Raw genomic sequence first — 144,179 nt, forward strand, 5'->3', positions numbered from 1 at the left:
TTACCGCCCATGCCCAATGCTGCATATAGTCAGACCTCTGCAAAAATGACAGTAAAATGTAAACAAGTTGTCCAAGGTACAACCGGTCCATCCCATACTTAACTGAAACTGCCCATCCAACAAGACAATTACCGTCTCAACTTTTTGGTTTGTTGCAGCTGTTTCATATTATAGTTAAGAGAAAGAACACTATTTTTTGTTGTTAATTTTTTGTTCCTTAAACGTTCCCATAGAGCAGCTCATGCTGTTTTTTTAACCAACTTAATTACAGATTAACTATTACTCATAACTTTACAATTTTAATAATTTTGAACTATCAGAAATGTAGCGAACATACACACACAGCAGCTTATTGTTGTCTCATATAGTCTGCAATACATCTGACATGTTGTGCAAGTGTGCAGTAATAAACTTGACACACTCCATCACTCTAGCAGTACACAAGTAAATATAGCCTACAGCCCTGGTTCAGTTTGGGCTTGGTCACGAGGTGGTGCCAATCATCGTTACTTTAAATACTCCAAGAAGTTGGATTTGGGTAGTTTAATTTGAATTTTGCCCCACCTGAGTCTACGGAACAATCAAAGTGTCAGTTTACCTAAATAAAAAAACACGGTCACATACAGATCATTTTGGCTTTACTTGCCCAGGTTTCGAGACATCTCTGTTCGAGATTTGCCTCTACCCCAACAGGTGAATGGAATCCCAGGCTAGATTAAATGCCCCACCTGTGGCTAACTCATACTGTGCACTTACATTTCAATTGTTGTTTTCTTCAGATGCTGTGACAAAAAGAAGCCAGGCCACAGCATCCGAGGTGGAAGCTGAAATCAAAATGTGGCTCAGAAATGCCAGAGATAAAGACGGAGGAAGGAGCAGAAGGAGCAAAAAATAAATAGATTTAATTTTTTTTTTTAGATTTAATGCTCTTATTGTGTTCAAATGTGGTTCTATGTTTGTTGTTCTGTTTTATAAAAGCATTTAATTTGGTATATAGTTTTGTTTTTCAATTCCAATTGTTTCCAATTTTCAATAAATTCTTTCTTCGTATAATTTATATTTTCTTCATTTTTTTTGTTTGAGCTGGCTGTCAATAAATGTCACTAGCATACCAGGTACACATTGGGCACTATGGGCCCGTGTGAGACCACTGCTCCCAGCCCAAAGTGTGGGCATACTATGGGCATGCTAAGGGCCCACTCTGCTTAGTGTGGGCAGCCCACACTCTGGGCTGAGTGTGGGCTGCCCACTGGGGCCCCACCCACTGCGTGACCTTTAGTGTGGGGCCCACACGTGCCCCGCATTTCATGCCGGTAACGTGGGCCCTCTGTTCCTGCCCGCAGTGGCCCCACATGGGCCCTAAAGAGGCATGTTTGCTGGGTAGCAAATTATGACAAATTAATATTTGTTCTATTCGCTATATTTGGGGTGGCACGGTGGCCTAGTGGTTAGTGTTGTTGCCTCACAGCAAGAAGGTCCTGGGTTTGAACCCCAGGCCATCCCAGGTCCTTTCTGCATGGAGTTTGTCTGTTCTCCCCATGTCTGCGTGGGTTTCCTTCGGGTGCTCCAGTTAGGGCTAATACTCCTGTCTGTGCCCCTGAACAAGGCAATGGAAAGAAGAACTGGAGTTGGTGCCCGGGTGCTGCAGCTGCCCACTGTTCTTATACAATACTACTACTACTACTACTACTACTACTACTTTCGGCTGCTCCCGTTAGGGGTCGCTGCAGTTGATCATCCATTTCCATTTCTTCCTGTCTTCTGCATCTTCCTCTGTCACACCAGCCACCTGCATGTCTTTCCTCACCACATCCATAAACCTCCTCTTTGACCTTCCTCTTTTCCTCTTCCCTGGCAGCTCCATATTCAACATCCTTCTCCCAATATACCCAACATCTCTCCTACACAAATGTCCAAACCATCTCAATCTCACCTCTCTTGCTTTGTCTCCAAACCATCCAACTTGAGCTGTCCCTCTAATATAATCATTCCTAATCCTGTCCTTCTTCGTCACTCCCAGTGAAAATCTTAGCATCTTCAACTCTGACACCTCCAGCTCCACCTCCTGTCTTTTCGTCAGTGCCACTGTCTCCAAACCATATAAAATAGCTGGTCTCACAACCATCTTGTAAACCTTCCCTTTAACTCTTGCTGGTACCCTTCTGTTGCAAAGCACTCCTGACACTCTTCTCCACCCACTCCACCCTGCCTGCACTCTCTTCTTCACCTCTCTTCTGCACTCCCCATTACTTTGGACAGTTGAACCCAAGTATTTAAACTCATACGCCTTCATCACCTCTACTCCTTGCATCCTCACCATTCTGCTGTCCTCCCTCTAATTCACGCATATGTATTCCATCTTGCTCCTACTGACTTTCATTCCTCTTCTCTCCAGTGCATACCTCCACCTCTCCAGGCTCTCCTCAACCTGCACCCTACTCTCTCTACAGATCACAATGTCATCCGCAAACATCATCGTCCACGGAGACTCTTGCCTGATCTCGTCTGTCAACCTGTCCATCACCATTGCAAATAAGAAAGGGCTCAGAGCCGATCCTTGATGTAATCCCACCTCCACCTTGAACCCATCTGTCATTCTAACCGCACACCTCACCATTGTCACACTTCCCTCATACATATCCTGCACCACTCCTATACATACTTCTCTGTAACTCCCGACTTCCTCATATAATACCACACCTCCTCTCTCGGCACCCTGTTATATGCTTTTTCTAAATCCACAAAGACATAATGTAACTCCTTCTGGCCTTCTCTATACTTCTCAATCAACATTCTCAAAGCAAACATCATATCTGTGGTGCTCTTTCCTGGCATGAAACCATACTGCTGCTCGCTAATGTTGTGGATTTTCCTTTATCCTTTTAATGGGCCCTTGCCCCAGCAACCTCTGGGAAGAATGATCATCGGACAAATATCGGAGCAAACAGAGAATCTTTAATGCATCTGCAGATGGAGAGACATAAGGTTACACAGAGGTTAGTCTGTGAGGATATGCTCTGCCCCTGAGCTGGAGATAGTGGGTTTTTTATAGAACAGTCTGTCGTGTCATACACTATGTTTCCTGCATCAACTAAGGTGTAATCTTACAAAGGAATGAAGGAAACATCTACGTTAATCACGTTCTGTGCCTCGTGAGTGTCTGTAAGTCTGTTGCACTTATCTTTGCTGTACCAGGTCGTTCCTGGGATGAGGCAACGGGGAAGAAAGCATGATAACAGTTGCTATGTTGCCCCATGGAAGGTACGCATGAGAACAATGGGTATGTGTGTCTGCAGGGAGTGAGAAGTTTCATACACACAGAGAAGTGGAAAACTACAGAGTACATATAGAGTGCATATGGAGTACATTTTGTACTCCACACTAATCGTCACCTCTCCTCTTCACCTAGCTTCTATTACGCTTTCCCATATCTTCATGCTGTGGCTGATCGACTTTATACCTCTACAGTTCTGCACATCACCCTTGTTCTTGAAAATCGGTACCAGTATGCTTCTTCTCCCTCTTCTCTCTCCTAAACATCTCCATGCCCCCACAGGTATGTCATCAGGACCAACTACCTTTCCACTCTTCATCCTCTTCATAGCTGCCCTCACTTCCTTCTTGCTAATCCACTGCACTTCCTGATTCCCTATCCCCACATCATCCAACCTTCTCTCTCTTTCTCTCTCGTTTTCTTCATTCATCAGCCCCTTAAAGTACTTCTTCCACCTTCTCAGCGCACACTCCTCGCTTGTTGCCACATTTCAATCTCTATCCTAGATCACCCTAACTTGCTGTACATCCTTCGCAGCTTGGTCCTTCTGTCTAGCCAATCAGTAGAAGCCCCTTTCTCCTTCTTTAGTGTCTAACCTGTCATACAACTCACCATATGCCTTTTCCTTTGCCATTGTCACCTCTTCGCTTTACGCTGTCTCCTTGTACTCCTGTCTACTTTCTTCATCTCTCTGACTATCCCACTTCTTTGCCAACCTCTTTCTCTGTATAATTTGCTTTACTTCCTCATTTCACCACCAAGTCTCATTGTCTTCCTTACTCTGTCCTGATGACACACCAAGTACCTTCCTAGCTGTCTCCCTCACTATTTCTGCAGTGGTTGCCCAGCCATCTGGCAACTCTTCACTACCACCCAGTGCCTGTCTTACCTCCTGCCTGAACTTCACACAACAGTCTTCCTTCTTCAACTTCCACGATTTGATCTTCGGCTCTGCCTTCATTCTCTTCCTCTTCTTGGTCTCCAAAGTCATCCTACAGACCACCATCTGATGCTGCCTAGCTACATTCTCCCCTGTCACCACCTCGCAGTCTCCAATCCTTTTCCGATCGCGCCTTCTTCATAAGATATAGTCCACCTGTGTGCACTTTCCTCCACGCTGTTTTCCTCCCTCTTTTTGAATTATGTATTCGCCACAGCCATTTCCACCCTTTTCACAAAATCCACCACTATCTGTCCTTCCACATTTCTCTCCTTGACACCATACCTACCCATCACCTCCTCATAAACTCTGTTCCCTTCACCAACATGTCCATTGAAGTCTGCTCCAATCACCATTCTCTCCTCCTTGGGTACACTCTCCACCCTGTCATCCAACTCACTCCAGAATTCTCTTCCATCTCACACCTAACTTGCAGGGCATATGCGCTGATAACATTCAGCAATACACCTTCGATTTCCAGCTTCATACTCATCACTCTGTCTGACACTCTCTTCACCTCCAGCACACTCTTGACATACTCTTCCTTCAGAATTACCCCTACCCCATTTCGCCTCCCTTTTGCACCATGGTAGAAGAGTTTGAATCCACCTCCGATACTCCTGGCTTTACTCCCCTTCCACCTGGCCTCTTGCACACACAGTATGCCTACCTTTCTTCGTTCCATCATATCAGCCAGCTCTCTCCCTCTACCAGTCATACTGCCAACATTCAAATACTGTTCCTATATAATAGGATTGGTTAAATGCAGAAAATACATTTCATTGTAACCTGTACAATGACCAAATAAAGTGGCTTACTTCTTTCTTCTACAGTGTAATCATAAGTTAGGTTTCATTAAAGGTATAATCAGTAATGGCATTCAGCGGCATGGCTATGAGAGTGCTGCAACCACACAAATGCTCTGCTGACCGCATGAAACATGACATATCTCACCATCAGCTCAACAGTGTGAATATGTCTGAGAAATGGCGACGACTGAAGGCCTAAAAAGGAACATTTTAAGGAAGAGACGTCTTTTGGATGGGATGTTAACCCGAGGTGCTGACTTGTAAAAGATCTCAGGACAGCTTTAGGATAGAGAAAAGGATTCCCTGACATCACTGGTTAAATTCCCAACTTGGTCGTTGACATCATGACCACCTAATCATCCCCTCCTATTTAAACAGCTGACTCAAATCCTTGTCTCCCCACCTTACATAGCCATGGTGTGGTGAGCATTCTGGTGCCTGCTGGTTATCGTCTCTGTGCATTGATGGTGGAGACACCAGACAACACAGTATGTTTAGTGTCTAAATTAAGAATGCAATGGAGGAAGTTGATTTATGGCCTCTGTAACTTGAAATAAACAAATCATCTTTCCAGCCCCAACCCCGCACACATGAATGAAAAACACAGACTGTAAACGAAATCAGATTTATTATGCATATGTGGCTTGTAAATTTTTCCTTCACACACACACACACACACACACACACACACACACACACACACACACACACACACACACACACACACACACACACACACACACATATACACTCCTCTGGGATATATATGAATGCACACTTGGAAGGCCTGATCACAGCCACTAAGATAATCCCAGTAAGAAATGGTATTGCCCGCAGAGGCAATCAATCATAACATAACATCATAAAAGCCTATAAAGCTCCAGATATGATATGAAACCTTTGTATTTCCTATCTAATTTGGTACTGGAAAAAAGCCTCACTATATTGATGCATTGGAAATGAATTAACCATCATACTGTCCCATTACCTGGCCCCATCAAGTTGGAGGGGGACGTCAGACACTTCAAGGTAAAACAGCAAGCCAGATTTCCATGAGAAGTAGTTGGCCATCTGGATATATCGCTTGTTTGAAGTAAATGAGCAATCCATTTGTTATATGACTACTTACCCGCTGTGTCTGGCTGTGCCGCTGTGGCACCATGACGTCTGTGCGCTCACGTCAACCTGCGGGACCCGAATGACCCGTCTGTAGCTGAGTGTTGATCTGTGAGCGGGCCAGTAGACGAGCAGCAGAGGCCCAGGACTGAATAGCCCCATCCGCATCCTGATCCTAAAGCTTTGCCATCAGGAACGCTTTTGCTCATTATGAAAACGCAAACTCAAACCAAAACCCAAACACAGAAATGCAAAGCCATGCAGTCACATGACATAATCAGAATTGCATATGTTGGGATAAAGAAAAGACGTTGGATTTGAGAGGCCTTTAATTTTGATTGTAAATCGTTTTTTTTCAGCAGGCATTTTTATATGCTTATAAAACTTTGCAGTGTCTATTGTTACAGAATGCAACACTCTCAATTTTCTGTCCTCCATCTTAATTTCAATCAGCCTTTAGACTTTTTCTTGGCTGAATGTTATATCGTCATGACATGATCAATTCCTTGGTATGACTATGGAAGAGGTCTGAGTTGTTACACACACACACACACACACACACACACACACACACACACACACACACACACACACACACACACACACACACACACACACACACACACCGCATGGTGTGCTCTCCAATTAGCGGGGCATCACACTGCTCAGCCTCCCTGGGAAAGACTACTTTAGGGTGCTGGAAAGGAGGCTCTGAGCCTCCGACCGATTGTCGAACCTCGGATCAAGGAGGAACAATGCGGATCCCGTCCTGGCCGTGGACAACGGACCAACTCTTTATCCTTGCGGAAGTCATGGGAGTTTGACCGGCCAGTCCACGTGTTTTTGGTGGAGTTAGAGAAGGCTTATGACCGTGTACCCCGGGACACTCTGTGGGGGGTACTGCGGGAGTATGGGGTACCGGGCCATCCAGTGCTTATATAACCAAAGTGAGAGCTGTGTCCGCATTCTTGGCACAAAGTCAAACATGTTTTCGGTGGGTGTCGGACTCTGCTAAGGTTGTCCCTTGTCTCCGATTCTGTTTGTGATATTCATGGACAGGATCTCAAGGCACAGCCAAGGTGAGGAGTGTGTCCGTTTTGGGAAAGTCAGAATTGCATCTCTGCTCTTCGCAAATGATGTGGTTTTGCTGGCCCCATCAGAACGCGACCTCCAGCACGCATTGGGGCGGTTTGCAGCTGAGTGGGAAATGGCTGGGATGAGAGTCGGCACCTCCAAGTCTGAGGCCATGGTTTTCCACCGGAAAATGATGGATTTCTCCCTCCAGGTTGGGGCTGAGTTGTTGCCTCAAGTGAAAGAGTTCAAGTATCTCGGGGTCTTGTTCATGAGTGAGGGTAGGATGGAGTGGGAGATTGACAGGTGGATTGGTGCAGCATCAGCAGTAATGCGGACGTTGTACCGGACTGTTGTGGTGAAGAAGGAGCTGAGCCGGAAGGCAAAGCTCTCAATTTACCAGTCAATCTTCATTCCAACCCTCAACTATGGTCATGAGCTTTGGGTAGTGCCCGAAAGGATGAGATCCTGGATACAACCGACTGAAATGAATTTCCTCTGTAGGGTGTCTGGGCTCAGCCTTAGAGATAGGCGAGGAGCTCGGACATCCAGAGGGAGCTCAGAGTAAAGCCGCTGCTCCTTTGCATTGAAAGGAGCCAGCTGAGGTGGTTCAGGCATCTGGTAAGGATGCCTCCTGGGTGCCTTCCTTTGGAGATTTTCCAGGCACATCCAACTGGGGGGAGACCCTGGGGTAGATCTAAAACTTGCTGGAGGGACTACATGTCCAATCTGGCCTGAGAACACCTTGGGATCCTCCAGGAGGAGCTAGAGGGCGTGGCTGGGGAGAGAGAGGGACATCTAGAGTGCCCTACTTAACTTGCTGCCACTGCGACCCAACCCCAGAGAAACAGCTGATGATAAGATGAGATTTTATATATATATATATATATATATATATATATATATATATATATATATATATATATATATATATATATATATATATATCAGAAAGAGTGCCCCCAGGATTAGGCGCGGCTCTACGGGGTGGCAAGGGGGGGCAGCTGCCACCTCTTGGACATAGTCTTGCCACCCCTGTTGCCACCCCATTTATAAATCAGATAATATGTTTTAAAGTATATTTTAAGTACATGCATGGTGAAGGTCAATGAGACCCGCACCAAACTCATCTCAAACAGTAGAGAATAAAATACATTCGATGAAATCCGAGTTTTGAATAATACGTTTAGAATAATGTCCATTGCCTCCCTCCTTGAACCTCATGCCACCCCTTTGCCACCCCAGGAAAAAATCTCTAGATCCGCCACTGCCCAGGACGAACTGCAGAGTGAGTACCTCAGGATGCAGAAGACAGAGAGTGCAGATGAAGAAGAAGAGGATACAATCCAGTGAGTCAAGTAAATTCTTTATGAGACAGTACAAGCCTGTTTCATGCCATATGCAATCATTAGCTGTTAATAAAGCTACACGGGAAAGAACATACCATTTATGTCATGCACATCACATGCACAAAGTGTATATAAATACACACACACACACACACACACATACACTACCGTTCAAAAGTTTGGGATCACCCAAACAATGTTGTGTTTTCCATGAAAAGTCACACTTATTCACCACCATATGTTGTGAAATGAATAGAAAATAGAGTCAAGACATTGACAAGGTTAGAAATAATGATTTGTATTTGAAATAAGATTTTTTTTACATCAAACTTTGCTTTTGTCAAAGAATCCTCCATTTGCAGCAATTACAGCATTGCAGACCTTTGGCATTCTAGCTGTTAATTTGTTGAGGTAATCTGGAGAAATTGCACCCCACGCTTCCAGAAGCAGCTCCCACAAGTTGGATTGGTTGGATGGGCACTTCTTGCGTACCATACGGTCAAGCTGCTCCCACAACAGCTCAATGGGGTTCAGATCTGGTGACTGCGCTGATACCGATAGAATACCAGCTGCCTGCTTCTGCTCTAAATAGTTCTTGCACAATTTGGAGGTGTGTTTAGGGTCATTGTCCTGTTGTAGGATGAAATTGGCTCCAATCAAGCGCTGTCCACTGGGTATGGCATGGCGTTGCAAAATGGAGTGATAGCCTTCCTTATTCAGAATCCCTTTTACCCTGTACAAATCTCCCACCTTACCAGCACCAAAGCAACCCCAGACCATCACATTACCTCCACCATGCTTAACAGATGGCGTCAGGCATTCTTCCAGCATCTTTTCATTTGTTCTGCGTCTCACAAACGTTCTTCTTTGTGATCCAAACACCTCAAACTTGGATTCATCCGTCCACAACACTTTTTTCCAGTCTTCCTCTGTCCAATGTCTGTGTTCTTTTGCCCATCTTAATCTTTTTCTTTTATTGGTCAGTCTCAGATATGGCTTTTTCTTTGCCACTCTGCCCTGAAGCCCAGAATCCCGCAGCCGCCTCTTCACTGTAGATGTTGACACTGGTGATTTGCGGGTACTATTTAATGAAGATGCCAGTTTGGGACCTGTGAGGCGTCTGTTTCTCAAACTAGAGACTCTAATGTACTTATCTTCTTGCTCAGTTGTGCAACGCGGCCTCCCACTTCTTTTTCTACTCTGGTTAGAGCCTGTTTGTGCTGTCCTCTGAAGGGAGTAGTACACACCGGTGTAGGAAATCTTCAATTTCTTAGCAATTTCTCGCATGGAATAGCCTTCATTTCTAAGAACAAGAATAGACTGTCGAGTTTCAGATGAAAGTTCTCTTTTTCTGGCCATTTTGAGCGTTTAATTGACCCCACAAATGTGATGCTCCAGAAACTCAATCTGCTCAAAGGAAGGTCAGTTTTGTAGCTTCTGTAACGATGTGAACATGATTGCACAAGGGTTTTCTAATCATCAATTAGCCTTGTGAGCCAATGAGCAAACACATTGTACCATTAGAACACTGGAGTGATAGTTGCTTGAAATGGGCCTCTATACACCTATGTAGATATTGCACCAAAAACCAGACATTTGCAGCTAGAATAGTCATTTACCACATTAGCAATGTATAGAGTGTATTTCTTTAAAGTTAAGACTAGTTTAAAGTTATCTTCATTGAAAAGTACAGTGCTTTTCCTTCAAAAATATGGACATTTCAATGTGATCCCAAACTTTTGAACGGTAGTGTATATACATATATATCTATATCTATAAAGATGTATCTATATATATACACCTACACACACACACACACACACACACACACATACACCTATATATACACACACACACACACACACATACACCTATATATAAACATATATATATATATATATCGCCGTGATGTAATATATGTACATGTGATGGCCTGGCAACCTCTCCAGGGTGTCTCCCCGCCTGACACCCAATGACTGTTGGAATAGGCTCCAGCATCCCTGCGAACTCTGAGAGCAGGATAAGCGGTTCAGATAATGGACGGATATACATATATATTATAGCGTTTTTTTCAGAAACAGTCAATGATGTTGATAAAAGTGCTCAACAAATGAGGAGCGGGATATTAATATCTATATCTATATCTATATCTATATCTATATATATCTATCTATATATATCTATCTATATATATCTATATCTATATCTATATCTATATATATCTATATATCTATATATCTATATATCTATATCTATATATATATATATATATATATATATATATATATATATATATATATATATATATACATACATACAGAGGTACAAAGTTGATCAGCCACAGCATGAAGATATGGGAAAGAGTAATAGAAGCTAGGTTAAGAGGAGAGGTGACGATTAGCAAGCAGCAGTATGGTTTCATGCCACGAAAGAGCACTAGAGATGTGTTGTTTGCTTTGAGAATGTTGACTGAGAAGTATAGAGAAGGCCAGAAGGAGTTGCATTGCGTCTTTGTAGATTTACAGAAAGCATATGACAGGGTGCCGAGAGAGGAGGTGTGGCATTATATGAGGAAGTCGGGAGTTGCAGAGAAGTATGTAGGAGTGGTGCAGGATATGTATGAGGGAAGTGTGACAATGGTGAGGTGTGCGGTTAGAATGACAGATAGGTTCAAGGTGGAGGTGGGATTACATCAAGGATCGGCTCTGAGCCCTTTCTTATTTGCAATGGTGATGGACAGGTTGACAGATGAGATCAGGCAAGAGTCTCACGAATTATCATGGATTTCTGTTTCTTATCAAGAATTGGTATCTAAAATCAACCAATCAGAATCCTCTTTTAAAACTTTTCATTCTGCTTCCCTAAATTGATTTTTTTTAAACTGTGCCAAAAACAAATATAGAGCAAATATCCGTTAATTGCGGTACTTAATTGAGTCAGAAGATGGCAGTACCTACAAAGCCAGCTGTTGAGGGAGTAACCACCACCATAGAAACAAGTCCGTGGATAGATGTATAGTCAGTGACAAAACTAGGGTTCATTTCCATGGGTGTAGCCAAAGCGGGGACGGGTGGGTTGATCAGCCTTCCCCAGAAAACGAAATGTCAAAAAAGTCATAACGAAAGTTACTTTAGGGTACAAAACACACTCATAATCACTATCCAAAAGAATTGAATCAAGTGCAACTGGACTTGGTTATAGTATATCCGTGAAGATGTCTGTGAATGTTCTCATTCATCCAGGTCATGGTTATCCAAAGAATTGAATCAAGTGCAACTGATGAAGCCTCTCATCCAAGACGCTTCATCAGTTCATGCCTTTCTGACTAGACCAAGCTAGTCTGACTGGCTGGTGATGAAACTCAGATATTTAGCCTCTTTAGAGTCGTTATCAGAGCTATTGATGTCAATGGCTCTTTTGTGTTCCGATGTTTAGCAACGACAGTTGTTATCAGAGCTGGTGGTGTCGCAGACCTCCTCCTCTGTTGAGGGATGATTTTTCCAGTTTTGCATAGATGGCTTCCTTCACCCCTTTTTCAAACCATCTATCTTCCCTGTCCAAAATGTGCATGTTGCTGTCCTCGAAAGAGTGTGTCTTCTCCTTTAGGTGTAGATAGACTGCTGAGTCTTGTCCTGAGGAGTTTGGCCTTCTGTGTTGGGCCATCCATTTGTGTAGTGGTTGTTTGGTTTCTCCTATGTATAGGTCAGTGCAATCCTCATTGCATTGTACAGCAGACACCAGATTGCTTCTCTGGGTGTGTGGTACACAGTCTTTGGGATGAACCTGTCTTTGTCGGAGTGTGTTGCTGGGTTTGAAGTATACCGGGATGCGGTGTTTGTTAAAAATTCTCCTGAGTTTCTCGGAGACCCCAGAAACATACAGGATGACTATGTTATTCCTTCTGTTCCTCTTCTCCCCGTCGCTCACCTGGTTGGTCTTTCTGGAACATGTTGCAGTTTTCACAAAAGTCCAACTGGGGTAGCCGCAGGTTTTTAGAGCTTCCCTCAGGTGTTTGTGTTCTTCACGTTGGGCCTGAGTGCTGCTGGGCACATTATCAGCTCTGTGTTGCAGAGTTCTGATGACGCCCAGTTTGTGTTACAGAGGGTGGTGTGAGTCGAAAAGTAGATATTGGTCTGTGTGTGTAGGTTTCCTGTAAAGAGCCATTGACATCAATAGCTCTGATAACGACTCCAAAGAGGCTAAATATCTGAGTTTCATTAAGTCAGACTAGCTTGGTCTAGTCAGAAAGGCACGAACTGATGAAGCCTCTTGGATGAGAGATGAAACGTCTTCACGGATATATAACCCAAGTCCAGCTGCACTTGATTCAATTCCTTTGGATACCTATGACCTGGATGAATGAGAACATTCACAGACACTCATAATCACTACCACACAATATTTTAACACCGAAATATCCATTATTTGACGACCCTTTCACTAAATTACAAGTTTTAGTATACTGTGTTTGGCGTATTTGTAGCCACTATAGGTCCTAAGCCAACTTGCATAAGTCTGAGTCTGGGTGTTATCTTGGGCAGCACATTATCTTTTGAAGCTCACATCAACAGTGTTACCTGGTATTAATAGTCTTCACCCGTCACTTACACCTAACAGCACCGCCATACTCATTCACACCCTGGTTACATCCCGTATTAACAACTGCAATTCCATCCTCTTTGGTCTTCCCCTCAAGTGTCTTCATAAACTTCAATTCATCTTGATTTCAGCTGCCCGTATCATTACCAGAACTCCTTCCATAGAGCATATCACTCCTGTTCTTCAGCACCATTGGCTCTCTGTTAAATACCACATTGACTTCAAGATACTACTTCTCACCTTTAAGGCCCTTAATAACCTAGCTACTTCGTATCTTTCCGAACTCCTTCATACCCCCCCCCCGCACTCTCAGAGCCTCTTCTGCCATCCAACTCACTACACCATCGGCCCGCTTGGTCTACCATGGGTTCTAGAGCCTTCAGTCATTCTGCCCCCCGCCTATGGAACTCTCTCCCACAAGACATTCACAACATTGACTCTCTTTCCACCTTCAGATCCCATCCCAAAACGCACCTTTTTCAAAATGGCATATTCAGTCTGATCCACGCCTCATTGAGTTCTGTGCAGATGATGATTTTATATTTATCTGTTGTATTAACTTTTTATTGTCTACCCTGCTTTATTTTGATTTTATGCTGTCTGATACAGTGCTGCTTGCTTTTTTAACTGTTCTGTAAGGTGTCCTGGAGTGCTCTGAAAGGCACCCACTATCACAGATCAGAGACAACCCTCACGCAGAATCACTGAGCAGAGGCAGGAGGTAGGCAAAAGAGTGACTACTGATAACCCCCCCCCCCCCAAAAAAGGCAATACATACAATCAGGCGGGATACGAAGCAGGCAGGGAGCAAAAACTACGATCTGACAAACAAGGGCCAACGGACCAGAATATATACTGGGGTTGAACAGAAAAGCAACACGTGTGGCAGAATGAGCAGCTGATAGGCTGACAGATAATGTAAGAGGCGTGCCAGTGGGTGGAGACAATGTACTGGTGGGAACAGCTGGCATGTGCTGATTGAAGAATGAGCGGAGGGGTGTGAGCAGGAGAAGCAGCAGGAGGGAGGGGGTTAAGAGGAGCAGGAAGCTCCAGCAGAGTCCATGACGCCCACAAATAAAATGTATTATTATTATTATTATTATTATTATTATTATTATTATTATTATTATTATTATTATTATTATTATTATTATAAGGTTTCCTGGGCTGGAAGTAAAACATTTCCTCGTTTAATAGGCTGACTGCAGCCCTGATTTCAGTTATTTTCTGACTGATTGCCTACTGGGGTTATGGTAGCTCTGGCTGTACCTTTTGAAACCAAACCCCCCCCCCCTCATGTGGTTAAACTCAGAGGGGAACCCCTAGGGACTTCTAAGACTTCAGAGAAGGCCAAACATATCAGCATTTTAAATGCTATATTTAAAATCTTTAATTTAATAATAATTCTCTCTTCTAACTATAAATTTAGCCCTAGTTTCTATCAAGTTTGTTTCAGTAATGAAAAGGTTACTGTACTGAAACCATGAAAATCGAGTTATCCAATCAGATTTTGACTTTGTTGTTGTTGTTGTTGTTGTTGTTGTTGTCTCTTGGTAGAGAAAGGGTTAGCTGGCTGGCTCCCTCGTTGGTTAGGACTGCTAGAAGTCCTGTGTTCTGTACTTGTGTGCTTATTTAGAAAGTGACAGGTGAATCAGCCAATCATATTTTGCTGTTGTAGTGGTTGGGGCAAAAAATATCGCCCTAGGACTTCTGGAAGTCCAGACTGGTGGTGAAGACTACATCCCTGATGAATGATCAGGTTCTGCAGGTGACCGCAGAAGATGTGAGAAAGACCCTCTCCAGAGTCAACCCACACAAAGCTGCAGGTCCAGACAGAATCCCAGGCCAAGCCATCAGAGACTGTGCTGAGCAGCTGACATCTTCAACATCTCGCTGTCCCAGGCAGTCATCCCCACGTGTTTCAAGTCTATCACCATCATACCAGTACCAAAGAAGTCCCCTGTGTCCTACCACAATGACTACCGCCCCATTGCACTGACTCCCATCATCATGAAGTGCTTTGAGAGGCTGGTCATGAAGCACATCAAGTCCAGTCTCCCCTCCACTCTGGACCGTCTCCAGTTTGCATACCGCGCTAAACACTCCACAGAAAATGCCATAACCTCTGCTCTTCATCCAGCCTTGTCCCAACTGGAGAGAAAGAACAGCTATGTCAGGATGTTGTTCATGGACTTCAGCTCAGCTTTTAACAGAATCATACCACAACAACTGAATGAAAAGCTGAGCCAGATGGGCCTTAACACCTCCCTCTACAACTGGGTGCTGGACTTCCTCACAGGGAGGCCACAGTCAATGCAAATTGGCAAGATCACCACCAGGACCATCACACTGAGCACCGGCGTCCACAGGCTGTGTGCTCAGTCTGCTCTTGTTCACCCTGCTGACCCACGACTGCACAGCATCATCCACCTCCAACCTCATTATAAAGTTTACTGATGATGTCACAGTGGAAGGTCTCATCCGCAACAATGATGAATCATCATACAGAGTGGAGGTGGATCAACTGGTGATGAGGTGCAAAAACAACAACCTCTCCCTAAACATAGGAAAAACTAAGGGGGTCATTATTGAGTTTAGAAAGACCAGTGCCCACCATACCCCTCTGACCATCAATGGTATGGACATGGAGAGAGTCAGCAGTGTTAACTTCCTGGGAGTTCACATCACAGAGGACCTCTTCTGGTCCTCACATGTCACTGCACTTTCCAAGAAGCCCCAGCAGCATCTTCACTTCCTGCGGCGTCTGAAGAAGGCGAGTCTCCCCCCACCAATCCTCATCACTTTCTACAGAGGCACCACAGACAGCATTCTGACCAGCTGTATCACTGTCTGGCATGAGAACTGCAAGGCCTCCGACCACAAATCCCTACAGCGGATAGTGAAGACAGATGGAAAGATCATAGGAACTGTACTCCCTTCCATCCAGGCCATCTATGATGCATGGTGCACCCGGAAGGCTCTCAGCATTGTGAAGGACTCCATCCACCCTTCCTACATCCACTTCACCTTCCTACCCTCTGGCAGGCGGTATCGGAGCATCCATGCTGCCTCCACCAGACTATGCAATAGTTTCATTCCTCAGGCTGTGAGATTCCTCAACAGCCTGAACACTTAGACCTTCCATAAACTGACTTTTTGACCATCTTACTCACTGTCCGTGTCAGGTGTGCTTGTGATGTTTAGGTCTGAGAAGTAATTTTTGTTTTTAATGCGCTTTTATTTTTTTTATGTGACACTGTGGTCCTTGTGAAACGTAATTTCGTTCCCTTGTATGTATGAGACATGCATATAAGGCAATGACAATAAAAGCAGTCTAAGTCTAAGTTTATGATCAGACGCGGGCTCACTCATATAAAAGAATGATGTGCGGTTGTTGAGGAGTCATTACTTGTGATTGAATGACTCTTTCACACTGATGATCCAAATCTACTGGTTCACTTAAACCAATCGAATCACACATCACTAACTTTCATTTGTGTATCAGACGAGTGTGATGAAGTTTACGAAGCATGGCTATAGCAGGAGATGACAGTGATGTTGTAGTTAGCTTGTTAGCGTTACCCTTCTTAAGACGTGCTTTAGGCAAAAAGCAACAAGTGATTGGAAATGGAAGGCCAACTCCTGCGCTTGTCTCGCCTATGCTTCATCACCTCATCTGTCTGGTGTTGACCATCCCCGTATCCACCTCTTCAGTTGAGCGGTCTTTCTTGGCCCTGAAGCGCATCAAGATGCACACCAGAAACAACGGGACAGGATCGACTGGGAGCTTTGACACTGATGTCCATAGAAAAAGGCCTTCTGATGGAACTTAAATCCAAGGACAAACTGCATGATGCTGCCATTGCCCACTTCACAAAGAAGGACCGACAGATGGACTTTATATTCAAGTAGCCTAATAAGGTCAGCTGGCTAATTTTATTTTACTTCAAATCAAAGCTGGCGTATTCATTTTACATATTGTGACGGCACTTCATAGCTGGTTAATACCACACTTTGCTCATGTAACGTTAGGCCTACTATACTCAATATTTTGGCATAAGGTTTGGCATATTTTGCATGACGGTACTGCGACTTTTTACTACTACTACTTCTACTACTTTTGGCTACTCCCGTTAGGGGTTGTCACAGCGGATCATCCATTTCCATTTCTTCCTGTCTTCTGCATCTTCCTCCGTCACACCAGCCACCTGCATGTCCTCCCTCACCACATCCATAAACCTCCTCTTTGGCCTTCCTCTTTTCCTTTTCCCTGGCAGCTCCATATTCAGCATCCTTCTCCCAATATACCCAGCATCTCTCCTCCACACATGTCCAAGCCATCTCCATCTTGTCTCTCTTGCTTTGTCTCCAAACCGTCCAACTTGAGCAGTCCCTCTAATATAATCATTCCTAATCCTGTTCTTCTTCATCACTCCCAATGAAAATCTTAGCATCTTCAACTCTGCCACCTTCAGCTCCGCCTCCTGTGCTTTTGTCAGTGCCACTGTCTCCAAACCATATAACATAGCTGATTGTATTGCGACTTTGCTCATGGCATATTCTTCATGTGAAGGTTGATTCTATCATTGCTTCTATTATTTGCTCATGAATTGCTTTGACTTGGTCTGGTCAGTTTGTAAAGAAGAGGTTTTATGATGCTGCATGCTAGTGCTGTCCGTGTTGATGTTGTAGGCCAGAAGCGGAGGCCATGTCATATACATTTTCATTGTTTTACAAATATGGAGAGAGACAACGGCTATTTGATGTCCAATGGATTTGATTTTGGTGGATCTTGAGGCACTGAGTTACTGGCGGTGTGTGTGTGTGTGTGTGTGTGTGTGTGTGTGTGTGTGTGTGTGTGTGTGTGTGTGTGTGTGTGTGTGTGTGTGTGTGTGTGTGTGTGTGTGTGTGTGTGTGTGTTTGTGTGTGTTAGAGCTGTTCACATATTTAAAAATACCTCAAAAATTTGGCTGATTACAATATCATTGCGCCGTTGAAGGCCCACTGCCAGACCCCATGGTTCGCTACTGGTTAAACTTAATGTAGCATTTATTTCCCTGTGAAAAGCGAGGGGGAAATCCTTTGCCAGAAGAACAACAGTGCTCTATTCATGAGATTAAAAATAGGTGAGGACATTTATTGAGCAAGGGGGCCTGTGACATCATGCTAGAAACTAATACCTCACCGTAACACTAACTCACCGGCTGTGCTGTCAAGTCTAACAAAAGAGTCATAACATTGGCGACTATGCTTCTCTCATTTGCTCCTTGGTCTCTGACACTTAACCTTAGCACTTGGTTTGATATAATGAGTGCTACTCAGCTCTCATTCAGCAGACTGCAGAGTACCTCAACAGGGCCATTTATCATTTAGGAGTACCATGTGCACCAATTGCATGGAGCTCTCTGGAACTCAATCTTTCCCCTAAAGCCTGCTATGGGCCAGGGTCTTAGCAGCAGGAGCCCCAGGGTATGGAGGATGGTGCCATTTTCCAAGTTACTTTTCCATCCATCCTTCAGATGAGATGTTAAACTGAAGTCCTGACTCACTGCGGTCAAAGATCCCATGGCATTTGTCGCACTTATCGCAAAGAGTAGGGGGCGGGGGTCTTCCGGTGTCCTGGCAAAATTCCTAACCTGGCTCTCTCCATCTGGCCACCTAATCATCCCCCAGTGCAATTGGTTCAATGATTCCTTCCTCTCCACCTCAAGCTGATGTGTGGTGAGCGTTCTGGTGCAAAATGGCTGCCGTGCATCACCCAGGTGGGTACTACACGTTGGTGGTGGTTGAGGTGAGTTTCCCCCTTCATTGTGAAGCACTTTGGGTATCAAGATAGAGCATTATATAAATGTAAACCATTATTATTTCCTATTATTATTATTATTGTTATTTCTTTCATGTTTCCTGTTTTACATCCTGTAGAGTCGGGTCCAAACTTTGGACCTGAGGCACTATAGGGCAGATGTCATTTGACTGACAGTACTCGTCGTAATATGTGGGCTGTTCCGAGTAGGGCGATCTTCTGGACTGCATGGATGTTGATGTTTCCTGGGATATGGTTGGTGAACTTTTCCATTCCCTTCTTCATGAGTCCTAGAGCTCCGATGACCACTGGTGTTGTTTCGGTCTTCATTCTCCACATCCTGTTGATTTCAATCTCCAGGTCTTTGTACTTGGTCAGCTTCTCTGTGACTTTCACTGAGGTGTTTTTCACGGATGGTGTTGCCATGTCGATGAGCATGCACCGCTTTTCCTGCTTGTCCTTGATAACGCTGTTATTATTATTATTATTATTACGGTTATCAGGCTATAGTGAAGCTACTAGTCTTTTCTGAATTACTGTAAGTGCACAACACGAGGTAATCTGGATAAATCAACTCTGTTAAATTCTCCTTTACATCACTGATCTCGTGGGAAGATGAGATTTATGTGTATGTGTTTTATGTTTAATTACATGCATGTGATGAGAAGAGTGGGTCAATGGTCAGGACAAAGTGCAGCTGGATCCATCAGATTGCACACACACACACACACACACACACACACACACACACACACACACACACACACACACACACACACACACACACACAGTTTGCCCACTTCTAACAGAGTAAGGAAGGAAGGAGTCCTCTCTTTTTTCCACATCACTGTCACCAAGCCTAAGGCTGCAGAAGTGGGACGAAGGAGCTTCCTGCTAATGATGAGCCCTAAGAGACTGTGTGTGGAATAATAATGGGATGAATGTTGGAAGACTTCAGTTTAAGGGCCTCAGTGAGCAGTTAGTATTCTGGAGTGATAAAAAAAAATGCTGATGTGAGTGACAGGTCTATTGCAACTCTCCTGTTTTTTTACAGACAGCTTTCCACTCAATTGAATTTGTCCAATGTGCACGCTTGCGGAGGGCTTTCCAGGGCCGCCTGCTGCCCACTGTTTTCTTCCCCCCTCACAGCAGCATCCTGTTCTCGCTGTTCCATAGGAAACGCTGCGCATTTGAACTCCCTCACCCATGACACAATTCATCTCCACCTGCTGGCTGACCCAGCAGCCTGAACCCTCTGCATCCAGGTCTGCGAGGCCCCCGCACTGACCCTCACCCACCTTCCTGTTTTTATTCTTTCGGCAGCAGCAGACACAAACAAGCAGTGAGAACATGCATGCACACACACATGCACGCCCACACGTGTGCACAGACACACGCACACAGATTTATGCAGACATTTACTAAAACATATACACAGTATGTGAGTTCTGGTCTGTGTCCTGTCAGATGCAGATTACTGTAAACGTGAGGAGAGAAGCTGCTATTAGGGATGAGCTGTGTGAGCGGCTGAGCCTCTGTGTGAGACAGAGAGAAGATCAGTTGCATTTCATTAGCTGTTTAAATTTTTCCTGTGATAGGCTGAGAGGCCACGAGTGGCTCTGGGTCAGCGGGTGCCCTCCGCCTCATTTCCTGCCCAGCAGCTTGTAGAAGTAAAGACACAAACATGCTGTTACCTCTTCATCCCCCCCCACCCTGTCTGTGCAAGCTAATCCATTCTGATAGGTATGGGCTCTCCTCTTAATGTCCCCTCTTTGGACCATTGGATACCACAGCCCCCAACAGTCCCACAGTAAAAGATCAGGGAACATCAGCAGTGTGAGGCCATGAAAATAAGCTCATTCCCTTCCACACTGGTGAGACAGAGAAAAAGAGGGAGAGGAGACCATGACAGAGGCATGAGGCGCCAAGTATAGAGATGGAGACAGAAGCTGCATCTCATCAAAATCAACACTCCACTCATCTACATACCACACCACACAGGGAACCGCTAGCAGCTCAGCATGGAAAGCCTATTTCTGCATTAGAAGCATCAAGAAATAAGGAGGTCACAGGCTGTGTGTATTAGTTAGTTAACATGTGTGACGATTTGCACCTGAGAATTGTGCTTGTGATGATAATTAGCTCACTTTGTCCCAGAGAGTAGAATCAGTTCATCTGGACACAAGGTTTAGTGGGAGAAATGTTTCGTCACTCATCTAAGTGACTTCTTCCGTCTCAGCTGACTGCAGGTATCCGCACCCTTATAAACAGTAGCAGTTGCTCAATGATCAAAACTGGGGCTCTAACACAGGTTTCATATACAAATTGCCATGACCATTAATTTGAGTTACAATGGCCATGTGTACTTTCTTCCCCTAGATCGCCACCTTGCCGTGGTGGAGAAGCTTGCATGCACCAATGATCTCAAGAGCTATGCTGTTCAGAGCTTGGCTCCTGGTGGGGTCACCCAAGGCGGACAGGTCAAGGGGGAGGTTCCAAACGAAGCGCAATCCAACAAAGACCTCAACGGCAGAACTGGCGAAAGATGTCTCCAGGTCACAATGGCAGTGAAGGTGGATGAAGGCTACAACAGAGAGTGGTCCCCAATCATTTTGGTTCTCCATGTCGTTGGACTCTGGCCACCCCCTGCCAAGGACCGTGTGGTGGCTGCAGGCGCATCAGCCTCTCCATGTAAAAATTTGTCATGCACAGGCGTCCTACCATTTTGCGGCTCCAGGATCACCTCTACACCCACCTGAGGACCCAGAGAGACCCAGAGGGAGGATGGTCATACTCGATCCCGAGTGACCACCAATGATGGTGTGTACTATTCACAGAATAGCAATCACAGCATTGTACGATAGCAACAGATGTACTCTTAGCCCCCCCCCCCCCCCTCCAGTTCAGGGGTGGTCATTCCCTCTCCAGATAAATGGCCTCTTTGACTCTGTTCAAACTAGCGCTCCTCCCTGACACTGATGAAGTCACTTAAATGAGTGATGAAAGGTTTGTCCAATTAAACTTTGTGTCCAGATGAACTGATTCAACTTTCTGGGGTTTCTACAGCTGGATTATTGAGCATGTGTGACAATATCTCACTTTGTATTAATAAAAAAAAACACAACTCATAACCACACAATGATCTCCTGAACCAAATTAAACACAATATTGCTGTATCAATGTAACTCACGAGTACAGTGAGTTTCCTTGCCATTTAAATGAAGATGTTTATGTGTGTATACTTGGATGGATGCGTGTGAAAGAGGTGGGTTGAGTTAATGTCAGATCTGATTGATGGAGATAGGAGAACCCGGCAATGTTCTCCTGATCACAGCTACAGGCAGCACTAGGCTTCTCATTAACCTATGATAATGCACCTGTCACCCTGATGATGAAAGCCTCACAGCACATTTGTTGCGGTCGGCTGTTCCTGCTTCTCCCTTTGTCTCCCCTCCATGGCCCATCCATCTCCTTCTGTCCCTCTTGATTGCTTCTGCAGCTATATGCACACGTGTGCATGCACACACGCACACGCACGCGCACGCACACACGCACACACACACACACACACACACACACACACACACACAGACAAATGTTACTTGGGAAGTTTGGAGCAACAAAAGGGGTCTGTGCCGAAACTGACTATAGCAGATGAGGGGGACTTTGTGCTTTATGTGTCCCCCTGTTGTGTTGCAGCAGTAGCAGCTACAGTATTAAAGCTGCTACAAGGGGTTTTTCACTGATCATATATCAGTCTTGGTTTAATTTTGATGCCTCTGTATGACCAGTGAGAAGAGAAGATATTCTGATGAAACGTTGTACGGCACACAGACGGGATATATAATCAATCACAGTTGGCGATACCTCACACCATCGCTCTATGTCATTACAGAACTTCATACTGATCCCCCTGTGGGTGGGTTTCAATGGCTTTCAATGGCTTCATCGGTGTATGAATGTGTGTGTGAATGGGTGAATGTGAGGCATACGTTGTAAAATTCTTTGAGCGGTCGATTGACTAGAAAAGTGCTTTAAAAATGCCGTCCATTTACCATTTACCATTTTATATCTCGCAAACACCTATCTTTCCGAAATACCATTAGATATTTCACTCTTCTCTTCAAAAGAAATACGTGAGCTACCCCAGGAGTGAATTTCTGTGACAACAGGCAACGCTTTTAAGCAAAATGAAGTCGCTCGTCCATTAACACTACCACTTTTGTCCACAAGGGTGCGCAAAACCAACAAAAACCTCGAATTCCCTGTAGTAGCTTAAATAGAGTCTGCGGTCTCGAAATCAATGAGATCAAGGTAGGTACGAGAAGGCTGTGGGTTTGATAGCCCACATGGCTTTGTTTGTTTACAGTAAATAGATGCAGCAGGGCCGCCACGTTACATGATCTCTCCCTCTGACCAGTGATTCATTCAATCAGATGTTGAGAGGAACTGATTTGGCAGATATTCTGGTTTAATTCCACTCAAACTCCCAGATCACCCCAGTAATCAGTGATTTCACATAAGGCCCATCCATAATAACTCATTTTCTCTTGCTCAGGGACAACAAGAGAGGAAGCCCCAGCTTTACCAGTAGAGGCCTTCTTTTGCCCTGCAGTGCTTCCAGTGCTTACCCTCCATTCTCACAGGGGCATCCATGGCAAGAACAAACCCTGCCAGCTCATTAGACTATGGGGATGTTGTTATGAGTGGTCGGGGCATGTAGACAGACGGCAGACTGAGACTACAGAGAGAGCATCATTCTGGGATAAAATCTACATGTCAGATCTACTGCATGTCATGGCGCATGAGATGGAGGGGGGAGGTGTGTGTGTGCGTGTGTGTTGTTTGTGTGTGTGCATGGGGGTTTACTTCAGAGGCTCCCATTAGCCCATCCCTCAGATGCACCAGAGGTAGGGTCTGCACCAGAGCTGCATTTGGAATTCAGCCTTTGGATATTGGCAGAGCATTATGTATCATGATTTAAAAATGAGCATTTGTGGTGACGGCAATGTCTTATGGCATGACTCCTTGGCACCAAGCTCGAATCCCCCACCCCCCTTTCATCTCGCCTCTGTCTGTTTTCTCCTGTTTTGACGCTGATGAACCACGGCCTGGGCTTGTGTGTCTTGTGTACAAGCCACCCTAATAAAAGAAGTGTAGTGGGTGGGTAAAGAATAAGAAGACCCTCTTCTTAGGATCAGGCTTTCTTGCTTAACACCCAAACACCTTCCTGTGAGGATCCTCTAATGTGACATATATGACTGACACGCAATAGACTCCCCTTTGTCTCCGCACTTTTCAAGAGACTGTTCTGAGGCCTTTGCCTTTGTAGACAGTGCCAGTGGCTTGTCATGGCACCCTGATGTGAAAATGCAAACATCCTGAAACCATCTACCCTTTTCCCTACGACCTTCGCGTGCGCACATGCACATTGAGTGACGCAAGATTTCAAAAGGGATTTGGAGGCAAGGCTGGCAAGGCGCATCAACAACAGTCTCAAGGAGAAATTGGCAACATGTTAGACTTTTATAACATCTCAGAATTTGCTGTTGCAATCTTCAAGCAACACCAGGCTGAAGCGCTGCGGTGAGCGATGTTTGCGAGTGACTCGGCTGGGTTTGTTTATCAAGCGCTCACACAGCAGTTTGTTCTCAGCATGAGTGGCCGGCTCCGTCCAGTGCTTATTCAGACCAGGGACTCAAATGGTGGATAAACAAGACTCTCCTTGTGCAATGAGGACAGGTTCGACATCCTTGATATCTAGTCCTTTTTTTTCTTTTTTCTTGACCCCCCTTCCCCTTTTTTTTCCTCCCCAGTGGTATCCGGCAAGTTACCCCACTCTTCCGAGCCGTCCCGGTCACTGCTCCACCCCCCTCTGCTGATCCGGGGAGGGCTGCCGACTACCGCATGCCTCCTCCAATATGTGTGGAGTCGCCAGCTGCTTCTTTTCACCTGACAGTGAGGAGTTTTGCCAGGAGGACGCAGCAGGTGCGAGGATCACGCTGTTCCCCCCAGTCCCCCCCCCCGAACAGGCGCCCTGACCGACCAGAGGAGGTGCTAGTGCAGCGACCAGGACACATACCCACATCCGGCTTCCCATCCTCACACATGGCCAATTGTTTCTGTAGGGACACCTGACCAAGCTGGAAGTAACACAGTGATTTGGAATGACTATCTCCGTGTTGGTAGTGGGCAACTTCCGAAATGCCCACTGCCATATTTGTGTCCGAGTGACTCTGGCTCCTGCACCTTTTAAGCTGGACGCTGTAATTGGAATTAATGTTATGAGGCCCCTGATCTACTGTTGCTGTTTTTTCTTTTGTCTTTATGGTATGTACACATTCATCTGACATCACTGAACACATCCAAATACCGTAGATTGTGCAGAAAGTAATTATATATATATATATATATATATATAAAACATAGCATATGTGCTAGATGGCAGACAACTTGTGATTTCTAACCCCTACTGCCTTTCTATTCTGTGGAGACCACAGATGGGCAAACATTACAAAGAGCACAGAAAACTGTTACCATCTTGTCAAGGGAGGTAGGTTGTCTTTGAGTGGCCGCTTGGCAGAGAGACAGTGGGATGGTGGTCTGAAGGATGGTGTACTTGTTCCTGACCAGGCCGATGACTCTTTCCACATAGATCCTGATGGCAGCCAGTCCTCTTGTTGCTTCTAGTTCCAGTGGATGCAGTTGCTGCTTGCCTTTGGTGAATGCTGGTATTTTCAACTGTGCATAATACAGGCCAACCGTATCTTTGACATTGAAGCCTCTATCTGCAAGAATGACATCTCCTGGTGACAATTTCTCAAGATATCTGCAGTTTTCTGTGATATGCTTGTCGCTTGTGCGTCCACCCCAGCCATTTGACACACAGGATATAATAACCTGTGGTGTTATTGATATCAGGTATTCTACAGTGTTGTGATGCTTGTACTGAGAGTATGTCTGTACATGAGCTCTCAAATTCTTTGGCTTCTCTATAAATATTTCAAAACAGTCAATGATAGAAAGGCAGTTACTATAGTTAGCCCTGAAACCAATGGGCCGGCTGACCTGAATTTGTTCTTTTGATGGCCAAACTATAAGTGGTGACAGTCTAATATACATGACATCTAATGTACTATTAAATATTCTGGCAACACTTGTCTTAGACATACAAAATAAACAGACAAAAAATATAGAGGTAAACTGAGCCTAATTCTCATCAGTGTTAACAGAAAGCTGTGAAAGGGAGTCTGTCTTGGACTAGCTTTCAGAAATCCGAGCAAAAAGGTAAAGACAACCATGAATTTAGCATAGCTTGGAAGGCCAGTGAGTTCCTGTGCCATTTCATCATTTCCTTTAAATGCCTCTTCATTAAAAGAAAGCAGATCAACTTTGTCCTTTAGACTATGAACTTCTGCTCTGAGTCGAGCACACTCCTTTGTTAATGCTTAGCCTGTAACTTTGCAGGCTGCATTTGAGCATGGTGTCGGTGTCATCGCTGGTGCTGGAAGGGGCCACAGTCTCATGGTCAGTGTCATTGCTAGGGGCCAAAGTCTCAGTCCTTTTCCGTTTCATCTGCTGGGTATGTTCAAACCTACTGTTGGCATAGATGTTTGTTTTTTTTTTGCCTCTGTCCAGCTGAAGTGTGTGCAAACAGGCTGGGTACATAATCAGGGCTCATGGGGTTGTCGTTTTTTTCTTCCTAGGCAGGCAGAGAGGCAAGAATATCACATGTGTGCATATTGACCAACCTGAGCCAGGTAATTTCCCTTTCACCTTTTTCTCTCAGACATTTTTCTCTCTTATTCGCCTTTACACTGCCGGTAAGTACTGTAATGTATATTAAACAAGAAGGGTGATCTCAGCGTGCATCTGCTGATCGGCAGTCCAGTGCTTCTCAGTGAGGACAAGCATCAAGGTAGAGAGGAACACTGGAGCAACCCTGGCAGTTAAAGCCTTTTTATTAAGGTGCAAGTCTTTCACTTGCACCTTAATAAAAAGGATTCAACTGCCCAGGTTGCTCTAGTGTTCCTCTCTACCTTACTGTATATTTAACTAAGTGCAGAGGTAAGTAAGGGTAGAACTATTGGGTTTAATAACACTTTCCTTTTTAAAAATAGCTGGGCAAGTGATTAGCATAATAATCAGCTAAGTTAAAGGCAAACGTAACTTGCCGGTGGCAAAGTGTTGACTGCACAATCTGGAGTTAGAAGTTGGCTGTCCCTTCTGATTGAAGCCAGCCATTTATTCCGCCGATCTAGCTCCTTTGGGATTAAATAAAATTGTAGTGCGGGGTTTCTCTGATGACTGTTGTTACAGCCAACAGCACCACATATCATGGGAATATTGTATGAACTTTTTTTTGTTGGTGTGTCTAGAGACTCTAGAATCACAGCTAGTCTGTGCAGCGGTGACCCGGACACAAAAATGGCGGCGCTAAAACCCAATGACGTCACAGGTTATCTATGAATAGCTCGCTATGGTACCCGGACGCCCCGTTGATTTTAGGCCATTGTTAAGAATGGCGGCGGCACAAAACAGAAACCACTCATATCAGCCACTTTCAGGAGGAGTTAAATCAGGCCCCTCTATAAAACAAAATATTAAATTTGTGAGTTACTGTTATGGAAATTAGAGAAAGGAGGAGAGAGGCAGAGCAGCAGCATTGAATTGAATATTTCTAGGGGCTGATTAGTGGGGCCTTATAATGAGATTCATAATTCATAATCTAATATGGTAAGCAGAAAGCCTCCTGCTGGGGCTGTCCGCTCTGCCCTCCTTCCCCTGGAAAGCTTTTGTCTATCCTCTTTCCTGTGCTCCCATAATGCTCGCTTGCTCTTTCTCTCTTGTTGTCTTTCTCTCCGCCTCCATCTCTGTCTCTTCTCCTAGCAAGGGGAACAATATTTACATGTGGACCAAGCCAGCCAGGGATCTGTCCTTTGTCACAGAACTCTCATATCTCAACCACAGAGTCTTGCATGCCTCGAGCAGGCCGCCTATGAAGGAGAGCTTCCAACTCCTCTTCGTGCACTTCTCTCAGTAGGAGAAACAGCTGAGACGAGGCGGCATGCATGAGAGCAGGACCTCGGCATTTGGGCGCAGGTAGCATCACATGACAGCAATGCAGCCGGGCCAAATTCAGCAGAGTAATGACAAACGGATCACCAATGTTGGTTCAATGTTCACGTGCTGTTATAGCACAGCTCTCCCGTTTGTGTGTGTGTGTGCGTGCGTGTGTGTGTGTGTCTGTCCGTCCATCCGTCTGTGCGTGCGTGCATGCACGTAACAGCGGTAAACTCATCCCCTGTCCCGGTGGAAAAGAAGGTAGGGGGCCCAGACGTTTTCCCTCATTGAAGATAAGGTTAAGTTCATTGGCAGAACATTTGAGGCTTCCTGCGCTATTGACTGCAGAAGGGAACCCTTAATCCACATAGTATGAACACTGTCACTGATACTACAAGGAAAAAGCTAATGGCTAATACTATTGTCCAGTTTGCCATAATCTAATTACTTACATTTGCACCAAATACTGCATGACTAAGGAGGGAAAGAAGAAAACTGCACAGATGAAGAAACGGAAATAATTATGCATGCTTGTGTGTGTGCATGTTGCTTGTGTGTGTGTCTGTTTGAGCATGTGATTGAAAGAGAAAGGAAAGCCTGGAAACTGAGCATGTCTAAATTGTGGTTCTACATACATCCATTGACCGCATTATGACATACCGTTCTAAGGCATACAATCAGACTTGGATGAAATACTCTTTCCATACAGTCCTTACCATGCATGTCAGCCTGCTGACTACCTGGCGGGTGAAGCTTATGTATGATGGTAGATTAAGTGTTAGAAAGATTAGAAAACCACAGAAAAGTTTTACACTTTTATTACCACTTTTATATCACCCAGGTCTGCAGTCTAACACAATCTATCCTGGCCTCTGGATGGGCTTTTCTGACCCCCATCAGAGCATCACTGAGCCCATATACCATCTTCAGAAACGAGCATTTTGTCCTCAGTGTTTATCAAGTGAACCATCTCCAGATCGGTTTATTTGATCATAGTTCCTTAAAAAGACCCCCCCTTTTTTTTTCACGACATATGTGCATACAATTATCAATTTCATACTCACTCCACATGTTATTCTTCTCTCCTTATACCCCCCCCCCATTCCCGTACTTCCCAATCTCCGTTTAGTATATTCTACCGGGGGTCCAAAATATGGAATTCTTTGCCTTTATATTTTTTGAAATTGTCTTCACAGCAGTTTAAAAGAGCCCTGAAATCACTTCTCCTAACCAACCAATATTTTCCATATGGTCTACCTATATAAGCTGGGTCCAACCAATATTTTCCTTTGTCATATAAGTCTAAATACACTCATACATATACATATACATATACATATACATATACACATACACATACACATACACATACATACATACACATACATACATACATACATACATACATACATACATACATACATACATACATATACATACAAATTATACACTATTTGTGTGTGTGTGCGTGTGTCTTGTGACTGATTCATTGTACGTGTGTAGCGTGGGTGTTTATAGGATGCATTGTTGTCGGGGTGCTGTGCTGAAGTGTCTTCGTCTCTCGCTATGTCTGGAATTATTGATTTATACAAACAAATTGTGCATACCGCATTGCTGTAATTGTTTCATGTACTATGCAGCCTGGAGAATGCCACTTTTCAAGCCCTTGGAGGGGTTTTAGGCAATTCTCCTCACATTCTTTTTCAAATTATATATTGTGTCTTTTTTATTTTTATATATGTGTAAATACAGAAACCAACCCCCCATCCCTTTCCTCTTATGTCCCTTCTTTGCTTGTCTTCCCCTTTTAAGATCCCATACCGTCCCCAATTCCCCCCTTTTCTTCTCACTGACGTTTGTGTCTTCGAAACCACGTGACTCATGAGCAATGCCTAGTCACATTATCGTCAGGTGAGGCACAAAAAACTCCACTTGGAAATGTGCAATGCATGTGCAAAAATTGGTTTTTGTGCAGCAGCAATGGCAACCCCGGTTACAGTAGTTAAGTTTAGGTTTGAGGTCAGGTGACGGTGAGTGAGGCCGCCATTCCACGTGGTTTATGTCTATGAAGACTCTGCCCTCAAGCCTCAGAGTCAGAACGACTGAAAACATCCACGCCTCAAGCTTCTGGTGACGACACAGTCATGTCACCTACCGTTTCTCTCAGTCAAGAAGATTAATGTGTCCTACCAAAAGAAGACATTTTGTACAAAATTACACTTTTTAACAAAACATCAGAGAAAAGAAGCCCTTAGTAGTCCTCTGTGGTCTCATGTAGATGACTTGAGGTCTTGATGTTCATTTAGAGGTTGCAGAATACGACAATGTGGGCATACAGTAAATATACAACACACTGCACCCTCTTTGGGTTAGTGTGATTGTGGTTGGGTTTATAATGTAGCGAATTCGGGGGGCAGCTCGGGAACCGCCACAGCTGGGACGCGAACCCACCTCTCCTTCTCCGCAAGCGACAAGGTTAACCAGTCGACTAAAGGGTCCAACCTGTCAGCCAGTGGCCAACGTGTCTGCTTATCCATGTACGTTACAATACTGTACAAGTACTATGGAGAATAAATGAAGACTTGACTTTACTGACCTTTCCCATGACTGTCGATGGGCCAAGATAAGGCACATGTCTTCTGACAAAAGGGCATGTCTGTATTATGGGGGGAAATGCCAGCTCCATAAAGCAAGACTCTCCTCAGAACTTGTGCTGCTGGAAATAAGAGGTGGGATTATATTGACTGCAAACCCAATTGATTTTTTTACCTTTTAAAACTAACACACAATCCCTCTTGCCTTTACTACAGTCTCTACCTTTCCAGGGAGCTGAACAGACTTGGCAGTTTAGAGCGGGTAAAGAGCGTTTGTTGTGTGGCGGTGCTGTCATTTCATTTAATGCAGGCTCTGCTGGGTAGCGTGTTATTGCTGGATCTTTTACTGCCGTTCGGAGCCCCGTACTTCCTTGTATCACTGAGCATCGTAAATGTTTCCTGTGAAAGCTCCAGATTAATATCAGTGGGGGGGAGGGGGTTCAGCTGGTATATTGCAAGAGGAAAGATTTGCTCTCCCTTTTTCCCCATTTCTGCAGGTTATTGATTGAAATGTTACCATCTTCACCACTCCTGCTGCGATGTGTCACAGGTGGGTGGAGAGAAAGAGAGAGAGAGAGAGAGAGAGAGAGAGGGGGGGGGGGGCGAGAAGCAGGTGCTGGGAAGACAACATAAAGGGAATTTGAAAAGAGCTTGATTCAGAATGGTATAAAGCTGTATTTGTGGATGTAACGGCCACTTTTTTCCACTTCTCGCCTGCGAGTGTCTGTTTCTCAGTCCCAACAGCGTTTCTCTCACCCACGCTAGAGAGATGTGAAAACTTGCACTCACAGGCAACCAATCAGGTGTTTGATCAGTCAGCACAATTATAAGCCCGCAAGACACATCTTCTGACACATCAACGTGTGTTGTGTATTCGACCATCTATGGTGCTAAATCACGGTGCTACCACAAGTAAAACTGTGAACGTGGTAGGCGAACTTGGATGGGAGCTTCCTCAAGAACCACACTATGTAAATCAGAAGGTTTTTTTTTAACCTTTGCCATCCTCAAAGTTCATCTCATTTTCTCTTCCTCTTCTTTGTCCTTCTCTGCAGCCTTTTATGCTGGGCCGTGTGCTTTGTAACCGGTGGATGTGAGTGAAAGTGACAGGATGGAATAGCGACAGTCCCCAGAGGGACACGTTGTCCTTCTGCCTCAGCGGTGAACGGGAGTTAGCCAAAACGAAAGTGTCAAGTCAAACTCACAATGACAGAAAGGACGGGGCCTGGGCTAATGCTGTAGGAGAAATGCGCCGGACATGTGACAGCCAGGCTGGCCATGAGCTACGCTTCCATAAAACACAGCACAGGACTGGGCACTGGAGGACCATAGCTTTGAAAAAGAGCCTGCACTTCCTGTAATACATTGGACATTAAAATAAATCCATCAGAGTAGTGCATAACACAGCCTCGCAGTGTGCAGGCCTCGCAACAGGTGGCAGGAATCAAGCTCAGCACCAGTGTCAAATAGTGCGTCGTGAGCAGCTAGAAAATGGCTGCTTTGAGGCCACTGTGCTTCATTAAAAAACACTTACGAGGGCTTTCGGCAGCTGGTTGGCTTTAGCACACATAGAGACATTCTGGTAAGCCTCAGAGGGCTGCCCTGTGAATGAAGAGAGAAAGGATGGGCCTCTAGGTTAATGGGCAAAGGGAACCAACATTTTTCTTACTTGTCTGGCTTCGATTAGAAACTGCTTGCTCTCTACTGTCACACTGAGAAGAAAGAGGAAAAAGCCGGATTGAGAGATGGATGGAGCAGGGAACTTGAGCTAAAGAGTGCGGGGTAATGGAAAAAATAATAACAGACAGAGCATGGAGGATGGAGAAAAGTGGTATGCAGAGGGTTTTGGGACTTGTGACAAGCTCTCGCTCTGTCCCAGCAACTGCTTTGCAGAGGATAGAGGGGAAACCCTTTAGACAGGCCTTGTGCATTGATGGGAAGAGAAAAAAGAAAGAAACAAAGAAAGCCGTTTTATTTTTTGTCATTGTACAGGTTACAATGAAATGTGTACTCTGCATTTAACCCATGCTATTGTAGTGCAGGAGCAGTGGGCAGCTGCAGTGCCCAGGGACCAACTCCAGTTCTTCTTTCCATGGCCTTGATCAAGAGCACAGACAGGAGTATTAACCCTAATATGCATGTCTTTTTGATGGTGGGAGGAAACCGGAGCACCCAGAGGAAACCCACACAGGCATGAGGAGAACATGCAAACTCCACAGAGAAAGGACCTGGGACAGCCTGGGGTTCGAACGCAGGACCTTCTTGCTATGAGGCAACAATGCTAACCACTGGGCCACCGTGCTGCCACCTTTAAGTAATAAAAAAAAGCCTCTTTAGATTAGAACATTAAAGGGAAGCAATCACTACATATACATAGCGTTTTTTTTCTGAAACCGTTAATGGTGTTGAGTGCTCGACTAATGAGGAGCAGAATATCAACACGGATACAGGAAAAAATATTTTAATGCATAGCAGTACAGGCCTGTTTCGTGCATCTCACACTCATCAGCTGCTAATGTTTTTGAAAAAAAAACATTGATATATATATATATATATATATGCCTGTGTATATATATATGTCTGTGTATATATATATGTATGTAAGTGTCTGTGTGTATACATATATACATACGTACGTATATATACGTATATATATACGTGTATATATATATATATATATATATATATATATATATATATATATATATATATATATAACTTTGTTTAAAGAAACACTCAACGGTAGGGAAAGTGCTCAACAAATAAGGAGCAAAATAATCCAGTGTCAAGTAAATTCTTTATGGGACAGTACAAGCCTGTTTCATGCCATAAGCAATCATCAGCTGCGGAGGCCCCTGTCTGTGAGGTCTTCAACTCCCACCTCCGGAAGAAGTTCTCGTGTATCCCGGGGGAGGCTGGTGACGTGAGTCAAAGTGGGCCATGTTCAAAGCCTCTATTGCAGATGCAGCAGGCAGAAGCTGTGGTCATAAGGTCATCGGTCCCTGTCGAGGCAGCAACCCAAGAACCCGCCGTCAGGCTGAAGAAGGAGGCCTTTCGGACTTGGTTGGCCCAGGGGTCCCCTGAAGCAGCAGACAGGTACCGGGAGGCCAGAAGGGCTGCCGCTTCAGCAGACGCAGAAGCAAAAACTTGGTTGAGGGAGGAATTCGGCAAGGCTATGGAGGAGGACTTTCGGTTGGCCTCAAGGAAACCATCCAGCGACTCAGGAAGGGGAAGCAGGGCTTAACTCAGGCTGTGTTCAGGCGGGGAGGGTAACTGTTGACTCGGACTGGGGATGTTGTTGAGTGGTGGAAAGAACACTTTGAGTAGTTCCTGAACCTGGCTAACATGTCCTCGGTGGAGGAGGTAGAGTCTGAAGAATCAGGGGAAGCCCTACCCATATCCCTGGCAGAGGTCCAAAGATGCTGAAGGCTGTGGACATTGTTGGGCTGTTTTGGTTGACACACCTCTTCAGTGTCACGTGGAGGTCAGAAACAGTACCTGTGGAGTGGCAGACTGGGATGGTGGTTCCCATATTTAAAAAGGGGGACCGGAGGGTGTGGTCCAATTATCAGGGCATCACATTGCTCAGCCTCCCTGGGAAAGTCTACTTACTCTAGGGTGCTGGAAAGGAGGCTCTGACCGATTGTCAAACCTCGAGTCCAGGAGGAACAATGTGGATTCTGTCCTGGCCATGGAACAACGGACCAACTCTTTACCCTTGTGGAAATGCTGAGGGGGGCATGGGAGTTTGACCAGCCAGTCTACATGTGTTTTGTGGACTTGGAGAAGGCTTATGACCGTGTACCCCAGGGCACTCTGTGGGGGGTACTGTGGGAGTATGGGGTACTGGGGCAGTAGCTACAAGCCATCCGGTCCTTGAATAGCCAAAGTGAGAGCTGTGTCCACATTCTCGGCACAAAGTCAAACACATTTTCGGTGGGTGTTGGACTCCACCAAGGTTGTACCTTGTCTCCAATTCTGTTTGTGATATTCATGGACAGGATCTCAAGGCGCAGCCAAGGTGAGGAGTGTGTCTGTTTTGTGTGTTGTTTTGGGAACCTCAGAACTGCATTTCTGCTCTTCACAGATGATGTGGTTTTGTTGGCTTTATCAGAACGCGACCTCCAGTGCGCACTGGGGTGGTTTGCAGCTGAGTGTGAAATGGCCGGGATGAGAGTCAGCACCTCCAAGTCTGAGGCCATGGTTCTCTACTGGAAAATGGTTGATTGCTCCCTCTGGGTTGGGGATGAGTTGTTGCCTCAAGTGAAGGAGTTCAAGTATCTCGGGGTCTTGTTCACGAGTGAGGGTAGGATGGAGCGGGAGATTGACAGGTGGATTGGTGCAGCATCAGCAGTAATGCAGACGTTGTACTGGACCGTTGTAGTGAAGAGGGAGCTCAGTTTACCAGTCAATCTTCATTCTAACCCTCACCTATGGTCATGAGCTTTGGGTAGTGCTGCCACCGCGACCCTACCCCAAAGAAGTGGCTGACGATGAATGAATGAATGAATGAATATATGTGTGTGTGTTTGTGTGTGTGTGTTTTACGGATAAAGTTCTATTTGCAGCCAATATACTGAGCACGCATCTTTGTCTCTGAAAGGCCAACAAAATTGTGTGCGAAATAACAAAGCAATTGTTATTGTGAGAATAACAAAGCTACATACAGCTGTACAATATAGCACAGTTATTTGCATTTTCTTATACACTGCAGCCGATTGGCAAACCAGGGAGAAGTTTCACATTCATGTGGATGACAACAGCGGAGGGTCTGGCACAAGGCACAGAGTCAAAAGTGACTGATTTCATCTGGCATCTCTTTGCCCACAAACCCAGGGCACATCCCTACCACTGATGTAACACTTTCATCCCTCTCACCCTCAGATGATCCCACTGTCTCCTTCCTCTCTTCCCTCTACTTCCTCCTCCTTGCCCACACCATGTCCGCCAAATGCACTTAACATCGCCCATGTACCCTGCTATGCAGATGGAGACACTGGCACTTACTGAACACTCCCGCCTGTAGAAATGAGAGAAACAGGAGTTGAGAGTATGGGCAACCACATGCCCACATTCCCCCCGCTGCTCAGTCAGTCGCTGCTGATTTGTCTGACTCCTTTTCCATTCAGCCTCTGACAGGATCCCATCACTGGTCTCAGCACCAGCAGGCCTGCAGCTTTCAGAGACAAAGAAGTCAAGGGACATTCACGAAACAATTGTCTAAAGTTGGCTCACATCCTGCTGACAGCCACATAGAAAGCAACTTCAGAGACTTCAGATTAGTTGTCGTTGTCTAATTTCTGCGCCGGGGCTGTGTGTGTGTTCTTCAGCTTGTAAAATTGTTTCGAGGATGAGGTGTTTTTACAGTGTCATTATCTGAACGGTGTGCCTGTTTGCGTTTGTGATGTGTTAGCGTGTGTATGCGTTAATCCCTGCTTGTACACAGTGGGATGACTGGAGGGATTGAGGGTCACGAGTCTGTCAGTCCATGTCAGCATGTCAGGAAGCTGTCGTGCAGAAGGACTTTTTGAATTAGGTCAGGCCCAATTCTTAACCTGTATTAATATCAGCACGGGCGGTTCGGGTGCATTTGGGTGTGCACAGTGTCACGTGCGTGTGTGTTTGTTGTGTATGTGCATGAGTGTGAGTGTCTGTCCGCATGCCTTTGTGTGCATTTCTGCATGACTGTTCCTGTCCCGGATTTTGCTGTCTCACTACACTCTGTCACAGATGAGCCTCTTTGCCTCCACCCACCTTCCCCCGTCAACCCCTATCCCCCCCACCCCCACCCCCCAACACCCCCAACACCCCCAACCCCTTGCAACCCACCAGTCCTTAGGCTCCCTGTGGTGTGTGCTGTTTCTGGGAGCAGGAGAAGATGGTAGGGGGAAGTCTGTGTATGGGAACGTCCTGCTGTCACTGCAGGCTGGCAAGTCTTCGCCCAACCCAACCCAACCCCCTCCCCAAATCTGTGTCTCTCTACAGGGTCTCTCCCAGACAGACATGACTGGGGGATGTGTGGGGCACAATATGGACTAATCACATTACATCTACTGATCAGACAGCACAAGGCAGACCCGCACTGAACAAAACAGCTCGTATGAGGGTCTGTGTGAAATTTCCAATGAATCCAGGGGAAGTTCCTCACCTCCGGCTCTCTCATAGGTCCGTGAGCCGACTGTGTTGCTGGCGGAGTGTGCTGCTTTAGAAATCAGAGGTCAAGAGAGAGAGCTCTTCAGCGTCATTCGAGACAAACTCCCGCGCCGCAGAGAAAACAGACCCGGTGTTTTATGTAAACCCCTCCCATTCTGAACCTTTCCCCGACAGAACCTCAACTGTTGCGGCTCCCTTTTGTGTTCTGGAGCATTTCTGACTCTCCCCACACAAAAACACAAAGAGATTTCCCCGTTAATATTTCAGTGGATGCTTCGGGCTGGTGCTCGCCGAGTTTGGGAGTGAAAATGTTGTTTCCTTGGAAGAGGCTTCAGCAAGCCGCTCGCTTATCACTGCTGCCATGCTGTCTCTTATCCCCTGACGTAGACGCTGTCAGGTTCAACACACATTTTAATAACACTCGGTGTCTGTTTTCTGTCACACACACTGTTTTCTGTAACCTGTTTTTTCTTTTTTCCACCACCCCTTCCCCCCAACACACACACACACACACACACACACACACACACACACACACACACACACACACACACACACACACACACACACAGAAATACACATCCACCTTCCATCCCCAGAACCATCACTGCTCCCTGAGATGATGTCAGAGCAAAGAGAAATCATATATGTTCACAAAGCTTCACTTCTCTGACAGGCAAAGCCCAGAGCACCAGCCTCTGTGTGTGCGTGCATGTTCGTCTATGTGTGTGCACACTAATGTATTTGTGAGAAGGGGGAAAAAAAGAAGAAAAGCAAAGAGGTGAACGAAGGGTTGTAATTCTGTCTATACGTGATCAGTTGTAATTCTGTCAGAACTCCTGTCACCACACACACACACACACACACACACACACACACACTAATGTCTGACCTGGGTTGGGGTGCGAGTCATCCTCCTCTTATGAAGATATTGTTTTGGATTTGGGATTAAGATTGTCATGGGCGAGTCAAATGTGACTAATAGTTTATAATCCCTTACATCTGCCTTTTTTCCACAAGGGTCCACGAGGCTTTTTTCACAAAGTTCTTTATACGGTCGAAGCATTCTGCTTTTTAACGCTCCAGATATGGCCCGATGTCTAATCACACTCACATCCGTTGTTATCTGCCGTGGTAGCTAGCCCATTAGCTGAGATAGCATCTTGTTGAAACGTCTCACTATTCCAACTGCTCATGTCTCTGAAATATGTGTCGTCTTGTGCTGAACATTAAAATGCGAGTATCTGTCCGTGCAAATGTGAGGTACATGTTGCCTTCTCTGTGAATCACACCTCCTTTGTCAGAGGAGACGGGTGATGGGCCAAGTCCCGCCTGGCTCGCTCTCCGAACTCTGTTGTCATGGTGACGGAGACGTGGCACTTTGTGTGCATCTCCTTTGAAAATAAGACCGGCGTGCAGCATTATGCAGCCACTTCTCCCACCTCTTTACTGCTAATGGGCATAAATATTTATATGGTTTGGAAAGATATTTTCTTGGCTGTGAAATTGCACGGCCTGTGGCGCGCGTGCACGCGTGTGTCTCTCACCACACATGTTCGGCACCCCACTCACTTTAACACATTTGTCTCACATAGCCGCAGGAACGATAATGTCAGAATTAACGAAGTAGTATTCGGTGTAGATGAGGCGTCAGAGCGTTTACATCACGTTCACATCATGATCCCTGCTTCACTTGTCTTCTGCATCATTAACGTCGCGCTTAGGGTATTGTTTATGGTCACAGATTTGAAATGTAGGCTGAGATTACATTTGTCGTTTCAATGCAATATTTATACTGCAGTCACACCAGGATGAATTTTGCGTCAGACCTGGAAGCGTAGAGATTGGATTTTGTTCACAGTGCTATCAGATTGTCAAAATCTCGATCGGAAATGGCTGGGGGTTGCATTGGGATACATATTTTACCTATCTTGCCTGAGTGTTTATTGAAATACAAGCATGTTTTATCTGCTGCGAAAGCAGTGTATCTCTCTCACTTAATTGATATCAATAAACATTATCCCAGATTTCTCTTTGGCCGTCCATTAGCTGCTCAACCTTCATGGTCCACGAGGTTCTACATTTTTTTTCTGCAATAAGGTTGATGAGATCATAAACAAAATTAGTTCTTAAACTCCAGCTACTCCTGCAGGTCCTATCTTACCAAATTCATGTTTATTCAATGAGTCACTGATAGTCCCTGTTATTACAACTTTTGAGACTGTCTTTATACTTTGACTGAGCTCATGTCAGCTTCTAAACCAACTACTTGCCTACTTGACCCTTTACCAGCAAAACTTTTTTAAGACCTCTGGCCTTTCCTTGGACCTACAATGCTGGACATTGATAATTTGTCACTTACTACTGGCACTGTTCCCAGCAGTTTTAAGACAGCTGTGGTTAAACCTTAACTTAAAAAAAACGCACCTCGATCCAGGGTCTCTTAATAACTATCAACCAGCCTCTAATCTTCCATTCTTTTCTAAAGTACTAGAGAAAGTTGTGCATCAGCAACTTTCGACCCATATAGAAGAAAACCATCTATATGAACTTTTTCAATTGGCTTTCAGGATTTGTAACTCCACTGAAACTGCTCTGACTAGAGCAGTGAACAATCTTCTTCTTGCTATGGACTCTTATTTGGTGTGTCTGGCTTAGCTCTCCCTTGTCTTAAATCCTACTTATCTGGAAGTCCACAGCGTGTCTACTATAGTAATATTACATCAAAATTCTTTGACATTGAATATGGTGTACCTCAGGGCCCGGTTCTTGGACCTCTACTTTTTTTCCTGTTTATATTTCACCTCTTGGCCAAATTATATGCAGACATGGAATACATTTCCATTGCTAGGCGGATGATACTCAGCAGTATGTGCCTGTAAGGGCTGATGATCATACTCAAATGATTAATTTAGAGGCCTACTAGGCTGCTAGTAAAAATTGGATGTTACTAAATTTCCTGCTTTTAAATTCGGATAAAACTGAGATGCTGGTCATTGGCCCTTCTAGACACAGACACCAATTTGATCAAGTAACAGTAACAGTCAACAACTCTGTGAGTTCCCAAAGTGTGGCAGCCAGAAATATTGGTGTTACATTTGATCCCAACTTCTTTAATGTGCATTGAAGAAGTCACCAAGACTGCCCTTTCCCCTTATGTAACATAACTAAAATTCACTCTTCTTTCTTGTCCATGGCTGATGCAGAGACTCTAATACATGGATTTGTTTCATCCAGACTTGATTACTATATTGTTCTGTTTTCAGGTCTGCCATATACTAAAGACTAAAAGTCTTCAGATGGTTCAAAATGCTGCAGCTAGAATCCTAACTAAAACTAGAAAATTTGAACATATTACACCAACTCTTGTCTCCCTTCAGTGGTTTCCTATCCATGTTAGATCAGACTTCAGGGTGCTTCTGCTGACTTATAAAATCCTAAATGGGCTTGCCCTGTCTTATCTGTTTGATCTCCTTAAACCGTACATTCCATCTCGAGCTCCCTGCTCTCAAAATACAGGGCTCCTGTGTGTACCCAAAGTGAAAAAGAAGTCAGCTGGTGTCAGGGCCTTTTCCTATTGGGCCCCATTCTTGTGGAATAACCTGCCTGCTACCATCAGACAATCAGTCTGTTGAGTCCTTTAAACCCAAATTTAAAACTCATCTTTTTGCCTTAACCTACAATTAGTTGCCTTTAAATTGAACACTTCACGACCTGTACTGCATGGTTAGTCAGTTTTTGTCTCAATGATTTTACCAAGCACAGTTCTGCTGATGAGATTATATAAGAGAGTATATATATTATTGACTATTGCAAACTGTTCTCTTCTCTCACATGTCTTTTCACTCTCTCTCTCTCTGAATGATGTCTTCTCCTTTCTCTTCTCATGTGTATGTGAATAGTGTGATGTGACTGTTCCCCATGTGCATGTGTTGTCTGTCCTCCTCCCAGGTCTCCATGGTGATGATGGTCACCCCCTGGACACTGCTTGGCATCCTCCTCATCACATTTTTTACATATCTTATAAATCCATATAATTTTGTTATCCTGTTTCAATGTTATATCCCTCTTTCACTTTGATATGTGACTAATGTTTTTTTTTCTTTCTTGCCCCTTCTCCCGTGAGTGGGAATGGTGTCATGTGAGTCTCCCTTGTGTGCATACGTAGTCTGTCCTCCTGTCAGGTCTACATGGTGATGGTGGTGGCGTGGCTCAGGTCCTGGGCTGTTCTGGTGGTATCTGGACGCTACTTGGTGTCCTCCTCATCATATTCTTCATATATTTTATAATCCCATCATAATTCTGTTATCCGCTTTCAATGTTGTATTCTGTAAATTGTGTTATATTCTGTACACACAACCCCCATTGCACATCTGTACATTTTAGGAGAAAAATCCCTTCTTCCTACTTTTTCTCCCTGTTAAAGGGGTTTTTTTTAGAGTTGTTCCTTATCTGATGCAAGGGTCTATGGATAGGATGTTGTATTGCAAATTGTAAAGCCCACTGAGGCAAATTTGTAATTTGTGATATTGGGCTGTATTAATAAAATTGACTTGACTACTTCAATCTAGATAAAATCCAGCCACTATGCTTATACAGGGGATGTAAGTAGTCTAGTCAGTTAAGGCAAAATGGCTGCAAAAAGTCATTCACATTTGAGCCTATGTTTTTCTGTTAATTTAGAGTCCAATAAAGAAAAAAATGCAAGGAGCCCAAAATTTTAGGTGGGGGAAGTCTCTGAAATGGCCACGCCCACTTTTTAGGCCTGGAAATCAGTATCTCGGCTCCTGAATGTCGCAGAGAGCTGATCATGGGCTCAAAAGAAGCAGAAGCACCACATTTATATAAGCATTATGAACAAACATATACCCCAAAACCTTTACTTTTTCAGATATTTTAAGAAAACTAATTTTTACTGGTCACGTTTCACGTATCAGCTCCTGAAGGTTGTAAAAAGCTATATTTGACATGAATCTCATTCGCTGCCTATGTTATAAAGCATAAAGCACAATACACACACGAATCATGAGTTTAGAAAATATCTTAGTTGTCTGTGGTTCTTCTTATCACTTGGGATGTAATGCCGCCTCTGACCACAATTACAAATTGGCGCTGTTTGTTTATCAAGTGGTTGATTCTACAGGAAAGGAAGCAGAAGTGCACATGTTTCAGTAAAGCTAGTTTACTGTAAACATTTGCCAAAATATGACATGCATGCCTCATCTGGCCTTCATATCAGTGAGTTATGTTTCACTACTGGAACAATGTTGTTGACACAATCAAGAAGGTTCTTATCTTCATAAGATCCTTTCGAGAGGCAAACTTCATCATGATGATCAGTGCACTTGAGCAGCTCATTCCTCTTTTCTTTGCACTTGATCATACACACTATGCCAGATGGGCATCAGTGTTTCTTCAGGATCTGAAAGAGCTCAAATGGAGACACCCATACTTGTTCAAGGAATTTCTTTCAGGCTCTTTCACAGTAAACACCAGAGACAACCCATTCTCAAAGATTGCATGTGATCAAAAGCAGGAACATAACATAAAGGTCATCAAGTCTGACACTGGATATGTCGATATCATCAATCGGGAAGATCAAGAGTTCTTCAGGAAACTCGAACTTGCGCTACCCGAAATCCAGCGCTACCTAGATGAGGTCGAAGGTCAAGATCCATCACACGGGCACAAAGAAATGCTGGATTCCTTCAAGGAAACATTTTCAAGCCACACACTCAAGGTGTACCAGGGTATCCTTACCAACCCGTTCGATGAAGCTCAGTTCATGAGGTTGAACTCATCCATTCCCTTCCCAGATGTCATAAGTAAAGACTCCAGTTTTGTCTTTACAGTCGGCAAAACTCAGCATGACCAGTTTGTGCAGGAGCGAATTGTATTAAGTAAGAAGGATGTCAATGCAACCATCTCACGAAATGCCCTGAAACTCCCAAGTTCATGTGCAAAAGTCCAACTCGCTAGCCCTGCAATCAAGCCACCCAAAGGAACCTTTGCAAAGCTGAAGGAGGCCTGCAGATCAAGAGAAGAAGAGACAAGGAAGTTATTTGGTGGTGAATTCACAGGTGAAACTAATTGATATAAAGTCAGTTATTCAAATATTTTAGATGTTACTTAAGTCTTACCAGATTTTTAATACAGTGATATTCATTGATTCAATTTCACATTCAAGTTAATTGATTTGACAGTAAGCCCAAGAGTTACACTTAGCTTAACTATTCATTTCAATTTCAGGTTTACCCGACGCCTTGTCAACAAAGGATGGAGATATTTATCATAGCCAAAAGTCTCAAATTCTTAAGGACATCGGTGTACAAGTTCAATCTACATCCTCAGAAGGACTTGTGATAGATTTGTCTGTGCAAGTACGAATCATGGCAAAGTCTCTCACCAAAGGCATGACATTCCAAGACTTTGTAATCAAAGTGTTGAACAGCATTGCCAGGATCGGTCATGAGAAGAAAGCCAATCGTATTGACATTGTGGCTGACCTCTACCAGAATATGAGTATCAAGACTGCGACTAGGAAGAACCGGGGATCAGCAGGTAGTTCACAGATGGCTTTCAGTGAGAATGACACCATGCCAGAATCTAAGCAATTCTTTGAAGCTTTTCTGTCTAATGTAGACAACAAAGTAGCCCTGAATCTAATGTTCGCCAGGATTGCTCAGGCACAAGCGTGGAACTGGGACAAGGAGTTCAGCATCACCTACGGCAGAAAGGTGCTTGCAAACTTCGGCGAAAGCTTCGAGATCCAGCTTTATGACAGCATAGATATGCTTGAGGAGGCTGACAACCGCATCGTTTGCCATGTGATGCACATGCTAAACAAGGGGATCAAGTCAGTTACAGTTAGAACAGTCGACTCCGATGTGGTAGTCATCCTACTAGGGTTCACTACACAGTTCCTATCAGTATGTAATGACTTGCAACTTATAGTTGACTTTGCAGTTCCTGGCAAACGCCAATTCTACTCAATCACAGAAGCACACAAGAAGCTTGGTGGAGATGTGGCCGATGCCATGCCTGTGTTCCATTCTTTTAGTGGCTGTGATTCTGTGAGCGCCTTCTTTGGCCACTCAAAGACTGCTCAATACAAAGCCTGGATAAACCACAGTAAGTCCACAGAACTCACTGCTGCTTTGAGAGGACTAAGTTGCTGCCCTAGTATCGAGACAGTTAAGGAAAGCATGGAAGTTATTGAACCCTGGGTAATGAGCTGGTACAACAAGACTGGACTGTACAACTGTGTCAGTATAGATGAGCTCAGATTCCAGCTGTTCAAGCACTCAGTTAATGATGAGCTGAGAGACCTTCCCCCAAGTCAGGATGCGCTTCTACAGCATCTGTTGAGAGCTACATTCCAGGCAGGATGGCTGTGGGGAAACAGCCTGCTACAACTCCCTTGTCCCCCTGTCATTGAATGGGGTTGGACTACCGAAGGAGAGGAACTCTTCGTCAAGTGGAGCACAGTTTCCACAAGAGATACATTGTCTCAAGTAACAGGGGTGTGTAGTTGCAGATCTAATAAGTGTACCTCATGTTCTTGTGCTGGCAGAGGGATGAAATGTCTCATTTATTGCAAGTGCCTCAGCAAGTGTTTGAATCCAGTCTGATGGGATGTGTGAGGTTAAAATAAAGATTTTTTTGGACCTCACATGGTTTGCTTTGTTTCTTTGGTGGTTACTGGGTTCCTCCTCTTATAACAAAGAGTCAACTTGAATACTAGCACTCCATGAGTAGATGTAACACTTTTACTCAAACAAACTGTATAGCCTTCTTGCACAGATTTGGCTAAAGTTGATTGCATGCTGCTGATCAATTCAATGGAAAAAAGAACATGTTCATGAATAGCTCAAAACGTGAAGGTTTTAGGGCATACAGTATATTTGTTCAGAGCACTAATATAAATAGTTATTTCCACATCTTTTGAGCCCAATATCAACTCGGGGCAACCTCCGAGAGCTGAGCCTGAGATATAGTCCCAGGGCTAAAAAGTGGGCGTGGCCATGTATGTGACCAGTGAAAATTAGTTTTTTGTAAATACCTGAAAAAGTAAAGGTTTTGGGGTATATGTTTGTTCATAATGCTTATATAAATGTGGTGCTTCTGCTTCTTTTGAGCCCATGATCAGCTCTCTGCGACATTCAGGAGCCGAGATACGGATTTCCAGGCCTAAAAAGTGGGCGTGGCCATTTCAGAGACTTCCCCCACCTAAAATTTTGGGCTCCTTGCATTTTTTTCTTTATTGGACCCTAAATTAACAGAAAAACATTGGCTCAAATGTGAATGACTTTTTGCAGCCTTGACCCCATATTTGCCCTTAACTGACCAGACTAAAGGAGAAAGGGAACGGAGAGGGAGAGCAGGACAAAGTAGGGTAAACACAAGTCGCAACACAAATTCAATAAGAGGGGACACATTACACCCATTTTCAATCCAAGTTTGGTCTGTGTTCCAGTTTTAGTCTTTAATGTTGACTATTTAGGTGCAGACACAGAAAACTATGTTTTATGAATTTCCAATCATGTCTGCCTGTACATTTTCTCATTGCCCCCTTCTCCATTAGCATACACATACTGTGTTTTCCTGTCTTTTCTCTTAAGATGTTAACCTGTCATTATTTCTAGTTAAGTTTAGAGCTAAGGCTTCTCCCTAAAGGCTGCTAAAGGTAGAGAGGGGAAAAAAATCATCCCTTTAGTTTCTTACTGGTGCGCTCTCCTCATCTTTACTTCTACCCTCCGTGTGGTTAGGTTAACGTGACCCACCTTTCTAAGCTGTGTGTCTCACATTCTTCTGTAAGAAGTGGGGTTGTTGTGAAGCATCTAGTGTGTTGGTGTAGTGTTCTGTGCCTGTCACGTCTCAAACAGGAGAGCCGAGCACCTAAGTCTCTCCCTGCCAGTACATAGCCTCTCCAACAGCAAGCCCTATGTAGTGCCTCGACACACGGTAACTGGGTACACCTTAGACCCTGGCTGAACTACAAGGGACTCGGAGGAGGTCTGGCCCCTAGACATGTGGTACGTTGCCCACGAACCAGCCCCCCAGCTATGGGTTAAACAGTGCCACTGCCTAGCGGATACCTCGGGGGAGGAATAGGCTACGGGAGTAAACCCCTACTGAGAATCAACGTCTACAGTGCTGTTGTTTTTGGTTTTCTTGCTGTTTTGTATGTGTTTAAATGGGAGAGTACTGCTGGTGTTGTGTGTGGCTGCCGCTTTTCCCTCTTGTAGCCCCCTTCCCATCCACCACTCTATGTTTGTGCTATGTTTATCTGTTGTCGTGTTTCACCTCGTTTATTGTAAAGCGACTTTGAGTGTTAGAAAAGCACTATATAAGATTGATTTATTACTATTATTATTATTATTATTATTATATTATTATTATGCTGTTTGCTAATCGAAATGGCTTTGAAAATCTGTTAGTTTGATGAACTAAATAGCTGTTAGACTAAGCTCAGAGACAGAATAGTGGATGGATGACATCGCCGGAGTCTGTCTCTCTCTCTCTCTCTCTCTCTCTCTCTCTCTCTCTCTCTCTCTCTCTCTCTCTCTCTCTCTCACTCATATTTTTGCTTTAATTTGTGAAACAAGAAAGCTGTGTGACAAAGGCCCGGCAATACCCTGTCTCTCAGAGCTGTGCTCTCCCTCGGGGTTAAAGCGTCACATTCTTTAGAGGTGTTTGTGATCTCTTTAGAAATGTTGTGATCTAAAAACCTCATTAACCGAGGGCAGAGAAAAAGGGATGGCTTATTCAGTATCCCGCTCTCAGACCTCAACCCTGACTCCCAGGTGATGTGTAGGCGGTGACTTGTTCAGTGAGAGAGGAGAAGGCTTTCAGTAATAAACATGGCCCTCAAGGCACCTTTTGTCAGTATCATTAACAGTAATTAATAATGGACTTTCCTTTGGGGTAAACAGTTAGATAAAACAGTAAGAAAGCTGAGCTGGATGCTCTTGACACAAGGTGTGTGGCTGGAGCAAATGTACAGCAAGTGTTTCTGTGATATTTGAGAGGAAGCATTGATTTAGGTGACAGATTTTTTTTTTCAAATCCCTCAGAAGCACTTTTCCAAGCACGTAGATTTCCCATCGATGTTTCATTCATCTGTCAGGATCTGAGCGGCGTCAGGGAATCAAAACAACTGGCAACCTGACTATTCCGCCCAAAGGAAATGTAAATAGCTTATCAAAGAATTAGATTCCCTCATTTTCTTAAGAATATGAACACTGCCAAGCGAATAGTGTATCAATTTTGTATGTCCTGTCTGTGCTTCGACTCTTAGTTTTATTATTTAACAATATGCCCTCATATTAAACTGCAGCAGGGAAGTGATTTCCCAGAAACCTTCTCACATGAAAAGGGGGGGGGGCATCAACCCCTTGATTTATTTTTCATTAAATCTACCCGTGGTGTGTCACATGTGTATTGATCATATTTTGACAGTTTATAAATGGATCTTGAGGCAGATCCGTCCTGTGGCAATGTATTTTTTTTTCTCCAGAAGTGGGTTCTCTGACTACACCGATTAGCCAAAACATTAAAACCACCTGCCTAATATTGTGTAGGTCCCCTTCATGCAGCCAAAACAGCTTCGACCAGTCGAGGCATTGACTCCACAAGACCTCTGAAGGTGTCCTCTGGTATCTGGCCCTAAGATGTTAGTAGCAGATCCTTTAAATCCTGAAAGTTGTGAGGTGGGGCCTCCATGGATTGGACTTATTTTTTCCAGCACATCCCACAGATGCTTGATCAACTTGAGATCTGGGGAATTTGGAGACCAAGGCACCACCTCTGTCCTGTTCCTCAAACCATTCCTGAACAATTTTTGCAGTGTAGCAGGATGCATTATCCTGCTGAAAGAGGCCACTGCCATCAGGGAATGCCATTGCCATGAAGGGGTGTACTTTGTCTGCAATGATATTTAGGTAGGTCAAGGTTTCCCAGCAGAACATTGCCCAGAGCATCATACTGTGTCTGCTGGCTTGCCTTCTCCCCATAGTGCATCCTGGTGCCATCTCTTCCCCAGGTAAATGACGCACATGCACTCGGCCGTCCACATGATGTAAAAGAAAATGTGATTCATCAGACCAGCCCACCTTCTTCCATTGCTCCGTGGTCCACTTCTGATGCTCATGTGCCCATTGTAGGCACTTGCAGCGGTGGACAGGGGTCATCATGGGCACGCTGACCGGTCTGTATCTACACAGCCCCATACACATCAAGCTGCTATGCACTGTGTTCCTACACCTGTCTACCATAGGCAGCATTAACTTTTTCAGCAAATTGAGCTACAGTAGCTCTTCTGTGGGATCGGACCAGACGAGCTGGCTTTCGCTCCCCACATGCATCAATGAGCCTTGGGCCCCATAACTCTGTCGTTGGTTCAGCGGTTGTCCTTCCTTGGACCAGGTATTGACCACTGTATACCGGGAACACCAATAAGCTGTTTTGGAGATGTTCTGAGTCAGAACATCTCCAAACATCACCTAGCTAACAGTTGGATGACTGGGTCAGAACTTCTGACCCAGTCGTCTAGCCATCACAATTTGGCCCTTGTCAAAGTTACTTAGATCATTATGCTTGTGCATTTTCCCTTCTCCCAACACATCGACTTCAAGAACTGACTGCTCACTTGCTGCCTAATACATTCCACCCCTTGACAGGAGTCATTGTAATGAGATAATGTATGTTACTGACTTACCTGACAGTGGTTTTCATGTTTTGGCTGATTGGTGTATATTTATGAGTTGTTGGTTCTTGGATTACCATTGGCAAAAACCAAAGCTGAATGTTTATTTCAATGTTGTTCACGTTCATCTAATCTTGTCCTTGTGCAGAAATATTTTAACCTTTATTTCCCTTATATCTCGGCAGGCTATTGCTGCTTGACGCCCCTCTAATCAATCATGCAGATTAACTTTGAATACCTATTGCATCTTGAAATTGTCAGACTGGAATCCACAGATAATGAGAAAAGCGACACGCCTCCGAGACAATCAGAGATATCAAATAACATAAGCGCGAGTGATCACCAGCTCCTTTACCCTTTCCTCACTTCCTGCGTGTAGTTAGTAGTTACATGACCTCCTCCACTGAGACACATTGCTTTTGATTCTTCTCTTTATGCAAGTTCTATTGATGTTGATGGTGTTGGCAGTATCCTCAGAGTAGTACTGTGTGGGCGTCCAGGTAGTGGTCTATTCCATTGCCTATTTCCGATGTCTATTCCAGAGGTAACATCGGGGTCGCCAGTTCGAATCCCTGTGTTACCTCCAGCTTAGTTGGGTATCCCTACAGACACAGTTGGCTGTGTCTGCAGATGGGAAGCCGGATGTGGGTATGTGTCCTTGTCGCTGCAGTAGCGCCTCCTCTGGTCGGTCGGGACGCCTGTTCAGGGAGGAGGGGGAACTGGGGGGAATAGCGTGATCCTCCCACACCCTACATCCCCCTTGTGAAACTCCTCAATGTCAGGTGAAAAGAAGCGGCTGACGACTCCACAAGTATCAGAGGAGGCATGTGGTAGTCAGCAGCCCTCCTCGGATCGGCAGAGGGGGTGGAGCAATGACCGGGACGGCTCGGAAGAGTGGGGTAATTGGCCGGATACAACTGGGGAGAAAAGGGGGGGGGGTCCAAAAAAGAACACTACCGTATTATTTGTCCGTCCAACACAACCACTGACTTTAAATGGCATTTTTAAGTTTTCATTCAGTCAAAGGCTGTCGATTTCAAGGAAGAGTATTAACAATGCTAAGAAACTACCAATAGTCTTAAAATTATTATCCCACAATGTGGCAAGATTATGGTGAAGAGGAGCAGCAAGATGAGATTTTAAAAATTCCCCAAAGACAGCCTTTAAAAATATCCTTTTCCCCTCATTACAAAGTGCACATTTAGGAGCAAAAGAAAGAGCCATTCATCCGCTTGCGGTTGTGTTGTTTGTTTTATTTTTGACACCAGTTTGGGGATATTCAAGTCCTAAGAAGCATGACGCACAAAGCTGCAGTTTGAATTGTGTGTGAATTCCTGTTTCTATTTGTAAAAAAAAAAAAAAAAAAAACCTATTTTACCATGTTGGAAAGTGCATCCAATGAATAATTGTGTCCCAAACTGTTTCTCATGGTGGTATGTTCAGTTAGACTTTCAATTCTGGCACCTTCAACCTGTTAGATTATTTGTCTCATGTCTCCAAAGCTGCGTTTTATTTCCGTAACAGGTGACAGCGGGAATTCAATGAGAAAAAGCTTTTGTGTGTGTGTGTGTGTGTGTGTGTGTGTGTGTGTGTGTGTGTGTGTGTGTGTGTGTGTGTGTGTGTGTGTGTGTGTGTGTGTGTGTGTGTGTGTGTGTGTGTGTGTGTGTTGAAATCTCAGAATATTTGACTTATGTTTTCAAAGAAATCTCTGCTCAGGTGTTTCCAATGTTAAGGCCCATCCTTTTTACTGGATTGACTGCGGGCATGCGCGGCCGTGCGCTTGCTTGCTTGCTTGCTGGTTGTCCATCGTGCCCGATGATGACCATCTTCTTCTATTTGTGGGTCCTTTGGTGGCTGAATAGTCCGATCCTGGATGCACAGTTGCGGTTGCAGACCGGGCATGTAAAAGTGGTGCTGGAGGGGGTAGGGGTAGCTTTGCGAGCATGCCTCTTTGCACGCTTTGCTACACGGTGTTGTGTGCGCTGGTTTTCCATGTACTTCACTCCCTCTGAGATGTGAGAGCGCCAGGTTGTGCGGCAGAAAGCAAGTTCCTCCAAAGAAGAGGGGTTGATCTGACATCTTTTTAGTGTGGTCTTCATTTGGTCTTTGAACCGCTTCTTCTGCCCACCAGCAGTGCGTTGACCAAGGCGTAGTTGGCCGTAGAGGACTTTTCGTGGGAGTCGTTCGCTGGGCATGCGAATAACATGCTCAAGCCACCTGAGTTGATGGTGTTTTAGGGTAGACTCCACGCTGCAGCTGCCTGCCCGCTCCAACACCTCTGTGTGTGGCACTCTGTCCTCCCAAGTAATGCCAAGGATCCTCTGGAGACATTTTACATGGAAGGCCTCCAGGCTTCTGAGATGGTGGCTGTAGATGGTCCATGCCTCACATCCATAGAGTAGTGTGGGGATGCACACTGCTTTGTAAACAAGCACTTTAGTGTGGAGATTGAGGTTGCTGTTTTGGAAAACCCTTCTCCTTAGACGGCCAAAAGATGTTGAGGCTTGTTTGAGGCGGTGCTGAATCTCATCGTCTATTTTGCAGGTGTCGGATGGCATACTTCCCAGATATTTGAAGGCAGGAACAGTGGCCAGTTGTTGCCCTTCTGCTGTGAAGGTTGTTGGGTGGTTTGGGAGGCCGGCAGTCAACTGACAGATTACCTCTGTCTTTTGGGTGTTAATAACCAGTCTCATTCTCCTATATGCAGTTACAACTGCCGACAGAGTGTTTTGTAGAGCTTCTGGTGTGTGAGCTACCAGGGCACAATCGTCGGCATACTGTAGCTCAATAATGGTCTCAGAGGTCAACTTGGTGGTTGCCTGAAACCTGCTGATGTTAAATAGGTTACCATCAAGCCTGAAGTCAATGGTGACTCCAGCCTGCTTCTCCAGCCTCCTTCGTAGCAGTGTTGTAACAGAGACTAAGAAGATATTGAACAGGACTGGGGCTAGCACACAGCCTTGTCTGACTCCAGTCTGCACACCAAAGGGCTCAGAACTGCGGTTCCCCACTACCATTCGGGCCATCATTCCTGAGTGAAACTGTCCAAGAATGGTAAGAAACTTGGGTGGACATCCAAATTTCTTCAGGACTTGCCACAGCAGGGCCCGGTTAACTGTATCAAATGCCTTTGAGAGGTCTATGAATGCTATGTATAAATCCTTGTGCTGTTCTCTGCATTTCTCCTGGAGCTGGCGTGTCACAAAGATCATGTCAATGGTCCCTTTATCCTTTCGGAAGCCGCATTGTGACTCTGGTATGACCTGTTCGGCTATTGCGAGTGTTAGTCTGCGGAGCATGATCTTGGCTAGAACCTTTCCTGCAATGGCCAGCAGTGAAATACCCCTACTGTTGGAGCAGATGGATTTGTCGCCTTTGTTTTTATAAATGGCCACAATGTTGGCATCTTTCCACTGTTGGGGGACACACTCGCGACGCCACACCTCAAGGATATAGAGATACAGTGTCCTCGTACAGAGGTAGCCTCCTTCCTTGAGGATTTCAGCTGGAATATTATCAGGTCCAGGGGTTTTGTTGTTTTTTAGGGTCTTGACTGCATGTAGGATTTCTTTAAAAGATGGTGGGAGGTCTAGGTCTTGCAAGGTAGGCTGTTGAGGGAGTTCTGCCAGTACAGTTGAGTCCACTGGGGTGGGCTGGTTGAGCAGGGTGTTAAAATGCTCGGCCCACCGCTCCACTAACAGGGCCTGATCCTTGATGAGAGTTGTTCCATCAACAGACCTAACGGGTGTCAGGGAGCAGTTTCTGGGGCCATAGATGGCCTTAGCTGCATCATAGAAACCATGCATGTTGTTCCTGTCTGCATGAGCCTGGATTTCGTTGGCTTTCAAAATCCACCACTCATTTTGCAGTTTCCGCAGAGTTGCTTGGGCCTCAGAGCGGAGGTCTTGCCATTTTTTCTTGAGAGGTTGGGATAGTGGGTTGCTGAGGGCAGCTCTGTGTGCCTTATGCATGTTGTCCAGGAGGGTGGAGATCGTTCCGGCATTGTCATCGAACCAGTCCTGGTGTTTCTTGGTTTTGAAGCCAATGGATTGGGCTGCATTGTCAAAGAGGGTGGTGCTCAGAGAGGTCCACTTTTCATCCATCCCAGACTCTGAGTTGATCAGCTGTTCAATGTCAACTAAGTTGTCGGCTAGAGAACGACGGAAGGTGTTTCGGGTGTCGCTGTTGGATAGTCTGGCGCAGTGGAGTGGTTTCTTTTTTGGCCCAGATTGGCGTCTCAAGGGTCGGACATGTACTCTGACTTTTGTCAGGATCATACGGTTGTCTGTCCAGCAGTCTGCTCCTCGCATAGCTCTTGTAAGGAGCACGTCTTTAAGATCAGCCCGCCTCACGATAGCATAATCAAGCAGGTGCCAGTGTTTGGATCTGGGATGCATCCAGGATGTCTTGTATTTATTCTTTTGTTGGAAAATGGTGTTTGTGATGGTGAGGTCATGTTCCGAGCACAGACTAAGAAGTCTTATGCCATTGGGGTTGACTTTTCCAATGCCGTGGGCGCCAATCACTCCATTCCAATTTTGCATATTCTTCCCAACTCGGGCATTAAAATCACCAAGCAAAATGACTTTGTCGCTCCTTGGGATGTTGATGAGTACATCATCGAGTGCCTGGTAGAAGCGATCTTTCTCTTCATCATGAGATGGTAAAGCTGGAGCATAGGCACTTATCAAGGTGATGTATCGACATTTTGCAAGGGGTATACGGAGAGTCATAAGCCGCTCATTAATGCCCACTGGTGTTTCTTCGAGTTTGGGTAAGAGACTGTTCTTAATTGCAAAACCAACTCCATGGATGTGTTGACCTCCTAGGGGGTACCCTTTCCAAAAGAAGGTATAGCCCTCTCCTACTTCATTGAGCGAGCCCTCTTCAAGGAGCCTGGTCTCACTGAGTGCCGCCACATCCACACAATAGCGCCTCAGCTCGCTAGCAATAAGTGCTGTTCTGCCTTGAGGTCTGTCCGTACCATGGCTGACGTCCAGGAGTGTTCTTATGTTCCATGCTGCAAATCTTAGTGGTATAATGTTTGTTTTTCGACCGCATAGTGGAATGGCCCGGCAGGTGCGGTTTCCTGCCCAGGCGCAGTGTTGAGTGGGCAATTTTTGGGCCACCTTTTCTAGGCCGTTCCCTGAAAGGGGTGAGCAGTGCGGTCCCTAAATAGGGCTGCTCAGATGCATAGGGGTCTGCCGGAAACAGCTGCCACTCAATCCCAGCTGCTAACGACCGTTGCCCTGTGCCGCTGGCGTGCAGAGTTCCAACTAAGAGCTCCCAGCTCATTCAGACCTGCTCCCGTCATTGGATACTCCATCGCCGCCAGACTTTGTGAGGTTGGGGACTCAGATAGCAGAAGATACCTGCGCAGAGATGGTTTTTAAAGTGGCATGGGGGGTGCGCTTCTCCCAACGCCACATGACTTGATTGTAGAGGAGATGGTTCCGATGGCAAGGGGGGATCCCTAGACGACCGGCACCTCCACACAACTGCAGGGGGCTGCCGGAAATCCAGTTTTTCGGGAACCGCCTCGAAGCGTGCCGCCACAGCTTGCTTTTCTGTTGGGGTAAGCTCCCTTAGCCTTATGTCTTCCCGACTCACCCACAAGGCAGCGGGGCAGTGGTTGATAGGTGCCAGGGCGTGTCCACCAGGGTGGGCCTGCACACCATATCTCTGGGGCCCACTGCTGCTCCGAGATCCCCTGCCAAGTTAGCCTGGGGCCGCAAGACCCCAGTTACCATGTGTGGCCACGGGAAGGCCTGGCAGGAGTCTTGGTGAATGAGAGGCTATGTACTGGCAAGGGAGGGCTTACACGCTAGGATGCTTCCCTATTCGCCACAAAGGCTAGCCAGCGGCAGCAAGCTAAGGGCAGGAGGGACACAAGCGGGTTGGAAGAACACATGCACCTTCCCTCCAACTACACGCTGCTGCACTAGACGCATCACAACACCCTGTGTGTACCTACACACACACACCGTGCGCACACACACACACACACACACACACACACACACACACACACACACACACACACACACACACACACACACACACACACACACACACACACACACACACATCAGGGATCCCTGACGGTTTACCTCAGACCCTGTGAATCACATGTATAACATGCAGTAATGAGAAAAGGGACAGCAGCCATCCATCGACAGCTGAGCCCTGCAGCTCCTGTCGATGTTAAAAGCACATACATAGCCTGGCCATGCGGTTGCTAAGGAAATGATGGTATCTATGCAGGACTCGGCAGGGGAAAAAAAAAATCCCCCAAGTTGATTTAGAAGATTGGTTGCCGTTGAGTCAGATACAAGCTGCAATCATATTTCATTAATGTATACATGTCCACTAAAGCAGAAGGTGAACGACATGGAGGAAAACTGCCTGGGCATCTGTAAAACAGCTGTCGTGTATCCTGTAACGGGTCCAAAATAAACCCTGCAAACGTCATTATGAGCTTTTGGATGTTCAGGCCTAGCTAACAGTTGGATTAGACGGTGGCAAGAGTTATGGTCCTGATTGCTGTTGGCTAAAACTGCACAAGCAGATTTTCACCTTAACCCCAGCCCGCAGGCTCTCTCCGATGGGGCAAAGGAAGTGGGGGGAAAAAAGGGGGACTAAATTTAAGCCCCTGCCTCCCCACCTGGCTACTTCACTCCACTAAACACAGGCTGGGGGTCTCAGGAATCCAGTCTCAATAGCCCTGCAGCAAAAGCAACGGACCACAACCCCTCCATCAACAAGTCATAATTAACTTTCAAAATCTCCAGTCTCGCCCTCTCAGACCCCCAAATCGAGAATCGTTTCAGGAATTGACCGTCGCTCACAACACTCCATAATTCGCCTCTGCAATAAACCACAGTCCTCCGACAAAACACCTGGCTTGCTTCTACACTTGGGAAATTTGAATTATTCACCAGAGAAATGCTTTGTCAAAAACATACACTTTAGCACACACAGACACACACATACATACACACACACACACACACACACACACACACACACACACACACACACACACACACACACACACACACACACACACACACACACACACACAGTCAATCTCTCAATATATGTACCCGGGTTAAAAATGCATTTTGTCTCTGGAGAACAAAACCTCACAAGTTCAATGGCAGGTGAACAAAGTTCTTTGTGATAGACAAATAGATTATTTCCTACCAGTGAATGAGATTGCTGTAGGTGGACAGGACAGAAACCCCGGCTCCACTGCCCTATTTTCCCCCATTCGCCAGTCAGCCCATCCTCCTGGGAACACCGGACGTATATGGAAGGAGTTCAGCCACGCTTGGCCTGTCACCGCAAGATGCCAAAGCGATGGCTGTGAGTTGGGGGCTGGGAAGTCTGCACACTTACTGTACATGAGGAACATAGACAGAAACAATCCATTCATTTCTCTTTCCAGTTTTTCCCTTTCCAGTCTTTTCAGTAATGGCTCCTCTGTATGCTCCCTTCATCTCCTCCCACTGTGTTATCATGTGTGTCTGTGCTCGGTTAAAGGCTAATTCTGTTTTCTTTTTACAACCTGGATCTAATGTTCGTAGTTTTTGCCATTGTGCTGATTGGTTACGATATCATTTTACTCAGCAACTTCATTTTGGAGATTTTGGACAATGGACCTCTGCTAGACACAACTTTACAATGTCATCTTATGGGGCATCAGAACGCAAGCCTTAAATCTGTCCTTTCCAAAACAACAATGAACAAGGAAAAAAAAATCCTGCAGTGCCTCAGTGTGTATATAATTTCTCATTATGCATGACTTCTCATTTGTGTTGGCTGGGTACTTAACTGTTGGTTACTACTACTACCCACAGGAATTATAGGCTAGTCCTTCCTGCAAGTTGTACCACAAACAAGTTTAGCAATATGATAGCCATTGTTGATAATATCTGACATTTAGGGTAATATCTTTTAACTTGCACTTTCGTTCCCACCTCCAAATATGTGATTAAGATAAGTGGGTTGAATTGGATTTGTTGAAAAATGTCACGATGCCCCCGTAAGACAGCATGGTAAAGCGTTGGCCCTGTGTCCAGAATCCTGACAATTAATCCGGTGAATATAATGATATCTTCAGCGATATGCACGGTGGCAAAAACTATGAAAACAAGACCCAGGTTGTAAAAAGCACAGAAGTTATCCTTAAAGCCTAAACCTACAGCAGATGTTTCTGTGGTGAGATTGCTCCCAGAACGAGGTTTGTGGGTAGTGCATAAAATAGCTGAGCAGAATGATATGCACCCCAACCACCCCTCCTGTTTCCTATGTGTTTTGCACTCTCACTCTCACTCTCACTCTCACTCTCACTCTCTCTCTCTCTCTCTCTCTCTCTCTCTCTCTCTCTCTCTCTCTTTCACTCTCTCTTTCCCACACACACACACACAGGCATGTACACACAACACACACACACTCACTCAAGCTTCTATCACTGAGTGAGCTACTGCAGGTAGACTGCAGTTATTATGGGAGTGGAGCGTAAGAGTACTGGTACTACATGGGCTACAGGTCATTCGAAATAGAGGTACACACAGAGAAATGGTAAAATAGCACACTCAAAATACTATCTCCTACGTTGGTGTCTCCTCTAATGACTCTACAGATACAGATTTATTGCGCTAAAGCTCAGCTTCCTCTATTCATGTCTGTTCAAATGGACATGCCCAATTACTCTTGAAAACAGCATTAGCGTTGGTTGCTAGGCTAGCCAGGTAACACACGGCACACCCCTAAAGCTGTTATGGATGTGGGTATTTTCAGACGAAGAGTATTCTTGGTGATGATTCAAGAGGTAGGTTCACGAAGCCAGACAGAGATGTATACATTCAGTGATGACTTCAAATTATTTCAAATTGAAAACTGAATTCAGACCGTTTTTTTTAGTATAATTTGTCGCAGAACAGCGTACCACATAAGGAGGGTTAAGGATAAAGGAAATTACATAGCCAGTGACCCATTTTAGCATATGTTAAAGTGAAACCCTGGAAAATTAAATTATGAGTCAGACAATACAGTAGGGTTATTTGGTTTCAGAATGTCTATGAGGTTTCTTGGACAGGGTTTTACCCAGCTGGCCCATTCAGAGTCACTTCAATGCAACCAGAATGCTCCCAGTCCCAGTATTTGCCTCTGACCCTGAAGGCATGGAGCAGGCAGGAAGATGTGACTCATTTTCCCCCGAGAATTGGCTGATGCCCCTTGACACAATGAGGCTGCAAGGGGACGATTGGTGACTATGAACACGTCTGTGTCTGCATGTGCATCTGTGAGTTTTTTGCTTTGTTTTTTTTGTGTGTGTGCATATATGAGGACTAATGCGATTTAGGTTGGAATCAGTTTCATATAATATAGCAGCAATGAGAGGCACATGTGGCGCACAATACCAAGATGGATGTCTTTTTTCTTGCTTTCTTTCATTTGCTTTGTTTTCACCTGGTTTGTTTGTCCATTTACTATTCATCAGTTTGCTTGTTTTTGTGTAAACAGGTTCTTATAGTGTGCAATAAAATGAACCATGATTAGTGATTTTCTTTCATCTTTTTCCTTTGTGTGAGCAATGGCCTACTGGAGATCTTTTCCAGGAGGGAGACAACAGTTTATTAAGCCTATTGCTAATTGTTGTCAATCATAGAGCATCTGGGAAACAATGCCAAAAAATAAAATACTGCAATAATTATTTGCTGCATTTAGGAAAAGTGTATTGTAGTGTGTCTGTGTGTATGTGTATTTGTGGTGCATGACCATGGTGTATTTAATATGCTAGCTTTTGTGGTACAAAGCCACATGTGTGAAAATGAATTTTGGACAGTGTTAACTAAATTAAATCGGCCTGTATGTGACAAGAATGTTAATGTGGGAAATTGTCCAAAGTTGGAGAGGCCTTCCTGTCAACATGTGACCACTGAGTGATTAGAATGGACACCTGAATAATTTTCATCACCATTAGGTTGGATGGTGGAGGAATAAGCTGACTGTATACAAAATCGGGCCATTGATGTGATCAGTTTCTAACAACTCTACGCACGTCGCTGTCCTGATTGGGAGGGTTTCCTGAAGTGACAGGTCCTCTGTCTCCTCAGGCCTTTGGCATCAAAACATGATTATCACTTAATTAGGATCACCTCAAGTAAACCATTAGCCCATCTCTTGGAGAGTGAATGGCGCCTCATGTTTTCATCTATCTCAATCTGTAAACTGGTGAGCACCCTCACTGACCATAAGAGCACATCTCTGTTTGAGTGTCCGAAATCTCCTTAAGGAATCTGATTTGCCCCATAAGTATCAAACAAATGAAAAGATAATCAAAACCAAAAAACTTCAGTTTTGGTGGAAAAAAATTTCATCATTTAAAAGTTTCATCGCGAAGAGATAAGATATTTTCAAGAGCATGAAAAAATATTTGCAAGCAAATTTATTTGCCTCCACTGCTATAGTCTGCATGTAAACATAACCAGGGAGAATAATTTGAAAAGGACAGGCCCAACTAAAAAGCAAACAGTCCAATCACAGCTGTGTAGATTGAGCCAAGAGGATGTCTTACTTGATGTGCAAAAAGGAAGTGGAAGCCACATCTGGCAGCTGTGGTAAATGGAAGAGGTAATTATGTCTAGGAGCCCGACGAATGTTTAACATGTGAGTGAGTGGGCATCAACTGTCATCATAGAACTGAGTTTGCATCATGATGTTTATAACTTAGTTTCTACTGCCATTGTTGTTTACCTCTGTGCTACAGCGAATCGCAACAATGACGCCCGCTTAGATCTGTCTTAAAGCTGTGATTTGAATATATCATCGTTGAAAGACAGCCAAGACCCGCTCTCACGAGATGTGATCAAACTGAGATTGGTCTGCTTTGTGATGCTAGCAGAACTTTGCCAAAACAATGAGCAAAAGTGCTGGCAGAGTAGGCAAACCAACAGGAAATGTAAATGAAGTGGAACAATTTGCTGACAGAGGATCCTAACTTGCATAAATTCAAGTTTAATCACTCCGCACTTGCTCAAAATAAATTTCCTTGTATAGCTAGCTATCTAGCTATCTAGCTATCTATCTATCTATCTATCTATCTATCTATCTATCCATCTATCTATTACCAGGGCAAATACAAGCATTTTTAAGATCAAAAAATGTGCGTAAACGTTTACAACCTCTTTAAGAATAACAAATGATATTTGTAGTTCTGTAGTTCTTCAAATGAACACATTAAAATATGGCGAATTCTCCAATAATGACAAAAGATAGCTGAAAGAATGTACAACTTCAAAATATCTACAAAGGCCAACACAAGTCACCATTTAGATAATTAGATAAACAACTACATGAAAAAAAATTAGGTAAGTTAAATCAACATCTGAAATGGAGGCTTCAGTTATGTGTAGTATGCCCTATTTTGCTGAAGTGACTATCCAACTGATATTGATCTGATTGCATGATATCAGATTTACCACAAACCTCAATGTAAACTTACATCCAACAATTTATCCATGTACCTCCTGGAGAAGGAGGGGTATGTTTGTTCCATGGCCTGCTACAGTGCTGTGGCTGGATCAAGACAGCTCTGCTGCAGGGTGCTGACTAGTTGTCAAGAACAGCGTCCAACGAGTTGTACTGCTTGCTTGTTTTTTATTAATACCACTAAGATTATTGTGGTATTTAACTTTCTTGTAGTCCTGCATTTTTTTTACATTTTTTTTAGGGCAATATCATTTCAGTGGGTCCTGTGATGGACTGGTGACCTGTCCAGGGTGTTTTCCTGCCTTCAGCCAATGCCTGCTGGGATAAGCTCCAGCCCCCCACAACCCTGAATTGGATTAATCGGCTATAGATAATGGATGGATGGATGGATGGATGGGTTTAATTTGTCACTGCACACTCCACTCCCTCAACATTATACATATTGAAGTGCACATTACACAAGTGAAGCTCACGCTGAGTTTCCCCCTCTGACCAAATACTGATGAGTGCTTGGATACCATCAGTTGTCCAGGATATGGGTGCTACTTTCATAACTTGTTCAGAAGTCAACTGAAAAGTTTGTTGTCAGTTTCCTTGAGTTGATTAAAGATGACGGATGATCTGTGATGCTTCTCCCGTGTGTTGTGTTCAACCAATTGCCAATATTTACCATCTCATGACAACAGGAACTTGTATTTGGTAGCACACACTGAGGTGGTACTAGAAATGTGTTCCTATTAAAGAACCATGACACTTGCATGGGACCCCATGGCCGGTGGCGGAAAGGGATTTCTAATAGCCTACAAATATTTAACGCAGAGGCGCTTAAATCGGTGGTTCCACCTCAGCCTCCCTCTGTCCTCTGAACCTCTTAATAACCCATGGAGTCTGAAATGAAATACCCCACAGCTGTTTTCCTGAAACACTCAGGGATTCATGTGATACTTCTTTTGTACAGGCGTACGTCCTCCATGCCAGTGTGCTCCCCTAAATCCTGGAATCCAACTTTTGCCCCGGCCTTTGGCTGCCTATGCACCTTATTTCCAAGCTGCACTTTAAACCGCTTCATTCTCAGTCATTCTGGTTTTTCATGAATGCACCAATAAGAAAGGGATCAAGAGAAAACACACAACCTGGGGGGGGGGGTTATATCACGTATGCAATTGGGAATGTCAGTGTCACGACCTTCGTGGAGGAGGCAGAGAGATCAGACACAGCACCACTTATCTCGGTCTCCATCTGCAGTGGATTCTGTGACACCGGGAGGACCAAGGGGGAAAGAAAACATGTCAATCTCCCTTTGACCCCTCCTCCACACACATACGCACACGCACGCGCACACGCGCACACGTACAAACAGCGCTCTCGTTGCTTATCGGCCACGGGGGTCGGGGTGGGGGCGTTGGTGGTGGTGTGGGGGGGTGTGTGGGGGGGTGTTCGCGTACACCATAAACAAGGAACTAACAGATCAAACAGTAAATAGTTAACTTGATTTAACTTAACTATGTTAAGTTTACTGCTCTATAGTTAACGTAGAGAAAAGGGAAAGGGGAGGGGGCGTGGTCGTCGGCCGAGTGCCCGCCCCCCTCCCCCCGGCAGCTGGGCAGGCTGGCTCCAGCGTGCCGTTAGAAACAGTTAGCGCACCGAGTCTCTGCTGCCGACACCGCAGTCACAACAAAACTGGCCTAAATAGTTTCACAGCAATCGTGGGATTTATTATTAGTTGGACTCTGCTGGGCTTAGTGTTGCTCGGAGTCCATCCCCCCTATCGGCATTTCTTTTGCGATTCTGTACTTATTCCATTATCGCAAATATCAACTGACATCTTCGGTTGGGGGAAACAAAACGGAGAGACGGGGTAGTTAGCGCCTAGCTGCACTTTGGAGGTAAGAATACATCGCTCCGTGTCTGCGTTTTACATTTTCCGCTTGTTGAAATGGTTACACAGCAACAACAAAAACAACCCGCTTTCATGTCGTCCGTCTTTCTGTCCGTCTTTCACCACTTTACGGGATTCCCCTGGGAAGAGACTCGTGTTTTTACAGCACCAGTCTGATAGCCGGTTGGCTGCGTTGTAGCGTTGACTTCTCTACTTATTCATCTTACGCTAACTTGGATGCCTCTTTCTCAGCGAGGCTATAGAGTCGTATTATTTTCGTTTAAATAACAATTTTGAGAAAAAAAGACTATAATGTTTAAAAAAAACGTCTAACACGCTTACTAATTCAGTAGTTGTTTTTTCTTCTTTTATTTGCTGCTACAAACTATCACCGACATGTAAACTGTCACGTCTGGTTGGCATGTTTGTAGTCAATCCAAAACCAAATGCTGACGGATCCAAAACTTAATTGTAATATCTGATGTACATATAGCGTACTACGTTATGTGGGAGTAAGTAATGGGAAACGACACAAGGGGGTTATGCATAGCTATATGTGTGTCAATCTGTAAAACCTGGCGTCCTTCCCACGGAACATGATGGCGTGGAAGAAGGCGCAGCGCCTGAGGGGATGAGGTCACCAAATGGACTTCTCTGTTGATGGCACCTTCGCTACAGGGCAGGTGCTCACCTCCAATCATGATTACGGAATAATCCCAAAAATTATTATGGGATGTCACAGACTTGACTAAGAGACATTTAAGGATGGTCGTTGACGTATGATTTATTTTGTCATGTATCAGGCTAGTTGCTCATTGTGATCTGATGAATATTTGAATGCAAAGTTTTGCGTTTTAATGTCCATCCATCCATTTTCCAAGCCGCTTTTCCCAATCAGGGTCGTGGGGTGCTGGATCCTATCACAGCAGTCATTGGGCCCTGTGATGGACTGGCGACCTGTCCAGGGTGTTTCCCCGCCTTCCGCCCATTGACTGCTGGACTGCTGACTGCCGTTTTAATGTGAATACCTAAAAAAAGTGTATCAAACTTCTTAATGGTGCATTTGCCAAACACCCCTGACTATGACTCATTAAATGAATCTACACAGTTTTATTGAGTGCCAAGTCAAAAATGACAAATATAGTTTTATTGTTGAGTGTAATGCACAGATTGACAGTGATACAAGCCCCAGGCAACAGATCCTGTTGTACATTTCAACAGTTGTTACTGGATCATGGTTGGCCTTTGCATTTTACAATTTTAATTTTCTAATGCTCACGATTTGCTCTGTGTGTGTGTGTGTGTGTGTCTTCTGATCTTGATATATCTGGGAAAGGAGAAAAAAGATAAAAAGTGAAGAGGCAACATTCATGCAGTGCTGATCTGATTATTCCCTTATAATCCTCATCAGAATCAAACCTGATATTTACACTCCTCCTGCTCCATCTCTTGACTCTGTCTATGCTCGCTTCTTCAGTTGTCCTTTCCTCTCTCATGTATTTATGTCCACATCTTCAAACTTGCTCTGTTTGGTGTTGAGTTTTTGGTTCATCTTTGCTTTTTTCCCTCAAGATTTGACTCGTGACTCTTCTTGGTCAGATTTGAGTTTCCGCCTCTGATGGCTCACCCTGTTCATCCTTAAGTGGTCCATTAGCCTAAAAACCTCTAATGTTTCCCTTCTTCCTCGTTGTTTTTCTTGCCGAGGCTAGCCTACCTTGTGAGGTACATGCAGCTGTAAACAGTGAAACATGAAATAAGAACAAACTCAGATACGATGATTAAAAAAAAAGTGGTTTATGCCAAATGTTTGCAGCAACATTCCTGAATGGCTTTTACACATATTGAGTGCATGGTGTCTGATGTCTTTAAGTTAGCATATCAAGCAAAAAGTAGGAAACATGGTAGTGGCTAACAAATTCTTTTTTTACTTTATCTTACTGTTAGCTAGGTTTGTGTTTGTAGAATGTGTGTGTTCACTTTTCCCCCAAGCGCCTGAAGAATTGAGGTTACTAAAATGAAAGAAGGGAAAAGCATAATAAAAGGCTGCTTGACAAAGCCTCATCTTGTTAACCCTATTGCTAAACTACCAGCAGTTTGGCAAAAGCATTGATAAAGGACGCCATGGGATGACTATGTGTTGGAGCGCTGGTATACTATATCAGGGGCCTATTCATAGGTAATAAGTGTGTTGAAGTGTGAATGAAAATGATAGCAATAAGTATAAACAAGTGTAAATAACAGTCGAAACACTCTCTAACGTTCACTGCATATTTTGGTTTTCATGTTGAAAACTTTACCATGAAAGAAACACTGTTCTATTTCAAATAGCAACTAATACTTTGTATGTCTAAATTTTACCAACAATACCATTAGACTTGTAGAAAGGGCAGCCCTGGATAAGTAATGTTAACAGTGACAAACAAAACCCTATAAATCTACTGAGTCAAGCAGCAAGCAAACTGTATGACAGTATCCAGGACAGATTTAAATCTACTCAGTGGACATTAGCTTTCAGTTTGAAGATGCTTTGACATTCATCTGGATAGCTTCCTCAGTTCTGACACTGGGTGGATGAGCCCTACCATTTATCCCTGTGATGGTGCCACGCCTCTTTTTTGAAAGAGGACCTGAGTGAGGACAGCTGTTCAGAGCACACGTTATTGTGACATCACTCCCCCGGGCCACCTAGCCTTACTCTAAACTGAGGTGACCCGGGTTGTGACCGCTCCTTCTCCCCTCCCATCCCACTTACCCAGGGCTGGGCCGAGGGCTGGCATGGCGTTATAAACAGCGGACAAATGATGTCGTAACCCTCGTCATTTGTCTGCTGCAAAAATGGCTGCATTTTTAAGAGAATTCAGATGTACCCCAAGACTTTTTGAAAAATATCTGTTTCTGTTTTTTCGCCCAGGCAAACACTTTAGGGTAAATGATGCTGTTCCAGTATAACTTTTGAGTGAACCGGGATTGAAGTGTTGCCTATGCAAAGCACAGTAAATCAATTGACCAACGGAAACTCTAGCCCGGTTAATTGCATCATGCTTGCATTGATTTCCACCTTAATTTGATTGAAGTTAGTTTGATTAAGGTGTTTACATGGCAGTTGCAATGGATAAATGATTGCCTTAATCTGATTGAAATCAGATTTTTAACTTGCATGTAAACACACAGAGTGATCCTTTCAAAGTGAAACTACTGTTGTGTGAGCACCCTCCCCACCGCCAAATAACAAAACATAGTTGAACCTGTGTTTTAGGTATTGAAGTGAAGTTATAGTATATGTAGGTAAAGGTCAATGAGCTTGATCTGAGATAACTGCATGTTAGCCACAACAGCTTATTTTCAAACTCACTACTGTCTGCCTTATACTTCTATATTTAGCTATGGCAGGCATTTTATCATTCATTCATTCATTTTAAGGCACTAGTCACTAAAAATTATAACCTAGTGTTACAAAAATAAGGTCTAATGCAGGGGTGGGCAATCCTATCCAGAAAGGGCCAGTTTTGGTGAAGGTTTTTGTTCCAACCAAGCAATTACACACCTGTGTCTCCTAATCAAGTTCCTCAGCAAAGACTCTATGGTTGATTAGTGGGATCAGGTGTGTAACTGTCTGGTTGGAACAAAAACCTTCACACACACTGTCTGTGAATGTTCTCATTCATCCAGTTCATGGTTATCCAAAGGAATTGAATCGAGTGCAACTGGACTTGGTATATATCCGTGAAGACGTTTCGCCTCTCATCCAAGAGGCTTCATCAGTTCGTGCCTTTCTGACTAGACCAGACTCTCTGGTCCTAGACCAGACTATCTTGGTCTAGTCAGAAAGGCACGAACTGATGAAGCCTCTTGGATGAGAGGTGAAACGTCTTCACGGATATATACCAAGTCCAGTTGCACTCAATTCAATTCCTTTGGACTTCACCCACACTGGCCTTTCTGGGTGAGATTGCCCACCCCTGGTCTAGTGTCTAATTTTTAGTGACTAGTGCCTTAAAACAAATAAATGATAAAATGGCCTGCTGTATTTGGCTGCTATTTGAGGATGTAGAATGCTATACGCAGAGTCATTTTCCCTGGGAATGTCTGACATGATAGAAACCATTAAAATGAGCAACAACGAAAGCATGATAATGTAGGTTGCGAGTCTCAAATCAATTTGGATAGCTATGGTAGACTTGATCTTTGGGGTATAGATATCATTGCAAATTATAATCAGGTTACAATCTGGCTAGCTCTCAAGCCCGCGGATATTGTTTCCAAAGGATCCACTAACACAGTACACCAGGTGGGTATGCTGTGCTGGTTTGCATTGCCTCTATTTAAAGTAACAAACAGTCATTCAGTTTTACAACCCTGAAATTGGTATATCACACCAGCTTCATATAAACGTGGTGTCGTTCTGTCTCCAAATTGCCTAAACCAAATTAGAAGTTGGCAATTTGCAGGGAGGGAGATAGATGAACTGGAAACAGGGGAGTGTTTGTTCACTGAGCAGTGGGTGAATATTTCCCTTGTCAATAACCCAAACAACAACAGCAACAAAAACAACAACAGAATAAAGTGTTACAACCTTTTTGAGCAGCAGCCAATTTTGGATGACTAAATTCTGCCTCAAAGCCTCTTTTTCCTTAAATTGGCTCACATGAATGTTGGAGCATAGTTTCGTCGCTCAGATAGAAGTTGTTTCCGCAGGATGAGTCAAAATGCAAACAACGGGGCTTGTGAGCTAACAGTGTAATTGAATAGTGGATTGAGTTAGCAGGGACAATACACATGGTTTTCCTGGTGGACCTTGGAACGATAACAATTAGGAGAGAGCTTATTTAAGTTGGTTAAAGTGTTCAACCCAGCAAGCTGGAATCTATTCCACCCTCCGACATGCAACACCTGGTGTGAGATTCATTGGTGATCAGTGCGGGGCAGACTGATTGGATGCCGCCAGGCCTGGAAGAATACCACTCATTTCAGGGCTGAGATTAATGAATCTGTGGTTCCACAGTGTGAGGAGCCTCAAAGCACCCCCTTTCTTTCTCTCTCCTTCATATCTGCTGATGTGCTTGAAAATAAAGCTGGTCTCATACAACCTCCCTCTACCTTCCCTGCCCCTTTCATTTGTTATTCCTTCTTCTCCTCTTTCTGATTCGTTTTTTGTCTCTCCTATATCTACTCACCCCATGCTTGAGGGCCATGTCTGTATTCTTATCGATGGTTCAGAGAGGCAGAGCGGGGGAAAACATGCCGTGGTCATCGCTCTCATACTCACTTTCCCCAGTATCAGCTCCACTCTGGGACCAGCTGCCCATCAAGAGCCTGGAACTAAATGAAGTATCTATTGGTTCAATAAGAAAATTGCTTTTCTCAATTGCTAGAGGAACTCTCATTTAAAGTGTGTAATGTGGGGGCCTCAGCCAGTAATGGGCTCTATTTTTGTTGACATGAGAAAATGAAATTTGCTTCCTAGCTAGTAGACTTTTCTCAACCTGCTAAAGACCATACAGATATAATGCCCTGCATATTTATGAAATATTTTTAAAGCTGAATTTCAGAGACATGTTGGCCTGACATAGTTTTCTGAAGGTTATTTCTTAGCTGTTACATGTCGTAGAAAATCCCTTTTTAATCTATTCTAAAGGTTTGCTAAACCCAAAGGAACAACTACTTACTTCAGGGTTTAGTAGATATGATGATACACTGTTTATTGGAAGCTTCCATAAGTTTACAGCCTTGTTCTGAAGACATCATCTGTGTAGGGTTTTATGCACTCTTCATAAGACCTTTGGTTGTAGTCTCTACATGTTAGCAAACATAATTTGGTACAACAGACAAGGCTGCTCAGGGTGGCTCGATGTCATATCTGATTTCATTCAAGGTCTTCTGTGTCTCAGACTGAAATTCAGAATTTATTCTCTCTCCTTGGCAGGGCCCACCATTCCTCATGCTAGTAGATAGTAAGAGAAAGTAATAATACAAATTAAGATTACTAAATTTAAGTAAAAGATGATACATATGTTCATATTTTCCTCACATATGTCATATCTAAACTGGTTGCCTTGCTGCTCAGCAATATGGCCTTGTTTTTCTTTGCTGCTTTAAAAGTATTTATCTGCTTTTTGATGCTACTTCAAGATGGAGCCTGATGAAGTCAGACTGACTGCTGCATAACAATATTCATACATTTCTTTAGCCCTTGCATTTCTGCATCCAGGCGAGGAAGTAGGGAGTGACCCTAAGAGTGAGCACAGCTGCCGGCCGCATAGTTCATTGAGAACGGGAAGTCCAGGGGCCTCATTGCTAATACTTCCTTTTTTATCAGGAGGAAGCAGGCCTGTTGTTTTTGTTTAGCCCAAGGTTTTTTTTGCTTATCTTGCATCCACCATATTTCCTTCAATAATGGCCATGCTGAGCAGGTAATGAAATAAAAGGTATGTATTTGACAAGCTGGGCCTGCCAGATAGCAGACTCTCTGACAGGCTCGGAGCTGGCAGGTACTTAGAAGAGGAGACATTCAGCTCTGCTTTGGGATATTTAAAGAAAAAAAAACAACTTAAAATCCCTTCACACACCTTTTCCCTTGCACAAATTTTGCAGAACTAATAAGCCGTGTCACGCTGGTGATCATACTGCTGATGAGGAACCACTGGTTGTTGCAGAGAATAAGCGTACTCCGTAAATTCCTCTGCTGTCGGAACGAGGGTTCATTGTCTTGCAGTCTATTCATCTCCATGGACTCAGTTAAAACTCACTGGGGTTTATGCTGGCCAGGGAGACATGGTTCATGAGCTCTGACAAAAGGGCTTAGGTGTGGTGAGATTACCTGAATGGTTGCAGGATGACAATTGGTGCCTGGTTAAAGGTGGCAAAAGAGACGGCTCAGTGCCACACAACATAATTCTTTATTTGGAGGCATTTTTATGGGATACAATCCTTTTGTTGTCAGCTTCACATACTGGCACTCGGTTGACTCATTGGATGTTGTGTTGGCTCACTTGGCAAGATGAAGCTGACTGCTAATCAAGCATCATCAGGAAGGAAGGGCTCATTTTATGGAGTGCGATATCGGTTTGTATTCTACATGCTCCACTTAACACTGGAGGCTTTCTCTAGACAATCTTTTGCACCCATCTTAAAATGTTCAAGATAAGCAGCTTTACTCTACTTTCTTGTTTGCATTACCTCTTGCTCAAATGATTTGATTCTTGTTGTGGAACTTTTGAAAGACTGTCTACAAAGACTACATTTATCAGCATTATAAGGGGATTGTGTATCGCTGATTTTGTTCTATGAGAGGAAAACCTGATTGGAGTAGGACACCTGAAGAAGTTGAGGTGCAGTATTCCTTATTCTTTTTAGGAAACCATTTGGAAAATAACTGTTGATAAAGAGGGAGTTCTCCTGTCGTGGTCTTATGTGATAAGGGAAAATAGTACAAGGTGTAAGCTCTAGGGCCCACATTGGGCCACCCAGTGCACTGCTCTGCTGTGCCCCTACTCTTTTCAGGGACAATGCATGAGCTGAGCTCGGCTTAAATCTGTTTTTACAGCCTCTCCCTGTGACTCACTGGGCCTAATGGTTCTCCCGTCTCCTGACTCAGGCATTTTTCTGATGAAATGGGACTCTCCTCCAGCTTCTGGTCTACCCATTTTTCTATTGTCCCAGATGCAGCTGGGTCTCACCCTCTTCTGCTCCACCTCTGATTTCTCTGTCTATCTTCTAGGGTTTCTGCTTCTTGATTTTTCTTGATAGTTTCAACCTCATTTTTAGAGCAAGAGAATATAACCTTGCAAGATTACCCTCCATAGTTGATATTTTAATGCATATTCCTATTTGTGGCGGTCTATTCTGTTGCCTACCAACACGGGGCTCGTCGGCTCAAATCCCCATGTTACCTCCGGCTTGCTCGGGCGTTCCTGCAGACACAATTGACCATGTCTGCGGGTGGGAAGCCGGATGTGGGCATGTGTCCTGGTCGCTGCACTAGCGCCTCCTCTGATTGGTCAGGGCGCCTGTTCAGGGGGGAGGGGAAAGTGGAGGGAATAGTGTGATCCTCCCACGTGCTATGTTCCCGTGGCGAAACTCCTCACTGTCAGGTGAAAAGTGGCTGGCGACTCCATATGTATCGGAGGAGGCATGTGGTAGTCTGCAGCCCTCCCCTGATTGGTTGGGGGGGGGCGACTGGGATGGCTCAGAAGAGTGGGGTAATTGGACAGGTACAACTGGGAAGAAAAAGGAGGGACATTTTCAAAAATAAATAAATAAATGAGTACATATTCCTATTTGTAATTACCTCGCCGACCTTGGATATTTTTTTTTTTCTCTTCTAAAGGGGATTCTATAGCCTCTGCAAATAACTTATTTATGTTTAACTGATAACGAGGGCAGCATAACAGTATAAAAAGGGGATGTTATTTGATAATAAAAGCATATATTCTCATACCATAGCGATATGGTAGTTATGAATACACAAGTTGATTGACCCATTAGTTATCCTTGTATCATTCTAAACAAAATTAGAAGACTGCACTCAGTAGTATGCAGATCTCCACCAGGCGTAGCTCCCCTTCTCCTGTGCTCAGACTTGCCAACAAACCACCGTTTTTTCGCCTACCGGGAGAAGGGAAAATACGGAGGCACTGCCTGCGTATTTTCCCTTCTCTGGTGCTCGGAGTTAAGTAAAAAACCAGCTGAGGACTTAGCACTCAATTGCGGTATATAACAGGTTTGAATCACCACAACCACAAGAGGTTCTTCATCATACAGCCATAACTGAACAAAAAATTTTAGGCTGATAGGTCCAGTAGTGTGCAAGATTAGCCGCAGACAGATACACACATTCCAGGCTATCCGTCTGATGGGTATAATGAATAATAATTAATGAATAATGAATATATGTGTGATGCTTGAGCAGACAGTTAACTCATTATGAAAAGGAGCTCTTAAATGGGGCAATATGAAAAGAAGTCAAGGCATTTATCTGGTATTTAGATTCGAGGAAACAGTTGGGCTAAATCATATTTATGGGCATACAGAGGACTGCAAGTGGCTGTATATGACATAGGCTTGTTTGTTTTTAGTTTGCTGGTTTTCCTAAACCTTTCCACCCCTGGCTTGATTATAGAGGGCCTGTAAAAGATTTATTTTGAGCATTATATGGTTCTGCCTCCAAATATCCTAAAAACACTTTTCCTCTCCAGTCAATAACCACAAAACCCAAAAATATACAAACAGTGTACATTAGTGTTCTCTTTAATACACACTCTCTCCCTCTCTCACACACACACACACACACACACACACACACACACACACACACACACACACACACACACACACACACACACACACACACAAACACACACAGCCGCTGCACTCTGGATACCTTCTTCAATTAGTCCATGGGCCAGACGATATTTCGGTACACTCAAGGTGGCAAAATTTACTTATAATTTTTGAAAGGATCCATGTCTGTAGATGATATTTTGGTATGATAACCATTCCTGAGTGGCAGCTGTATCACAGTTATCAGCTCATGAAGTTAACCACCCGCTAAACTAAATTGCATTTTAGACGCTGGTGCATATCCTGGTTTAGCCTCATGGTCAGGACATTTTTCAATGTTCTATAATATTGTCTTTGGTATCATTTTAAAGGGGACCTTCTTAGCTTTCATTCAAGCCCTGTTGTGGATATTTCTCACAAATATAGAGGTCACTTGAGCTCTTCAACCCGTCAATAACACACATCTTTCTGCAATGTTCGCCTAAACTATATACTTTCTTTTAGCCCTGTGGCATCTAGGAATATCAGGGACACAAAACACAAAAACTGGAATACTCACAGGACTGTAAAGATTCAGGAAATGTATAATATACCCATACTATTTCATTGTGTGAGGTGATTGTGAGCCTTAAATGAGAACTAGACCAAAGCCAGTTAGGTCACAAACTGGTCTCTATACATTTGTTTAAATACACAATCAAATTACATGATAAAAAGGAATACCATAGTGAGGTAATGAACTATTTTAATATTTTAAACAACATTGACATTTACATATACTTAGTCAATGATACATGTAATCCCATATCATTAGTGGGTATATGTAATGGTAATGGGTAGGGTAATGGGTATATGTGAATATGGTTACATTATTGTTATCAAGCTCTGGGTAACCAAGTCCAGAATCAACATCCTATGCATCAATAGACTACTACCACAGTAATACCATCAGAATCATCACACTGTCATTCATCAAACTGCTCGTTTCTCTCATCATCTGACTCCCCAAGTTCAAAGTCCAGTTCTGGACCATCCTGCTGTTTTTGGTTACTGCAGGTCTGTAACCTGCACATGTCTGTGCATGGAAGTCCATTTGACAGGCACATGCAGCTTGGCATTTTGCATGAATGCACACACTTGCATGTTAGCATTTCCAAGACCACATCTGGTGCAGGTGGGGAGCGCATCCAGTAAATGGCCAGCTTGCCTTCATCGTCTGTCCATCCATACTCAGTAGGGCTTGGCACCACAGGGTTAGCCTGCAGACAGCACTTCCATATTGCTGCCTGATAGTTGGCTCGTTGAACATGCATAAAGAGACAGTCTCTACATGGTGGCAGCTGGCTGGACTCAACCTCCCCTTTTGGTGCAGAAGAGCTGGTAACGCAGTTTGTTCACCTCAGCAGTGCTGCTATTAGCAACATACATCCGACAGGTGAACTGCTCAATTTTCTGGAACAGCTCATCACTCACATTCCATGTCTGTCCCAGTTGACTAAAAGTCTCTTGGCAGGAAGTGTGCTTTCTCACTATCTTCAGGGCATTCAGCTTCCCTCGACCAGCGAATGCACTGACAGTGTCGCAACATGTGAAGGCATGTAAGCCAATTAGGCTGTCACAGATGCTGTCTCCAAGTGAACTTGCCAGTTTGGTGATGTCGACAAACCGTGTGCGGTTCTGAGTCCCACACTTCTGGTAGATGGGACAGGTGATGTCCTTCTGGAAGCCAAGACAAAGCACCATGACATCAGTGTCCTCAGCTGTGATGATAACTGACTTTGAGCCCGCATTTGCTGCATGCAATGCATGCAGGAGCAGACGGGTGTCAGCTTCTTCATGTGTGGAGTGCAGTTCTGCTGCTTCCTCACACCCATCTTCTGTCAACTTGTAGCAGGTTTCCTCACAGGTCATGTACAACACCTTGCCATGCAGCATAGCTCTGTATCGTGGGAGTTTCCACTCTTCCACCAGAAACTTGATGAGACTGGTCTTGTTGGAGGAACTGCACAGAAATTTTCTCCACTGCTGGATGTGGTGTCCCCCTGCAAGATTCTTGTACTGGAGAGTGATGTCTCCACCCCGGTTCAGTCGTTCAGCATCTTTGATCGAAGTCTGGTGATAGACATCAAAAACAACATCAATCCTCCCACTCTGTGCTCCCTCATGGAGGACCTGGGTCAAGGCTGACTCTGCCACCTGTGCAAAGGTTTTGTTGTTGCCATTCATTTTTTGGACCAGGCTCATCCCATCAATGATGGAAGTAGATGGGATTGGGATGTCTTCTGCAGGAGATACATTCTTTTCAAGCTCTCTGGCAAGTGCAGCCTTGTTTGTTTTTCGTAAGGACCCATCAGCATTTGCCAGTGCCCATGGTAGTGGGCCCAATGGGTAGGCAAGGACATCCTTCAGATTCACCTTCCTGCTTTCAGCCACCAGGATCATGTGACTGAAAAGGTTTCTATCTGCCTTCAGAACCACATCCTGTACTTTCTTTCCATGAGCTTGTTTTGTGCTGACATTGGAGAATGTTTTCAGACTTTGCTTGGTCATCTTGTTGTGGAATTTCACAGGTGGTGGGTCTGCATCTAACCTTGTTTGCTGGAATGCTTGGTAGGCCTCTTCTCCTTTCTCAAGAGCTCTCAAGAGATCTATGGTCACATCAGGTGGAGCCATGTTGCCAGTGGAGAGGCTAACCAAATCAATCTCATCAGGGGACATAGGATTGAGCCAGTTATTCTCCATAAGGTCCATGAGAGACTGGACATCTGCTTCATCTCTCTTGATCCTTGGACTCTGTAGATCTGGATGAGACCATTTGCACCTGCCTTGACCTGTCAGGTCTCTCAGCTGTCTGAGGTACATGCTTCTATACTCAGCTGTGAGATAATATTTGGTCACAGCTCCTGGCTTCAAGCTGAATCCCTTTGTCCCTCCAGCTGTTTGGGTGTCTTTGTTCACCGTTTCTTCTATAGCTTGGTCAACAGGGATTCGGCCAAAGGGATTGGTGGAGCCCAGTTGGACTGAGAAGCCTCCTTCCATGAATTCTGTGTACACATCTGGGTGTGTGATGGGCAGCTCAGACATCTGGGCGTAGTAGTAGGGGAGGTAGCGTGCATAATTCATCCTGTCATAAGCAAAGCACCATGGGATCATTGCTCGAATGCTAGCCAAGTGTAGCATCCAGTCTCCCTCTCTGGATGCTTGGATGAGCCCCAACAAGATTTCAACCATGTCCAAATAGGACATCCAGAAGTTCGAGAGGCTGCCGTTTCCACCTCTAAGGAACTCACAGTAGACTTCAAATAGATCCATGATGCGTGTACAAGAGCTGTTCTCGAGGACCTCCTTCAAAGCATGTTGTGAGACTTCTTTCCCAAGGCTGTCAATGGTCTTCAGTGTCTCATTCAGGTGAACCATGTCATTCCTGTGAGTTTCTTCCAACCAGGACAGGAAACCATTCAAGGTCAGTCGCATGAGAGCCTCATACAGGAGCTTGTGTAGTCGCACTGCCCTGTTGTACTTGCGGCCATCCATAACACCAGCAATTGAGCCTTCTGCAATCATGCCAGACTCAGTGCAGAGGTCTTTGAGTCCAGCATCTTGGAAACGCTTTCCTATCATTGCCAGCAGTGTGCAGATGGTGTGGAATACCCCAAGCCTAACGATGATATCATGGAACTTGTCATGGTGTTTCCATGTGATCTCGACAGCCTTCGCATACAGGGCTTGGTCAAAGACACAGACAATCTTCCTCAGGCCTAAGCACTGCATGATGCTCAGTGACTGGTTAAGCACCTCGTTGACAGTAGACATTTGTGTCGCTGGAGCATTGATGGTAGGCAGATAGCCTATATTGTCGGGGATGACCGTCCTCGAGTCAGGATGTTGAAGCCTGTCCAGCTGCTGACTGACTGTTCTTCTTGTTGTGACATGCGTGCTAGGACCCAAAGAAGGTTTTTCTCTCTGGCAAGCTTAGTATTGGCTGCAGTATCGGCATCTGACTTTTTGCTTTGTGGTGGCCCTACCCGTTGTCCAGCATTGTAAGTTGGTAACATTGGTGGGGGTCCATCAATGCTTCTCTTCTTTGTTTTGGGAATAGTGGGCATGGGTTGGACAGGAAGTGGGTTGACTGGCTTTGCTTGCACAGCAATCCCATTGACTCTGTGAGATGTTCCCTCACCACTGACAGTTTCTTCAAGACGGTCGATATTGTCCCAGGCTACAGTTGTGAATATGCCAGGATGGATGTTAGCTGGAAGGGCAATGCCACTCCCTGATGATGAGAGTTTCTGGAGACACAGGGCAGTGTTGATCTCTTCCATCTGTGAATAGGACACACTGTGACCAAGTCGGTTGAGGATGTTTATCAACTCTACATTTCCTGTCAACGATTTGACACTGAATGGCAGAACAATGTGCTTGGAAGGCTTGGTATTTCCACATGTCACTGCATATACTATGTCATGGCCAAATGACTGCAGAAGGCACTGCACTCTCTGGGATGCATGATCAGGATCATTTGAGCCTGTGAGTAGAGAGTACAGGAAGATAATGAGCGACTCTGGAATGGTAGGACATTCTGCTTCTGGTTTGACTTCAGGCGGCCAGGTTTGAGGAACATCTTGACTTTTAATGTCTGCTCTCAATTTGATGGCTGCTTTGGCTATAACATCTTGTGCACTGACACTTTTCAGGGTCTGCAGCTCCCTTTTGAGAGACGGATTTTCTTTGGCAAGTTCCCTCATGGACAAGTTATCGGGATAGAGGAGGAATTTTCCTTTCTCATCAGGGAATATCTGCAAGGCTCCAGCAAACTCACTCTCCAGGTTTCGCCTTATGTGCTTCTTGGTTGATTCCTTGACTTGGGCAATGCCTTGGGAGTTCATTGAAGCTACCAGTCTACAAGAGAGATCAGTCATTGTCATCACTTGAGGATTGCCAAAAAGCTCCATCCTGATGAAGAGGAACAGCCCATTGTATGCCTTATTCACAGCAGCTTCATACTGGGCTGCAGCATCATCATCTTCTTTGCTGGCAACCTCTCCTTTGGAAACCTCTTCTTTGGTGTAAAGTCTATAGCATGACCTGTGGTAGTGCCCTTCAGCTGCTACAAGGTCTCTACTCACAATGGCAAGGATTCTGCTGTCCCTTTTCTTTGTGGCTGCACTCCTGATCTTTGCATCAGCTCGCAGTTCTCGACACTGCACCAGTACTTCTCTCGTATTCTGTCTCTTGGAATATTTGCTGTTTTTCTGACAAAATATGCACTCTGCATCATAAGTCCTAGATGTACTTGGAGCATGTCGAGCTACTCTCTTAGATTGTTTCTCTTCAGCAGAGACACAACTTTTTTTTGCAAGGAGGCCATCAAGAATTTGCTTCATAGTGAAGATACTGCGACACTTTCTGTGGTAGTAGATTGCTGGAATCTGTCCCTCGGGAATGTCTTTTGCCAGTTTCAAAACTGGTGCATGATCTCGTATCTGAGCTGCCCTGAGCAGAGTTCTCCATGAGTCGACACTTTGTAGTGAAACCAGCTTATCTGTATCATCAGAACAGTGGATAATGCACTCCACCCGTGGGCGCTTTGGTATTGGGTAAAAACTTGCTTGTTCACCAGTGGCCATATTCAGTCAGTTTTCACCTGCCACATACAAACAAATACATGTAACTTAGGTGTATGAACACTACTAAAACAAAGTTTACTTTGCTTCACCAGCGTCATATTACCATTATTTATCTTACATAGCCACAAATAGATACATTACCTAGTTGCTATGCAACAGCTGTATTTTGTCCACATGAGGCCGCTAAAATCAACACAAGATGAAAGTTCCTCGTAGCCACTTTAACTAATCATATTAACATATACATTAAAAGAACATGCTAACATTATGGGAAATTAGCTTACAATCTTCTCCAGAGTGAGACAAGAAGATAGATACCAGTTTCCTCTATATGTGTTTAGTAGAAAGCTATCTGGCTTCACGTTAGCCTAGCTTAGCACAATGAATGGAAGTACACAGTACTGGTTATCCTTGGTTGTTGGCCAACTAAGAACTGTCCCAGAGTTTAAGCTAGGCTAATCAGTACCAGGGGTGTTGAAATGCTATATTTGTAAAAATCTGGGCAAATACACAATCGTGAGAGGCACAGAAACAGGTTTCCTGAAAGAAAAATGAAATAGCTGCTCATTTGGAAAGGTTATCATGTATTATTTTACTTCTGTTAGTGTACCAAATAAAATGGCACCAGTGAAGTTGTGTCACCTTGGGTGATATCGATATCTGGTCTGACCCATGGACTAACTGGCTTTGGTCTAGTTAGTTTCTTAGTAATAATGCCCTTCTAATTTAAGGCTCACAATCACCTCACACAATGAAATAGTATGGGTATATTATACATCTCCTGAATCTTTACAGTCCTGTGAGTATTCCAGTTTTTGTGTTTTGTGTCCCTGATATTCCTAGATGCCACAGGGCTAAAAGAAAGTATATAGTTTCGGCGAACATTGCAGAAAGATGTGTGTTATTGACGGGTTGAAGAGCTCAAGTGACCTCTATATTTGTGAGAAATATCCACAACAGGGCTTGAATGAAAGCTAAGAAGGTCCCCTTTAAAATGATACCAAAGACAATATTATAGAACATTGAAAAATGTCCTGACCATGAGGCTAAACCAGGATATGCACCAGCGTCTAAAATGCAATTTACTTTAGGGGGTGGTTAACTTCATGAGCTGATAACTGTGATACAGCTGCCACTCAGGAATGGTTATCATACCAAAATATCATCTACAGACATGGATCCTTTCAAAAATTATAAGTAAGTTTTGCCACCTTGAGTGTACCGAAATAGGAAATTTTGGGCTCTGGCCCATGGACTAAATGGTAGGCTTTGCAAAATTCAGTCTGAGTAAATGGGGTCGTTATTTATTGTATATTTCTTTCATGTCTCTGTGAATCTAGGCTAACTGTTTCCCATTATTGAGTGAGCAGGGCATAATAAACACAGCTTAGGAAAGCAGATATTTGTTCCTTTTCATTTTGAGATGAATGTGAAAAACATTCAGTGGACATAATTAGGCTAATGTGAATCTCAACCTCTTTCTCAACATAGTTGTATGCGTTTCTATTAACATAACATACACATATGAAGGTAAATGCTTTTTAACAGTCCAGGCATTTTTTTCCACAAGGCTGGCTTCTGCGATGTCTCTGAAGCCCACACACCATGACAATTACACCATTCCCTGCAGATCTTGTGGACTAACAGCAATGTAACAGTCCCTCCCACAGGGTGAGTCTCAGCACAGGTCCATTAGGCACACAGGTTTCCCTGTCGGCTCCCATGGCATCAGAGACTGACCAGCAGGAGAGAGAGCACATTGTTTCTTTAAGGAAATCCCCCAGTGATTCCCATTACAACCAGGACACCTCGAGTAGGGGCCTGCTTGTGATCTTGCTCCTGACAGGATCTGAATTACCCAAAACACACAACTCTGTCTCACTTCACCATGATAACAAAGACCACTGATAAAACCACCGATAAAAAAAGACCAACAATCTACAGAATGTATAAATCATCAGTACTGCAAGTGAAAGCCATCTTTCTATTTCTATTTGTGTTTGCTTTGTGGAGCTGCTATTTGGTGGTGTGCATTGCCTGAGGCTACAGAGTTGGTTAGTATGGGCTGGTTAGTCAAGCTGCTCACCAAATGTCAAGGTACTTAAGTCCTAAATTGCTAGCCAGGAATACAGATGTTATATCTGCAGGGTACTTGTTTAACACTGCCTGTGTTCCCTCTGCAACATTCACTGTTTATAACATACAATTACACCATTACAAAACACAGGGTGGAATACAGCATTGTTTATTTTGATTAAGTCACTGCCTCTCAGCATCCCTTGTGGGTAATTACTAGTCATATTATGCTTTAAGAAAGCTGAACTAGTATTACATATAACATATTTAAGTGAACACAAGTGAAGACAACTCCAATAATGCTTTAGGACCAGATCTATTAACATTTTGCCCCAATACAAACCGTCTTTCTGCATTAAAAAGCAGCTGTTGAGATTTACTATTAAGAAGCAATGGACATTTTGCACGAATGAGAGCAGGGAATGGGTGGGTAAAACTTGTTTGTGTACCAGACTTATTGGATATATATTTATAAGAGATCCTTTTAATACACAAAATATTGGGAGGCGAATGTAATTTATTAAGGCTGTTAATGGCTGCTAGTAAATAAGGTCTTGGTGGCTGCACATTATTTGATGCATGTGAAAGGCATGTTTTAACTCACTGTGCTTCTGACATGACTGTGATTGTTGTTGCTCAGAGAAGACACCGTAGGATACAGAGATAGTGTGTCAGGAAGGAGAGTTTTTCTAACACGGGTAACATTTATCTAGTTTACAATGCGCCACGAAAACATTGCATGAACATATCACCTGCCAAGTCACATTATATTCAATTTGCTGGAGGAAGTCAAAGAAGATCTGGAACCACAAACCAGAAAGAGTCATGCAATCCCAACAGTAATGAAACCTCCTGTCCCATTTTTCTCCAGTTATTTTCAGTGAATGGTGGCATCTGTAGCTGCTATGTCACAGTCAGAATTATCACCCATACTGTTGCAAGTCCTTAATGCACAAATGTCAAGAGTGAAGAATTATATACATTTCCCAAATGACCATGATGCTCTCAATGAAATCAAACAAGGGTTTTGTAATATAGCCGAGTTCCCAAATGTATTTGAAGCAATTATGACAGGAGACATGCGCAAAATGTGTTTGTATAGTGCCAGTCACATTTACATTAACAAGGCTGCACCTGTGGTAATTGTCCTGTCCATTGTCAGTAGGCTAAATTGGCCACCCCCTTCTGCACTAATTGTCGGCAAGCTTGTGCTAATTTGTGCTTCTCTTATCAGATCTGGGCCTTAAAGTCTAAAGTTTTGACATGTACAGATTTACTTGTCTAAACAGCGTGTCTGACTTGTTGGCCTGCTGTGTGAAAGAAGACGTTGTAGACGGTTCATTTTACTCTTCCGGAGGCGGAACAATTAGATGGCAGAGACTGAAGACTATCTCATGATTTTTTGATGCCACTTTATGCCACTCTACTACTTAATACTTGCAGTACCACAGGCAGCATTTGTGGGTCACTGAGCTAAAACACGGCCTCTGTCCTTTGGGCAAACAAATGGTTGACTCCAGCTTTGTATTACCCCCACAAGAAAACCTCTACAGTTTTACTATGGAGTCGTGCAGAAAATGTGCTACTTTGAATTAGATGATTGGGTCGTTGAACAAAAAGAGCTTGGTTCTTGTGAGGCTTGGTTATCTTTAGATGAGAAAAGCACAGTAAGAAGTTTCTTTTTGAGTCAGGGCGGAGCTTTCCTCACTAAATGATTTCTTTGCTATTAGTTGTCAGTGACGCACGTTCACCCTCTGAAACCTAATCTTCTCTACCCTTAATCCTCGCCTCACATATCGTCCTTTCTTTGAAGCTGTGAAAAGAAGGAAAATCTAGAGCGTAAGAAGGCCAGCAGCTTTTCAACCATTCCAGGTATATGGAAGGTATTTTGATGTTGTCATGGAAATGGAGTTCAGTCCTGGTTTTATTTATTTTTTCTGACAGTTGCATCCAGAGGATTGCCATCATGTGTGCTTGCCGCAGATAACAAAAGAACTTGAGGTTTCTCTAGTGCAAAGATGGGTAATGAAACGGGCAACAGTCTTCAGTGATTTAGATGGTGAATAAAAAAAGAAAAGAAGAGATTTCCTCTTAAATGAACCTCCGGTACTATGGATGAAGTCCAATTGATTTGTCACCCATTAAGTGCAGGCCAAGAGCACGTCCTCCATTTTCATCTTGGCCACCTGTGTGGTGAGATAAGTGCTTAAAGAGTGAAGCGTGTAAGGTAAATCCAGACAGTTGATGGGTTTTTCAAAAAAAAAAATTTCACTCTGGTGAAATGGGGTCAGATCGTCTTTCCTGATAATACTTGGCAGAAGATAGATCCCATGTGATATGCTTCGGCGCAGATGTTGAAGCCAAAGTAAAGTTGTGTGTGTGTGTCTTTGATGCCCCTGGTTGTGTGGGGATTGTTTTTGTGCTATCCGTCAATTCATACAGTAAAACACGTTCATCTCTCTGCCAACTCAAAACTTGAAAGCCAAGCGAGTGTTTTGTTTCGGCATAGGATGAAGCATGAAATAACACAGTTATTAAATCTAACAGCCAATTTACCTATTAACATACAATTTAATCTGGTTTGGTGTAGAACCCAAGATGATCTCACAAAAAAAACACAAGATGGCCCACATTAACCCGACTGTTGTGAGAAATCATCACAATCACTTCAGGCAGTTTGAAATTGGACATTTTGCTTTGTTTTCCTTAACATAAAGCAGATGGCCAACCTTTTGCTCTTTAAATCATCTCTGGCTAAGCTTTCCAAACAGTTGCCACATCTAGAGTAACTCCCAACCCTTAATAATTCAATCAATGGTACCAAGCTTTCAAAACACCCCATCAAATGCCTTGGCTCCTCGTTGTGTGTAGATATTAAATGTGTCACCTTAGGCCTGACCTTAGCTCAAGACAGTGGAGTTTCAAGAAGGAGAGTTTTAAATGATAAAGAGAAAAAAAAAACCATTCAGCCACTTTTACTGCACCTTCACAGCTTCACACACATACTATATGCCCTGCTTTCTGTTGTCTCCTGTTGCCTAGTTCATGTCTTAACCATTTAGCATCTGGCATTAAAGCTCAAATCACGCACAGTGAAATGAATGAGAAATAACTTCTAATTTTCTGGCCTATAATCTCTTTGCGATTGTATCTAAGTTATGATAAAGCCCTCCCTCTGTATCACAAAGACTAAATTTTGATATTGCCATTTTGTGTGGGCATGAAATGGAGACCTGTACCCCTTTGCATTCCCATCCTGGTCTTTTCTAAGGAACCAACAAGCACCAGCAATCAGGAACACATTATTTGTCATTTCATTTCATGTATGCAAGTACATGAAATGGAACGAAATCCCATTTCCCCCAGCCCACAGCAGTACAACACAAAGACAAAAACACATCCAAAAACTACAAGAACACACATTTCCAAACTAACACATATCCAAACTAAACAACAACAAAAAATCACTGTCCAAGGGAACGAACGCCAGCCAGGATGACTGTCGGAACCACCATAGATGATCAACAGTTCACTCGATTGGTGTAATGTCTTACAGAGTTTGCTGATAGCTTTTTCCAAATTAAAGACATTTGTTAGTTTTGATAGCCATCTGGTCATTTTCGTATTCTGTTGAATTAGAAAAACAGCAGAAATGAATTTCATCAGAAACATACCAGCTGTGGTCACTTTTGGCCCAAGTGGTCTGTACAGAGGCTGTGCTAGAGAGCACTGTGTAGGCTGTTAATGTAGAACTGTTGTGTTGGGCTGCTGGAGACAGTTAGCCAGCTAATGCTGCAGTGCACACCAGGCTGCATTACTCAAAGTTTCATCACCACCTCCAATTAATAGTCAAAATGGCATCAGCAGCATCTGCTCCGGAAAGGCAGTTGTCATCAGATCCCTGGAGTTGGGGAATGTGAAAGTAAGTGTAACAGACAAATCATTATTCTGTACTTGATATCAGCATGAGGGTAGGATTACTGAGAAGTCTGAATTGCAATTATGGCAGAGTTTAACCTATACCAACTATTTTAGGTAAATATGACCTGACCATGATACCTGTTTCTCTGACCACGATACCTGTTTCTCTGACCACACTCGCCCCCACAGTTGCCTCATATCCATCATGTTTTGTGGTGGAAACTAATTGACTTCTGTTTCTTTAGGGACCTAATCTTGGAACTCCTCCAAGAGGATCAGTTTCCATCCTCTCCCCATCCTTTCTCTTTCTCCCATAAATCAATGTGATGTAATTGCATAAACTCCCTTTCCCACAGCTTGGGTCTTGAGGTAGTACATTCTCGGAGAGAAAGTGTTTCAGAGAGGCCAGTTAACCTTAACCTCTCGGTTCCCAAAACAGTCCCCTCTGGTGCAGGTCAGTCAGATGCCCCTTAGCTTGTAAAAGCTTTACATCTGCCTTTATACATCTCTCTTTGTAGCACTGCTTTCATTGATAACATTTGCTCTGTTTTATCACATTGTTTCTTCGGGTACTGGGGTCAGAGAAGTTAACTTTCTCACAGATGGTGCTGGCTGTTTATGTCTGGCGCTTACAGTCACAGCTCGGCAGAATAAATCTCATTTCTCTGAGTGCTCTTTGTGTTGAACCAAGCGAAATTTCCCCTGACATTTCTCCACTTGTGGCTTCCTCAGCCTGTCGTAGGAATGCTCCTAAAAACGCTCCTGCCTTTTCACGAGCTTGCGCTGTGGAATGGTCCATCCCATTTTTCCACCACCCAGTCCCACTTGGCTGCCTCGTGGGACTCACTTAGAGGCAGGATATCTCCTCAAGGATATCTTTCAGCTTCATGTCCTGGCAGTATTGAGGGAAGAGTGAAACAAGATGGAGGGGAGTGCAACTTGAGAGTTTTGGAGAAGGAAGAACTCAAAACACACACAGATCAGTGACCCACTTTATCATGGATTTTGTCTTCCTTTTTCTGAGTAATCACTTTGCACTTTGATTTTTTTTTTGATCACAAGTAAAACTATATTTATTTAAAGTGTGAGAGACAAAAAGCACAGGTCACTTTGAATGGTTTTTGATTTTATGACCATCAGAACTGACTACCTTGTACCAGCACAGCGGGTACATACAGGCTTCCATAAATCCCTTTCACACCAGAATTATCATTATTTTTTTCTTACTGAGATCATCTTTAGTCTGAAAGGGTTTTTGGCTCAAAATCCTGGGAAATTACCCCCAGGCACAGCACGGCAACATTCCCACACATTATCACAGCATCTTCCAAGAATCGTGTTGGTGTGAAAGTGTCTCACAGAATTTTGGAATTCACACTTTCAGTGTTGTGTATGACACATTACAATAAAAAAGAAGAAAAAAGGTTGTTAACTCTCTGTCAAACTTGAGGGATTTTCCTGATGAAGCCAGCCTGTTTTGGTTAGACACTGGATGGAGTAAAGCACTGCAAGAAATCTGAGAAATGGCAACCATCCTTTTTCTGTTTGGAAGATAAGATTTTATGGTTCCAGTAGCTGCACTGTGGCTTAAAAGGTGTGCATGTCTACCTTCTTTTGAGAGACACATAACTTAAAATGTACAAATAATGAAAGTGCGTCCTGGACGTATGCAAATTTGACGGCCAAGTATTGCTGTCTTTCGCTGAACTAGCTGCAGTGAGGAGCTGATGTAAAAACAGCGGCAAAAATCACAGCATGTTGTGCAGATGGCAATATATGCAAAAAAAGCCATACAGTAGAATAGTCGAGTGCACTTGCCCTGTTTTAAGGTCATTATAAACAAGGAGCTTGACGATATGGAGGTGATCGTAGGAGAGGACAGGGACTGATGTATATAAAATGCAGGGATTTGCTGAGTGTATGTGAAAAGGGGTTTTCCAAGAAAAGGCCGGAATCAACTTTGCAGTCTGAAAGGGGAATTTATAAAAGATCCCAGGGTATGAAACCCAGGAAAATATCATGATGTTAGTGTGACAGAGGCTGTAGATGAAGAGTTCTAGTGGACAAGAGTAGGGGCTCTTTTGCACATGTGCTGCTTTACAAGGAGGTCTCAGTGTGGAGCCTTTTTGGACTGAGGAAATGATCCAGATGCAAGGCTTCTGGCTCTTATAACCCAGTGGGGCATCTACCCCATTGCTCCTGTGCAGCCCCCTTTAAAATCCCAGCAAACAATGATCACAATAATTTTATATGGAAAAACAGTAACATGCACAACTGTCGCACACAGTTGTCATACTGCTGTTTATGTCATATAGACTGCTAAAATGTTGGCTTTTTTTTGTGAAGAAATCCTGCTTTGTACCTGCCAAAGAAGCACAAACATTGCTGAGCTCAGTGCAAACACTGTTGTCTTCTCCAGAGCATTTCAAATAGTATACATAGGGATTCAGAGTCCAAGCATACTTAGTCCCATTGTTGTTTTTTCTTTCACTTAGAACCAGTGTTCTGGCTTCCTGTTTTATAAAGTCGAGAGGCTGGAATGTGTGTGAATAGGTTTAGCTTTGCTGGGCAAAAAAACAAAATATGAAGACCATGAACAATGAGAACCACGCTCATTGTGGACAATTTTATACCTTGGACTGTAGTAGTATCCAAGTGTCTCTCAGCGTAATATTGATGATATTCACAAGTTATTGATTGGTATTTATATTTTGTACTGATCCTAATTGTATTTAGGAAAGTAAATTGCATATGTGAATGTGTTTCCACTTTCTCTTGTTTGTGCCCTGAGTCTTGAGATGACAACCACATCTCTTTTTTTTTGCAAAGCTAATCAGTCTGTCCTGAGCTATAAGGGGGCCGCAGGTTCAAGGTGTGAGCATATCCATGACTTCAGAGCCAAAGCTTTGGTGGCCCCAAAAGAGACTGTACTAGTGGCTACACATGACTCCAAATCACACACCCCACTGTCAGCTGAATGAATGAACTCACTTGCTCACAGCAATCCATCACAAAACAGATAACACCGCCTTCATGCTCTCTCGGTTTGAAAGCAAGCCTCGGTGTTTATTTTTGGGTTTGTCCAGCTCTTATGTAAAATGCTATTCTGAAGAAAGCTGCTCAATAGCCAGAAATTGGCCACCTGGAAAAATATCTTGCTTAAATGGATTGATAATAACCCAGATAAAATTTTAGGAGGGCATATTTGTTATGAAAATACAACTAATGATTTCACTTCAGTACACTATAAATCTAATCTCTGTTTAATATGATTTACATCCTTTACCTCTTTCACATCGAGCTGAAAACCAGTGTTTTTTTTCTCCCGTGATTGTGTTTGGTCTAAAAGGGTCGATGGCTCAAAATCCTAAATTGTAGGTACAGGACAGAAATCTTCTGAAGTTCTGTCTGGCAGAGAATTTTCCTATATTTACCTGTTGAATGGGAGGATAACAGAACTGAAACTGAATAATAACACCAAGCGGTGGGGCTTGCCCACTTGAATTCAGGAAACAATACATTTTGAACATGCTGCTGGTTTACTCACATCTCTTTCTCAGACGTTTAACTGTCATGTTCAATTGTCTGCTAGGCCAAATAATTTTGTCCGCCAAAATGTTTTAGTTTTAGTGTGAAGTGAGGAAGTCATCATGTCTACTGGTAAAGTTCTGTAAACTCCTCCCTGTGCTGACAGTCTTGATCTTCATCTCTAAATGAAGATACCCTCTTTCTCACCGAAATCTTCGGATTTACCTGGATTTTTAAATCCTAGGATAATTGACAACCTCTTTCAGACTGCCAAATTTATTCAAGCTTTTTTTATATAAAACACCCTTTCAAATACACATACTAAATCCATAGATTTTAGTAAAGTAAGACCCTGGAATGTATCAATTCCTCTACAAGATATGTCATTCTACTAATTACTTAGCTTGAGGCTTTAACTATGATGAAAATAGTTAATATGGGGGTTGTTCACCATCAGCTCAAAGAATTATGGGTAAGGGAGTCAGGGAACAAAAAGGTGAGAGCTTAACAACTCCACCACCACCATGGCTACTACCACTACTACCACCACCTCCTCCTCCCAGCCAGCATGTGAAGTAGTGAAGTATTACCTTGGCTGGAAAGGCTGTGCAGCACCAGTATCCTCGCTCTGTTTTTGTAACCTTCACTAAAAAGCCTTGCTCGTAATTGTGTCCATAGGGGCCCTCAGCTCCAAGTATTCACAGCATTTTCTGTCCCTCGTAGTGCCCCCCTCCCCTTACTCACTCTCTCTCTCTCTCTCTCTCTCACCAACCTTACATCGTCATCCCAATTCGATATGTCTCAACTTTAATCATTCTACTTCAAAGCACTGCTGTGATAACCCTTAGGCCTCTGGTTCCCTTATGGATGGTGGTTAGCCTTGAGAGTCTGGGAAGTAGGGCATAAATGAGATGGTGAGGGAAGCAATTGAGAAGCACTAGCTAGCAGAGGTTGAAGAAAAAGACAAGTAGCTCCCTGGCTGTTCTTTGTCATGGTGTCACTACAGAATGAAACTGGTGTTGTGCAATTAAAGTAGCAAGTTGTTCATGTTTAAGAAGGCTGTGGAGCCTCAACACTCTTCACCAGTCATATGATGGGGGAATCCTTACAGAGGTCATTGATACTCGTCCCCTGCTAAAGGAACATATTACGTGGAGACAGGCCTAGGTCATGTTGGCCTCCAGTCTGGCAGAGAGATGGACACCATGCCATTTTAAATCAGAATCAAAATGGCATCCTCTAAACACTTCTTATGGGCGCTGTATTCTTGTGAGGTTCCCATTTAGCCCAAAACCATTAACCCTGAAAAAAAATCTTTAATGAGTTCAATGTGAATCTTTTAGCTGAAGTAATTGTGTTTACCAAGTGGTTCAACAAAAACCAGGTTTGTAAGCCCACAAAAAGTTTTGTCTGCACAGCAAAGAAAATAGTGGTTTAGCTATGGCACGGTGGAGGAGGGGGAGAGATTATATGTTTAATCAGAGAAGGCACTATCTCTGTCTGAGCGGTTTATTTTATATCTCTGGTGGTTGACTCGTGCTGTTCGGGTCATTAAATCTTGATTGGATAAAGTGATAGGTCCGTCACAGCATTGCCTCTTTAAAACAAACATCTGGGAGTTAAATGGCCCCTAAAACTTCCTTGTCCTTTTTCCCTCATGTGTACAGTATTAGAGCGTTGTGTGTGGATTCTGTCAGAGTGTGACTGGTTATCAGTGGTAAAAAGTTACTAATGTCCAGAGGTGCAGACATATCTATTCATCCAATGTGTTCCTAAAGCTCAGAATCAAAACCACTAGCTGAGCAAAGTGAAGCACAGATCACTCTAAATCTGAAAGTTTTTCTAGTGCTCTGAGGTTTGCCTATGTCAGCATTGGTGAGGCATGGAGGTCAGCCCCAGCTGTGTTATGCAGTTATCCAAGTTACACATTTCCCTGTCCATTTCCTGTCCCTGGAGGAAGTGTCCCTGTTCCAGGTCCCTGCTGTTGTTTGACCTTGCAGCCAAGGTTAGGGCTGACTGGCAGGATGAGTTTGTTTCGAAGCGTAGGAAAAAACAGAGGACCCCCGCCCCCAGTCAATACCACAAGTAATTAAGGTTTATTTCCTTCATGGCTAGGGCCTCCTCTCTGCTCTTGGCCTGTAAAAGAGTATCATTTGTAATGATGCACTGATTAGAACACTTGTCATGTAAAGATGTTGGTGATGTAACACTATATTCAGAGCTTGAAATATCAACTGAGACTAATCAATTACTGGCAGCCTTAATGCTTGAACTGCAAACTGCAGCTGAGCTAAAATGTCAGTGATCGGTTGGAAGGAGAGATTGACTTAAAACGAAGAGTTTTGTGAATGTGGATTAGGCCCACGGTCTATTGCGTAGCCTTTCCTGTCTTTGTCAAACGCTCAGTGGCCTGGCCTTTTTATTGTCCCTGGAGGGTCTTTCCTATTGTTGTCCTTTCTTGGTCTTCAGTGCCGATCTCCCTTCTCACTATCATAACAGATACTGTAGGCTCTGTGATTCTATTGGTGCTCTACTTTTCCTGAACAGGTTTCCATGGAAACCAGAAGAAATACGGACCGTCACTACTGTTGCTCTCCTCCAGCTAATGGCTTTTTCAACAGCGTTCAGGAGAGACTGCTACTCTGCAGCAGGCTTGGGGCAAATGTGAACACCCATCTGGCTAAATCTTGGGCTGTAACTGTGCTGATGATAGTTATGTACATGTATGCCACTGTTTAAATACACATCTGCATGGTGCTTGAGGGGGTAATTGAACAAAGCACTCAATTTGAAAGATAAGACCCCTAAAATGAAAACGATTACTCAATGTTGTATTGCTTGAGAAAGCTACGCTATTGTGACAACTCCAAATCACAGAGATCTGCCAATGTTGACAGTCCACCCCAAAAACATGGTTGAACCTGGGTTCTAGGTGTTTATGTTGTAGTATCTGTTGGCTCAGGTCTTCTGTGAGTTTGGTTTGTTATATCTACTTGTCAGTCACAATTTCACTTCTTTAAACTTGTAGCTATTTGCCTCATTCATCAGTATTTGGCTGAAATAGCAAAGATGTAAAACGTTTTGCAACAAATTGTTGGTAGCTACTTAAAAAATGATATGTGTATTTGTAGATTAGCTATTGTCTTAAATACAGAACTTATCGAAAGTGTCAAAAAGATAATTTCTTATGTAAATCTTCAGGATTAAAGCTTAAAGCGTTTTATAGGATCATAATCCTGTTTATGTGTGTGCATGTGTCACTGTTCGACTACAGTCACACATACGCAAAATTAACATTAGTGAATATTCACCTCCCGCTCACTTCCATTCTATGTTAGCAAAGGGGAAAATAAAGCATTCGCATCCGGTGGTGAAAGAAATTTGCATCTTTGCTTCACGTGGAGTTCAACTCTGGTGAACTTTGACCAGTAAATCCTCAGCCTCAACCAATAGCAAAGAAGTGTGTGTTCTTGACCCCACTTGGCGTCATATCCTACACTGCCCACATTCAGCAAGACAAGATACGAATTTCGCCTGGGCAGGCAATGGTCATTTGCCTGCATTTGGGCATGTGTGACCATAACCTTAAGGTGCGTTTTAACCAAGCGAAATTTCACTCCCCTTTCCTCGCGCAGGTTTGATCATTTGCCTGAAAAATGAACAAGCAAATTTTGCACTATGTTACAGCAAGCATTTTGGATTACACCAACTCTGCTAGCAAGTTTGTTAGACGTAAACATGAATAAACGTTAATAAATGTTTTTCTCTTAAAAAATCACTTACCAGGCTCTCCAACTGTCTTGGTGACCCTCTGCCATGTCTTCTCCTTTTTCAGTTTGTCCCGGTAGGCTGTTAATGTGGTTGTGGTGTTCCCAACACAGAATATTACCCAGTGTGGGTTGGTTGGTTTTGAATGTGCACATTCAAATGTGATTGGTGCTGAATGAGATGGAGGTCAGCTATTGGTTGTTCCTGAAGAGTATATAAGGCAGAATCGCCACCAGGGCGCTCTCTTGGTACTCCGCTCTACTCGGGATAGCTAGGTTGTTACAGCGTAATAATAAATATACTACGTTACTGTCGTAAGTCTGCCGTGTGCACTTTCCAGTTATCTACTTAAACAGTTTAGAGCAGTATTTGTGTTTCATACACCACAGTGGTATCATATACATTTCGGGCAAAGAGCACACCGCCACGATCAGCTTGTCCTCCATCTTGACTGAAGAAATTTTTGGAAAGGGGCGTGGCTTCTAGCCCTACTTGATGGTGATTGGCTTTCGCCAGGCAACATTTTCGCTCACATTTAAAGAAAGAAAGAAGAAAGCCCCACCATCAAAAAGACATGTATGTTAGGGTTAATACTCTTGCCCTTGACCGAGGCATGGCAAGACGAACTGGAGTTGGTCCCCGGGTTCTGCACAGCAGCTGCCCACTGCTCCTAGATACACAGCTAGGATGGGTTAAATGCAGACTGTAATATCTCTCTCTCTCACTTTATTTTGTCATTGTACAGTTGTATGGTTAAAATGGAACTTGCTTTCTGTATTTAACCCATCCTGGATAGGCTCCAGCATCCCGCAACCCTACTAAGGATAAGTGGCTTGGATAGTGGATGGATGGATGGATGGATGGATGGATGGATGGTTGTTGTATAGAAGCAGTGGACAGCTGCGGCGCCTGGGGACCAACTCCAGTTCTTTTTCCTATTGCCTTGGTCAGGGGCACAGACAGGAGCATTAACCCTAACATGTATGTCTTTTTGATGGTGGAAGGAAACCGGAGCACCCAGAGGAAACCCACGCAGACACGGGGAGAACATGCAAGCTCCACCCAGAAAGGACCTGGGACGGCCTGGGGTTCGAACCCAGGACCTTCTTGCTGTGAGGCAACAGTGCTAACAACTGGGCCATTGTGCTGAGTTGAACATTTTTCAGCTCAAATGAACGTTCATTTCGCCAATTTCGCATTGCTCGCAGTTTTTCCACGATTAACTCCACCCATTTGCCTCCGCGTCACTTGTAAATTTCACATCACCTTCGGTAACATAGACCACTGCACTTCTGTGGTGGTGGTGTTGCCTCTCTCTGTGTGCTTTATGTCTGAATTCAAGGCTTTGTGATAAGAGACTATTGTTCCAGCATATCTCCCCACTTCTCAGATTCAGTTTGTTCTCTACTTAGATGTTAATTCCCTTTGGTAGATGTAATCACAGTCCCCTATTCTAAATGGTGGTGGTGGTGATGTTACTGCCGCCGTCCGCTAGGTTGTGTGTCCTGGTGAGTTTTGTTTCTGCTGGCAATATGGTGTGTTGGGTGGATGTTGCGGCTGACACAGTCAGGCAGAATACTTGTGGGATATTCACCTCTGTCAGGATGAGAACTCACTGCTTTGTATTTCACCATTTAATGTGGCAAGAACTGCGTGCCTCCATAGACAGTTCTTTCTATTTGATGCTAAAGTTGTCAATGCCAATACTTTGAAACATGCTCCAAACTATTTTGAATCAGAATCGTGCTGCCAACTATTTTTGTGCATTGAAGCTGGGATACCAGGGGTTTAATTGGCTCTCATTGCCATGGAGTTATTTGCAGCTTGGAGACACTTGCGGCAAAGTAGTTCAGAATGGGAGAAGGTTAAATGCATTTAGCCTTGTTATCCATGCTTGGCTGGAGATGTACATTGACAGTGAAGCTCAAACGCTAATCAAGGCTTTTGTTAAAGGCTGAGCAAGAAAAGGATGTTGACTGCCAGGTCCTGTAAGAAAAAAGTTATTAATTAACCAAGTGGGATCGCACACAAATCCTAATACCTCATGGCAGACATTAAAATTTTACACGCCTACAACACAGGCCTGAATTGGCACTCTTGAAGGTAGTACTTTTATGTGTATGTGTGTGTGTGTGTGTGTGTGTGTGTGTGTGTGTGTGTGTGTGTGTGTGTGTGTGTGTGTGTGTGTAATATATATATGTATGTATATTTTTTTTTCTTCCAAGGCTCTTGTTAATTTTGCCCTACTGCTGAGAAGTGAAATATTCACCTGGGTAAAATGCTGTTGCAGTCTTTGATTAACTCACTGCTGGGAGCAAGTGCTTCATAAATAATGAGCACAAACGCAGGCTTTTAAGTGTCCCAGAATTAAATTTTCTTCGACTCTTCAAGCTTTGGTCTTGCTCAGTACAACGAATTACGCAAATTTAGACAAATTTGCAACTCTTGCCTCAGTGTTAATCCATTTCAACAGTCGCGCCCCTAACTTTTACATTCTCTCGTGTCTGTGTCCAACAGCTCATGAAAACAGGAGGGGTGTGAGAACCAAGAGGACCCATCAGTTTCGTCTAAACACGAGACAACACAAAGTGGACACACATGGTATGGTATTATAATATTTGATCTTTTAACTCCCAGGAAATGTAGATTTTCCCACTGTAATTTAAACTTGTCAAAGAAACTTGCATTTTTCAACTGTAAAACCATCCAATAACTTAAGTACTTCTCTGCAGAATACATTTTTTTTTTACTTGTTAATTTTTCTCAAGTGTCTGTATTGTAGTGCTATTAAACTGCGTGCAGTGAGCAGTTTTTTCCACCCCCGCTCTTATTGTACAGGGAGTCATCTTCAGCAGACTAGGGCGAAAACAGCAGAAAGTGATTATTGACAATCCTGTTTTAGTAACATGTTGATAGCAAACACACAAAGCCATCATCAGTTTAGAGGACACATTGGGCTAGAAAGAACTGGTATTTAAAGCTTCTCCTATCTGCAGACAGTCCAAAAGCTTTGTCCCTCATCCCTGCAGCAGTCCAGTCCTACTCTTTGTTAGCCTCTGATTTGCATTGGTCTCTATAGTATTAGTATTCCTAGCACACATTGGCAGCAGACATGTTTAGATTGAGAGGTTAAAGGACCGAGAGTAAGCCACAAGTACCCTGGAAAAGAAAGAAACCAGGCTAACAAAGGTGTTTGACAAAAGCGAATGTGGCACATGTCAGAACTGTGCTTTCCTGAACCATTCATTTCTTTCCTTTTGACTCTTGACTTACATTTGGTGGTAATTCATTACTGAACAATATTATCAACCATATACTTCAGAATAAGTTACTAATATTCACCACTATGTAATTAATAGCTCAGTACAAAGTGCCTCGGGACTTCTGCAGTGGCAGCAGATAATTCGTTTAGCGAGATCTAAGAATTAAGAGACTTGAATTTATTTCCCTGCACCACTCATGCAAATGCATGAACACACTTTTGATTTACCTCAAGGACCTTTCTTTTTGAAATCTGATTTACTTTTGTGTCATATTATATATGTGTGGTAGTGGTTTACTATCATCTGAGATAAAAAAAACAAAAAAAAAAACAAAACAACAACACACACACACATCATTCCCCAAAGGACAATTCTTCTTTTTATCTTTGCATTGCGTTGCCTTGAAATCTGTGCCTGTAACACAAATTGAGCTTTGGTGCGTTTTTTATTTTTTTACTATTTCTCTTTTCCTTGGTTGAATTTTATCTGTGAATATGCAGCTTCAGATGTACTACTCCAAACCTAGTGTCCCAGAGAACATTACCAGTCAACGATGAACTGGTCTTTGTTGTTCTGCACTGGTGACTTGGCTGTCTCCTTCACCAACATATGGCATAACAGGGTGCGAGTGATCGCTCATTTAACAAATGGCTGGCTGAGCTGTTCCTTTGCCCCGAAGTGCTCAGCTCTGCACTCCTTTGTTTTCTGTAACAGGAACTAATACCAAGTGGAGATGCCAAACACTGCTCAGCAGACAAAGGCCACTCTCACTCCATATTCAGGTTGCCTTGGAGACCAATGTCCATATGTGGTCTCGAATTTAGTCTTGGAGATTTTCCAACATGTGCTGAAAAGCCCAACAGGATATCACAAAATCATGTGTTTGTGCACTTGGAATATAAGAGGCAACTTGTATTTATCATCAGTTTCATTGCAGTGTGTACGCAATGTGTCCGTGAAGGCTTTTTGTTAGATGGGATAGGGGAATGTGTAGTGATTTATGTTAAGGAGAGCGCTTAGATATGTACACCAGTGTGTGTTTTTTGGTTTTTTTTTTTTTTTGGTTTTTTTTTTTTTTGCCCGTGTGTTTGTTTCTCATTGTTGCTTTGTGAGGCCAAGGGGACCTCTTTCCCACTGTTTACTTCCACTGAGACCATCTGTTATGTAAACTTGATTTTAGTAGTCTTTAGTAGAGTCTTGACTCATGATGTGAAAAGACAACTATATATATATATATATATATATATAGTGGATAAATTGGCCTAGACTGCAGCACATAAAATCTCTTCCACCGTCATCACATTTACTTTCTATCATTTAGTCACAACTTAATAATTCAGTTTTGTGGAAAGTCCCAGTGATGAGTTGTCATCCTTGAAAGCTTCCCGTGGGAAAAGCCCCTGTTGAGTCCTAACAGGCAGCTGTTGAGAAGTGTTTATGTGTTCATTGTTGGCTGCTACCATATGCCCTCACTGACAGATAACAGGGGATCCAGGGGGACTAAGAGCTGGACCTCTCAGGGAATCGATGCACCGTCTACAGTTTGCCGGGGTGTAGTATTGATCCAGCCCTGCACAGGCCAGTATGTATCCTCACTTGGCGAGATAGAGGTGGCAGCATAATTAAGTGAGAATGTCTTAGAGCTGCTTAGGTGTAACAATGTATGGGCTCACACAGAAGCGCTGGATATTAACCAAATTTCTTCTTCTCTGTCATGTGTACTCTGTTTGACTCAGCCGATAGTATGGAGGGGAAGATACTACTGGGAACCTTTCGCCCCATGTTCAATTTCTCTCACTGAAGGGGTGGGAGAACACATTTCACTGCAGGAGTGTGAGCTACTGATGGTACTGAGGGAACAGCTGGATGTGTGCCAGTGGGGATGGTAGGAATGTTGCCTGTGGTGTTGTTGACAACACATGGTCAGTGTCTGTCTGACTGTGTATTTGTTCTTCCTGGGAGCCTTCTACTGTTAATCAGCCTATAATTCAGGAGTGTGTCAGCTGCTTGGTCAGAGGACTTCTGTTTGCAAGGATTCATAAAATCTCCTTGTTACAATGAGCATTTGGAAGAGCGCCGCTCAGAGGCTGTATTCACAACTGGATTTCATCCATGGCTCATTGTGGATGGGTGTATTTAAAATGATAAATGGCTTTGTGAAGCCAAAATGAATTCATCTGAGTCCATCTGCTTTTCAGAGTGAACTTGCTGTGCTTGTCAAAGCTCACGATGTTAAAGGTCCCATATTTTGAAAAATGGGGTCGGCCCAGTCTTGGCATTTATTGAGTCGTGTGAAATAAAATTTATGTGCTGCAAAATCATGAAGTCTGTGCTACTTTCCATTTCTCCAGTCATGTAGCAGGCAGAAACTAAACAAGGCAGCTTGGTCCCACTCACCGGGAGCTTGTCTGTCACTCACCAGTCAGGCTTCCAGTCAGGGTAGTGAATAATAAATGTGTGAGAAAATAAAATGTATTACACCCCATGGGAAAAAAGCTTAAGTTTGAGAGTAGGAAAACGCACTGGATTATATTAGATTTAGCATATTTTTTAAAGACACCTAAGTAATGTGATGTATACTGTAGCTCATAGGGAGTATGTACAATTGCTAAAAAAACAAACAAAAAAAAACTGGGAGACTATAGGACCTTTGACCAATCCCAGGGAGATACAATTTGTGTTGGTTACACTAGCTTCCCTGAAGGCAAAACAGGAATTCATATCCGCCTGGGCTTCTACCTGGCCCAAGGGTGTTAGCAACTAGCCAAACAGTTGCCCTAACTACTTTACGAAATTGAGTTGCTACACCCACTCACACTGTATTCTGGGTTGCCTTTGAGCTGCTTTCTGTAGACTTTTTCCTCTCTGGTTGTTCCCTGTTGTCTGCAAGCTGTATGCCCATGAACGGAACATGCAGCACAATAACTGCTTAAAATTCAGCATGCCTCAAAGTGCCTCAGTATGACAGCACAGCCCGGGGGTGATTACCCCCTAATTTGCAGGTTCATCATGGGACATGTTGAGCCTCAATGAGCGCTGCTTACTTCTAGAGGTGCCTGTCCTTATTTATATTTTGTGAGTTTTTTTACATGCTGAGACTGACTTAGGAAGTAGTAGACAAACATGGATATAGTGTTTTTAATTGAGATTTAGGGCGGATGCTCTGTGTGTGTCTTGCCCCTTATTGTCAGAGATTATTGGCGTAGTTCAGGTGTGTGTGTGGGGGGGGGGGGGTAATTTGGAGTCCATGCAGAGAGCTATACGCGCTTTCTCCAGCTGCATGAAGGGCCAGAGAACAATTCCCATCCTCCCAGGGGTTGAATTACACATGATCAATTAGAGGGTCAATGACATTTTAAAGGGGTCAAGCTAAAACACTCATGATCTCCCCAGGATCTCGGTATTAATGATTACTTGGTATGCAGACTCATGCTTGGCATGAAGCGGGCCTGGTTGGGTGTCTGGTGGCAGGGGGATGGGACAGTTTAGCTGGGAGCAGACACAATGTCCTTGTCGTGCCGATTCATTTGTCCAGGTTGGTGGCTTTTGGAGCAGGGGGGATATGGACTCACTTCATTAATCATGCTGAAAGTGTCAACCTCAAGGAGAATCACCCAAGGATGTTCTATTAATATAGAGGGCGCTCTGTGTGGCTCTGTCTTCTCTACTTCTTCTGCATGACAGTGAGTTGACGTGGCCATCATGGTTGATTGTGTAGCTGCTTGAGACAGACAGAGGTCTTGTGCTCACCCAAAGTTCAGTGTGATGAAAGCTTGTTTTGTTGTAGTGTCTCTGAGTTCCCCATCTTTCAATAGAGGAGAATGTAGGTCACATGGCTCTGCCCTCATTATAGTGCTCTGGCTTCCGTCTCCACTGTAAAGTTGATTTAGGATCAGTACTTAATAATCCGCTATCGACCTCAATCGTGCCGAGCTCAGCAGCCCAAACTGACCCGAGACTGGTCGTCGCAAGACTTCCAGGTGGATCTCTGCTATTTTATAATGTCGCTAATGAGAGACTTTGGAGATGCAGACAGTGCTGACATTTATGAAGGTGCAAAGACCGGTCTGTCATTAACATTAGTCGACTGTGAACATGTTGTTCATCTAAAACCCACTTAAATCACATCAACTGCAATAGCGAAAATACAATAAGATTTGTATTTTTCCCCCCATAATGGCTGTTTTCATGCTGCCATGTACACACACAGGCCACACTATGCCAAAAAAATCGTTATATTGACCTAGTCCAAGTATGAGGAGGAAGGATGTATGAAGAGGAATGATAATGTGATAGTAATATGTGTCCATTGCTGTGGATGTTGGTGTAAGGCTGAGACGCGATGTGAACCCCTTTTCTCCTGTTTAAATGATATGCATTGTTGTAAATTCAGAGAGACCTATCGGACTGATCTCTGTGTGTGTGTGTGTGTGTGTGTGTGTGTGTGTGTGTGTGTGTGTGTGTGTGTGTGTGTGTGTGTGTGTGTGTGTGCGGGAGTGTGTGATCGATAGTGATTGCAAAACCAAATTGAAGTCATGAGAAAGACCAGTTTGTTTACGCTGCACTTTCTCGGGGGTCATGTGGCAGTTTGATTTATACTGTATTTGTGCGTATATCTTCAACTTGTTATTCAGAGCCTGGCTGGGTCCTTAAAACCCACTTCGTTTTTATATATCTAATGCATTTTAATGTAAAAAAAAATGTAGTGGAAAATTGGCTGTGTATCTGACAGTGGTTTTGACCCTGAGAAAGGAGAAAGGGGCCAGAGGGATGCGGCTGGGAGAGAAATCAGACGTTTTGTTTGGAGCTTGAGACACGAGTTAAGCTCTGAGAGTCTTTCCAGGCGGCTCTTTCCTCCCCCTCCTCGTTACGCCTCGTTCCTCCTTTAAATGGGTTTGCTCGCATCACAGGGGCCCGCCATAGAACAGGGAGAGCAGGATGTATGCAGGAGTGGCCCCCTCTCACACTTTTTCTGACAGCCTTTAATATATGCAAATCTCAATTAAGACTTCTTGTGCTCTCTTTAGGCTTCGCAGTGGGGCTTAGGGAAGCAGGCGGGGGGGGTTAATTAAAAACCATCTCTTGCAACAAGGCCACTCGTTACTCCCAGAGCACCACCAGGAAAAATGATCAATACCTTAGCATATCGCTGTGATTTAGAGAAAGTGCTTAACCACAGCTCTAAATCAATTTTCCCGGGTCTGTGGAGAGGAGAAGAGGGAAAATAATCATTAACGTTGAAGCTTGTGAAGGGAGGAAGTGTTCTTGTGTTCACTTCGCTCCCTCCCACAGCAGACAGACTGTCTTCAAGTCTTCACAGATGGTCTGCAGTGAAGTATGGGCTAGGGCTCAGTATCCCTTTAAAAAAAAAGACCCCTCTGCAAGGAATAAGCAAGTACTAGTACTAAGCAAGTACTCAGGGCTAAATCCCAGCTGAGCGGCAGCAGAACCCCTCTGGACCCCGCCTCACCTTTTAAGGGCATCAGAGACAGCAGTTGATTGTGGCCCAAGCTTCACATCTGCACTGGAGACGTGCAGAGATCGCCAGGAGTAATCTGACATCGGAAAGGTTGTGGGAAGATTAAGAGATTATTTCAGATGGACGTGCTGTAAAGCCCAAATGAAGAGGTGAAAGGAAATCACATTAACTTGGAGTTGAGCTTGGTGGAGTGGTCTAGTAGCCCAAATCCATTACAGTTCTTCAGAGGCAGGCTAGAAAGCTTCTTTTTCTCTTCTTATTTGTTTCTACCTCAATTCAGGCAATCACTACAGAAGAGCACATTAATAATCACACCTATAGCGCGTCTGGGTAGCGTAGCAGTCCATTCCATTGCCTACCAACACGGGGATCGCTGGTTCGAGTCCCTGTGTTACCTCTGGCTTGGTCAGGCATCCCTACAGACACAATTGGCCTTGTCTGCAGGTGGGAAGCCGGATTTGGGTATGTGTCCTGGTTGCTGCACTAGCACCTCCTCTGGTTGGTTGGGGCACCTGTTCGGGGGGGAATAACGTGATCCTCCCACACGCTACGTCCCCCTGGTGAAACTCGGGTGTGCATGTATCAGAGGAGGCATGTGGTAGTCTGCAGCCCTCCTCGGATCAGCAGAGGGGGTGGAGCAGTGACCAGACGGCTTGGAGGCGTGGGATAATTGGCCGGATGCAGTTGGGGAGAAAAAGGGGGGAAAATCCAAAATAATGATGATAATAATAAGCACACCTATAAAGCAAAAAGTGGCTGTTAGTTTTTTCCAAATGGTTAATTTCCTCTTTATAGTTGCTCCATGGGGAACGCATCGGGATCATTTCCTTGCCAATTCTTCCACTCGCATGAAGGGAGATCATATATACCATTAAAGCTTGAATCTGTGATTTCCCATATCTGACCCTCCCTCTGGCACCCAGAACGACAAACAAGGTGTAGCAGCCATTGTTGCTTGTGTGAAGTCAGCTCAGTGGTAAACGGTTCCCACCCTTGCGAATTTGGCAACCTTGGACCGAAGCTAACACGGTTTTATCCTGATCTGAATCGAAGGTCTAAGAATGGGGGGGGGGGGGTGTCATGTTTTGCACCGATTCTAAAGCCCTTCAGTTCTACTTTGTGATTTTGGGCTGTGAAAATCATATCGACTTGACCATCAATGGAGAAACATCCCAGTGTGGTAAAAGCACACCACAGCCAGGGAGCTCCAGCACAGAGACAACCACGCAGATGGTGGATGAGCACGCAGCAGCCCATTTATTAAAAACTAAGATGATTAAGAACCAAGATTTTCTAAACAGACTTAAATCAGACATCTAATTAAGTCTTGGAGCAGCAGTCACGTTGGTCTGTGCCACTGCACCTTCAGCTCTCCCCCGACGATCTTCTGGTTTTGGAGCTAATTTATCTGTGCTGAGTTAATTGGGCTAACTCAGGACAGCTGGTCCACACCTCACTCACACAACCAGATTCCAGCTTTTAAGTTGCTGCTTTCAATTAATTTTTAGGGCTTCGCTGATGGAGCGGAGATGTATAGGGGTGCAGGGTCATTGACTGTGGGACGCCAGGGTTGTCTCTGAATGAGAAAGAATGGTTTCTCATTAACGAGGAGTGCTCCTGGGTGTGCCCTCATCAGGGAGAGTGTGTTTGTGTCAGGGACACGGGACAGCTGACGGGAGTGTGGGGACCCCATATTCTCATTGCGCTATGAGAGAGAGGCTCCATACCAAAGGGCAGATGTTGCAAGCGAATGAGCACGAAGCCCCTGTCAAGACTCATCCTTAAAAAGTTCTGCAGTACACTGCCCCCGGATAAGATTACACAGTCTGTCCACAGGCGGCAAGAGATAACACAGGAATCCGTGCGTCTGACAGGAATAAGAGACTGTACATTTAAATTAGTAGGGGAGTTGAGGGCTGACCTTATGGACGCGTTGTCCAAATTTGAAATAACTCAGGGATTGCTCTGAAACTGTTTCTGCTCAAGTAAGCCTGAGGGATAATACAAGGACTTTCTGCTGAGATTGAACCTGCTAAACTGACAGACCTGAGTGTGTGTGTGTGTGTGTGTGTGTGTGTGTGTGTGTGTGTGTGTGTGTGTGTGTGTGTGTGTGTGTGTGTGTGTGTGTGTGTGTGTGTGTGTGCTTTTTGACAGGTAGAACTCATTACAAAATGTGAGTGTGTTTTACCGTGTACTGTTTGAATGTCCATCCAAGTGAAGGGGAATGTGACTACTTTGAGCCTTTGGCAAAGTTCCTCGAGCGACAGGCCTATGTATTTTATATTGTGTGTGTGTGTGTGTGTGTGTGTGTGTGTGTGTGTGTGTGTGTGTGTGTGTGTGTGTGTGTGTGTGTGTGTGTGTGTGTGTGTGTGTGTGTTTTCTCCCAGGGGCAGGGAGAAGCTTCAGCGAGAGGGACGACCATGGAGGGGGACTGTCTAAGCTGCATCAAGTATCTAATGTTTGTCTTCAATTTTCTCATCTTCGTAAGTTCTTTACTCATTAATTCTTTTGAAAGGCATCCTTTATCTAGCTATCTCTGAAGCTGCCATTATTAGATTGGTTGAAGCCCTCCTCTGTCCCACTGACTAAGTAACGGCTCCGCATTTGCATTTCATTACAGAGAGGCAATTTTTATTCTATCAGCTTCTACTTTGATTAGATTTTGGTGGGGAGACACACATCTGAGGCACAGCAGGGCCACGTGGAGTTTTTGAGTGGCACCTGCGTTTATCATTGCTGATCAGACAATCAGGGGTAATCCCGTTAGGGGGAGCCTTTAAAGGGTGGAGAGGGTTGAGACTCTCTTTTCCTGCTTTATTAAGCAGAGCCAAAGCTTTTAGAGACTCCGCTCAAACGTAGCTGTTTGAGCCTGGAGTAATTATGGGACTAGTGCAGCCAAGAACAAACTTGTCGCTTGCCATTGCTCAGTGACAAGTGTTGTTTTTCATTGTCATTTCTGTTTATTTTTTTGTTTTTTGACACAATGTGAAACAACTGCTTTTTTTTGTAGCCCATTTGGGCTTTTTTCAGATGGCTACCTGTCCTCCACATATCACGCCCGTTAATGTGGCATTAAGTGAAATAGGTTCAGATCTCTTGACTGTCATATAAAAAGGGGATTTTTCGAGAAGTGGATAAGGCTCAACTCTCTTTCCCCTACCTCTAGAGCTTCTTTCCTTAATCACTCGTATTGCCCTACTGAGGCTGAAGATGGGGTTTTAGTGAAAGGGAGGATGGGAGATGGGGGAGGTAGCAGTGGGGAGGAGTTCTTTTGACAGGAGGGTAGTTTGCTGAAACGGGTTAGCTATCTCTGGCCTGCCCCAAAGGACTATTAAGGCTTTCTTGATATCAAGCCATTTACTTCGCCATCATGCCCTCCTCCTAACCTTTCAGTGGTCTTATTTTAGTAGTTCTCTAGTCAATGTTTTCAAGTGGGAAATCTTGTAAAAAAAAGTTTATTTATAGACTTCTAAATATTATGTATGAATCAGAAGTGATTGTTATTACACCGTGTTTGCAGTCAGAATGTCTCTTGTTCCATGAAAGAAGTCATCGTATAGATATTCTTCAGTGTTTATGCCTGCGGCTCATGCCCTTTCTGTTCTCCATCAGCTCGGGGGATCCTTCCTCATGGGGGTGGGAGTCTGGGTACTTGTGGACCCCACAGGCTTCAGAGAGATCGTGGCAGCCAACCCACTGCTGTTCACGGGTGTCTATATCATCCTGGGCATGGGAGGCATGCTCTTCCTGCTGGGCTTCCTGGGATGCTGTGGAGCTATCCGTGAAAACAAGTGTCTGCTCCTCTTTGTAAGTAGCCTTCTATGGGACAAGGTGCCAGGTGGAGCACCAAGGAACTTTAAAAGTGCCAGTGTTTCTGCTCTTGTGTTAGTTACATTCGTAATTAAAGTCTAAATGCTTTGGGATCATTATAATTGAAATAGAAAGAAGTCCTATAAAACTAAAGTACCAAAATGCTGCACTATGTCCCATAGTGCTTCTGAGCCTCATGTATAGTTAATGCAGTGCAAAACAGGCACAGCAGATTTGTGATTTCTATTGACTCACACACACTTATGCTGGATGCTCACCTTCCATTCTCTCTCGGTTTCTTTGCCTTGCCCTTTGTCTTGTTGCAGTTCTTCATGCTTATCCTCCTCATCTTCCTAGCCGAGCTGGCTGCTGCCATCCTTGCCTTCATATTCCGGGAACATGTGAGTCGACTCAGTATTCACTCAACCTCTGACCAGTGACCAATGACATCCTCTGATGCTGAACAAATATTGGTGGTGACAACGGTCTGTATTCTCGTTGGTTGTTATTCTAGCTGACTAGAGAATAACTTCACCAAGGAGCTGAAGAGACACTATCAGGGCTACAACAACACTGACATCTTCACTTCTACATGGAATGCCATCATGACTACAGTAAGGTCACATTGCACATGGCAAAAAGCTTACATTATTGCTGCCTAGCTTTTACCACCCTACTGCCTCCATCACCAGTTGGTGGAAACAGGAAGGTTTTCAGCTTGACCTCAGTGGAGTTATGTTTTAAGGATAAAACCTCAGACTTTTAGGTCAATATTCATGCTGGACTGATGCACGCACGGAGTCGTCTACAGGCCAGTGCACAAACATGCACTTTCCTTCTTTGCTTTCTCCCCAGTTTGACTGCTGTGGAGTGAATAGCCCAGAGGATTTTAAAGAAAGTCTTTTCAAGCGGATCAACCCAGATGACATGGTGCCAGCAGCCTGCTGTCAGAGGGTTAGCAGCCTGGGGACATGGCCCAGCTCAGCCTGAAGAAGTGCCTCTCGGGCGATATGATGTTTCGCCAAGAACAAGGTAGATACTGACATCAACCATACCAGTCCCTCTGCTCATTAAGGCTATCCCTGTCCCTTCAATGCCTCTCTCTCTCTCTCTCTCTCTCTCTCTCATCTCTCTCTCTCTCTTCCTCTCTCTCTCTCTCTCTCTCTCTCTCTCTCTCCTCATCTCTCTCTCTCTCTCTCTCTCTCTCTCTCTCTCTCTCTCTCTCTCTCTCTCTGTCTCTCTCTCTCTCTCTCTCTCTCTCTCTCTCTCTCTCTCTCTCTCTCTCTCTCTCTCTCTCTCTCTCTCTCTCTCTCTCTCTCTCTCTCTCTCTCTCTCTCTCCTCTCTCTCTCTCTCTCTCTCTCGACACTGCGTCCATCCTACTATGTGGCATGTGGGATAAAGTGGAATTGCATTCGGACATGCATGTCTGAAAGTCATATCTCCGCTATGAACAGTGAAAAGAGGTGACACATTTCATAATGTGTATGTAAGTGTTTAACTAGAAATTAACTCCATAATACAACATACACACACTTCTGTGTGCATAAAATCACACTCAAACTAAAAGTGTGTAATGAATGCCTTGAGAGTGAAATGTAATTTCAGTGAAAGCTGATCGAAGAGATCTTTCTGTGTTAAACGTTTTATTATTCAAGCAATGGGAACAATATGATATAGCCATGAGGCATTTGTGTCTTCTATTCTCACAGAGGGCTCATTAAGAGGCAATGAGGCTGGGGGCCTGGTTCCCAGCCATTCTGCAAGGTCTTCGTTCAAAGGCCTCATTGTTTAAATACTGTGACTATTTTTATTGTCTCTTTGTGTTAATGACTTTGTATTGATACTGGGCTGAGCTTCTCATCTTTGTGTCTCCACAGGGCTGTTACTCTGCTGTGGTCGACCACTTTGAGCTGTACATCTACGTGGCGGGAGCCCTGGCCATTGTGGTGCTGACTATTGAGGTACAAAGTGGGATCCGGTTTAGTCAAAACATCTTTTGCAGGCATCCGGGTGGTGTGGTGGTCTATTCTGTTGCCTACCAACGTGGGGTTCGCCGGTTCAAATCCCCGTCTTACCTCCGGCTTGGTCGAGCATCCCTACAGACACAATTGGCTGTGTCTGCGAGTGGGAAGCCGGATGTGGGTATGTGTCCTGGTCACTGCACTAGCACTTCCTCTGGTCAGTTGGGGCACCTGTTCGAGGGGGAACTGGGGGGGAATAGCATGATCCTCCCATGCACTACGTTCCCCTGGTGAAACTCCTCACTGTCCGGTGAAAAGAAGCGGCTGGCAATTCCACATGTATCGGAAGAGGCATGTGGTAGTCTGCAGCCGTCCCCGGATCGGCAGAGGGGGTGGAGCAGTGACCAAGATGGCTCGGAGAGTGGGGTAATTGGCCGGAGAAAAAAGAGGGGGGGGAATCCAAAAAAATAAAAAAACAAAACAAAAAACATCCATACACCTACCCTTGGCAGTTTTTTTTTTTATCCCCCCCCCCCCTTTTTTTTCCCCCCCAATTGTATCAGTCCAATTATCCCAGTCTTCCGAGCCAGCTCAGAAGAGTGGGGTAATTGGCCAAGTACAGTTAGGGAGAAGAAAATATTAAAAGGGGGGGAATCAAAAAGAAAAAAAACCCCAAATTTTGCTATCCTTGTTTCCTCTTAATTTGAGTTAAATATGAAATCTATGTGTAAAATCCTGTCAGCTGACAATATTTGACTGCATCTAAGAGGTATTATTTGAGTGGCCCATATTTTGTGTAACAAGAACTCCATCTATGAGTGAGAGATGATATTACAGGGACCCATATTCATCTGGCTTGGTCTCAAAGATAGTTTGATAGGTTGTAAGATAGAGTGGCATTAGTAAAGTGCAACTATTTTAAGTTTAACACAGTCCTAAAATGAAACACAAGTTGATTCATATATTTTCTATTCTCAGTCGTTCTAATCTTTCAGTTGTCTGTGCTTTCCACAGCTCTTTGCCATGGTCTTTGCCATGTGTCTCTTCAGGGGGATCCAGTAGAGCTGCTTCACCAGCGAACTTTTTAAAAAGGGAAACCAGGAGATAAGAAGAAAGGAAAAAGAAAAAAGACGAAAGACGGACACTTGTAAATCTGTTGTTCTCTTTATATATCAGCCAAGTGGTGGAAAAACAGCCCTCAAACTCCTGTACTTCACAGCTGGACCTTTGAGGTACTGGATGTCAAAAACACAAACCGTAAAGAAAATGGGAGATCATAAAAAAATGATGTGAAATATTTTGTGTGTAAAGTGAAAACAGGTAACTTGGTGGACCAGGTCGAGCATAGACCGGGCGTAAAGTGGACCGGGCACGAGGAGGAGCCTGAGTAGAAGACACTGCACTGACTTTTGGATGAAGAATATTTATACTGAGTAAAGTTGGCTTAACTGTACAGAAAATTTGTGTTTAAGGTACACTTCTGCTGTCACTCCATTTTCTCGCATACACAATATCACACTGCCTTCATCCACATACCACTGTTAGAGTCACACTTCTTTTGGTGCTGTATAATAAAAGCCTAGTGTGTGTGTGTGTGTGTGTGTGTGTGTGTGTGTGTGTGCGCGCGCGCGTGTGAGAGAAAGAGCGTGACAGTGGTAAGAGTGTGCATACACTCTTGCGTGAATGTGTGTGACGTGTGAACTAGTTTACTTGTGTGCATGTGAACTTGCGGCTCTTCGTGACCATCTGCAAGCTTGAAAGCCAACCTCGGATTCCTTTTCATTTTGTATGGTGTTGTTTATTGCAATAGTGGTTTTATGTGGTTTTAACTGGTGAAATGTAAGTGTATACATTTGTATTAGATTCCTGAAACGTTAATGACATAAAATGACATTCTCAACTTTTGTCCGAGTGTTTTATTTAAACTGCGACGACTTCGGATCTTTTTAATGAAATGTTACATGTTAAGTACACCGAGAGAGCCATGAAACCAGGGTCAAATTCCATGTAGTGCAAACCTACATCGCCAATAAACATGATTCTGGTTCTGATTCTGATTCTGATTACATCGTCTGTCAAGTGTTGTGCTGGATAAACCAGAACACGCAAGTAGAGGCTTGTTGGTTTACGCTCAGGTTTTTTTCTTTGAATGCAAATAAAGTCTAGTTTTTATCTGGAATAACGGATTGACAGGAGAAAGCTGACCTCCGAACAGGGATGGACTTGGTGAATTTTTTTGGCCCTTGGCAAAGCCACGTGTATTTGGGGCTGTGGTCAGTGCCACCTCTCGCCATTTTCTGGCCATATTTATCAGGAATTTCCTTGTTAGGGTTGAAAAAGTGGGTCAGGGATAGTCCTGTGTCTTTTTTTATATTAACCATGAGCTCAGCGGGACATTAACACTGTTTCAAATGAGAAGATGGGATTATCCGGTTCTGGAAACAATCACCTACCAAATGTGTGGTCTGGTCCAGATTGCGTAGAAGATGGCAACCAAAAGGCATCACTGCATTTGTACTTTTACTTAGACCTGCGGTGTTTTCTCATCACTTAAAGAAAATCCTAAATTGGAACGTCTTCAGTTTGGACGGGCTCTCTATCGATCATAGGACAACCTTCTTTGTCAGGAAGTTGCTTTCTGCCACAGTGCTGGGTCATCTCCCAGTATAACCACTTCATTTTGGGTAAGATCTAGGTCACATTTTGATCCTGACGGTGGTCAAAGTGGTCATCTTTTTTTTCTTTCCCCTATTAGAGGCAGCGGGGGGTCTACATTTCTGGGAAGTGTGACTCAAGTACGTCTTCTGTTGTTTGCCTTTCCCTTTCACAAACCTAACAACCATACCTCAAACCTGAGCTATTAAATTTAGTAACTACTAATATTGATTGACCCTGCGCTGAGACCCTTGGCACCCGACACCATTATCGTGCTGGAAGTACCGGTAAGGACGTCGCCACAAAGCCTGGCTTAAGTTTGTCAAAACATGCCTGTAAATTACACTGTCAGCCTTCATTTTCCCTTCTCGGCACCACTTGAACGAGATATTTTTAAATGTATTAGTTCATTTGTTGACTTTACGCAGCAGCACCACGAAGAACTACCTATTAGTTACCGTGAGTAAAATAAGGCAGACATTTGGACAATGTAATCACGTAACGATCACAAAAACAGTTCGTGCTGAGTAAACATAAATTACGGCTTTGGTTTAAGGAGTTTTAGGAATTTTCCATTTACAATATGCACAAAATGTCAAGAGGTTCGTGAAGTGGGTCACACTCTGGCAGGTGGGCTAGTCCATCCATTGTGTGTGTGTGTGTGTGTGTGTGTGTGTGTGTGTGTGATGAGGAGGAGGAGGAGGAGGTGGAAGTCTAACTGTAATTGAATCGGTATTTGGTCTGTTGATGGCCGGGGCCCGAAGTGGTCTCTACCGTTGGCCTAATGATAAAGACCTCCCCAGGTTAGAATAATATTGGCGGTTTCTATCCAGCCAGACCACATCATATATCCTGAATATGAGTTGTTGGAAAGAAATAACCCCTTTTTTAATTCTTGTATCCAGTGACTGTTTAATCGGGGGGGGGGGGATTCAGAGAATAAACAATATTCATATTCTGAGTAACTTCCAGACACTAGAATAAACAACGTTGTGCTGTTTTCATAACTGCAGACTTCAGTGAGGAGCTGACCACTATTTTAGCACAAAGTGACAAACTGGAATGTAGACGGATCGAAAGAAAAAGCTGAAGTGACTTTTTCTCTTGGGGCCTCACATATAGTATATCTGGAAAGTGGTGCTTGTGAGCTCCGGGACGTCGGCAGCTTTTCTAATAACGTTAAGATGCTCTGCATCTGTCTACGGTCGACACACAGGACTCTGGAAAGACAAGTGGAGCTTTAAAAGCAAAATATTTGCTTATGTTAAGTGAATTTTGATTAACTGACATGCAAGTAAAAATATATACTGCCAAAACCTAAGCTGTCCAAACAAAATGACCAGACAGAGACTGTTACACAGGCAGAGCAAAACATCACTGCAGACGTGTTCATCAAGCTCTAACGTTTCTACTGTGCTGCCAAGAAAGGAGTCTGTCTGTCTGTCTGTCTGTCTGTCTGTCTCTCATGTCAGGTTTTTTGGAAAACCTGACATGAGCACCAATTATAGCAACCATCGGGAGCAGTTCGGGATAGGTGTCTTGCTCTGTTCGGGGATCGGACCGGAAACCCTCCAGCTCCGAGTTGTTCCCTCCGACACGACGCGCTCACTCGCGCATGCCCAGTGGAGATATTGGACGATATCGGATGTGATGCGGCGTCTTCTGAGAAAAACACTCTCTCAAGCGCAGTGACAGGTCGTAGATGAATCGCGGTGCTTCATCCACGGATCATTCGTAAGTCTCATTCTTGGCTGTTCCCCATATTTCATCTAAAACGATCTAAAACTACAGCGAGGCACAAAGCCACGTTTTCCCCCTCAACACAAGGATTTACCTTTCCCTCCTCTTCCTCCTCCACCTGCTCCTGCACAGTGCGCCGGGCTGATGGAGGAGGGCCCGTGAGCAGCAGAACGTCCTCTATTCTGCTGGAACACCGACGCCTGTGGTGATACTGGTAACTGCGTTGGGGTTTTTTTCACCACTCCCAAATTTCGACCCTTGAGTTTTAAAGCAGCGATGTTGAAATAGGCCTTTCTGATAATCTAAACCACTTGTCTGCACAGAGCTCAGAATCCTCTGTTCATTACCACCTCTTGAAACGTCTTTGGGTTTTACACAGCACGGTACAGGACACGGTGTGTGCAAAGCAGCATAGCGCCATTAAGAAGCCTCTGCTGGCTTTATTCTGCAGGCTCACATGCAACATGCCTTCTTAGAAAGTTTGCAAAGTTTGGTTGGCTCGGTTCCTGATTGTAACCTCAGATCCACGGACAAGAAAATGGTCAGTTTCTGCCTAAAATCAATATATGGAGAAATTCGGGCAAATCCTGCAGAACTTTCCCACTTTACAGCCTTAACACTGACACAGACCGTCAAAGCACAGGGGAAATAAAGAGGATACTCCTCATTGGCACTTGATACTTAACAATCCAGCCGCTGTCATTTTCATTACTTACCACACATCCACATATCCTGTGCATCTCTGGCTCTTTTCTTGCAGGTCCTATTATCTGTTTGTTACCATATACAGGTTATTGGCTTTCTTTGTCAGCCCAATGACAGATTGTAATGAAGCTTACAGTTGTTTTTAACCCCCCCTTTTTTTCCAGTTGAGGTGTTTTCTTTGTCCATTTTCCTATAGAAAAATAAATGTATATTTTTAAAACATTAACCTGTAATGACTAACTAATTAACCATAATACACGATGATAGATAAGGAACTGACAATAATAGCTAATATTTATATCACGAAATATAATATAACAAATAATAATAATAACGATATAATAATACTGAATATTTTTGATATTGGATGCATTATTGTACAATAACATGTACAGTACAATGTAATTTACTGTGGATAAGAGGGTCCATTTATAGCGCCTCTGAGGGTCCATGTATAGCGCCTCTATGCAATAAGTAAGATTGCCACATGAGGGCAGTAGTATTCCTATTCTGCACTGACACAATGCACTTAGTAAGGGTACAGGGCACAGGGTAAGAGGGATTATTAACATGGTACCAGAAAGAAGAGTAATAGACCAACCTCTCACTTACAGACTTTGTTCTTTAAATTTAGGTAATGGTCTGGTCTTTGGCTCTTCTTAAGAGAACTGGCTTTCTCTCCCAGTCGTTAAAATCAGACAGGGTTCTAATCTAAAATTAGACTCACCACTTTTTTCATTTTCACCGAACGATGTCGAGAATTTCGTTTTCTGCCTTCCGTGTCTAAAACAGCATCTGCATGCTGTATGTTGTCCCCACATGCTGCCTGTTGCCCCACCCTCGACCCTGTAAACAGCCAACTGCAACAAACTGATTTTCGAGAGGCCTGCAGGTTTTATTCTGCAAATTCTATGTATAAACTATGGCAGATCTGACATAGACTGTAAGGCTTGATCTTAAATTAAAACAGCATGCCTTTTAGGGTGAGTTTTGTGTTTGACCTGTTGATTAGAAAGTAAGCACCAGTAGCAGTCAATGTGTCAGAGCACCACCACCACCACCGCCGCCACCACCACTGCCACCACTGCCACACACACACACATACGTACACACACACATATTTAAAATGTCTGCTTTGATTCACGTCAGGATCTCACTGAGCGTTTAACAGCTGCTAAGTGTTACTGGTGATCAGCACTGGCTCCAGAGCCTGGTGTTTTACTCCCTCCAGTATGCTCAGGTCACATCACACGCGAGTCTCATTAACACAGGCCTAAGGTGTGCAACCCTCCATTAACTAATGCTATGGGGCTTGAGGTTTTCATATAGTGCTCTGTTTTAGTGATAATGTACTACCTCATTGATTTCCGTGGGGAAATTCGCCTCTCTGGGGATGCTGGAGCACGAGGTCAACAGACCCTGGGGCAGATAGGGATTCACTATGGAGTCATGGTGGATACTGGAGCCGGTACTCCAGTTTAGCCATTGGGAAACCCCACTGCTCCAGATATGATGGACATCGACTTTTGCCCCTTTATACAGTAACAATGCTGCTCCGTCTAGCATGATAAGACTTGGATCAGACTTCGATAGATATGGGAATCCTAATGGAAACTTGATTTCGGCTGTATTACACTTGCAATCTGTGAACAGACAGCCCCTGCTATCTCTCTTCGCTTAGCGGCTCAATATGTCAGCATTTTCAGTACATAAATACATATTTTCCAATCTGTGGCAACAAATATCACACCAGGAAGAAACGCTAAATAAGATTCATCCAAGAAGGTTCCCCTAATCTTGATATTTTATGAATTATGGGGATGAAACATAGTCTTCCCAGTTGCTATTGTTGGAATTCGTCTCATAGCTCCTAAAATATTGTTTGATTATTTTTGAGTTTTTGTTCATTTGACGTCGATTGAAATTGTAGTATTTACCTCTGTGTGCAAAGGGTGCTCTTTCATGCTCTTTCAACCCCTCGCTCTCTTCTCTCCTCATAAAAATTCCTACCAGGGAAAGGAAGGAGAGAGTGGGGGGCAGGGGGGGGGTCATGAGGCTCAGTGCTTAGTTTGTTTTAGCCCCCTGTTTGGCAAGGAAACTTTCATTGCTTGCTGATTTATGAGTGGTTAGACTCCCAGTGGAATTAAAAAGTCCTTTTTTCCCTGCGTGTAATAACCCCTCCTCAAGCCAAGGTAAAACTCAAGTCTCTCCTTGTGTTGTGTCTATCCATTGTGAAAGGTGTCATAGGTCCAGCGGAGAGTTGGAGCATTCAGAGAGACCTCTAAAGGACTGTACACCAGAAACAAAACCAGGGCATAGACAACATACATCTGCCCCAGTGAGATTACCAAAACCCACCGAAGGTAATAGGAGAATCTATAAAACCATTTTCAAATGACAAATTCGGACATGGGACAGACCGAAAACCAAACAATACCACAGCCCACAATAATAGCCTGGAGTCTGGTTGCAAGCCTTGTGGTTGTGGTATATGTAATGCCACAATTGTCCCAAAGTTACTGAGTATGAGTCCCACAGAAACAGAAGCCCTATAGTGGCCTGGGCAGTCTCTGTGACGCACAGTGTGGTGCCCTCTATCCAGGAAGAAACAGGAAGTGAGCTGAACTGCCAGGAAATGAGTCTGTTGGGATGTGACCACTGTCATGAGAGCTCTCTTGTTGGACTCTATGACTCACACATGAACCATGTGTTTTCAGTCAATCGGACTTGGACTAATCTGTACACCACCCCACCTATGAAGAACACATAGTGCTCTGTGGTAAAAGAGGCAATGAATTTTCTCCCGGTTGTCAGCCTGACCAAAGTAACTACATTCGGGACCTTTTGTATTCCTTCATTGCCACTTCATCATTCATCATTAGTTATCTTGCTCATTTTTTGAAGCGTTATCACTTTCTCCGTTCTAATGACATTTTCCTCCTTCTACATAGTTTTGTCTGCAGCTGCAGGCCAGTTCAGCATGACTTCTGCCCCTTGCTCCTCTGCCTATGCTGTAGAGTCTGCAGTGCTGTCTGTCAATCAGGACTTGCAAGAAGCCTGTGCACATAAGTCCCTGAGAGGTCATGTGTTGTGCGTTTCTGACCTTTAAGTCCTACAGCAGGAGGACTAGCACTTCTTGTGTAAATGCACTGAACATGAATGGACTGGAGGACGTATAATAAATCACAAGGACACTTTGCCGGCTCCATATCCACCAGATCCATAATTGAAAGCATACTGTAGAGACGGGACACATGGGGCTGTTCTCTGAGAGTAGGGGGATAAGAAGATGAAGTACGTGGTGGTTAGATAGCAAACGCCTGATATCAAAGTTGTAGAGTGCCCAGAGAGAATCTGCATGTGGGTGGAGGTTGAGAAGACCTCGGCTCTTTACGACGACCCCTTCACTTCACTCTATATAAGGCTAAACAGGATCCGAGAGCTGGAGGCAAGAGTATAGAGACATCAGACAACGTGAGTCATTCATCCCAACAGCACACCAATGGATGCATTTAGCGTTATGTAAAACTTCTCCGTTAGCGCTTTCTTTCATTTGTGTTAGCGTAGCTAGACATCCCCATTTTCCAGGGATAGTCCTTGAATTGAATGCCAGCAGGCACTGTCCCCGGATTGCCCACTGAGACGTTGTTTTTTTTTTAAACTATTATGACTGGAAATATTCTGTATAATTTATTTACTCTCATTCAAAAGGATTTTTAAGATTACATGAAAGCCACCCTAGGGATGTCTGAAATTCCTGTCTCAACTTTCGAATGCCCTCACTAAGACTACAATCTCACAAGGACGCCGCAGCCAAGATTCGCGATGGCTTTGAAAGTGTAATCTTGGTAAGATGGGAGGGCCAATTACAGCTCCGCATCCTCATTAGGGGACCTAATGAAAATTTAATTTTGATGATAAACTGCAGGAAGCATTCCCATTCACCTAACCTATAATGGAGGATGGAACTTCTAAGAAGTGGCCAGTGATGATGGATGTATGCCTGAGGGTTTACTTGTTGTCTTTAGGGGAGGGGGGGAGGGGGAGGGTTTCCCGGTTTTGATCCCAGAAATCTCATCACCATTCATCTTGTCACTATTCATCTTGTCACTATTCATCTTGTCACCATTCATTCTCGTGAAGACAAGTACTTTTAAAGTTAATCCAGCCGTTTAAGCAAATCCTTAAGTACAGTATATATAATTTGTGTCTTTTTGGGCTTTTTTCTTGTTTGTTACTTTGACAACCTAGCTTTTCTACTTCAATAAATAGAAAAGCTTGAAGCCTGAGTGTTGATTTAACCCAGTAACCCAGTGGTTAGGTCCCCGCTGTTCACCTTTTACCCTGTCCAAACCGACTTCCATGTGTCAGTACCCCTTTAAATCCTTTCCCTCTCTGTTTGTGTTCGCATGTCAGAAAGCCACACTCGACATTTCCACACACTAATAAACTTGAGTTTTATTAGGGGGACTCGGTAAATGATGCAAGTTGTTTCCGTGGCGATAGGCCACAGAGATGCTTGGAAAAGAGACTAGGCTGTGTACTGTCGCCTGATAGGAAAACTGAAGAGAGGCCGGTTAAAAAAAAACCCAAAAAAAACACCAAGACCGACAAAGCCAGCTAAGACCCTCTCAGACAAGGGAGGATACTTGCTCTGATAGACTTACTCTGGGCTTGCTCCGAGTTTCACTTCCTTTCAAGTCATTAAACCCGAGTATTATATTTGACAGGTTCATAGAAGATGACCAGGTCATAGACAAGTTGATTGAAAATATTTTGCACCGGTCTCTTACCAGGTATTAGTTGTTAAATAAGACACCATACAACATTCTGATCTAGTGATGATCCTGAAATGGATTTAGTGTGAATAATCTAAAATGATGGATGTTACTCCTCAGAATGGGTGTAGCAGCAAAGACACGTGTGAGGTCCCACCTTGCTTCCTAGGTTATGTTTTGCATTGTTTCATGCTATTCATTCACTGTTTCCTGATTTATTTTGAAGTACTCACCTGTTTCATCATTTCAGTTCCTGCCCCTGGTTTTGCCGTCAGCCAACCACACCTGTTCCCCTCATTTACTCCCTACCAGTGAATTTAGTCTGTGTGTTCCCCTCTCTCAATGCCAGGTCATCTCTGTACCCAGTGTCAAGCGATCCAGCCTGTTTTTCTAGTGTCCTTTTTTCCTGGTGTTTCGGATCTCTAGTTTGTTTTACCTGACCTCGCATTTGTCTTCTTTTTGCCAGTGTTTCTTTGCCTGTTCTGACTGACCTGTGTACCAAACCAGACCTGTACTGTTTGCACCAGTTGTTACAACATGCATCTGACCTCGTTGATCATGCTGAGTTGTAGAGCATCATGATAGAGAAGACTGGCCAAGACAAAGCCTCTAAATAAATTACTACTCTAATCTCATCCCAGAGCCAAGTCCCTCTCCCACACTTATTCCCTTTTACAGGGATGATGGCCCATGGGAACCATTGAGGGTCCAAGCCCGTCCAATAAGGTCACTGTACCCCTTCAGCTGAATTCTCTCCCTGACAAAAAAAATAAAAAATAAAAAATAAAACTGTAATACCTTTACAGCTATAAGTAAAATTAACTCATACACTTTGGTAGTGGAAGACTTAACACTGTAATACAAAATAAAGCACAAAACAGTGATAGTTTGCATTTATGAAACCATTTCTTACTAAAAATAACAACCCCCTGCCTAGCCAATTAAAAAAAACGACCACATCCGCATCATATGACCAGCCAATCAATTATATTAGAGACGTTAGCTGGGCGACACTAATGTGGACATTTTCTTAGTGGTAAACAAAGCTAAAACTTAGCTATGTGCAACTTAGCCATCATTCAATTAATATGGACACGAGGAAGTGGTTTGGGACAGCACCCACATTGACAATAAGTCGTGGCAGTGACAACCAAGCTCAAGCTAATGATTTGGCTGAAATTAGCTCACTTCTGCACTCACAGTCGGCGACTCCAGCTGTTCTAGTGGTGAGTTCATAAATCCACTTATGCACCCTTGGAAAATGTCGCTCCTGCTTTGTACACTGTGCTATTTAAGGGTGGTATTGTTTGCACTTTTGTAATTGTGGCTATGTTTCTGGATGAGGGCATATGGCTGTATAATTATACGACATACTTCTTCTTGATGTGGCCTAAAGGATGTTGTTTATCCTTTAATTTGTTGAGTAACCTGTGAAGGTGATGGCCCAATGTGTAGGTTTATTTGTTATGTAGAATTGCCTCTTGCAGTACTGTATTAAATACAAAATATTTGATGGATTTCCCCCTGTGCAACTTAATTTATAAACTCTTGTTTTGTGGACATAGTGCATGCGTGCCCTTGCACATGTGACAGTATAATAATAATAATAATAATTAATTTATATAGCACTTTTCTAAAACAAAGTTAAAGTGCTTTACAAAGAAATAAAACAGGACAAGGAAAAAGTAAGAATAAGACCAAATAAGTAAAAGTAAAAATGAAAACAGTATAAATAAATAAAAACAAATATCAAAAATTTGTAAAAGCTTTCACAAAGAGAAACATTTTAAGCCGAGATTTAAAAGAAGCTTAAAACTGTGTGTCTTAGATTGACAAGAAGGGAGTTCCATAGTGTGGGGCTCTAACAGCGAAAGCCTGATCACCCTTTGTGGCAAATTTTGACCTGGGACTAACCAGCAGGGCTCCATCTGCGGCTCTTAATGGTCGAGAGGGCATATACCAGGTCAATAAATTGGAAATGTATGTAGGAGCAAGACTGTTTAAGGCCTTAAAAGTGAGCAATAAAATTTTAAAATAAATTCAGAATCTAACAGGGAGCCAGTGTAGGGAGGCAGAGGAGTGATATCGCCATGCCTCTTTGCCCCGTTAATTAGTCAAGTAGCAGCATTTTGTACCAACTGCAGCTGGTGAAGGGAGCCCTTGATGATACTTGAGTAAAGTGCGTTAGAATAATCAAGCCGAGAATGAATAAAAATGTACGAGTTTTCCTCTAGATCAGCAATTAATAAAAATGACCTATTTTTAGAGATTATCTTGAGCTGGAAAAGGCATGACTGAACAACATGTTTGACTTGATTATCAAAACCAACGTTTGCATCGACTATTACACCAACATTCCTAGCAGCCTGCTTAAGACTATTTGACTGACCACCAAGATTAGTAACAAAAGGGCTGATGGAATTTGGGGGACCGAACAAAATGACTTCAGACTTGAAATCATAAAATTTAAGAAAATTTTGGGACATCCAGGATATAATGTCAGAGAGGCAAGTTGTGAGATTTGCTAGGCCGCTAGGATCTGTGGGTTTTAATGGCATGTATAACTGAGTGTCGTCAGCATAAAAAATGGTAGAGCACATCATGATTTTGAATGACCTGGCCAAGAGGCAGCATGAATATAGAAAATAGAAGGGGGGTCAAGAACTGAGCCTTGAGGGACACCACAACTCAACTGAGCCATCCAGGACGTAGAGTTACCCAGAACAACAGAAGAAGCTCTGTTGGAGTGGTAAGAGCGTAATAAGCTAAGAGCCGAGCCCTTGATGCCTACTCAAGTCTTTAAGCGATGTAAGAGGATACTGTGATCGACTGTGTCAAAGGCAGCACTTAAGTCTAAAAGAAATAAAACCGAGCAGTCATCACTGTCTGCAGTCAGCAGTAGGTCATTAGTAACCTTATTTAGAGCTGTCTTGGTACTATGACATGCTCTAAAACCAGACTGAGAATTATTAAAAACACTATTAGTGTTCACAAAAAATATCAGTTGAGATGAAATTACTTTCTTCAGAACCTTAGACCAAAAAAAAGACAATTTGGAGATTGGTCTGTAGTTACTTAAGGACAGGGGTTAGGTTTCTTTGACAATGGGTGAACAATGACATGCTTAAACTGTCTGGAAAAGAACAGAGGCCAGAGAATTATTAAGAATTTGCAGAATAATGGGGCTAATGGTGGAAAATACCTCCTTGAGCAGCTTAGTGGGGATGATGTCTAAGATGCAGGAGGGGGAGTTCATATTGGAGACTGTACTCTTTAAGGCTGAATTTGTAATGGGTTGAAACTGGGTAAAGGAGGTAGAATTAACACGGGGAATGGAAATAATGCAAGGGCCAGGCTGGATTTGGGACCTGATATTCTCCACCCTATTTACAAAATGAGTGAGAAACTTTTCAGACAGCTCAACATCAGGTTAAAAAAATGAAGTGGAGGGACCATTAATAACAGAATCAATGATCCTAAAGAGAACTTTAGGATTATGGTGATTTCTAGATATCAATTCAGAGAAGTAAGCTGATCTCGCATCCTTAACTGCCTGCTAACAGTATCTATGTAAGCCTCACTGTCATAGTTTATTTCTTTCATGAAACATGATAATATTAATTTTACACTTAATAAAAGCTATGTGAGGGGAACAAAATGTCCCCTGCCAAAGTTGATTGCCCGGTCGAGCTAGAAATCGCAAACTCAATCGAATGCTGCACAGCAGATTTATTCTAGCACGCCCAACATTTTAACCAAAAAGTCTTCATTGTGTCCTATGAGGTTATATATAGTCAAAACGGTTGACATATAATTAAGTGTGCAAGTGCCATTTTCTTTTGAAACACGATACACAGGTGTCAAACAAAAGTACAGTTTCTATTTTGGCTTATGTCTGTCCATTAGCGCGGGAAGGGGGGTTGCAGCTTCCCCTAGTGGTAGGTGCAGTGGTGCCCCTCCCCCCCAGTAGTGACAGGTGGCTGCGTAACATCTTAGACCCAACAGTACGCCTAACTTTTCCTAACGTACAAATGCAAAAAAATAAATAAACTAAAACATACCTTTATTTTACACAGTGGGCTGGGGGCTGCGTGGTTTAATAATAACGTGAGTAAACGCGCCATTCCAAATCTGCTACGCGCGCGCCTTACAACCAAAACAATGACGTCGTACTGTAGCGCCCAGGGGAGGCGGTCGCTCTGACTGCAGACGGTGGGGGTGCGCAATGGCTGATGGGACTGTTAATGTTAGATTCAAAATTGTGTTTTAATGATGTGGTGTTCATGTTGTGGTTATTCTTGTGTTGTTGTTTTGGGGCTTCGACTACTTAGTCTGAGGCTAACTGAGTCAGCAAACGGTCTCGTAGGATCGTGAATGGGACTGGTGTCGCCACTTGCCAAATTAGGGGGGGGGGGGTGACTCGTTGCGTTGTTGTCAGTTCTGGTCCGTTCTGGCTGGTATGCGTAAAAGTGCTCCCGGGGCCGTACGGTGTATGGGGCACGGGACTTGCGATTAAAAAGAGATCTCTGCCTCTCGACTCGATTCTTCCACGCCGACTCGCCACAATACACCTCGTTTTAGTTGACCGCCAAACATCTTTTGGAGCCATCCATCCATCCATCCATTATCCACCCTGCTGCCCGGGTCTTCTGAAACATCTTTTAAAGCATCTTCCCGCGCCCCGGTGTCTGCCTGTTGGGAGGGGTGTGAGGACCCTACAGGGTGTCCCACAGCCAAACCAGTGTCATCGCCCGCCATATCATTCTGTGTTTTACAGGCTGACACGATGTACTGTATGTATGTAGCAGTTCTTCCTCTCCAGCCCCCTCCCCCGACCCCTCTATGTCCACAGCCTCACAGAGGGACTGACCCATGACTGCAGTGGGAGACCTCTCTCGCTTTATTTCCTTTTGGGACCAGATCAGTATAGTACCACCCTTCCACTCACTCCTTTTGATTTATGACAAGATGTTAAAGTTATGCAAGTGAGGCAGACATACGGTGCTCTTAGTCATGATTTTTAGCCTTGAACAGTGCTTGTCCCATTTTATATACACAGTTTTCTTTCTTTCTTTCTTTCTTTCTTTCTTTCTTTCTCTCTCTCTCTCTCTCTCTCTCTCTCTCTCTCTCTCTCTCTCTCTCTCTCTCTCTCTCTCTCTCTCTCTCTCTCTCTCTCTCTCTCTGCCATTTTCAGCTGGTCATTTTGGACGTTGTGTACTTGTCTTGCCGTCCCTACCAATACACACGAATCCAGAGTCCCCTCAGTGGCCTAAGAAAAAGTGAAGAAATTTGATTCACTCGGCAACGGCGAGGGCTTTATTATCAAACCGAAGGGATAATTTTAACAGTCTGAGCCTGTGTCAGGTTTAAAATATGACCTATTAGGGATGTCTTGCTGAAAGCTGATATAAGTGCTGATTTACTACTCTGGCCTTGCTAACGATGGCCCTTAACAAGCAGCTCAGCCATCCCCTTGTTTATGGAGCAGGTTAAGTGACAGGGCCGGCATTAGGAAAATAAAGCTTGTTAACTAGGAATTGGATCTGTCCCCTCTTTGCCATATCAGCAGGGCCCTAATACAGTGGGGTGAACTTTGAAGTGCCCTAATGGTCTTCATGGTTCCCTAACCATGCAGGCTTCTATTAAAGGTGTCGGCGGAGCCTGGCTGGAACAGCGTGACCCAGCAGACTAATGAGCGCCGGTGAGGGCACAATGGGTTACTCTTCTGCTAGTGTTCACTTATCTCATATAGCTGAAGTGCGTAGCTGAGTTGTGTCTCTTTGAAAAGCGTTTCATTTGTGCTATTGGGCCTTTTGATTTTACCAGTCCTGTGACTACTTAACTCCACTTGTCGCCTCGAGATGGACACTCTGTTTAGTATGTGCGCCGCATATGTCTGTGGTTGTTCCTTGCATGATACACAAAGCAGGAAATGATTATTGTCCGGTATGTTTTCATCGGAAATGTTCATCTGTAAGGCCTGCGTTGACCCTCCTCCCCGCCAACACAGCCCCTATTGACAGTCTCCAGGTCCTCTCTCCGCTCAGAGTCGCTGAGGCCGGCTTGAAGCTTCTGTTCGTGTGAACAGCCACCTTTCCCTGACTTCTCCCACTTTTGTGTGATTAAAGTTCTCCATAAAACTTTTAAACAGGGATGGAAAAGTCAGCGATGTTGCCCTGAGAACGCAGAAGTGGAGGCGCTCCAACATTCTTCCCAGGGCAAAGACCAGGCTGATGGCAAGATGTAATTTGGCATAGATTGTTGTTTTCCTGGCGACGTGTCTCCTTTGTTTTATATACAAGTTGTCATTTCTTTAGCAAATCTGCTTTTACGCAAATCTCAAAATGGAAGACTAGAAAAATATGCAGGACTTATTCGGTGATTTTGCTGCAATAGAAAGAAAAAAATCTCTAAAATCCCTTTGAAACCGTTGCTAAGAAGATGTTTTGGCACAAAGAATGAGATCATAAGGCAACACTAAAGTTAATATATGTAATGACGGCGTAAAAACATGTTCCACTTAGCAGGAAGTGTCTGTGACAATCTCCTCTGACACTGACCATGGCCACAGCATTAGCTTAAGACCACCTGGAGATATTTAAGGTCCACTGAGACCACTATGCTTGACTTTTGGTCTAATGGGTTAGACTGATCATCCCACCCCCCGACCTCCTGATGCAGGAGAAGGATAGCACGCGTTCAACCTTTCCAGCATACACACACACACACACACACACACACACACACACACACACACACACACACACACACACACACAATGCACATTCATACACTCATCGTGGGTTAGTGTTATAAAAATATATCATTGTAGTTGGCTATGTATTTCACTGTTTTGTGTGCACATCAATTCATAAACTATGTCGATGTCAAAGAAAGGTCAAAAATTAGATCTTAGTTTATGTGTCTTTGTACGTTTCAGCCTGGTAATTATAGCTGGACTTCAATGCAGAGATCACTTTGCTCCCATACATGCAGCGATATTCAATTTCAAGGATGACGTCTTGGAAAATAAGCTATTAGAGCTCATTCTACTCGTGGGGATCCATTTATTGCATAATTAGGCCTACATCATAAACATTACCAACACTGACAGCAAGTCACTTCTGTACAAACAAATATTCGAGCAACTTAAGCACATCTCTGTAATGCTGGTCATGGTGCTGAATATGGACAAGGTTCAGAGTTAGCTTTTCAATTGTTGGGACAGTTATAACCACATGACTCTGGCTTAAACAGAAAGACTACAGTCCCAAGACTATAGAAACCACTCATATCCCAGTCCAACAGTGTAAGTGCAATAAGTTATTGCAATGACACAACCTTTTATATATGTGTGTGTGTGTATATATATATATATATATATACACACACACACACACACACATACAAACACAATACACACACACACACACACACACACACACACACACACACACACACACACACACACACACACACACACAATCAAGAGTAAAAATGCATGATTATTATACAAAAAGCTGCTTAAAGCCACAAGAAAATTAGAAATAAAACTCAACCTCAGAGCAACTCATTAGAATAACACAGAAAAAAAACACTTTTTTTATCTCATTTCAATATTATTGTAATACTGTTTTGATTCAGCTTTGAAGGGCAATTGTTGACAAACCACAAGCAAAACAAACATACAAGCAAAAGAACAGTATCACTCATCGGGAACAGTATTGTTCACATTCACTCGTTACAATACCAATACTAATAACCATGGATCTCCATTACATTGCTTCAGTAGTATCAACGTGGAGGAAGCTACGTGGCGCGCTGGCGGAGGACCGCCAACGGGTGCACGCTGCAAGATGAGGGGCAAGTACACTCAGTCACACATGATATTGTTTTCACTGTGTCCTCTGATATCTTTACATTTCTCTAAAATGACAGCACCTCCATATTTTACATTTTGTTTTATTTATTTATTTTTTAGTAGTATGCTTTTATTGCCAGCATGCAGTGTTTGTTAATCCTGTCTGATTCTTATTCACTGAGTGGGATCATGGCTCAATATTATTTTCAGGTCTTTCATTTCATGCTAATTATCTGTCAATCGATTGCCAATATGGCGTCAATGTAGAATTTGTTAGTGACAGATGATCAGAATGAATATGCACATGGAAGTAATCATCAGACTGTCACCTTTTGTAACTGCAAAAGCCAGGGAAAGACATATTTTGAATTATAGACACACCTGCGGTTCAGACCAGTACTCTTTTTTAATCACACATCTTAGATACCTGTTCTCAATAAGAGTATCTTTTGTTGACTTTTTTTTCTATTCAGAATTTTTAAATGTTTGCATCCTTGTATTGCAATAAAATGGTTGAGTTTTTCCTGATTCAACGACTGATTCGGCTTTGGTGTTTTGGAAAACAGCTTTTTGAGACACAGAGCTGCAATGGGCCTCCACTCTTACCAAGCTCTTAGCCAACTATGAAGAGGAGTGTCCTGGCTTCACCCAAATGCATATGTTGTCTATCATGCATCATGCTAGAGGGATAAACCAAAGGACTAATGAAGTCCTTCTCTAGCCTGCAGCCCAGCTCTGGTGACATGCTTATTCCAGAGGGGGTAACACACACACAGACTAGCCCTGCAATCACTGGACACACTCACCACATTCCTACAGTCCAGCTCTGATGTCATCACATTACCTAAACACTATAAAATGCTCTTCAGGCCAATTAGAGCCACTGATTTGGCCTGCAGTCTCTGGCATGTGATGGATTTAATAGTCAGCTTTTCTGAGTCCGCTGTGATTGACTGGTACAACATGTGGAATTGGGGAGCGGTGTGTCCTGACTAAGTTTGCTGTAATTTGTTTTAGTGTTTGCAGTCGCACACAGGGCAGCGTGGTTTGATGCTAATTGAGAGTGTCTATTCCCTTTTTGTTGCTGTTTGAGGCCGGCCTGGTTGGTTGGTGTTGATGGCTGCTGCCATGTGTTGCTGTGCCTGGTCTGCCGGTGAAGACAGAGTTTCATGCAACCTGAAACCTGGTCTAGGAGGGAAACCTGCGGAGGCAGTCCTGAGGGAGGAAATGACACTTTCATTTGAAATTATTGCCAATCCAGAGCCTGCCCTCCTCCCTGACTAAACAAGCGTTTTTACGTGTCTGCCTTCTCAATTAGTCTGTCTGTTCCCTCATTGCATTCAACCACCATCTTTCCTTGCATACTTGGAAATAACCGCCCAGTGCAGACTAGGAAAAAACTGATGTTTACTTTCAAAGGGATTGATTTATGGAATATCTGCTTTATTGGACAGTGTGCAGTGGAAAGGGACAGAGAACCACACGTCTTTCCTAGCACAATGAATGCACGCTAGCTTGCCATGCCCTTAATGTTTACTTTTATGCCAAAAATGTTTACCATGATCATCAGACAAATATTATGTGTTAAGGAATATATGCATTTTACATATTCATGTAGACAGACAAGTTTGAAAGAAAAAAAAAGGTGGATGGGGTCTACGGGGTTTACTGGAAAAGGTTTAGAAATAAATGAAGGGGACCTAAATGTGGTAAATCAAGCTTAATTCTGTAAACCAAGACATAATATGATTGGATTTTGCATATAGGTCCTGGCATACCTCCGGTATTCTATGATGTGATATTGTAAAAACCCTGTTTACAGCATCACTTGTTTTACTGTGGGTTATCACTGTGTCTAGCATGGCTGAGTACCCAGACCACCAGGGAGTAACCCTTACCTTCCCATGGGAGATTTCCACATGGTACCTGAGAGATCAAGGGCTCAAGAATGAACAAGACATCTTCACCTAGGCTACATCTCTCTCTATTTCTCTCACTCTCAGCATCCGCTGATTGTCACAGTCATGACTGTTATCTTGCTGTCGTGGCCATTGTTATCTCCACAGTCTCTCCTAGTTTTCATTTGACGTGTTATCATTAGTGCTGTCACTTAAATTCCCTCCTCCCCCACAGCGCTTGGCAACACCGGCTCCAGAGAAGGGGCTATATGGAGGCAGGCAGCAGGTTTGAGCATCATGTAGCCCAGGAAATAGCTGCACTGTGTTCCTTGGCCTTCATACGCAGCGCTGCAATGCTGGAGGACTTGCGGTCCGGATCGACATTGAGATCATAGCCATTGATGGCCCCACCCATCCCAGGACCCCCAAAAAGGGTCCCCATGTGTGTCTGTCCCATGTGACTGCTCCCCGGGCTGGGAATGCCCAAGAAATCAGTGACTCCTCCAGGCCCGTGCGGGTGAGGGGGCATGCAGGAGGTGACGGAATCACAGGGCACCACACAGCCTGGCACTGGGGACGCCCCGCTACTGCTTCCCATCCACGAAGGGTTCTGGATCTGATGGCGAAGAACAGCAGATTAGTAAAGAGACAACAACAAAACCAGACAGTAAAAAAAAAATGTTTTTTTAAAAACTGTCCTCTGCATGCAATGCTTATTGTAGCATGCTGATTCTGACAGGTTGATGAAATACATGCCGGTCCCTCTACTGACATTTCATCTTGTAAACAAGATGAAAGTACAGTTAGGAAGATAATTATGATTGCGACTGACAATAAAGAGCTCATCCAACTAAGGTATTTGCTTCCAAAAGACAGTTTTTAAGCAGAATAGATGATTTCATGGGTCCTGCCATTGAAACTTTTCTAACAACTCAAAGAAATCACTGTGCTCACTTCTATAAAGTGCTCTAACATCATGTAGACTCTGCAAACATCGAGTAAGACTTGAAGCAATGGGATCACAGGCCATTACACACCATTTTTCTGTACTAACGGACACCAAGGTCCTGGCCCAATATGCCCTACCATTCAACCCTAATCCTGCGTTTTGCATGCTTCTTCTATTTTCAAGAATATGGACATGTTGCTGCAGTATGTAGTGGAGTCGGAAGATGTGGGAGATGTGGGAAGCACAACTGCAATGTGGAAAACTAAAGTGGAGAAGGCGCAAGCAAAGTGCCTGCACTCCAAGGGAAATCATGATCCAGGGTCAGCACAGTGTCCAAAAAGAAATAGGGAAGAGAAGGTGAATAAGATTAGAACAGAAAAGGGATTGTTGTATGCTAAAGCTGCTAAAAGAATGGAGAGAAACAATGAGAATGATGAGACAAGAAGCTAAGGAAGGCACGTCAGTCAAAACACCTGCTGAGCTTTGCTTTTGTAAGGACCAGATGAAGTGTTTGGCAATGGTACTGTACTGCTGGAGTAGGAAGAAAATCTGAGAGAACTGACATAACTGTATGCAGCAAGGACATGTCTGGGTGTTGTAGAGTTTCTGGAGAAGGTGTGCAGCAGCGGCTCCAGAAATAACTAGTTTAATTGAGAAGATATGAGATTTGTTTTGTTTTGTTTTTTTGTTTTTTTTGTAAACTACTAATAAGACACGTTAGTCCCTAGCTAACGAGTCTGACCCTTTAGCCGAGCGGTTAGTGATGTCGCCTTGTGGTGCAGTACACCCCGAACCCGAATCCCGGGCCGAGGAGGAAAATAACCGGTTACATTTTTTTTTTGTAAATAGAGATTCCGATCCATTCTCCATTCCAGTTCGTAGCGGCAATACGCCAAACCGTTGTTTGCCAGCTGCCAATAAACCTAAGAATTTTTTTTTAAAGGAGGAAGAAGAAGAAGAATACTACTACTACAACTAGCAGTAGCTGTAGCCGTAGTAGTAGTAGTAGTGGCTAGTAGTGTTGTAGCCCTCCACAGGGCCTTCCAAATAGAGCATTTCCAGACGCAGCCTCGAAAACCAGTGATTGATGGCGTTTCCCAGAATGCATTGCGAAGTGTGGCTGAAAGCCGTTGAAAATGCTGCCAGCGCCGGTAAAAACGTGTACAAGCGTGAGTATTTCTTTGGAAATGATTATGCAAAATTGTAAACAACGGGAATATCTTAGTTTAATGTGCATACAACGGATTCTGCATTTGACTTTTCGCAACAAACATCTTACGAACATCCCAACGTAGAATGTCAGTAGAAACTAATGTAGCTACATGGTTCGGGTATGCGTGGATAACGCTGGTGGAAATCCAGCAGCATTCCGGGCGTTGAACATATTGTAACGTGCATGGATAAGTAGACACGCTGGCCGCCGGTTGGTAGGTCTGACCCTTTAGTCGAGTGGTTAGCGATGTCTCCTGCGGTGCGGGCGATACGGGTTCGCGTCCTGGCCGTGGCAGTCCCTGTGGTTGCCTCCCGAATTTGCAATAATATGTTCTTCTTGCCAGATTTCGGCCGTTCATCATCATCATCGTCATCACTTCCGTAACCTGTGGAGGTCGTAGGAGCACAGGTGATGTCTCAACCTGTCTCTTCCACTGTTCCTTGTTTCGCCTGTTACTTGTTTTTAAATAGAGAAATAATCTCAAGGCTTTGGCCCACATCAAGCTTAGTAGTGTTTTAGTAGTGTTTTAGTTTCGATTCCACAATCTCGTTGTAAGTGTTTCACGTAGTTTCTGTTGATGTAAATGAGTAGTGTCTCATTTTGTTTTTAAAGCGTATTCCACTGGTAGTTTTGTTCTGCCCAATCGGGGGCAATCTGAAACTGGAGGTTGGATTGAAGGGGAAGTAATTAGACAGAGTCTAATAGTCTAATTCCCACTCGATGGCTTATGGGGTCACTTCGTCTGTGAAAATTGATTTTGGTTTAACAAATTTGTCTCCTGTACCGAAAAGCGAAACTGGGGGTTCGCAGCATTACGTTAGCACACTGCACAGCGGCTCCCAGTGGCATTAGAACAGCCATACAATAATGCTCATAACTTTATTATAAATGGTCAAAATTGCCGGAAATTTTTCATAAGGGGTTATCTATATTACAAGCTACCAACCCACGCATGTACTCACGTTACATTTCATATCCCTTTAAGCCATTGTCATTCCTGAGTCCAAACCATCAGTACCTGCGCATAGTTCTCTGGTCGAGTAAGGAGGGGCAGCTCATAGGCAGAAGAGAAATGTGTCCGGACCTGTTGCATCTGTCCAAACCGCTCTCTCTTCCTCCACTTGGCTCTCCGGTTTTGGAACCATACCTGCAAGAAAAGCAGTTCATCAGGAAAGTACTGTAAGTGCCGACAAGAGGGAACCAAACAAAACGTTATTTAGTACTTCCAGTAGCATTCCATCGAGAACTTGAGCATCTACTCTGCTCAGCAAGAAACGATGCAAAAGTGAAGCACAGAAACAGAGGACAGCAGAGCCTATAAATTCTGGAGCACATGAAAGTCCAGCCACAGGTTTTAAAAGTTGACGTTTCTTTTAACAGACATTCACACAGAACCATTGATGTGAGAATGCTGGGTCTCCCCCCGGTGCCGCACGCTTCAGCTCCTCCCTTTGATACCCAGGTGTCTGCCTCCTTTCAGTCTACCAGCACTGACAGATCTACATCTGGGCCTGTAGCTATTCATAAATCACTCCGGTGAAGGTATATTCACCCCCATTTGTCAACACACTGACATACTGCAGAGAATCTTTTCGCACTTTACAAGGTACAAAAGTTAAGTGTGAGTGACAGGGGATACTTTTGTATATCTGGTTTTTGTGTGTGTGTATATAGCTAACCTGTGTATATGTAGGTGTTTCAAGATATAATTATTTGTTTTCTCTTGGGGGCAAATGTACAGGCAATGTTACAGAGACGTGTTGTCTCAGTGCTTGCTGACAGATCATACGCAGGCCATTTAGTTCGGCTCTTCACAACCAGAAGAGAGGTGAGGTTAGAGAAGAAAGAGGAACTCAAGATGAGTGGGGTTGTTTTGCAGTGCATGTGTCAAGGACAACTTGCAAATCTAAAGAGTCATTCAAATCGTTTGGCCAACTGCAGTCCTGTTTCAGAGGTCCCTGTCAATGTAGTGGCCAGTGCAACATAATATTACACACTGTGTGTGTGTGTGTGTGTGTGTGTGTGTGTGTGTGTGTGTGTGTGTGTGTGTGTGTGTGTGTGTGTGTGTGTGTGTGTGTGTGTGTGTGTGTGTGCGTGCATTTGTGTGAGAAAGCAAGCTGTAAGTCAGTCGCACTCAGCATAAAGTTTCTATTGGACGATGAGTTTCATACTATATAATGTAAATAAATACTTTTTAGCCTTCACATTACATTATTACAATTTCTTAGGATATGAGCCAGTTACCCAAGAGTCGGTCTGAAAAAATAAGTTGCATCATAATAATCAAATCAAATAATCTAAAGAAATCAGGTTGAGATTTTTTGCATTTCTCTCTTGAACACTTAATTGGATGCATCAATTTGTTAATTTGTCAAATTCAGCGAAAGATACGTATCTGTATAACAATCAATGGCTGTGCATGTGATGTGGGAGTGATTTAAGGCTTCCAACTGAATGATCAAGATACGGCGCACACATTTAACTTTACAATGAAGGTTACACACACCAAAAAAGCACACATGGTGAGGCGTTGTTCTGCTTGAGGTATACATGGAAAAGAAAGGAAAGTGTTGCAGCCTTGAGCTCCGTATACATCCCTATAATTTAGTTTCAGCATTTCAGCAACACACCTCCTTCAAGACAACTCAGGTGTGCGACAGTTTTCCTACTTTTACTGCAGAAGCTACGTCTCCTGGCCAGTTGTTGCCACCTTGGTAACATGCATTGCTTTTGCCTTTACAAACCATTCCCCCCTTTATATTCCCCAAGGGAATCAATTGTGTTTGTGCTTTCCACATTTTTGCCTCACACTTGAGTGTGGTGTATAAGCGAGCAAGGCCATATGGAGAGTCTCTGTATGTTTATGTGTAATTATTTGTTGGTTGTGTGAATCTTGTCCTCAGAGGGGAGGGGGACTTCTTCACAGAGGATGAGAGCGAGCAAGAGAGAGAGAGAGCTGTTGCTTCAACAGAGGGGTTTGAACTTGGATTGTGGGATGATTCCCAGCCCATTCAGTTTGTGGTTTTTACATTCCCTAACATGCAATTTCCCCTCACTCAACCTTTTTCAAATCCCCCCTCTCGTCTGTCTCTCCCTGCTATAGTACATTAGAAAAATACAAAACGCCCACACACCCACACATACACACACACAATAAACAGACACATACACGATAAACAGGCACACATACACGATAAACAGGCGCACACACACATCTACGCACATATAGAAACTACAGTGATACACAAAGAAGTGAATGCCATCGGAGTGGAGTGTGTAGCATGTATTTATCTGACTGAAGGGTTACAGTGGATTCCTATCAAATGACTTATCAAATGAGAAGAGGACAGCAAACTGTCTGAGAAGGCATGCAAGCCACTCATTACTCTATCGGGATACAACTGGAAGTTGGTTGTTTTCCTCAGAACAGACCTTATATGGCCACTCCGGGGACGTAAAGATGTTTCTGGCGTTATAGGCAAAGACTGACATAAGCGCTGTCCTCTGACTCCCACATTCTCCAGGTCAGCTGGTGAAATTAGAAGACGGGTCACCTTTGCAAAGTGGTAAACCGATAGTTTGGCTGCAGTTGAACCCCAATGTCAAGGTGAGGCATGGTGCCCTTTGAATTATATCATATGTTTGGAGGGGCTTTGGAGTGTGTTATGTTCCCTAAGAGATTTGAGGGCCTCTTTTCGGTTTATGTTTTCTCTGCTTCTATGTCATTGCTCTGGCTCTACTGGGTCATCTGATCCTATAACATCACAGGTTTCCAAATATAACCCCCAAAACAAAAGCTCCTTATTTGACAGATGAGCATGACACTTGTGCAGTGCAGTACCCTTTTTTCTCATTAGGATGCAGTCTGATTTGTCAGCAGCATTAGTTCTCTATATGTGTTGTCGGCATAACTCCATTAGCGGTCATAATAAGACAATGCATATAAACAATGTTATATTACATGCATGTAGTGTTGTTGTTCACATTTCCTTATGCAACGCAACCTATTGACAAACCAGGAAGTACATTTTCAAATTCACAGATTGTCCACCAGTGACGTCACCAGCGGACACTGTTTTTGGCAGTGTTTCAGAGACACGTAGGAGGCTGCCCGGTATTATGGCTGCTAATGGCGTGTTATCCCTGCAACAGGTATAGAGAGATGATATTGAAAAAGAGTGATTGTTTCCCTTTAAATGTGATAGAGCGACCCAGCACTATGCTCATTCTGTGGTTGAACTCCCGCCCCCTCTCAACGCCCGGCCTCTCTCTCCCCCGCCACCACCTCGCTCTCCTTCTCCTCCCTTTTAAGTCATGGAGGGGAAGTGGGGATATTGGAAAGTGAGATGGGAGAATGTTCAAACTGGCGCTTGTTTTCATTTCATGTTTAATTTCCTGACGCCTAAGCCCTTGGCTTTCCTCTGCTAACCCCCGTGACCTTTCCGAGGCGTGCAGACTGGAGCAGTGGACCAACTACACTCCAAACACACTCCAAACACACACACGCACACACATGCACACAGTGGTTTAAATGTACCTCCAAGTTTTAAGACAAACGAATGTTATTTTAAATTGTGCTCACACTTGTTATGCCAGGATCCTCCATACAAACAAGCTAACAAGACCTGTGTAAGTATGTATGCCCATTTTTTGCATGGGACACTTGGCCTGTGTTTCACTTAGGGTATGTTTTATGTTGCCTTTCGATTAAGTCCCAGGCCAAATAGTTTGACGGAGAGCTCATTTGGGACACAATCCGAAATCAGATGTGTCCTTTGCTGCTCCGTGTCTCCAAGTCCCCAAGCAAGAAAGTCATGAGAAGTTTTTTGCATCTAGCTAATGTGCTTTTTTTTGGTGCATAAAATTCCAGTTTCCAATGACTATTATCTACTTATTTTTTTAACTAATTTAGCAGCTTGCTTATTTGCTTCCTTGCTTTCTCGCTGATTAACTTGAGCAAGTCTTGGCGCCCCGCGTGATGCATCAAGCTAATGTTATATTCCCGGCACTTGCAGGAACCGGGGAACAGCCATCTTATTTTAACAACTGCAACCAGTCGCTTTCTTTGTTTATTTTATCTAGCAGACATCTGCAAGGAAGGTGGCTTGCAAGTCTTGGAGCTCTAAAGTGCTCGGCGGTGATGCTGTAATTGCCAAAGATGTTGACAGCAACAGGCAGCTTACAGAGCCATTAAAGACTTTTATTTATGCTCCAGAGCCGGCGTTCAGAGCGAGGGAGGGAGACAGAGGGAGGGCAGAGTGCAGAGCTCCAAAAGTGACTTTGAAGTCCAGCCCGTCTCACCTCATCTCTGTCATCCAAGACCACAGCAATTGATAGACTGCCTCAGCGGTCACTCAGACACAGCCCTCTCTCTCCATAAAAAAAAAAGAAGAAAAAAAAAAGCCAGCAGCAGAGTGAAGTTCAAGTCTGAGGTTGAGAGCCGATTGTACTAAATATACAAGTGGATGTGGCAGCCATAGATGTGACTGTCGAGAACTGAACTCAGCTTCATGAAGACATTCATCACTAAACTGAGAATGAAAATGAAGGACCTTGGCACTGGTAATTTCAGATGAAAACATCTGCATTTTGGATTTCACTGGTTGTTGTTTCCGAGATGAAAAGGGTTTCGCCTTAGTATGAATTGAACAATTTGGCTATCCCTGGACTTCATCGTATCAGACATTCAGATGAAATTGTGGGGTTTAGTCTTGATTGCGCGGGTATTTAAGGTATCATTTTGGAACTATGGGTCAAACCTCACAGTTACTCAACAGAGTCTGCTATGTGCCTGTCAGAAGAGAGATGTAATTATATTCATCTGGGGGATACATGGATCTGTGTGAATATAACATGAATGCACTTATTTTACTTTACCACCACAAGAGCAGGCCAGGTTTTTTTGTCCCTGACTATGTCTTTGACTACACTTGCAAATTAAAAGTGGCATCTCAGTGTTTTTTTTTGTTTTTTTTTTTTTGCTTGCCAAACAGCTTTGATGACAAATCTTTTTTTTTTCCATGTGTTTTCCTCCTGTGTTGTGCAGTGAAGTACTTTGAACGTTGTAGTTTTGGGGAAAAAAACTTTGGCTTCAGACCCATCAACAGAGTCTGCAGCATGTAAGAGTATTCCCTCAGACCCACCCACCTCGCTCTGCTGGGAAACTGGCAGGCAGAAAGAGAGATGGAGAACAATAGTCCTTGCTGTCTAATGTTCAGGACAATCTCTATCAGCACGCCGCTTGCTAACTCCTCTGTCAGCTCTCTGCGTGATTACTTGCAGGCAAAAAAGTGGAGCAGCTCACTGATGCAGCCTTATCACAGTCTACCGAGCAGGTCTCTCGTCTTGAACTGGGTAACATTAGTTCGCTTACCTGCACACGGGCCTCTGTCAGGTCCGTCCTCAGAGCCAGCTGTTCGCGGGCGTACACATCTGGGTAGTGTGTCTTCTGGAAGACCTTCTCCAGCTCCTCCAGCTGGTAGCTGGTGAAGGTGGTGCGGTTGCGTCGCTTCTTGCCTTTGTTGCTCTCCGCCTCGTTTTTGTCCAGGGGGCTGGAGAGGTCCGGGCTCTGCTGTTCGGCTGGCCCCTTTAGCCCGCGCTCCTTCAGGTTTAAATAACTACCCTCCATCCCAGGAGGGTCACCGCTGGGGGGCAACTCCGACTCCGGGAGGCCACTGTTTTCTTTTGCTACGTGTGATTAAGATAGAGAGAGAAAAAGCAGAGAAAGGAGCATGAGAGTTTGAGAACAACTGCGCTTGATAGTTTTAAGTCAACAACGTGAGGCTTGACATTTAGTGAAGATTGATGATGGTTCTTAATGGTCTAATATAATGTGCTTGAGGTTTCATAGATCAGTTATTACATTGTGGTTATGAAGAAATGGAACCGAGCAGTTTTGGTTTCTGTTGAAACGAGTCATTTCTTTAAACTATTTTCTCAACTAGTAGCCTACCAAAAACTCCTTCGCGAATGCTTACTGAATATTCAACATCTAAGATCCTACGTCTACATTCACACGTTCTCTAATAACTTTATAGAGCCAATGTTCTGACTCTTTTCAACCTAAACGAAGAGGCCTGCATCATGTGAAGGGCATATAGTTGGAATAATTTGTAATCACTTCATTCATAGTCTACCAATTCACTCCAGTTTAGGATGGTGGAAGGTAAGTGCCTATGCCAGCAGGAAGTTATCATAAGACGGGGAGGCACCCAGATCAGGTCCACCGCAGGAACCACATACACTCATCATTACACCGTCCATACCTATAGACAATTTAGGCTCTTTGTTTCTCCTACAATGGATCTCTGTATTTGTGAGGCAGAAGTGCTAGCCACTGTGCTGCCTTATATTATTACTCGGTCACTGAAATATTTAATAGAGCAAAAGTCTCTTATTCTTAAATTGTGTTTCTCTTGGCGGAATATTGCTTAAAACTCACATAACTTTACCGAACCTCAGCAAACGTGTCAGTTCATCGGCAGGTTACAGCGGCCACACAGCATACGCTGAAGTCTCCCCGTGCAGTAAATCTAAGAGTCACCGAGAAGCTATACGCTTTACTGTTTGAAAAGTATGTCACTATGCATTGGCGTGACCTATGACACAACCCCACTCCTCCAAGTTGACGTTGCCTTCTGCCTCATGTTGCTCAATCACACCGTCTGAAACCTAAACCACACAAATCCTGCTCCATCTCAAGCCATGTATGGCGGGCCTTGTGCACAGAGGAGACCGCACTGCCACAGAACTATGCCTCTCAGATGTAAACAACATTGTGTTTGTCACCTTTAATTTTAAGAGCCTCCATTTTGTGACAGACTTTGCTCTGTTCCTGTCAGCGCATTCTAGCTTTTTTTGTTACCTTTTAGGAGATGAATAAACCTGGCCCTTCTCCTTCAGTAAACAAACAGCTGTGTGAATAAATAAGCTGCCGGGATCTGGTTGTGCAGCAGCAAGAACAGTATGCTCTGTCAGCCTCTCTGCTTGCCTTTCCTGCACATGAGCATGGCCTGCCTCCTATCCTGGGCTTTGGCCATACTGGTCAGAAACCAGAGCATTATGATCTCTTCTCCATGGCCTCATGCAAGACTGACAGGGACGTAGTCCACAAACATTTGTTTCTAAGCTAAAGAGCCTCTCAGGATCTGGTAAATAGCTGTGTGCTACATGAGGCATTTTCCTTTTGTTGCTGTGCATTTTTGGTTGTGAGTAATGATCAGGTTAGTAATGGCCTCCTGTCACTTTTGGTTACCCAAGATGCCTGAGGAGAAAGTGTTGACATCTTATGGCACTGGCCTCCATGGGCCAAGTGATTCGGACAAGTAAAACAACTTAATAGTTATAGAGCAATGAATTTCAGCAGTGACTGCCTGTAATATACATGTTTGTTTTCTAGGCTTAGTCTTTGGCTATCACAACATTGATATGTCAATAGACATCCCTCTCCACTATAGTAAGCCCTCCCTTGCTCCCTGACTCAGACCCGGCCTGTCTTAGAAACTAATGGATCGGCACAGCTCACTCAGCTGGAGTTCATGACCTCATATCGCTGTGACCCACCTGTTAGACCCCCCCCCACAGTCTCGACTCAGACAGATGTTCTGACATCATCATCATCATCCTCCCGCTCCGGCCTCCTTTTCTAAAGCCCGTCGCGATATTTTTATGTGCCGCTATGCTCCGCGCATCCCGATTGGCTAAGACTAACTACGACTACAGCTGGCCTAAAGGGTTCAAGGGTGGAAGATGGGGGACGGTGGGTGGAATGGGTCAAGGTCATTTTTCTCAGTCTTAAAGTGAACAATGCTGCCGCTAGACTCTAGCCTTATCGAGAATACAACTCTCTCTCGCTTATCCCTATGACTAGATTTTAAAACACATCTTTCCTGAGCTCTGAGATGCTTATTTTTTTTTTGGGTCAACCATTCACGATGCCCTGTTACAAATGTCTGTCAGTAGTCTCGCCTAGTGAGAGAACAGTCATCACACCATTTTCCTTTAGGAGACAAGATGGCATTAAACAGTTTCAGAGGACTCTGATTTTGACTATAGTGTCCCGTTAATGCCTCGATGTAGCCAAATGACGAATCGCATCGGCTGATCTTGCTGTATTCTTAAGTGATTCTGTGAAAAACAGCAGACCTCTTCAGTTAGTAAGGTCATATGTTTACTAGGGTCAGCAATTTAATCACCGCTGAAAACAGAAAGAAAACATCAAAGTGTAATTTAACTGGCAATAAAACAACAGGGCACCCTTTCTTAATCAAATGGGGATGGGAAGGGTCAAGTGAAGACAAATAAAAGAAACACTATAAATTAGTAACCTGGGGAATAGGTCAATGGCCAAATGTTAAATAGGAATTGGGAAGGCTTTAAAAAAGATGGAGCTGTTTTAAGAAATTGATTCCTGCGCTGAATGCAGTTAATAAGAAAAAAGAAAAAGAAAAGAAAAAGTGACGTTTTGCGAGAGCGGTGTGCAGGGGGATCTGTTTCGCAAAGCAGTGAGTTCATGTCCGATGCACCTGCGCAAGACGGCTTTAGAGGTGCAGCTATATTGTGTTTTCTTTGGAAGAGAGGTGTCTACTAAAATGCTCTCTTAAGACACTGACTCCAGTCTGCCTGTCCTGACATTGCAGCCTCCGCCCACACGTGTGGTCGAACCCGTAAGGGTGTCTCATTGTAAGTAACAGGTGACAATTGGGCTGCATTCGTGGCTGATTGTCAGAGCTGCAGGCCTAAGCAGTGTGCACTGAGAGCAGAGGCTCACCGTTGTCTACAGAGCGGAGAGGGGGCTTCCAGATGTTCATGGGCAAAGATCAATGCCAGTGGCTCACACAGGAATGCAGATTCTGTGGGAAACTTGTTTCTGTTCAGCCAAAGTTCCCGATAAATTGACACGCGCATGACCTAAGCACTTTCATGAATATACCTTGCGGGGATTAATGTGTTAAAGTACGCAGGAATGTTGAGACTGTTGTGGCGAGTTGTGATAGGAAGTATTAATAGTACACAAGTACACAGAGCCTCCATTTGAGCAAGCAATGAAAAGGCTTCATCGAATAGTATTGTTCCAAGTCGTCGCTTTAAAACCTATTAACATGTAGGAGGTGTTAGTTTTTGCAAATAAATGCACATGTTGAAATTAGAGTAAATATTCAGTACAATTATGTGATATTTAAAGATGAAGAATTCCATCTTCGAAGCATTGGCCAGGCTAACGTGTTCACAATGACTGATCACACTGGTTTGCTGGCAGGTTCTTTTTCTTTTCTTTTTTTTTAATTTTGTGGGCTAAAAGGATTTTATCGACACATAAATTGAGTTTACATTCTTGGTGCAAAACTGTGACAAAGAGCAAAAATGCTTTGAAATGGAGCGGAGACTCCTAAAATCTAATTCATCGTCATCACTCACTTCATTTTATTTCTTTCTTTTTTAGTTGAGTGAAACTCATGCAACCACAGAATGCCAGCTAAATCCCATTACAATCAAAATTTCAAGTGGCTTTTTTTGCATTTCAGCCCATACATATAGAGATATGAAGAGAGATGATACAATGCTGGAAATGTAGTCATGCTCCAAGTTTCCAAATCAATTTTTATAAATCAATTTTTCTTCCTAGCCCACATGCTATCGTAGGTAGGGGAGATTTTATTTTCCCCTGAATGAGTGACGGCAGTAAGGAGAAGCCAGATCTTACACACACACACACACACACACACACACACACACACACACACACACACACACACACACACACTCTCGCTCTCTCTCTCTCTCTCTCTCTCTCTCTCTCTCTCTCTCTCTCTCTCTCTCTCTCTCTCTCTCTCTCTCTCTCTCTCTCTCTCTCTCTCTCTCCATCTCCATCTCCCTTATACAGCAGTCTGGAGGGAGGCCTGGCACACAGCAGCGTGAGACGGTGAGAGACAAGACACCGCCAGAAAGATAAACATGAGGAGGAAGGAAGGGAGGTGTGTGATGTGAGATGTTTCGGGATGCTCAGTTGCAAGCAAGAAAATTGTCTGTCTCAGAGAGGACTTCCAGACAGATCCTGAGTACATCTCACTCAGTGTGCTGTGCACATATAGGCATTTGTGGTTGTCTATGCATCACTCTCATTTCTGGTCATTTTCATGTGTATAAGTAAACATCGATACTGTGGCTACTGGGTCAACAATCTGTGCAGGCTTTTGCACATAAAGTACTCAGTGACATTTATATTGTCATATGTTCTGTGATCTTATTTATTTTTAGTTTCACACACACACACACACACACACACACACACACACACACACACACACACACACACACCAGCATTATCACAAGTGTCATTCTGACATTTGCTTATCAACACAATAAATTTGACATTAATTCCAGTGTCTTTTAAGCTGTAATTGGAGTATCCTTTTTGATTTTGTTTTGTTTTGTTTTGTTTTTGGTTTTTTGGTTTCTGACAGGTTACCATTAAAACACTGCCAAGGTTTTGGGAGGTCTGACACAATGTTTTACATCGCCATCACTGTTGAGGGGTCTTTTCGTTTATTTCAGAGTAATAACAGTTTACAAAAGTCACGAGGAGAGTCATATATATATAACTAGGAAGTACATTTCCCAGATGAAATATGTAGGCTAAATGAAAACGTTGGCGAGGGGATTACTAGGTGGTTACCAGAAACATGCCAATAGCCAATCACAAGCAGCCTATAAAACAATAATGCCCCTTGCACAGACTCAATACGATGCCATTCATTTCCACTGCGAAAAACACACCAACAGAGCATGGGACTAGTTAGAGCCCAACGTTTATGAGAGGGTGATGGTCAAGATGAGAAGTAGAAGGTGCGTTTCCAGAAGAAAGTGTGTAGACTAGCTGGGAATGCTGACGAGAGCAAAGGATGAGAAAGGGAAAAAAAGAAAGTAGAAGTGGGGTATCTGTAAAGAAAGCTAGGACCAACGTGATTTGCACCTTAAAGTTTCCTCTAAAGTTAAACCTGACAACCTTTAAAAACTATTAAAGTTACCAAATGAATAGAAGCCAATAAAAAGATGGCGGGGCTGACAAAATAAAGAAAATGAGGAGTTATGGTCATGAAATGGTGACATGAGTGTTTCAGGGTGTAGGTTTTTTCCCTATAAAATTCGGTTACTTTATACAATTTTAAGAAGAGTTTAAAAAATGAATGGAAGAGAATTAGGCTGAAAAGAGAGGGATTATAAAAAAAAGAAGCATGGGAGTGGGTTATTGTGAAAATAAGGAGTACACTTGCAGGCTGGAAGCATGACCGCGAGATTAGTTACTATAGATTGACATGGCGGGGGGCGATATTATGAACCCTACATAGCCCTCGCCAAAATCCCGTACCCTGTCCCAAATCTCGCGAACGGACGCCGGATTTCCGCTGCGTTGCTAAGGAAACAATCAACTATCAACTCGGTGCGAAGCAAAGCTAACGTTAGCTACCTTCAATTTTGGTCGCCAAAGTTAGTAAATTTCTCCCCCTAGTGGCAAAATAATAATTAAAATGGCAGTCTTATGTGCTCTCCTCTGTTCATGATCCTCATTGCTCATTGAAACTTGAGTAGTTTCGATGTCTGATACTTCATTACTTTTACCCAAGTAGCCTATAGCTTTTCAGCAGGCCTTCTTTATACAACACTGTGCACTATACACTATAGGCCTAGGCTAATAGTAGAAAATGTAAACTTTCTGGTAAATGAAGTGAAAGACATGACTAGGATGTTTGTCTTATGATTTAAGTGTTTGCCCTGAAAACGAAATTAAGCAGGAAGTCTAGATTATTTTTGGTTTTGATTAAAAATAATCAAAATATTAAGTTACATAACTTATGAATCGTCTAAAAAGTGAACCGTGGGGTTGAAATTATGATTGTGAGGGAAAGAATAGCCTTAAGTTGACTAACCTAACAATTTTAGGTTACAAGGTCTGCCTCTGCTCCTTGGATACGTTATTGGTATTATATTAATGTTGATTGTGGATAACTTAGACAGGTTAAATTGTGGGTGTACAGCGTTTCCTTGATGAGCGCTAACCCCATAACAACATATTTTCGCGTTGCTACGGTGGCGCACACGTGACAAAGCCAGAAACGGGATTTTGGCGAGGCCTATGTAGGGTTCATAATATCGCTGGCGGGGGGGGGGGGGGGGGCATTGGACCAAGCGGCCCTGTTGGGTCCAGTGTTAAAAATAGGCTAGCTGTATATAAGCAACATAAACAGAGGTCTTCAAGTTGGGGCTATTTTGTGGCTCTTTATCTGAGAACCTGTAGGAGAAGTTGCGTCGGTAAGAAATTGAAAAAAGATTTAAATAACAGAAATTCTCGAGCACGTTAGCTTTCTGCTAATGCTAACGCTAACGCGAACTGACAATGGCGACGGCGTCAGCGGTAAACTAGCGCTCAGCTTGCCTACAGTGCTTGTTTGGGTTAGGCTGCTCTGTTACGTCCGTCAGCCACATTCAGGATCCAGATCCCGGCGACAAACGCAAGCCTGTCAAGAAAGAGTGCGTCTCATAAAAGGGGACTTTACGTTTAACTCCAGCTGTTCCCCTTTGGGCTCAACTTTAGAACGGATATTTCGATTCACTTCATGATATTAGAGCGAAGTGAGCCACTTGTCAGAGGCTATGAGGCTAAAGAGATGGCATAAACCGGGGCGGAGGGAGGGGAGGCTCAATGTATCTCCAGGTCCCATAATTCCATGGGGAATATGTATGCTAAAACTCACTCTCACATGTGTGCGACTTTTCCCAGAAAGTCCCCCCCCCCCCCTGGATCTCCCAAATGATTGCCCCAAGTTGGATATCCATTTCTGACCTGCCGCTTATTTACACAAGGTATTGTTGAGACGGGGTTATGTAAACCAGTCCCACTTTGTCATCTCCGAGATTCTCCATGGCGTTGGAGAGCTCTCGTGTTTGGGAAGCATGAAAAATAAGCGTAGTAGTCGGTGATGTACATCTGCCTTGGATTAATGTCGACGTCTCCTGCGTTGCTAACCTGCGTGCCTTCAGATTCCTGAGCACTGGGTCTGTTCCAGTGGTTTGATTTCACTCATTATGCGGCCAGGTAAAGACCGCCACAGTCTCGTCCCCGGTGGAAGACAGGCTCACTAATCACCACGTAAAACACGAGGATCACACCTGGGACACTCAGCTGGTTCAGTGGCCCCGCTATGCATCGCAGGGCCGTTGCGTATTCCCCCATTTTGTTATGCTAACTAAACATCGACAACAAAACAAATGTTCTGGACTCAGTTTGACCTGCATGTGTGCAAAAAAAAACAAACAAACAAAACAAACAAACCTTCAAATCTTTCAAAAATGGTATCCTGAAATTTTGGAGACGCAGCAGTCAGAGAGATAAATGCTGCATTACATCAACTTATTTTTTCATTTTATTTGTATAAAATCTGGTAGAAGCATTTTCTTTTTTTGCATAATGCAAAGTCAAATGATCAATGTGAATCAGGGTAAAGGAAGATGAAGAACAACACAGAAGTGTTAAATGGGAAGCATGGCACATAGATTTTTTTTCTCCCAAAATGTTATTTTCACAAATCTGCTGCAATAATGTCATCTCTGTGTTTTGTGTTGGTAACTAGTTTAAACACAACACACGTGTTTATATCTGATGTGAATTTTAGACATTTGAGACCTTTATCTGTGGAGCAAATGGCACGGCACCATTTTTGGATTATTTATTTTCATTTATTTGTGTGTGTGTGTGTGTGTGTGTGTGTGTGTGTTTGTGTGTGTGTGTGTGTGTGTGTGTGTGTGTGTGTGTGTGTGTGTGTGTGTGTGTGTGTGTGTGTGTGGTTTAGGCAGACCATATAGCACTGCATACATACTGTAATATATTGAGAATAAATACCCCATGGATGCAAAATGCTGGACAGCCATGTGAGCAATGTGACAGATACGGTTAAAGTTGCACACTGCCTTTGTATATAAGTTAGCTTTTTTGCTGTGATGATGGAGATGGAAGAATTATGGTTGAGCAATATATCCCCCAATGAGGACCACACATAATAACACAAGCCTGTTGACGCCTGAGGCTTTGGCCAGACCCCAAGTCATCCTCCCCAGAGCCATGATGCGTTCATCTGGCTGCAACATTGTAACTACTAACATGGCAGAAGTCTCCTGGATGGAGACACGCTGTGTACACGGCTCTGTCGTGCACGTACCAAGACTATTCAGCTCAGTGCAGAGGCCCACAAGTAAACTAGAGAGGTACGGCTCTCACTTTCAGCAACAACAAAACAAAAGCATGTAAAGTGACTATTTAACTCTGAAATATAACAAGCCTGTCTTCCATTATTTCACGAGAAAGCAGTTTGCTTTGCAAATAAGGCTGGCAGAAGATGGCCATGAGTTTTGAAAAGTGTCAGGTCAAACTGAGCAAAGGTTGGATCTTTTCCGTTGCATCTGATACACTTCATGACTGCCATGTAATTGATTTTTACGTGGTTCCTCATGCCTAGGCCGATGTATTTGATGCTGTCTCACGGTGGAAACCGGTGCTTCGCTTTCTGTTCTGCTCGGGACGGCTGGTTTCTACCCAGCATAAAGCCCTGGCTTGGCTAGTGTCCTTCTATAAGGCTCCTTCAATTAGGATATTTTGGCAATAACATCACTGTGGGCAAATAATGTCACAACCATTTTAAGAGAATGTGCGCACGAGATTTACGGTTCATATATATATATATATATATATATATATATATATATATATATATATATATATATATATATATATATAGGCTACATCAAGCAAGCCAAAGGAATTAATACAGCTAAAGCCAGTATATTCATACTATCTTTGTGTATGTATTGTTTCTACCTTATACCAAGTATTATGTGGCCTATAGTCAAACATGCACATTCGGTCAGCGTACCATCGACAGGCCTATTATTTGACCTTCTAGTCCCTCTCATGTGGATCTTATGTCAGAGGGTTTCTACTGCATTTCGATTTCTTTCACATTTTCCTACCCCAAGACTGCAAATTGAATTGTACTGTCTTCTATTATTTCAAAGTTGTAATCTACGTTTCTACTGCAACAAATTATCATAACAGTCTGTAAAAAAAACGTATATTTGAACGACCGTCGTCCCGTTATATGCGTATAGTCGATGTTGAGACGCACGCACTGATAGAATGGGACGTGTTATTGTGTCGCGTGAGAGCGGGTCCGGGTCGGCATGCATTCAGTGGGGTTTGATGTTTTGTTTTGTCCCCCCCCCCCCGGGGTTAATTAATTAATAATCAGGTTGTGGCACAGATGCCAAAAAACAACATTCAGTTTTCACTTTATCATTAAAAGTCCCTTCAAAAAAAAAACAAACGCAATGACAAGTTGCGTAACCTCTCGATCGATCCTGCTTGAAAGGTTTGGGGGGTTTTTTTTAAACCGTGTCTTTAGTGAAAGCAGACAAACGCAGCGACGTCCCGCGACATTTGCCACCAGCTCCCATGCGCGCGTGCCTTGTGAAATATGAAATGAACCGATGGTCTGCCAGCGTCACGGTGATGGTTTTGCCGCTGATCTGGGTCATTATCGCTCCTTCAGACAGGCTAATGAAATAATAAGTTGCTTTTTTCTCTCCTAACGTAGCAGACTGCGACTTTGTAGGCTGCCAAGTATACTGTGGCACGTCTCAGGGAGATGTGCCAAGATTAAAAGTTGACATTTTTTTCCAACTCCCTGCTATTTTGACAGGTGAATATTGAGTACTTTGATTAAGTTGCATCGACAAGAGCTCGTCTGTGTCCGGGGGGGGGGTCGTGCACGTGAAGGCTACCCCCTCTCGCTCTCTCTCGGGTCGGGGACTCACCGTAGCAGGGAATGAGCGTCCCGTTGTGTCCGCTCTCCGGGTGGAGTTTGCTTCCCTCGGGTGGAGTTTTGCACGTCGGCCGCTGCATGAAGAGGTGGTATTTGTTGAAGGTGCCCTCCTCGGCACCGTCCAGCGACTGGGTCTGGCAGTCCTGCTGGAAGGGGCTCCGAGACTTCTCGCCATAAGCCTGTCCCTTGCCGGGAATGAACGTGGGGCTGTATTTGGTCTCGCTGTTCTGGAAAGTCCTGAACGGGTTCGCCTGGTGATCCCTGCCCTGCGCGGTAGAAGTGGTATAATACGAATCCATCGATGTCATATCGCAGTATGAGACGCACGTATCAGCGTCCATACCTACAAAAAAAAAGGAAAAGAAAAGAAAAAAAAAGATATCAGAATCCAAACGGGTCTTCTTTTTCCTTCCTATGGACGTAGCCTCCCCAAATTCTCATGCACTGACAGTCTCACGCACTCCTGCTACACACATCACACTGCCACATCTGGACTTGGTTAAGAAAAATGAATCCGATGTTTTCTTGAGACAACAGACCGAACAAATGCTCAAAGCCCCCTGAAGGTTTTTTTTTTGAGGGGGGGGGGAAATCGGGAGTGCCTTGCTCAAGTTTTGCCGCCTACCTAACAAACACACCACTCCGACCCTCTGGCCCCATAGACTTGAAGTAGGCCTTGGCTAAGCTTTGCCCACTGCTATATTATGCAGTCACTAGAAATGGGAGGTCAAGCTCACAAGGAGGAAAGCTTTTTTTGGAAAACACGCGGGAGACACAACACATGACATTAATGTAATTAGAGGATGAATATAACCGCTTTGAAGTGCGCTGTTATGTGAATTGGATGCTTCTTGTCATTTATAGCATGCAAACGCACGCATTTCAACCCAACTCGTAAAGGGTACACCACGGCCCGTTTTAAAAGATATTTACCAGCGTC

At 43.8% G+C, this 144,179-nt stretch overlaps 2 protein-coding genes across 2 annotated transcripts; one reads left to right on the top strand and one right to left on the bottom strand.

The window, feature by feature from the left end:
• The first annotated feature begins 61,597 nt into the window (after positions 1 to 61,597).
• LOC130113851 (tetraspanin-18-like) lies at positions 61,598 to 106,608 on the top strand. Its single transcript, XM_056281522.1, is given in 9 exon segments — positions 61,598 to 61,863; positions 92,573 to 92,656; positions 101,185 to 101,280; positions 102,410 to 102,604; positions 102,934 to 103,021; positions 103,130 to 103,221; positions 103,463 to 103,639; positions 104,486 to 104,569; positions 105,584 to 106,608. Coding segments are annotated over 8 exon segments (783 nt in total). The 5' UTR covers positions 61,598 to 61,863; positions 92,573 to 92,653; the 3' UTR covers positions 105,632 to 106,608.
• Positions 106,609 to 121,508: 14,900 nt separating this feature from the next.
• LOC130114244 (homeobox protein aristaless-like 4) lies at positions 121,509 to 143,631 on the bottom strand. Its single transcript, XM_056282057.1, has 4 exons — positions 143,232 to 143,631; positions 132,742 to 133,055; positions 127,387 to 127,515; positions 121,509 to 124,822 (listed from the first exon to the last, which is right to left on the bottom strand). Exons 1-4 carry the CDS (start codon positions 143,578 to 143,580, stop codon positions 124,502 to 124,504), a joined length of 1,113 nt encoding a protein of 370 aa, XP_056138032.1. The 5' UTR covers positions 143,581 to 143,631; the 3' UTR covers positions 121,509 to 124,501.
• Between the last annotated feature and the right edge of the window lie 548 nt (positions 143,632 to 144,179).

This window comes from Lampris incognitus, chromosome 6 (assembly GCF_029633865.1).
Source record: "Lampris incognitus isolate fLamInc1 chromosome 6, fLamInc1.hap2, whole genome shotgun sequence".
NCBI lineage: Eukaryota > Metazoa > Chordata > Actinopteri > Lampriformes > Lampridae > Lampris > Lampris incognitus.

What these genes read in the sequence shown, in the direction of transcription:
- LOC130114244 (XM_056282057.1), bottom strand. Translation starts at nt 143,580, where the DNA reads ATGGACGCTGATACGTGCGTCTCATACTGCGATATGACATCGATGGAT. An exon ending in GACGCTCATTCCCTGCTACG is followed by an intron (nt 133,056 to 143,231) that starts GTGAGTCCCCGA and finishes AATCACACGTAG; the next exon opens with CAAAAGAAAACAGTGGCCTC. An exon ending in GACCAGAGAACTATGCGCAG is followed by an intron (nt 124,823 to 127,386) that starts GTACTGATGGTT and finishes CTTCGCCATCAG; the next exon opens with ATCCAGAACCCTTCGTGGAT.